Genomic DNA, 144,179 nt, shown 5'->3' with positions numbered 1-144,179 from the left:
CAATGAGTTGAAGTATCTTTTAAGGTTTCATTACATAGAAAACAGGTTATTCGCCATAGCCCCGCCCTCCTTTTTCTGGTGCTCGTCAGTGCCATAGAAGGTTTTTCCTTCTCGGTGAAAAGCCTTTAACATGTTTAAGGGTTTTTATCGGAAAACCGAAAAGGCTTCCTTTATAAACCTGTGGAGCACCCCTGAATTTTTTTATTCAAAGAGTGTAAAGTAGCACTGCACGTGATTCAGCAGCAGCATTTTGAACTGAAGGGCAGTCTGTTTATGTAATTAATATTTCGGAATCTCCGCATCGTGTATTTAAATAAATTTGATATCAATATATGCAATAGAAACAAAATGTATATAGTTTCCCTGAAATTCCTTTGTATGCTGCCACCAGACACGTGTTATGCTTAGAAATCCTAGCCTAGATTTATTTATTTTCATTAACACTTCAAACAATGGAAAAACAGCTACATAGTTCGACTTCCCTATGCAGACAGGACCATCTCAGCAAATATATATTGATGTAATAAACTTAGTTAACAGCGGCTTCTTGGCCGCCTAACCTCCTGGCATGGCTGGTATCCTTGAGAACGTGTTCAATCAACAAGGTTACGTTTTGGGAAGCAAACCCTGAGGGGTAACGCAGTATGTATAACGTCAGAGCTCATCGTTCATGATGACCTAACATCCATGTCTATTGCATGCTGTTCCTTTTGCGGAAGGACCACAAGTGCACCAAACACAAAGCTCCAGTCTCGTAGCTCTGTCCGCTACTCCGGTCCAAGCGGAGTATAGTAGGGTTCGATTTCTGCAATAAATGGTGACTGAGGTATGAGGTGCGATTTCTGAACTATCAATATCTATGAACGAATCCAGATCATCACTTTCTGCTCAGTAACTTTCATAGCAGCGTCCGCTGAAATAGAGGCACAATGATATTATGTAGTCCTGCGTACACATAGATAGGTTTTTCAGCTTCTGAAAGCCAACACAAATATGCACCTCCAAGAGTTTTTTTAAGGAAATCAAAAACCCTTTGAAGTTTTTCACAGAGTCAAGACCTTTAGGAGTTTTAATTTGCCTTTAGTTTTGCATATTTGCAACATACCCGTCAGGGTTTGAAAAGGACGGCTCACAAAAACGTTTGCAGTAAAATGAAATGATCTTGATACCATCCCCAATGCTGTCAAGGCTCTTAGATTTCGCCGGCTACTAGCAACATGCTCCGTCGGGGCTTGGAAAAGACGGCTCACAAAAGGTTTACAGTAAAATGAAATGATCTTGATACCATCCCCAATGCTGTCAAGGCTCTTAGGTTTCGCCGGCTACTAGCAACATGCTCCGACGGGCCTTGGAAAGGACGGCTCACAAAATGTTTACAGTAAAATGAAATGATCTTGATACCGTCCCCAATGCTGTCAAGGCTCTTAGGTTTCGCCGGCTGCCTTCCCTACAGGGCAACATGCACTTAAACGGAAATCAATAGACTTATGTTTCTTGTATATTCATTATAGATTTTCTGAAGCCAGGCAAGTAGCTGTGTCTGAGGGCACATTTTAGTCATTAACCCGTATCGAATATTGATGATGAATGCTATTTTGATGGAATGCAAAAAAACGTGACATTATGTTTTTAAAAGCATTTTGGTGCCAGTCATTCTAGCGGTTACTGAATACTACGGGTTGTCCCAAAAAGAATTCTTAACAACATTTATACCAACGTGGTTTGAAATGTTAAGTATTATCAAAAACAGAAATGTGTGTTTGTCGATTATTGTTACTACAGTGAGATAAGGGGTATTCTCCCTGCCTATTAATCGTCTCCAGCATGTACTTTGATCGCATTACATGTATTTGTTGATATCTCCATTTGGCGGTCAGACGATTCCCCTCTCAAGACACGAAGGTCAGATGGCCGCAGGCTTAGCGCCATCGATATGGAAGTTCAGACCACTTTTATCAGCTTGGGGAACCATTAGATCGGATCGCCATTTGTTGTCCGAAGATTTTTGCCCGGGGGTTCGGTACCTGGATGTCCAAGGGCTACAAGCGGAGGAAATCTACCACAGGGGGTTTAACTACAAGGTATGGTTGACCTCTTGCCTTCGCGACCGCGAGGAAGGAGATGGAGAAATAGAGGACTTCCTCCTAGGCCACAATGCCCGGAAAGTTATATTTGAAATCGTTGTTAATTGTGGGAATGGGATTTGGTTTATGTAGCTAAGGATTGCTCAAGGGCGTTCTGGAACTCGGCAGAGTTTTGGGATAATGTCTTCACGGCGTACCCTCGGGAGGTACTTTTTGCAGGATGTCACTCTGGGTGCTGTAAAATGGCGACCTGTATGTTATGCCTTCCCAGGGGGATGGTTTACATATAGGCGCATTAAGGTGATGGGTATAACACCTGGAGCACCCTTAATAAACTGGCCATTTCATGTCTCCTTTGAGATGGCCCATCGGCGCATCAAATGGTTTGCTTATAATTCAATTAATAAACAGGATCCGATTTATGACCCTCTTAGTCCTTGGATGGTCTCTTCCTGCCCTTGGAAGGCGAGTGGAATCGCTGCATTGTGAGGCTCTCTTCTTGTCTGAATGAGAACACGATAATGGACTCACACCAGATTTTCACAAGGTTTTAAAATGCAACGAGAAAACTTGTGTTTTGATCTTACTATTGTAGTGTGTACATCTACTTATTTTTTTCGTCTTTCGACATTGATCTTATATTTGACATTATGAAATAACGATTTCTCATGCTATCGGGCATTTCTGCAAAACTTGATCATGTGTTCGTAATTTGTTGCTCGAAAGAGTTTGCTAAACCTCTTTATTTCAGACGAACTTCAGGCTATAGGCCTGCCACAAATGATACACAGAGAGAACGGTATTACGTGCATCTGATTGGTCGAAGTTAAGGCATGTGTCTTTCTCATAGATGTTACTCAATACTATAGATGTTCATCTAATGCATTCCCGAAGGCAATTGCAATTAACGCACACCAACACAATGCAATATTGGCAGATAACGCTATTGGAGTATTGAAAACCAAAATGTCAAGTTTCGTCAACCAATGATATAGGCTGCTGTGTCGCTACACGAGGCACTGTCGCAGGTTTTAAAAACTGCAACTTAAAAGATGATTTCCAATATCGTATATAAGATTTTTTGTGAGAGTAGAAACCAATGAATTTGTTATTGTATCTATGATGTCACTTTAGGTGCTTGCTGTGAGGTATATACAGGTCGTCCTCGTGAATACCGGGATCGGGTGCCATTTTGAAGAGGCCTCTTGGGGTGTCATATATTGCATGTAGTATAATTGGCTATTTATACCCCATAAACGGTGTTATTCAAATGTTATTGTATGCACAGGTCGTCACAGTCATTGGCTAATGATCTGAATTTATCTGAGTTTAAAGTTCATTTCTTTCTTCAGGAGTGTAACTGGGTGTTTTTGGCCTGGGGGCGGGGCAAAATGACACTTATTGACATTTTTCATGGTCAAAAAGACAGTTTTTGCCACCTTTCGGGGCATCCTTCCCCAGCCCTTCCCTTCTAGCTACGTCCCTTATTTTAAACATAATGCTAATTTTGTTTGGTTTTTTTTTATTCCACTATTGCACTTATTCCAGCTTCATATGATGCTCTAAAGCTCACAAGGAAATTTGAATCAAATTATCATGTAATATACAATGTGTGATAAAGGTGAAACTAAAGCGACTCTTTTTGCCAATCTTAGGAACACCAGAACCCTATCAAACACCAAAAATCGGACAAGACTCTGTTTTCGGAGGCCATGCACACCAGAAGAGACAATGTCCTCCGGCTAATACTTTTACCATTTTGTGGGTTTCGGATGAGTTCTGGTGTTTCTTAGATTGGCAAAATGGAGTCACTTTAGTTTTACCTTAACAAACGTATCCGAAGAGTACTATGAGGAACTGGTAGTTTGGTTTAAAAGGTATCGTCTTGGGCCACAACTGTCACAGTGTATGTACTTTGTTAGCAATCCTTGCCAGTAAATCCTGTTTAACCTTATACACTTTCTGTTTTGTACAACTAGATAATATCGCATGTTCTACACTACAAGGAGTGTCTGGTAAACATGCCCTTGTCGTGTCCCCTGGTTCGTTCATACGGAAGAAATCGCCTCGGGGTGTGCCGACCCATGACACTGAAGCAAAGGGCCAAACTAGGCGAATCCAAAGGGCTTGTCTAATTTGGCGTAGTGTTTAGACAACAGCCCGAGAGAATCACCTGTAATTGCGCAAGGTTAAAGAATAAATCACTGCCGTAAAGAGACTATCGTCTCGTCAGAAAGCCACATAGCTGGCCGGGTATCAGTGTGTAACTATGAGATAAGACATCTTAATATTGGAAAATTAGTGAGACCAACAAAATATTGGGCAATATCTGGCCATTACTTTATTTCAGCAACTTTGAAAATCATGAAAAATGATGGGCGTTACCAGGTAGTTAGTTTTAGATAATATTAGGTAAAATACTCTTAAATCATGTTCATTTCGGTACTCCAGAGACATTTTGCGAGCTATCACGGAATGTTGTCTCGCAAACGTGGTACGGCACTTCGGGGTCACGGGATGGTCTTAAAAACAAATATCCACAATACTACGTATACATGTATGTATAATCTGGTTTCATCATCTAAGACCTTTTCTGAATATTCAAGAAACGGGAGATATCATGCATCTGCTAGTTCGATCCATGATATTCGAAATGTTCAATTTAGTTAGACAATCGATAGGCAAGGCCAATTAGTCCGATGCTAATGACGTCATGTTTTGACTTGGCCTTTGTGCCGATTCGTAGTAATTCATAAACCAGTCTTAGATAGGTGAAGCTAGAGTTTTTCATGTTGGTTATTTGTCTCCACCTCGGGTCCAGATATAGTTTCCTGATTTTTTGAGGACTGCGCTTCCGTGACCCGACTTTATTGCGCAAGTGTTACCTTCGCCATGTTTTACTGCAGTTCCGTGTCTCGTCGATACGTTAATTTGATTGCTCTCCCAACCTCAATATCTACTAATCTAATAATGATATTTTCCTTAGAAGTCAGACGAAGCTTTTCAAACGTAATGCACAGCTGTTAATTAGGTTTATGATAACCTTGACAATGTGGGATAAACCGTGATTACTGTCAGGTAGTACAGTCAATGGACCGGCATGTACAGTCTACATCAAAAGTGTATCAATATCATTTTGTAAATTATTAGGCTGTCGAAATGTCACTTCTTTGTTCCCAGTGTTAGTGTAGAAAATGTCGCCTGGAAAAGTTACCGGCCCTATTATATTCTGACGGATTGGTATACGGATGTATAGAGGCCATAACCGTCATGGTCAGTAGCTCAGGGATAGCATATAACATGATCCTATCGTCAATGGACATTCTATCCTGAGACATTTCAAACTTCTTCGACGGGTTCGATTCTGGGGCTTATTACTTATAGAATGTCCGGGAAACAAAGGATTCTATCATAATGCGCTTTCTATCTTTGAGGTATTGACCGTCATGGCCTCCAAAGAACCATATGTATTTACCAGTATCCGTCAGAAAACAATGAGGTCGGACAATTATTCCAGAGGGGGACATTTTCAACTGCTTTACATTCACCTTCAAAATTAAGGTTTTTGAGCTTCCCAAAACATTGAGGATTTTTTAGCCATCACGTATATGCCCACTGCACCCCGTAGAGATTTTTCAGAGACATGAAAAACCCTTTCGGGTTATTTACAAAGTCAAAAACCTATAGGGATTGGTCAATTCTCTGAAAAACCTCTCGGTGTTACAAAAGTGTGTAAACTGAAAAGGTTTTTCAGAAGCTTAAAGCACTCCGGCTTTACTTTTAAGAGTAATGGAATCCTCGATGACGTTACATGTTTTTAACTACAATGTACTATAATTTCACTTTTTTATATTCATAGAATTTTATAACGAAGGTTAGAACACGCTTGGGATACCATTAAATGGCCTACAGGCATGAAGAAACTGGTTGGTTTCCGTATTGTCTCCCTTAAAATAGGTAAAAACAATTGAAACTTGCCTTTCTCAAGGCATGCGTTTCAATTGATTATCGCAATATTACAATACGCACTAGGTTTTAGTCGTGGAAAGATTATTTCTAGAATCAAAACTATTCTTCATAAACTTATTAGAAATTTATGATAACAGAACCTGGCATAAGAACAGAAAACATATTGTTTAGAGAGTTTGAGTGGAGTTATATCGGTTCGAACTTTGTGTGTTCACGCACGACAATACATTGTTAGTATAATTATTTATTTCATATCTAAATTGATTTAATTGAAAATCGAAGGTATTGGTTGTTGAAGTTTTCTAAAGGTATGTGCTGCCACATCGCTTTCTTAATCAATCAGCTTAAGATTTGGTAATGAATTGGTGGATTTAACCCTCTGACGGGTACTATAGTTTTAGGGGGTTTTGAAGTGGAAATCACACACAATTGCCTGGTATAATCATTCCCTCTGTCTGCACGATTGTCAACTGTGTACTACCAGCTGTTTTCAACACAGTGGTGGCTATAATTGTACATCTTTGCCCTGTTTACGGGTAAAATAAGGGAAATTCGTTAAAAACGAAGTGTGTATCAAACACGCAGGGGGACCTTTAGGTTAAAATTCGGAAGGTTTCATACATGCGTGACTGTAATGTCAACCATCCCTAATGTTTTCAAGTATCCCTGGTAATACTTTGCCACCGGGCGATTACGCACGGCAGCCAAGACAAGATGTTCCTGGCCCGGCCCAGCTAATCCTTGCTTGGAATTCTCGTGATTCTTTCGCGAAACCCGCCTGCTTCGATTCACATCACTTTATTGATCTTATTATTTAGAACTATGCCAATTGTTCAGCGGATCAGAGACAGGTCGTTGTGATGCCCGTCCCCATTCAGACATCAAAAACTTCGACCCTTTCCACCGCAATGGGCGAACGGAATTTTAAGCGGATTTTCCAACTGAAGTGGCGGGCGCTCATCGGGCGGGCAGCTTTCGTTCAGGCTCGTTTACTTAGCCATTCCTTCCTTTGAGATGATCAGCGTTAGGGTAGAGAATCAAGCTGACCGGTATTGTCCCATAAGTTTGTTGATCCAGCTGAGGCTTTCTGAAACAAAGAGCCCTGGGGTGAGAGGGATTTGCTCTTTTTGTCACCGCGTATAAATAAAACTTCCTCAGCGGTGCGACGTCCGCGGCTTTGGCTGTGTCTTGGAAATTTTATAAAGGCGGTGACGGAGACACGACACTTCATCATCACCACCATACTGAACTTCCAGCGTTATTGCCCACGTTACCTCCGCCGCGCGTTGTCTGTAAAGCTTAGCAATGTCAATACATTGAGGGTCAAGGTGCATCACCACTGACATTTAACCACTGACTTGACTGTCTCGGACATGCCGAAGATCAACTTCACCAAGGCATCCATCTCATTTCCAATACCCAGCACAAATGCACGGTGTATTACTCACTTTCTGCAAAAAGGACGCTTAAATCCTGTCAAGAAATCTCATATTCTGACACCATGCATACCTGATGATGAATTTTACATAGGTACTGAACAAGAGAAAGGGAAAAATCAGAGTGCTAACACCTTAATACAATAGATTTTTAGCAGAAATTGCGCTGGAAAACAAGCACGAGTGGCAGATTGTGACGTGAAGTGCAACGGGCTGGTTCGAAAATGCGAACCCGATACGTCAACTGCACTCGAGAACTGCGACGGAACGAAAGCTACCGAACACTCGTCTTATAGCGCTGGCAAGGATCGTTCGAATTACATCATCGATTATTTTTTGTGAAACGTGCCGTTCTCGGGATTGTTTTCAAATGTATTCAACGCGCGCCTTGTCCTTGTAACTTTATCATCGTCGGAAGCGCAAGCACTTTATTTCACACAAGTAGTGACGTTGAGGAAATGAGCATGTGCCTTTACGTTTGCATTTAGGACACTGTTTTCGAACTCTCCCATTTCATCAAACCCCGACCTTGCTCAAACTTGGCGGAGAGTCGTACGCAACTGCTCTGTTGCAATTACAGTTGGCTCATCATTCTGACATGTCTGAGGCTACTTCTGCGCAAAACTGGCCAAAAGGGAATTCTTACGATCTTAACACTGTTATTTGAACATCAGCACAAAGTGTCGTGAGAAATTCACAAGGTTTCGTGTTTCCGGTAACGCCAACCACCCTAGTCGAATGCCCGGTGACTATTTGCTCTACCACCCGAACTCTGGCCATCCTTGGGTGTATCAGACAGTTAACCACGCACTTAGCCAAATACTGAGATGTCTTTCTCCGGGCCATGACCACATAAGACGTTTGTTTGCCGTCTTTCTGGCCTTACTCAGGACAGGCTGGAAACGTGGCGAGAGGAGAAACCTTCAGAACGATACCCCCGCGCTAGCTGCGCCACTTAGCTGCTAATGCTGATAATGTGATCAACAAGTCGAACTGATCGCGGCTACATGATAGATTATGGAGTATTCCAAAATCAAATAAAGGTAATAGTTTTTGTGTAACGTAGTGGTTTCATCCAGATGAGCTCGATGGGTGCGCACGGACTTTTTTAACAATTTACACTGTCATGTAGACCATTCCGTCACAGTATACTGTCATGACTGTATATACCTTACTGCTCTGGCTAATAACACTCCGATTGCTGGCATTGCTGGTATCCGATGTCAAATCTGCATGAGCAATCCCCTAACCCTAGGATCATGGCCGAACCTAGACAAACAGCGCGCAACCAAAACACCTGAGCCACAATAGAAAACAAACCAACTTTAAAAATGAAATATGCGAAGCCCAGGAGCAAATTTATAATTTTAGAACGATTCAACTCGGTGTGGACATAGCGTGAATCTTGTGAATGAGTCCCCATTCCGGGTGTTCAAACTCATCCGCGCATAAAACACCGTGACGTTGTCAATCAGAAAAATAATCCCAAGAAAAACACGAAATGAAAACACACCACATGAGATGAAACAACCTAAAACGATTGGCACTGGATAATAGCCGCACAAAGCCCATTGCAAGTGCTGTATAACTCTCTCTTCGACCGGAAAATATTCCTTCAAAAAATATCATGCTGTCGCATTCTTTCTTAAGAATAGACTGGTGGGGTCATGAAAACATAGAACAACAACCCATGGGCTAATAAAGCGCCATTGACCCACGGCCAAGCCCGAGCGATTAAGGCAACTATGAACAGAACGCCGTCACAAAAGGCGCGAAACACAGGAAAACATGGCAGTGCGCTGCCGCATTGACGCCATGACAGGGACAGGATTTGCGGATGCTTATTCGCGGAGGCAAATGTTAAATTGACCGTGCTGGCTTTTGTGAGAGGATTAAAGTGACAACCAATGTGTAACCCTTTGAAGATTCTGTCAAGCCATGTAGAAGAAGATTGGCTTATAGTTGCTGTGACTTTCTGATCGTTCGGATGACCCTCAAGGTGACTCAAGTTGTCACGAGCACTCACGAGAAAGAACGTATAATGATAATGCACAGTATGAAGTTGATAATAACGGTTGCCTTTACAATGAGCCATTGTCAAAGTTATTTTGGGAGATTCGAGCAATTTAACTTCAAAATCACTTCAAGCAACCGTCGTTAAGATATATGGCTGTCAATGCATGGCCTAGCCCTTGTGAAACTAAGACATGTTAGACATATAGCCTGAGCATGCGGCATGATTTGCTGAGAAAATTTGCATTGAGAATTTTCTGGAGTCAAATACAAATCAAGAATAGCCTTCCGAAAGTGCCGACTTCCATGTGTCGCCTGTTAGCAATCGAAAAAGTATAAATGAAGTAGTGCAATTACGTGTGTCACACATGTCATATGGGTGTAATCGCTACATGTACGTTGACGAAATTTGTATATAATTCTGTCATGCCATCATCCAATTACTTATTTCAAAGAAAATCATTACATTGCAACTTTTGCAGGGACTCAGATCGACGGCGCTCCAAAGAGGTCTGCCTCCTTCAAATCCGCGCCGCCGTTGTTTCGGTTTTTTATCGAAGAGCATTTGCTACGTGACTGCCTATGAAATATCAATAATAGATAAGCCTCTTCTGTTTCTCCCCCACTTGAAAGGTAGGCAGGGGTAATCATATTCTAGAAGGAGAGCTTGTGTTTTTTATGTTTTCTGGCAACAAAGCTTGTTTTTACTGCCATGACTGTGTAGGCGCTGACCTCCACGCCTGCCGGCCGGAAGTTTCCCCGGAAGAGGCAACCGTGAGGGTTTTTTTTCTGGAGCGGATCCCTTTCTTCTCTACACTGACATGACCAATACAGTGTTTTAAATCGTTCTCTCCAGTTTGACGCTAATGAATAGATATTGCATTATGCTTACATAATAGATAAATTTATCAGCAGGTATAGTCTTGTTCGACTCATTTTGAAATACATGTACATGTATGTCCTTTTATGCGATGCAAGCTTGCTTTACTGAAAACATGTGTATAGCTACGTCCATCCAGGAATTATCCCTTCCCATTCACAAAAACAATTCCTTAGAGTGGACACATTGAAACATCAATTCTTGAACCATATGTGTGACAGTATCTACAGCATCTATTCATTCGTTTGATAGAACCCTTGTCTTATACCCTCCGTTTCCTCCAAGCAACGTGAGGAACGGCGAGTACTCTTCTTTCAGACCCAATGCATGGCTGGTGACAATTACAAATTGTGTATCTCTGATACAGACGCCAGTTCCTTGTTTGTGATGTGCTGTATGGCTTTGTTTCTCTTGCACACGGCACACGTGTATGGACAGTGTACCGGCTACGGGGGCAGAATGCAAGCGGACAGAATGACAGTATCCTGTTACCCCAACACCGATAGACCCGCGTCAGATCCGAACGTCTTCAGGAAATTATTCACGGTTAATCTCCTAAATCTTGCTCAGCGAAACCTGATACTATCTAGATAGCGTATAAATGTTATGAGTCTTGATGACACTTTTAATCACCGGGGTTAGACGACTAATCATCAACTTCACATCTCGAGTCCCCTGATAGAGCCTTTGGCGTCATGGCCGACAGTGGCGCAATGGTGGCCATGGCAATAATATGTCCGTGAGTCGCCAGCAGCAGTGCCGCTTAAAATATTGGTTGGTCGTTGTGATATGTCAAAAATCATGTCTACTTTCGTCAGGAGTGTTCTCAGTATTCAGTTTGTCATCGCCATTGAAGTACTCATTGGCTGTCTTAACCGTGTAATGTACATCGTATACATCCGGCGTACATTCTAATATGTACTCCAGATGTGTGTGGACGAAACTTTGGAGAAGGTGAAACAGAAATTGGTGTCCATCTCGAAAAGAGTCCCAGGCTACAATTTGATGCGTGATTTTAATCAGCCTTGGAGCCGCTGACACTGTAGCCGCTGACACTTCTTATGAGGGAGGGGCAGTAGGATATTTTGCAAACAATGGGTGATATGAATAAAGACTGGCAAATGCTTTTATCTAAAACTCCATGTACATTTACACTAGGCCTTTCTGTACAAAATTGAAGTAAAAGCATTTGCTAGTCTTTATTCATATCACCCATTGATGAACTAAAATCCTTGAGATGTTGCCAGCTTCCCTGTTGATCTCATGACATCGCCTCATTATCGATTCAACAATGATAATTACAAATTCTGACGAGAAATCCTACAACACCTTCAAGATTGTGAGCCTTGGTTCTGACATCACGATTTCTAATTATCTAGGTGCAATTGTCCGGGAGATTGCGTGTTTAGCCTCACGGTGGACGATGCTATCACAGGATCATTGTATTTGGTATCTCCCATCGTCCTGGCTAGCTTAAAGGTCTTCATTTCTTCCGGCATGTCCGGGCGCTATTGGTGCAGGGTTTGGTTTTACCCAGGCTGCAGAGAACAACAACGAGGATTATTTCACCAAACATGTCATATCGTCTATGCTTTATTTCACGAATAACTGGTCATACTTTTGTACAATATAGAATACATCAAAAACGCATTGTTTTGAAAACATGTCCAGACCTTTTAGTAATGATCCTTCCGAAGCGCAATTTAGCCGGTTGTTTTTATGAAAAACATAAACATGGGCTGCCCATACAGACTAAATTTGTTTGTTTGGCAATTATAATAATGATATTGATATTTTGATGGGCAATAAAAACAAACAGAAGAATCGATGAAACAGGATGATTGAATACCGTAACGGGAATGTGCGAACCAGAATTGCGTACTGTGATACTTGTATATTTCTGAACCGCAACTACATTGTAGGATATCGCTAATGTCAACAAGGCCAACGAACGGTGCAAGGAGAGTACAGATCAGTCAGTGCATCCAATAGCAATAATGTACCCAAACAGATAAACTACAGAATGAAACAGGTCAGGATCATGTATGTCAGATAATCACCTCAAACCTGAGAAAAAAACGCAAAATTTACGATACGAGAAGGAGTGACCCAAAACACAACAACATTACGCGGCGCATCTGAGTCCACAGCGTTCCGCGACTTGGTTCTGCAGAACCTCTGGCGCGGTGGCTGAAAAACCGGTGGGCATTCCTGCCTGCGGGCAACAGACGTCGCCCAAGAAAGACAAACTTTCGTTGTTTTCTCATGAAATACCCCGCCTCTGGTAACACGCCTACCATACAATTCTCTCAAGCCGTTAGGAGGTGTAGCCTCTTCTCTTCCAGCTGCTTGGCATTTTTCGTCCAAGATGAAATATCTTGAATCTATTGTGTGACATCGGGCAATCTATTTTCATAGACCAGACAGGTCCTTATGGCCTGGACAGGGTTTCAAATCAAAAATTTGCTTTCGATAGTGCTTTAGGTGATGGGGTGCGCCAACTGCCTCTGCAGAGCTCCGCCCTTGGCCGTACGGCTTGTTTCAATGATGCTCGAATACGAACAAAAAACCTCGCTATAGTTTCTTTCAAGGAAACTGTTTCACGAAGGCTTGTCCTATGTGACAACTAGTTTAACTCCAAGGAATCTGGTAAATGGCGTTGCTGCTTTGCTTTCAGATTGATCTGTTACCAGAGTTACCCTCCAGTTTGATTGCACTGGTGCCAGTGGCAATGATAGCGGGATATCAAGACATGCTTACACGGATGTATCCGTTGCGAATACATGTATTAGGAAGACCTTTTCTGATAACCGTGTTATTACCAAATTTCTGAATAAACAAGTCGCTGAATCATGTGAAGATTCCGTTGCGGCAAGACGGACAAATATACCCTGAAAATGCCATGGCTATATCTGCCGAAAGGACGAAAGGACCCGCACCATGAGATCTGGACGCGGCGATCAAGCGTTAAAACACCTGTCACAAAACTGTCCATTCCCTGCCCGCCAGCAGTCGAACAAAGATGTCATCAAGTGACTTACTGACAAAATTATTCCAATTACCTTGATTTCATGTAGTGGTGATAATAATTCTCGGCCATTCATGGATCTTTGTGGAGTCGGTCTTTGCCTCGGGCGCTTCCATCCTGAATTTCGATCACTGTCAGCCGTAGGAAATCCGCCGTCATCTTCCAGTCAGTCAGGAGAATTCGGCGGGCTTTGTATTCAACGCTATGATCATTATCTAGGTTGAATTACAAACCTCGTGGATGACAGAGTTATTGTGTGAGACACAACTAAATGGTTGTCATGAGATGACACAAAATGCGACTACAGTTCGGTAAATAAGATATGAACTACCTGAATCGGAGCACAACTCGACTCGACCCTAGGCAACATGGGATAGAATCAGATGCATTTGTCATTGTGAGGCTAAGATTCTGATCCAAGCAACAATTCCCGATTGCGATAAAAGCTGTCTTTCGACGACATAAATTTCACAAAATTATCAAAATGATAGTGTTGAGAGTATCAAATGGCCTATCACAGTGCCACAAGAGAGGGTTAATCCCCTTCCTCCGTAAAAGGCATGGTGTTTGTCGAAAGTAACGTTGGTAAAGCCGGTGTGAGAGGGCTCTAAAGGTTTATAAGACAATCATGTAGTCGTTTGGACCATCTTGTAGTCGTTCGGACCAACGAAAGAATCTAAACTTTCGCGAGGACGGCACAATAAGGCTTGACGCAACAGTAATGTTTTGGCTCTGCGCTCTAGTACATTGAAACTTCTATGGGCACATTTGAACCAGACTCCGAAAATTTGAGAATTGACTGCGACTAGGGCATCCATTGCGTGCCTCGGGTTACGCAAGTTGCCGATAACATGAAAACCCATTCCCTCTATCACTAGCAGAATACGTCAACGATATCATTTCGGAGAGTGACCGTCCGGATACGACACGACAGCTTGAGATATCGAGAAGTGATCAGAGTCTATTGACAGAACAAACTGCTTGTTTTCTCCGGTTCAGGCGGGAGCACACAGATGGTCAACTGTCGGACATGTCTTGCCAAACCGATCAATTACACTCCATACACTGATATCTATGCTGATTGAACCTCTGTGCAGGCTTTCGGCTTTAGATAACCCAATGTTGGCAGTCGGCTACAGCCCTGATTCCAAACTCCGTCTGCTTCGCGACGTTATAAGAAAGATCTTTAGCAAATTGGAAGGAGCATTGTCCAGTTTACACTGCAGGGTTACAAATTTGGTACTGAATGAATATCAAGAGCGTATGTCCAAAGAAGGCACATTTCAGCTCATTCATTGATTAGCCAAAGAAAAATCTTCCTTGAAGAGATGAATAACAATGCTTTTTTCATCACATTCGCTTTGGCCGTTTAAATGTTACAGCAATGCTTCTGTCATATCAGACCTGATAAAAAAAGTTGATACACTTGCGCTTTCTTCACCTCGCAATCTCGATTAGCTGTCGAAGCATTCCTCGTTCCACATGGTTCCCCCCTGGTTCCTGGTAGACGGCGGTAGATCTTCCAACACGATAGATACCTAATTTACACTAATTCAATAAATGGCGCGATTACGTAAATATCACGGCTGTTTTTATAGGTCAAGGTCTAACCAAGTGTCAAAGTCCCGTAACGCCACGGCAAATAAACCGTATGTTTGCAGCAATTGACATAAAATGATGTAAGTTAACTCAGAAACACATGTAGGAATCTGGCTACATCTTAGGATGTCGATCTGAGTGTTGTGACTTTGCCCGTCTAGACCAAAAGGCGACGCCTTATCGTGCAGGAATCACGGCGAACAATCAGTTGTTTAACCGTCAGGAGACCGACTCTTTCACTTTTCACGACAACCAAGGCATCTTCCTAATTAAGACGTCATAACGCACAACGGTCTTGGCACACACAAAGATTATGGGTTGTGGGATAGCGGGAGGCGGTTTGTTCGTCACACGGCACGCTCTGCTGCGATGGCGCAGCGGGAATGCCCCTTGGCTCACTTGGACACCTGATTTCTCCCCAAGGAAACATGAAGAGCCCTTGACAAGATAATTCAGCCCTTATTCAACTTGGTTGATTCAAGACTTGTTGCAAATAGTGAAATTAGCCTCATAGGCACTCGATAGTGCGTGATATCTTTCTGTTAATCTTTCTGTTTAAGGAAAACTTGCTGTGAACACCAATTTGTTTTGTCAAGAGTGATTCTAAACTGTCTCTGCGCAAACTACAAGTACAATTTAGTAGCCCACTTAATTTGCTGTCATTGTTAGTTTAGGTTTTGGTCGATCAGTTAGTGTCAGACTTTTTACATACTATTTGGCCGGATTCCAAACTGTGAGGGGTTTGTTGCCTGAACGTATGGGATGGTTTGATGGAGGGGATAGGTCGTTTCTTCGCATCAAGACTGCACGCAGTACTCTATTTACCACAGAACGAAAAGGTCGATTATGCTTTTTTTAGGCCTGATGGCATATGTACCACTCACATCATATGGTGTCACCATGTGTTGTACGGGCAGATTTTCTTATATATGGCGTTAATTCGAACACACGTAGATTGCAATGTACATATGTCGGCATGTATTACACTGACACAGCGCCTCATGTTGGCGACAGCGGTCACGGACTTTCCTTAGGTCTTTCAATCGAGATACGGACGGCACGATCGAGTAGCATCATGGTCGTGCTGAGTTGGATTCGACTGAACGGAAGCACGGTCGAAAAGAGCTTTCAGTATGTTGTGTGCGGGTATCTCGTAGAATACATTGACTTTAGGTGTGATAGTTTGGTCTCTGTACTAAAATGGAGACAGGTTGGAGCTAAAATGTAGTCCCGCGGCACGTCTCAGTGAGGGGCTTTAGCCGAACGGAGGTTTGTTTGAGGCGGAATTGAGCTCCATCCGACGATCTACAAATATAGCACATAATACATGTGACAGGCCCACCATGCATTGCAGTCCCTTCTGGAAGGCACAAGATATCCCCCGAAGGTCGAAGACTTCTGTGTAGAACTGGCCCAGATGCATTGAAATTGGCAATATCCAAGCTAACCATGGCTAACCTATGCGGTTTATTTACTTTTAGCCAGTTGGCTTCGAGCTGCACCTGGCAGTCATGTCACTACTCGTGTTTACTAACAAGCATGCTCAACTCTGAATCCAACTGTTCTTTTTGCGAGGTTTTTTTATTGACGGAGCGCAGATCCGTTACAGGTCACCGCCTGTGTTAAATCACATTTCATACACAATTTGTTACACTCGCTATGGGGGCGGATGGTACAGCTCTTGATTTTGTTCACTTCTAGTTCAGCGATCAAAAAAGTTTGCTCATAAATGCTCTGCAAAATGTATTTAGACGTTTGACTAGAAGGTCACTGCCAACCCCAGTGCAACGTTCTTGTGTATTCTATTTATGAGTGTGTTCCCCACATTGTTCGGTAACGCTGAGATAGATAGAAAAACACGTTTTTCTGTGTTTCCACCATTGAAGAGTCATGGTATCTCAAGCGGCCTATTGTATGGAAACACTGAAATATGGGGAACACACACAGATGTAACACCGGCTTCAAACCACGCAAAAAAGTAAGCGAATGCATACGATTCACCTCGTTAATTGTTAAGCAACGATATTATAATTTACTATCTGTGAGGCCTACATCAGTTTGTTCTCTCTGACGTCGTCAACATACCATTTCCTCATTTTAATTTTACATTATGTTGAGAAAAGTTCAGCTAATATATGAAGGTATCTATTTTCCACCACTCTATCATCTTAAAGTTGATTCTACTCCTAAGTCAGAGAAAATCTACAGACAATTCAAGCTTAATTTTCACATAGACACAAACCTGTGCTGCCCCCTACGTTTCTTAAAGAGAAAGCTCAACAATGCTATGAGTACCATCCCGGATACACCACCTCCATTCATTTCGAAAAGTTCCCGTTACGTTTGAATGAAGCAAACTTTTAGATGAAAACCTCTCGAGATGACGCCATTTTTTCTTTCTATTTGCCGAGATGATGGCATTCAGTATTCAGTCTCGGCATTCAGCGCCTCTCCAAAGCCTGTTATAATGAAGTGCGTGCGTCTTGGCGGCGATGGCGGCGACTCCTCCCAATCAGTCAGCCCGGGCCGCCGTGGGTGGTACGGGCTTGTTAGTATCGAAAGGTAACCGAAGATCTTCACCTATTGGTTAGCGTCACTTTCAATAACCCGACTGACGGGGGAGAGACCTGACAGAGAGCAACTGCTTTGAGCCAACTGGCTGAGGATACCTACACCATGGATGCTAGTTTATCATCGCCGTCGAGAAAAAAATTAACTTGAAACAAGTAAGAAAATGTCAAGAAGTGCGCCCTTCTCAGGAACGGAAATTATATTCAGAATAATGATAATGATAATAATATTGAGGTTCTTATATAGCGCTTTTCCAGGTTTCCCTGCTTAAAGCGCTTTTGGGATACCGTATTATTAGGTCCCCACAGAAATCAATCAGGGGTTTCAAGGAGCAACCAGAAGGCGCTCACTTGAACTCGCCCCGTCGAGGAACCAAGCAGTAACGTCCTTTATTACTTGTATCTTGCGGTGCGAGTTTCTCCGTAGTGTTTTTCTGAACAAGATGACTCTAAAAAAATTACCCTTGGGCAAAAGGCACTCTTTTTTATTACGTGTGGTGCACGTGACTTTTAAAAGGAAACACTGAGAAAGGAAAACACCTGGTGGCACGTAAATCTCGTTTCAACAAGTCTTTGACATCAAGAAGTCCTGTGCTGCTCCTTGGGATATCATATTTCAGCTCATCAGCTTGACAGATGTCAGAACTTGAGGGCAACTCTTTGCCTGAAGCAAACGAACATTGGCAGAGATTCGTCTGTGACGTTTAGGGCTTTCCACACCATGCCGTCGGCGGTTCCTCGCAAACCAAGGTAGTAGGGGCCCAGCCCACAAAAACATTGTTTGCAGGAAACTTTACATGGGGGGACTTCACCTAAGTCTGATTTCACTATCAAAATCGACTGGTGCTATATCTAAAGTACATCATTTCAGGGCCAGAAAATTTGTGTAGCATGCAAGTCTATGCACTTGATAGATAATAGGAAACCCTATCAAGAGGTTCATGCTTCTAAGTCTTATTAGCATATCTATAGTTTGAACTAATTTGCAACGAAATTCAAGTTTGCCATGCTTGACACTAATCATACATGTAGATGTTAAACTAAACAATAACATTTGGTCACCCGAGGCATTTACCAACATCTCCACTAAAGTAAAGAAAGTCTTAATTTCAACAAAAAGTGTTGATTGGTACAGAATAATGTCAAATGTTTTTTAATTTGAATGCAAATTCGGCGTCAGACTGTGTTTTGTGATTTTGTCTTTCAAACCACACAAAACTGACACGGGCCCAGCCCAATTATATCTTATAAAGCAAGCAAGTCAGTACACAAGGCGCCAGATTCAAGCCATATGCTCCGATATCGAACAAGGGTAATTAAATGATTTCCTACTGATAAACGGGTGGGACTGGAAAACCCTCGACAGACGGCACGGAATTGAGTTGCAGATAGTCGAAATCGCTCTCTCTTTGCGGAAGGGACAGGTTGATAACATGTCCCGAATCGTGTAGGCTAGATTTGGCGCATTTTCCACATGAAGTTTCAAAAACGAAAGCGTAATATATCATATTCAATCGTTTCGGAAGTTGCAATACTATCATGTTACAATGTACCTAACAGGACAAATCCCAATGTACCGAATTAGATTACTACAGCTTAAAGGATTAAACTACAATTTTTAAAACGATCAGATACCTTCAACCTTAAAGGAGCTTGATCAGATTCGTGTAAGATGTTTGTCAAAGGAGGAGTGACTCGAATTAACGCTTTCCCGAGTGTGCTTTCAAAATGTTTGACTTTTTAACATGCTGACCAGCACTTAATTGGAAATTTTAAAGTGTTCATTGGTCCCCCCCCCCCCTCCCACCCCGCCCCCACCGCATGCGTTTTACCAGGGAGTTGCAATACACCTCCCTTTTGCAGACTTTTGAAAATGCTAATTGATTGACGACACCCGGTCCTGAATTAGAAATCTATAATCACAAGAAGAAATTAACTAACACAGTCAACGCCAGACATAAATCTTTAGGGTTATTTCGTATATTTTATCAGAATATTTGAATTTTAAAAGAGTGGGGCTGATGCTGCCAATTTTCGCCACACTTCGTTTTTGGGATTCGCGAATATTTCTACAAAATCCAAATTTTAGCGCTCTTTATTTTGGCTGTTTGGTTGTATCTCTCAGTTGAAAGTGAATAAGGCAACTGAAATTGAAATGAAATGGGAGAATAAATTGCATTAGTAGGTATTTCAACAATTTACACTGATATTTGTTTTGCAATTTGTATTTATTTCGCTATATTTCCACACTGTTGACTCATTAAATGCCCCCATATGCTATGCAAACTCCTGTTAACTTTTGACAATCCCCCTTATGATGATGTCTATGCCCTTGTATGGAAGGAACAAAAAATGCAATTTCTCCATAATCGCTCCAGAATTCCAAAATCAGAGCCCGCCAAGACATACTCTGTATGAATCTCGACTCTCTGGAGAACTTTTGTTGTCATCCGATCTAAACTGATGGAGGAGTTAGATCACCAACTATATTACACTTCCATTATAGTAGTGATTTCATGACTGAGTGTAGGCCTATTGACGGTTTTTATTTTCGTAATATCATACGCGAAATCCGAGAAAAAATGAACGCTCGCGAAAATATGGTACATGTAGTTACATTAATTTTCATACGGGAGTATACGGAAACTGGTTTTTTCTTCGAATCAAGATTTGTACCGGAATCTCTTGTTTGGCAACTGTGATACTGCCATATATACAGCAACATGTAATTCACGGGCGATACGAATATTTAATAAAATGTATTATGAGTAGATGAATTTACCAACCACTTCAGGGGCCACGTGCACCCATTGACACAACTGTGAGTTTACATGTCCAACAACCAGTCGCTTCCTTCATACTATCTTCTTATCTGAATTGGTCGATATCAATGAAGTTAATTAGATTTTGTTGCCGGGGAGCTCAATGGCAAAACGCTTGTCGAATTCTCACTATAAATGCCAGTATTAATGGTTTATCACGGGCAGTTTGTTCGTTGCTGTGGTCAACAGTAGCCAACGATTGCATAATTCTCACTAAGGTGCGTAATTTATTGAATCCGAGGTCAGCTGATGACCGGCGTAGAAACGAGGGGGCGGGGACTTCCTCCTCATGTTTTGCTCCTTACAGAAAGTCTAGTGCAGTACTGGTGGAAAATGACCCCTGGAATCTATTTTTGGCTCAGTTTCTTATGACAGGAAATCACACCGGGATTTACATGCAAGGTCTCCAAAATGATTTTTCTGGAGAGTGAGCCAAAGATCTCCCACTAAGAGCTTGACGTCTTCGACAAAAACGAAAAGAAAGGGCATTTTCCGCTACTATCTAACTGTTCTTTGAAGACAGATCTTGACGACCATTGACATCGATGACACGCGCCATCACTCGAGAGATAACGTCAAGAGCATCTTCAACATGCATAAAAGATGCTTAAATACGAAATGCCAAAACACACTGACAAACTTGTCATTATTGTTCCCAAGCACTCAAGACAGCTGCAGTATTTAAACTATAATGTGAAACGACTGAAGTGGCGCAATGATGAGCGGCCACGGTCGCTTCTCACGTCAGTACGGAAGTCCCACGGGATGTCCCGATAAAACTGACTCTTCTCAAATCGGTTAAAACAAAGTCAAGCCCACTCAAACGCGCGCAGGCAAGTCCCGAGCCTCGAGAAACTCCGTAAATGCTCTCGTGCGAGCGGAAAGTGCATCTCCTCGTGGAGTGCAATGCACCTTATGGACGCTTTCGAGCGCAACTCGACGCATCTTGTGCAAAATTGCTGTACGGAAATTGCATTAGCTAAAGCATATTACTATCGTGTGTTTGACCGGACTACGGGTTGCTTGGGAGTGTGGCGACCCTCTAGGGAGGAAGTCCCTGTCGTTACTCGCGATTCAGAGTCGTCAGTAAATATTTCGACAGGTAGTAGGCAGTTTTCGCAAACCTTACGAAGAGCTACGAACGACCAGGTACAAAGTATGTAGCTGTACTTTATCGACGACATTTTACGTAAAGGTATACATGGAGCAGACGATTCACGAGTGCTACGTGAATGAATCATCACAGGACATCTTGACACAACTGACCTTTGTGTTGTCCGTAGGGGTTGCGAAACCTCTCCATTGACTATGTTGAGAATTAGGTTTTGGTTTATGTCATCTCCGAGGTCTCGGGTTCGAATCTCGGTCGGTCCGGTTCTGCATTGTGATAAACAGGGCGACTCTCTTCGACAGCGTACGTTTCCCCTGGGGTCTCCGGTCCCCTCCTATTTTGGTCAGCTCTCAATTCAATATTTAAAAAAATATTTTAGTGATGTTATTCATACAAAAGTCATATCAAAGTTAACTTCAAAATGTTAACCTCAAATGGCCGGTCACATAGAAAGCTTATCAGATACCCACGCGCATATCAAGAAATATGAAGGGAGCTTGATATATCGTGCAGGAGCAAATTACTCTTCCTCCCCAGGGTAGAAAGGGTAATTCGAAGTAACTCAAGAACACAAGAGTAACGACCTGCATACTCTCCAGCCTCCCAATGCGGCTAGAGTTTCACAAACACTGCGTGACCGATGACAATTTAGCCAATGCGCCGTGATTAGCAATTTGTGACAATGCCGTGATTCGGTAAGTACGGTTCTTGATTTATGATCTCCTGCTTTATTGGTATTGTTGGAGGCGACACGAGTTGTTATTGTTGTAGGGGCGACGTTTATGCAGATAATCGTAACACATGAAAACACGGACTCTATCTGAAAACTAGCCACGTGGATCCGAAACGTGCGAATGAAAACATCATAAAAATTGACAAAAAGTGTTGTAGGATATTTATTGTGGGAATGTAACAAAAGTTCGTAAAATTTGATTAACTGTAAATGTTTCTGTCACCGCCTACAACACGCGATGCGCTTGTCGAACATGATTCTGCAGACGACATATTGCGCGCGGCGGACAACCGGAAGTACGTTCTGAGACCTCTCCAGAGTGACGCATCTAAGTGCATTGGGTTTGGATTGACTCACGGCCATAATACTGAGCGGATTCTATGCGTTTTGATATTTATGTTTGACGTTGAATGCTGTTGGCTTGATGTAATGCTCAGATTGTGGATAAGATCAACTACACGTCATCAAGACCACACAACATTGTAAACAAGTCGCCGTTGCATTGCAAATACCTTAATTTGACCTGCACTCTGACATCTGAAAACTTGAGTGGGGTTGCTCGTTAAACAAACATGCTCTGAAGACGTTGCTTTTTTAATTACCGATTATCGTCATTTAGGAAATCATACATTGTTGTGAAGAAAATAAAGCATAATCAAGATTTTTTTCGATGTTTTCTCTGCAGATGCGTTTCTCATTGAATTAATTCTGTTAATAATTGCAAATGTGGCCTCGGCCAATAAAAGGTTAAAACGGCTAGGAACATGGGGGTCGCTTGGCCTAAACTGCTCGCAGCTGAAGTTGCAGCAAAAGCACTTACTCCGAGAGCGATAGCACGAAGCCAAGGCCCCCATGCAGAGAAATATGTCATCCTTCGCCAGCAAGAAGTGTTTCATGAATTTCATCTTAGCAATTTTATGACCATGTCGCAATTTGTGGATCACATCCATCGCAATTTCCGCTGGATACTTTTTCTTTGAAATAAACTTTCTTTTCACACCAGTATAGCAGACATAAATGTCCTTCTCATGAATGGTAGCGGGGTGGTCCTAGTTCTCAAGAGGCCCAATGCCTTAGTTAATACCTCAACGAAAAAAATTAAGTACAATTCTTTGTCCCGGGAATTTTCCATCCTTGGACATATTTTCCTACCACACCGGTATTGGGTAGAATAGACCCTCAGTGTATTGGCATTGCTCAGCTTCTGGAAAACGCGCGCCAATATGGGCGGAGGCTATGGAGGCAATACCACTGGAAGTTCGGATTGGTATTGGGTAGAACAAATACGCGATACCGTTCTGCCACCTTATTACTCTCATTCGGTTTCTGGCCACGAATCTTGAGAGAAACAGGTGAATTTCTTCATTTGACTGGTGATATTAATCACCAATGTCGGTGCTCATCACGAGATCATCAAACAAAGTAATCAGTTACAAGTAGAACCAGGGGAGCGTCTCATCTCGCCATCATAGACCAAAGACGAGCTAACGATTAATATAATCACCATTTTGATCTAGATTACTTCTGTCGTGGATTTTTAATTAAGAATGAATTTTCCTATTTGTCGTAACTGGATCTCCTTCGATGCGCGTAACATGATCCTGTGGGTGCTCCCTGGCCTGTGATTAGCCCTTCGGCGCATTAATCGAGAATGCGGGAACAACATGGCGTAATTGTTTTCGTTTTTGACGGCCATCTTTAACGAGATGAATTTTGTTTTGACAGGTGTAAGGATGATCCAGACTTCTGAAGACAAGAGATTTTTCTTGGGTTTTTGATCGTCGCGTTTTGTTCGTACCGCCGTAGCTGCGAGGCAGTCATTTTGAATCGGAATAGCTGTGTTCTTTCCATCTAGAGGTCGGCCGCACGAAGTATATTTTGATATTTGATTTATCCTTTGCGTTTAGTAGTGTTTCTACTGAGTTCCACATCGGATTCCTACCCACACTATAGCCAGGCGCCAGACTCTCTCGGGAGGTGTTCCGCGACCAAGCATCCTGCTGCTTGTTGTCTCTTGCCTTCAACGCCAAAGTAAACGAAGAATGCAATACAGGGAATCTCAAAATAGTTGCCGAGGTCAAACGAGGCATATTTTGCCTTATCTTTCTATTAAAAAAAACCCTATTTTTATAGTGTTATTTGTCATTTAGAAGTTCGAAAATAGAAATAAAGACCAAGCCGAAGTACAACGTCATAAAAACCATAGGGCACCCTGGTATAAGCAGCCCGTTGTCTTAAGTTTGTACATGTAAAATGGCATATATGACGATATACAAATGAGTTTTTGCTATCTAGCATAATATCTAGTTTTGGTTTGAATATCCCGAACCAGTCCTAGCTCGGTAAATCTAGTATTTTCATTCTTGTAATAGTGAATTTATTTTCATCATTTGTTACCATACAATATCATTCAATTGGAATAGACTGACGTACATGCGTGCTGTAATTATAGGCAACTGCGGCACTCCTGCTCATTTTTTCGACGAAAAACAGAAACTTCTGCTGAATATCTCTCACAGCGGAAACTGGCCTATAATAGCGCAGCGCAGCAACCCTCTACCTTCGTGTAAACACTAACCAGCAGGGGAAAAAGCCAAGAACACTGGGTCTCTTCTCGTGTTGAAACCTAGCTGTATTAAATCACGACAGTGTTTACGTGACCGATAAGAGATCGGTATACAACTTGTGGTATTTTCACCAATATCTTTAAGATATCGATGATAAATGATCGACAGTGATTGACTCATGTCAAACGGAATTTCTTATGAAACATCTCACGGGAAACATGCACTTGAAGACCGTGGGTGAGAAAAATCATTAAAAATGTATACTATAGACATGTCTCAGCATCTTTTGAAGTAAGCTGATTGGCAAGTTCAAGTACTGAAACATTAAAGATATAGCTGGTCAATAATTGGTGTTCGTGTGTGTAGGGTGGGGGGGGGGGGGGGCATGAGGGTCTTATTATTCCAAGGATGGACCAGTGTACCTTGGTTTTCCGCTCAGAGATATTCATAAAACTGGAAATATCAGACAACTGTACACAATTTTCATAGTCAAAACCGAACTGGATAAAATTTTCATTTCTAAAGTGCAGGGTATGTGACACAAATTATCTAGTACTCGAAGCTACTCAAAATATGATATAGAAATCATGTGCTGTTGCATGTAGAAGTCACCAACTGCAAACAGGAACCATTTATGTCAAATATAAGAATTGTTGAACCATATTTGGTTTCAAAAGTTCAACTTGGCCTGCTGCGCTGCCTCCCTTAACAAAAACTGCATAAATTTTGAGAGAGCAGTGGTCAGAATTAGGTGAGGACCACCTCAGAAAGGATGTTGAGGTATTTCAGCTCCTGAACGGTCATTCATATCTTTCTGACAATGGCGAAAAGTTTAAATCAGGTGCTAAGTATCTCCTGGCTTCACTTCAATCGATTTCCAAGCTGCCTGACAGTTGTTTATTTCCCTGAGACAAGGCTTATCGAAATGATTAGCAGCATTCGACGGAAAGTTTCCAATTCTCAATCACGTTAAAGAAATTCCCACACAAAATACCCAGAATAATGGCAGTCTTACAACGGCCAAGAAAGAACTGTTCACACCTAAAAAATTAAGGTCAACCAACGCAGATATGCTCCGAAAGGTTTTTCTTGGGAATTAAAAACCACCGAGAGGTTGCTCAGCTTCAGAAGAAATTGTAAGGGCTTTTCATTTCAGTGGAAGTGTATATATTTGTGCCGGCCAAAAAAAGTTTTAAAACCAATTTTAAGGTTGTATGTACACTAGAATTTTTTAAAGATAGAATACATGTAACATTGTTATCTTTTCTAAGCACAATCATTACTCTTTTGAATCAACACCACGGTTGAGAGAAGTCGTAACAGAATTTCCAGATGTTGCATTCGGTTACGCATGCGCATTGACAGGTAATCAAGGTAACCAAACCGTAACCAAGGTATACTCATTTATGTGCATACGGAACCCGATGCAAAATCTGGAAATTTTGTTTGAACTTTCGTAGGCCGCGGTGTTGATTCAAAGCACCCAAAGGAGTTTATATCAGCTTTCGTGTCGGCTTTAGGTTAAAGGGTTAATGAAATATCCAAGCATAAACCATTGCTGCGTCGGTCGTCAGTATGAACAACCCAAGTGTTTTAGTCCATGTTCAGGGCAGTGGTACTCCAGCCAATGTAAACAGAGAGTCGGCCATCTAGGAATACTGAGCGTCAGGACACAGGGTAAACATTGCTGACAAACGAGCGCTTGGACCCAAGCCAACGTGCGGCAGTGTCCAGTTGAAGCTTGCACTTGCAGTGGACTCTGAGCAGAGATATCGTCGGTTTTGGTAACTCATTATATAGCTTCGAGAGATATGTATCTGTCAAAACTAAATGCAATTACGTAATTTCCCATTGCCAGAATCTTTTTTTTTTAATAGCGTGACTTTGTTGTGACATCTACATAATTGATGAGACAACAGACGATGCATGGTGTTTTGTATGTATTGACATTTGGTGGTTTCAATGGCTGTGCCCGGTTTGTAATACGGTATTAAAGGGACAACATGGGCATAGAACTTAGGTGGTCAGGATTATATTGTACGTACTCGCCACCAGGCTCCGCCACATCGTAGCGGCACACTATTGCTGGTCTCTAATATCAATTTTCGCTGGTGTTGCGAGGCGGTTTTAGACACGGCTTGCGACTTTCATGTACATGTGCATGTATAGGACGACAAGTACATTTCCGTTCTACATGTTGTACAGCTTCATGATTTTTCAGTGATCTTTTTTGGAGATATCACGGTCCAGGACCCCTGAGCAGTTTTTGCATGAAAAACCGAACATACTCTATGACCTACTTGTCCCTTTCAAGAAATTCACTCACATAAATACTTACTTCTCGTGAACGTTATGAAAACAGCGATACTTGTTTTACATCTTCGGAAATGTCAGTGTTGACCGCAGATTTCAACGCCAAGTTAATTTTCTAACGGCGGTAAATGGGTTGAGGAAGATTCAAACTGATAACAGGTTGTCATGACTGTAGCACAACAATAATCCCAGAAAGTAATGGAGCATGGAGTCCTGCCTACGTTTTATAGACTTCGTTCACTTGGCTACTTCCATATATGAGGCCCGGGGAGGTTTGTATCATGTATCACGTTTCAACGGTCAGTTATTGTAAACGATTTCACCAAGCCTCAGGTCTGCCAAAATGCTAAGGCGCTACTAAGAAATATGTCAGCTAATGCAATCTTATGTGGCGTATGGCCAACGGACATCTTACGTTGTGTATTCATGATCGTCTGCTCTGCTACTGGGCGTCTGTGTCTGGACAATGTCAAGGTCAAGTCACAATATAACGATGCTAGTAGCCGGAAGAAAGTAAAGTCAAGCACTGTAGAAGAGAACAGAAGAAAATAGAACTTTCTAAAATCAAAATCCACGGAAATAGTCCAGGTAGACAAGTTTATTTTCAGTGCGGTGAACGTCAGCCGGAGACCCATAATCTAACGATCGTAACTTCATTTTTCCTTAACATATTTTTGGGGTCAAAGAAGCAACGGTTAATCCTATTGCCGACTTTTTCGCTACTCAAGATCGATATCAATAGCCGGAATAGGCGGTGTAGCGCTTTTGAGTGTCTCCGTTTCTGACTGCTTTCCCTCCTTGTTTGGGAACACTGAAAGATTATATACACTTTTCTTCTTACTGAATGGTCATGGTCTATCTAGCTGTCTATTTACGGAAACATCGTAAGATTGGGAACAACCACGTTACACCGGCAACGACAGTGTAAAAGTCGCTTTAATATCGCTGAAGAGGCTCTAAAACCGGTGTGAACGTCCAGCGGGTAAGCAAATCCGGTTGACGTTGATTCATCGAAAAGCCAACATCTTTCAAGACCTCGTGATCAGCGGCCGGAGCAAATCCCATGGGCCCCTGAGGAAGACCACTACGTTCTCGTAGACCAGGGATAAACTCATGAAGCCGTCTCTGATTCATCTTAATATTGACACGATCCTCAGTGTTCTGACACGGTACCTGTGAGGAAAATTGATGACACCAACTCTGGGGAGGGTAAATGTTTGGCGTTTAATAACGCGGGTACACATGGGAGGCAGTAGAGGAGCCGCCAAGGATATTGGCTTATTACCAACCCATTCAAATCATAGATAGCGAAATTGAGATAGTATTGGACAAATATCTGATCTTTGTTAGCCCATCTTCAATAAATAACGGTGTTTTGTTTGCACTCCGAATGAGTTCGGGAAATTGCATATGTCAGGGCGATAGAAAGTAAACTGGTTGGGCCAAGAAGTGACAGGATTTATTGGCAGTGCCGTGTTAGGACCTCAGCTCGATTGATCAGGTCAGGATCAGCGGGAAATTGACTCTGACCGAATCAGACGTAACGTCGGTGGGCGCAAACACTTTTCGTTGACATACCGGCCTGCGAGGTGTCTCGCGCACTGATACATAGACATGCGCCAAATTAACTTCTGACATACTTTTTAATTCCATGCACGGATTCTGGGACATGTTCCCCGAGGAGCGGGCTCATCTCGGGGGCGTTCTGAAGGCAGGGCACGCGCCACGAGGAAACGCTAGCTGCGCGTCTCATGTCAGCTGACGCGCCAGTTCGGAACGCTGGATAAAGGAAGCGATGGCTCCTTGAGACTGATTCATCCGGTGCATATTATAGCGACATGATGACAGGAAACTCTTCCACTCTTTAATTTTTTAACGAAACTTGAACTTCTTTGCTGGATATCGACGTCTTGTAATTCTTTTTACAAAAACTTATAAAACACTAGGGTTTATTATTGACGGGAGATGACTTGATGAAGTTCAGTGTGCCGTTTCAAATCGAATTAGGTAATACTCGGGAATACGGAATGTTTACTGTGCTTTCATATAGCCTGGTTGGTGTCAGTTCTAAGGCACTAACCAGCAACTCGGTGAGACGGCAATTCACTGTTAGTCTCTTTTTAAGAAGCATTTTCAAAATGTCTGCCACTTTTGTGTATTTCCGAGAGTATATCAGTTTCGGTGGCCACATACACGTAGTTTTGTACACACCGTGTGTCAAGCAAGTAGCATTTGCACGAGAATTATTGTCAGGCGAAGATCAACCTGTCTAGCAATCCGGGAAACGGAAGTTCCAGAGGCCTTGGACACAATGAAGTAGCGTTTACAAGGACAATGGCTGACCGTGAACATTTGAAGGCAATTGTCTTCACATCTAAACACAATGGTCATAGAAAGCAGGTGCATACCGAGGACTGGTCCACGAGAATTCAAAATATCGGAGTTAACCCGGCTTGGTGAAGGACAGTGATCATCGAGCATTATATAGTTTCTAACATGCGACTAGGTGCTTTGCTAGTGTAACAGTAGCCAGTGTCCCGAAGGAAAAGTTGTCATTCGTTTACACTAGAATCTTCCTATCAAGGGCGCCCTAAGAAATGACAAATGCTGTCCTTAATTATTGAGAGATGTCCTGATTACGGAAGTCAACTTCAACGGAAATGCCCTATTGGGGACCAAAAGTATTGTTGTAACTGAGAAATTTAAGACCTGTTCCAGAAGGATTACCACAGTGCTCCGAGACCTCCGAAATCAATAAATTACGTTTTTTAGCAAAATATTTTTTATCTCTCAGTATACATGTAGGGTGAAGGTCCTGCTAAAAAAGGCGTCAACTTAGAGAGGTTCCACAGTTGTATTCCATTCTTCGATGACGAATTATGATTTAGGTGCACGGTACAAATGACCGTAGATTTGATATGAAGCTAACATCAGAATATTTTGTTCCACCAACAAAAAGAGACACACGTACCGACCGGGAATGTCATCATGATCGCTTCATTACAAAAAAGAGCCAATTTTCTGTCAAGTAGAACATTCCAATGGAAATGAAACCACGAGATAGACAATGACTCTACAATTTAAATGACAGTATGACTCTATGATTAAAGGGGTTAAAAGGAACATTCAGGAAGCTTTCAGTGGCTTTCAATGGATGAAACCCGTACAATGAGAGATATCAAACATCAAGTTATGAAATCACTTTGCTGGAAGACAATGCATTAGCAGGACAATTATCGCTAATGTACAATATCTAGAATGACAATAAAAAGCTATATTTACTCCGGCTATACATGTGGTTCATTTAATTTAGCCTGGCTGGTAACTGTTTCAAACGGGCGGGATAGGTTCTTCAATTGGTCAGAGAATACCCCATTAATAGATTTGGCTATGCTGTGAACAAATTTTCTGGCAAATGCCGCTCGCTCTATTTGGTGTACCAACAATAAGGGTGCCACGGTTGCGATTTTTGTCCTCTTATTTAAGCCCCGTGCAACGAGGCTGGATCTTTATATCTTGACACCGGGGTTTCTTCGCATTTTTCCGTCCATTAGCAAAGTAGACAATATACATTGGGGTTGTCTGTTGCACCGTATAAGCCATCCCCCCTGGGATGAACAGAGTCAATTGATGACATTTGGCGCGAATAATACTGCAATTAGTGACAGGCCAAACGCCATTTTCCACAGAGCTCGTAATGGAGGGATGAAACAACTAACTTTTATTTTGATATCTGAAAATTCACCAGGCGAATGATAAGGCAATATGGTTGACTTGTAACATTGTTGTTTACTTGTGAGATATTTTAATGGAACTTTTGAAACTTGGAGTTACATTTCTCTTTGATGCAGTGGCTTTTGTCGCTGATGGTGCAGGTCGCATGATCGCCTAGCAATTAAACATTATACAGTTAGCCAAGAATCGATTTTCCTTTAACTTTCTTCATGCACGGGAATGCAATTAATCGAAATAAGGTTACCTTCTATATACAGTAGAACCTCTCTAATAAGGACACCCTCGGGACTGAGAAGTGCTGTCCTTAATAGAGGTGTCCTGATTAGATTGAATGGCAACAACGAATTTGGGACCAAAACTGGTGTCCTTAGTAGAGAGGTTGTCCTTAATAGAGACTGTGTGCGCTGAGGGAGGTTCTACTGTACAAAGAAAATGCATATCTTCCTTTTATAAACAATGGATAAACATGTTACTTGAAAATTCCGGCATTACGTCCTCGCAGTTGAAACATTCATTCATTGGTTGTCCACTTGCACCTATGTCTAAATAACTCCCCATTGTTCCACTGTCTTATCGAAAGGTTATCAAGGCAAATCTAGATAGAATCGACCTCCACGAAACAGCTTGCATTTAGGTCGATAGACCGAAACTAGCAAGGGCATGTAAACGTAGTGGGAAATGCAATGTTGCAGCTTCGATATTTCCAAAGGCACCTTTATGATACATTTTCTTATGTACGTGATGTCGTCTGATATCTCGCTGCACGAAAGAGTCACAAGGATAAATTCAAAAGATGGATTATTGTTTATATTTTGATCAGCTTTTCATATTTACCATACTTGGTTGGTGGCGTTCTTTATCAGAAATATACACATTCAAATATGAATAGCATTCCGCGAAGTTACTATTTATAGCTCACAAGGTCATTTGCATAAGATATTGATGACGTTTTAGTCACGTGACAGTCGGACATCGACACTTATTTCTACGCATTTGAGCTTATTTCAAAGTCAATTATCTTTGACCCTGCATTGTTTTTAGCATGAATGATACCATAGAGTCAGAGAGAAAAATATTCAGAACAATTATGTAGTATTTCCAACACTCGGACATGTGCCAGATTGAATCTAACTGCCCTAGTCAGGAAGCCTGAATCCATTACGAAACCGCATGTTTGTCCGACATTGCCTGTAATTCAGCGATGGGGAAATAGAGGGCAGCAGCTGCAGTGACGTCATCTTCGCGGAATGCTATTACAATACAAATACAAGTATCAGCTGAAAAATATATACTTAGTTGGATTCGGATAGTGAATTCCCGACGCCATGATGTCAGAAAGTATCGAAAATGTTGAAAACAGGGCCTGGTTGTACAAAACAAACGTTATCACTAACGCTGGCGTTAACTGAACTTGGCATTATCTCACTCAGTTACGTCCATTAGACTTAACGCCAACGTTGTGACAAAACTTATTTTGAACAACCCATGTCCTGGCCGTATTTACTTCTGGTGAAGACTGTAGTTTTCTATGCAGCTATCGCTATATTGTAATGAAAACCCCGAGCTAAGTGTTTGCTCTGATTTAATCATGTAATGCACTGGAGTCATCTCCTGTCACTTTAATCACCATTAACCGATATCATCAAGTTAATGGTAGCTTGCTATGCTGTTAGCTTATGCTAGGCCATGCTAGCCTAACAGTCCCTTAATTGCTTTCAATTGTTCTCATGGTTGAGAAGCGCATTATTTCACTGATCGATGCAAGTCCATTACTGATCTGAGTGACCAGTCCATTTGCCATGTTAGCTGTCGATGCTACAGTTAATTAGACAATTGCCTGCATCGAAAGCTAGCACGTCAACAGTTGCTAATCATGCATACATACGTGCATGATATTGCCAGATCAGTACATCTCATCAAACTCTGCTGAGATTCATACGCATTTATTATAGAAATGTACACCGTCATGATTTTTGCATAATTAGTGTAAATTAACGTAATTAATGTAAACATCTATACATGTACGCGCTACGGTTGAAATGATATCCATGCTACATTGCACATTAGCTGATCGGTCAGAACAAAATGGCGCCTTTCATTCCCAGTTTCAACGCCACGCTATGGTACAGTTACAGTAGGAGAGAGTACGGTTTATAAACAATGCAGTGATAAACGGGTAGGATTGAGGCCAGCAATCAATCAAGGCAGCCCTGTAGAACGCCCTTGACATGATGACATAGATTTCCCTGAATTTCCCGCTACGAATTATCCAATGATTATATCTGCGAGTTTCCAGCATGTTTGGTCGTGATCTCTCGCCATCAGCCGCCAAAGCCCACCTCTATCTAACAACCCTCATAACCTCGCGCTTTTTCATCTTTTCAGTTAGTTGGTTGACTGACATAACGACCCTGGTTAATTGACACAATGACGTTGGTTCATTGACATAAATAAGGTTGGTTGACTGACATAAAAGCCGACGTTGGTTGATTGACATAAATAAGGTTGGTTGACTGACATAAAAGCCGACGTTGGTTGATTGACATTAAAACCGACGTTGGTCGAGAGACATAAAGACGCTGGTTAATTGACACAATGGCGTAGGTTTATTGTCGTTATGACGATGGTAGATTGAAACGTTGGTTTATTGACACTACGACGTTGGTTGATTGACATAAAAACGCTGGTTGATTGACATAAAGTTGACATAAAGACGTGGGTTGATTGGCGTAAAGACGTTGGTCGAGAGGCTAAGTATCTCATGTCGAGTCCAGGGCCTGGTAGTTCAAACCAAAAGGTGTCACTACGTTGGCCTTCATTATACTTAACTGGGCGTTATCTCCTTCAGTTAAGTCATTTAGCGAAGTTAATACCAGCGCTAGTGACAACTTTTTTTAACAGCCCGGAATGCAAGGGATAGTAGTCCTAGGGCTGATAGTCCGTGTAACAATAGCCCGCATTGCTAAATGTTTTGGTTAGGGTTAGCGGTACAATAGATCATGCTGCTTAATTGGTCAAATACAATGCTACCGGACTATGACTCCAGGGGGACTATATCCGCTGTCACACCAGGTCTAGGTTGACAAAAATGAACTTATTGATAAGTACCTTTTGGCCTGCATCGGAATGTACAAAAGAGTTGGTATATACATGACATTGTATGAATGCCGAGATCTTTGAAATCGCATGGCGCGGGAATTTTGAAAAGCAGTAGCATATAATCAGTCTTTAATTGGCCTCAGTGTTACTTAATAAATCATTCAAACTAGAATGCGACATCATCAAAGGCTTTCCTCCTCAATAACGCGGCGAGAACAAGAACGCGAATGGATTATAACTTGTAAATAATTCAGAAATATTCTCACTCAGGAAGTCAAGAATTTGATTTGCATGCGACAAGCTCCAACGCATACATTATGGCTTGTATCCACGCTACCTGACTCACTCAATCGAATCTCTCCGCCGAATTTCGGAAGTTGATGCGTGACGCCCAGCGCCGTCGCCTTGACAACCGCCAAATATGCCAACGGTACATGAAATATACCCACAATAACGGCATAGAATTTTTATTGTTATTGTTTCATCCGTGATCGTTTCGAATTTGATATTATTCTCACGTTTTAGTGAGGTTTACGCAGACCTTCCATCAAAGGTGTGTTTATATTAGGTTGAAAGCGGCGGAGTGGGCTTGAGAAAGAGGAAATCAGCACCGGATTCTCCCTCAATAGCTAGCTGCATTGATCCATGAGGCATCGACTCACCGTGGTGAAGTAGGCGAAGTGGACGTTTAGACTCCCGGGGCAGTCCATCTCGTCATCCTATTCACTCTGATGTTATAGGGTGAGGGACGCGGCCGGTCCACTGCGCTCGGAGTGTAGAGACGAAGTGCACCTTGTTCGCTGGTGACCTCCGGAGCAGTAAAACTGGTGGCTAGGGCGAACAACCATGAACAAGTTTCAAATTTGAAACGTCACTCTGCAAAGTGCGCAACCTGAACGGACCATCCTGCGGATTGTTTCCCATCACACCTAGTGGCCTCATCCATGTTGATGGTGGAAATTTCGTTACTTCTGCACCGTGCGGTAGTTCTTATGTTGTATATATACACAAGGATTTAAAACTTCCAATCCCGAAGCACAAACTGTCTGGGTACATTATTTTCATGTTCATGTATATATATTTCTAGGGGCTACCGGAAAGTTAATGTTGCTGGGACATGTAATATTGTTTGTTGAAAGCCCTCTGGTGGAAGTGTTAGAAACTCACATGTGATTCCTTTATAATAATTTTGTGTTTATGATATGATCTGTATCAACTCATACTCTGTATAAATCATTGTACGTGGTAGATTGTAGGGAACCACTGATGAACATAACCTCCTTGAAATTCTACACGTGGAAACAAAAAAGCCATCCAACCCGGCCTGACCGTGCTGTGCCGCAACACCGAGCGCACCCTGGGATAAGATGTCACGCCTGGCCTTTCCCACGACCGGGAGAGAACTGAGTACTCGAGTCAGCCAATCGATGGCTGCGCTTTCCTTGCGAAAATTGATTCAATGTGACGAGGAAATCCGCCCCATCTAAGGGACCACTTGAAACAGCGCCGAATGGCCATGTGTTCCTATCGTTTTATTGTCAAACTGAATTGATTTGGTTGTGCTCTTGTAATTTTTCATTTCTTACATTTCGTAAAGGATAATTAGATTCTTATTTGAGGTCGCTGATCATTATTTCAAGAGGTTTTTGAACTTTTGTGGACAGGTGCAGAATTCCAAAAACATCACGATTAATTGGACTAAATTGTGATCTATCTATGCTCCTTCCAAGCAGTGGCCGCAATTTAACTTGCGTAGCTACATTATAAACAAACCTGGTTATACCGTGGTAATAGTACATGTATGTTAATCCAGCGATCTGCGATAACCTTTGTACGCGACAACGAAAAATCTCTCGTCCGGGTCCCCGCATCAAGTATCGTTTATCGCTGCTACTTGCGATAGATATCAAACCCGATGATGATCCGTTTTTAGCCTCTGTTTCCAAGGCACTTTCAAGGATAACTCTTAAATGAAGTTTATTTCAAAAATATTTACTAGGAACCCGAAGGATTTGGTTGGAACGTTAACCTGAGCGATAAACGTAATACAGACAGAAAGAAATTGCACATTCTGATCACAATAGCAATATCTCGATGTCCGTTTTGCTCCCCTGCAGGTACAGTTTTGTCGTCTGCTAACGTGTAATCAAGCATTTCAAAACACTAATTACCCACCGTGTCAATTGCATAGAAAACCAAAGAAAATCTGCTGGAAAAACCGTGCCTTTTGTGGCTTAATACCGCGACAGATGGCCAGGGGAGCAATCCATATATGGTGTCATGAAATGCCTTAGAGATACATGTAACAAATTACAAGGTGGTCGGATTTAGTGCGCTGATTGCTAGACGGAAGATGCTGTGTGCCGTGTATAGATACGGTTAAAGGTCGGCAGTAGAGTATAAAAGCCAACCAAAGTCCAGATGGATGCCGTGTTGACCAGAATAAAATAAACTGTTCAATAAAGAACTTTTTTAACACCTTTTTATTGCAATTATTTCCTGCCTTGAATATGCTTTGTGAAATTGTTTCACCTCATTCCTGATGAAGATCCAGTAAGGATCGAAAGCTTTAGGGGAAAAAAAACCAGTTGATCTTGAAAAAGGTGTTGAAGTTCTTTACTACAGAATCCAGGATGGCATTTAACTCTAAGAATTTAATATGTACTTTAGAGCAGAAACCGCTTTTTTTCTTTCAATTTGAATATCTCTGTAAAATTATCACAGGTGAAGACAAAATTTGCATTGTATGGTTTATGGAATATTCTGCAAATTTGGAACTCAATTCATCCGTTAGTATTGAGGTATTATGGCACAAGCATTTGAAAATATTATACTCCATGTCAGTGGGACATTTAAAAACCCGTGGGTTGCTCATTGTATGAGAGGTTAGGTCAAGAATCAATAAAAACATGTCTTTATTAATTCTTGATTTAGTCTACCCGGGTAGAAATTGCCATTCTCATAAAATACTGATAAAATGACAAATTTCCTTGGCCGGCTAAAATCCTTTATACCTTATTTTGATTTGCTAGCAGCATCATGCTTCGTTATGACACAGATCACAAACAATAGTATTTGCGGTTTACCAGGTCATAACCAAATTGATGCAATATACCATCAAGACTCCCCAATCGCTCAACCTACAGACTACACTTTAACTGCAGCTCATGCACTGTCATGGCCATTACACCATATCTGATCTCAAAATCGCCCATTGTCCCCATATACAAAGGAAGATGGGTGCAGGTCACGTGAGATGCAGCAAGAAAAACAGGATTAGCCAGCATCAAGCCACAGTGGTGATTACCTGTTAATCACCGGCACGATGATAACGTTAGTTGAATCATCTCCGATTGAATCAGAGCCGAATGATAACAATGGGTATCTTGTTTAGGGACATTAAGAAATTTACGAGCCTCCTCGAAGGATGCGCGCACTAGGGAGTCTCATTAGGGTGTCGTTACTGCACGATCGCGAGCGTGACCGATGCAACATAACTTTGTGTATGCATGGTGAAATTCTGTGGTTTTATAGGGAAAGACGAAATATCATGCAGTTCTTTCTCAAAGCGCACGGTCGCTTGTAACACCCGGTATGATGATGCCCAATGCACCAGAGAAAACAATCTTTGAACTCTAGATTGGGATTTTCCTACTATTACATATGTAGATACAAGTATACATAAAGTTGGTGACCAGATGACCTTTAAACTTGATTAACAAAACACGTTAGGCCTACTCCTTTCGAGGCCACGTTCCACCACAGTGAAACTACATGTACAATAGTATCTACGTGTAAACATTACATTTTTTATTAACCTCTGAAAACGCTAAAAGGGTTTATCAGCCAACTTGATATGCATCCCGTAGAGGTATTTCAGGGGAATGACAAACTCTCTGAGCTTTTTCACCGACTCTAAAACCTTTATAGGGGGTTGGCCATTCCTCCGAAATACCTGTACCATACAATGTATGTTTGTTAGCTAAAAAGTCCTAGAAACCTTGAGAAACCTTTATTTTTAAGATTGTACATCTGTACTACCATTGATTGATAACGAACAGCGGAAAATGCCGACTTGAACGAGATAGAATCTTGGCTCAACTGACGTTTAAGTTGTCTGACACAATCGTGCATCTTTGTAAGAGGCTTAGGCGAAGGTGTGATCGTCTTATGCCCCCTGAACCATGCCGGTCCCAAAGGGAGATGAAGAGACCATCATATTTGACTCACCCTCAAAGGAAAAGGCGATCCAGTTTCAAATCGGATAAATATTTTTGACGTTGACTTCCACAGGTGAAGACAGATGAAAGAAACGGGATTTAGTATGTCGCTTGTCATGAACATTACTGATCATGACAGCGAGAGGAGTTTCAAGCAAGGCCAGTTAAGCTGAAGCCCGACATGGCCGCGTCGTCCTTCTCGGCCCATGGCGATAGGCTTCGATCCGTTACACTAACGTAGATTTCAACTACATGGAATAAATTTCAGCAATGTCTTTGTGAAGACTGATATACAAACACATCTACTATAAAATTTCACGAACGGCGTAGGCCTTTAAAATTATAAATAAGTTATGCATTACATGTTGGTTGGAATTATTTGAACTTTCAAAACTATGTCAAAACGGCCATGTGAACCCTTTTGGACGTAACAGGTTAAAAACAGATACCAGCTGTTTGATTAACCAAATAAATAAGAGTGTAACCAAATGATAAATACTATTACATGTATTGTTATTTGCGCAAACGTCCCCGTAATATTTTAGGAAATAAAACATTAGGTGGACTTCCTCCGTCCCCTGTGGGACCCACGGGTATTTATTAACACTCTTATGACCGCAAGCATTAATCTCAAAAGCGGAAACGATATTGCGTGATCCAGGGGCAAGTGGAAACCCAACCTGGCTCAGAACTCGAGTGTTTTGACGGCAATGTCCTGCCTTGTTGCAAACAAATGATCATATAGCGTGGTAGCATTGTTTTCTCATTAAGCTGTTGGGGTATAATGAATAGGACAGTATTTTAAATAGTTAGACGGAATAATCACGTAAATAAAAGAGTGTGCCGATTCCCACCGTGATTTTACTTTCAATATTGGGGTCTAAGCTCCAAAGCCCCGACAGGTGTACCATGCATCAGATATTTTTTTCCTTTTTCTTCAGGTTGTCTTACTTTGTATGTACATGTATTTTAGTCCTAATATCGTCAAAACCTGACACGTCAACCGACATATTAAACCGTAAGAGGACGCGTAGAGCTCTTTTTACCTGAGCGTTTTAGCTGCGCTTGTCAAAAAGTACGTGGAGGAGAAGCGAAGCAACCGATCATCCGCGCCGGGCATTAAGAGTAAGAATGAAATAAGTATGGAAAAATCAAGTCGCCATGAGGGATATTTTCTGTCCTTATTATATTCTTTCTTTGAGCCAGCGTTAGCAACTCAAATCTATTTCAAACCATATATATTCACAATCCTTGACATCAGAGCGACAATTCCGAATCTACTACAGTACTGACGAATTTTGCCTTATTGTTGATATCTCTATCAGTAGCACACTAATGATGCTGTTTACTGACTGACATGATGCTCGACTCTCCCCTGTTAGTCCTATCAAATCTCATTCGCATGCTGGAACAGTTCAAGTGTATTTGGCCCCAGAAAAATGTAATTTTTCACACTTTTTAGGAGTATTAAAACACTTCGCCATTCATAGCAATTAAGTAAGCCCGGCCGGGCGACCAAACAAAGGGGCCGGTTTATAAAGTTTAAGGCAATAAACCCAAGGGGGGAATTAATACAAACTATAACTGGTAATATGAAGTCAAAACATCCACTTGCTTTAGGGGATATTCATTAAGCTTTAGAGAAAATATATAGGAGGGATTGTTGAGTTTTTTAAAACCGAATAATAAAACACGTCCAGGTTTAAATCTAGGTGCCAAGTCAAACAGATTGAATTAGTCGATTTGTAACGGCTAATTCTACTACCTGTGAATAGAGAGAACGCTTGGTGTGAAAGAAGACGTTTAGTTAGACGTGTTCCAGTCTTCTGAAAGTTAAGAATTTCGGAATGAGTTTACAAATCCTGACCAGAACTTTTGACGAATTACTAAAATGAAATACAGGAGAATTAATAAATATTCAGTCATCGAACGTAGCCTGTCTTTTCCCCACCATCTGCAATTTTACGGAGAGATCTTATAGAACTGAGAAAATGATACAGATACATAAAGCACCCGGACTGTTTATAAATTTCATAACAAACAAACGAGTGTTGCAGCTTTGTTGAGCCAGGCTAGGAATTGGCACGCGCGCAACGCCATCACATTCGCCGATACGTGAAAGGCAAAGTCATTGTGTTACATCTGATCACAACCACGTTTGATTATGCCTTTTTGCTTTTTTCAATTTATTCATGAACTAGCATATCACGAAAGTCATTTCTAAAAGGTCACGGCCCAGCCTGTAGATTATCCCAAAATTAATCTATACTGTTGCTGTTTGGCGTTGCACTGGTTGTTCCGACCTAACATTACGGCACTCATTGTGTCAACTATCACCTACGTGTCGCTTTCGCGTGATCTACTTGTTTTTACTACAATAAATATCAACATTATCCAACCTCAAACATTCTGTGTAACAAGTAATCAATACGTGATTTAGGTGGCCACTGATTTCTCTTCTGTGCGCAGTTAGATTTCTAAGGCAGATTAGTACCGATATAGTTCACAACTTGATACAGTTATAATGCACTTGGTGTCACTATTAAGGATTATCGCTGTTGACTTATGTCGCGTTTAATGCTAAAATCATTAACCAATAAATGTCGAAACTCTAATCCTGTGCCTTACTCAACTCTTGCAGGTGGGACATTTGTTGGTGGCGCCTCCTGGCCTAAATGAATGAAATCATTTTTGGCAGGTGAGGGTTCGCCGAACAATTTCGGTAAAGGCATAGTACTTTTATCATCAGCATTTTTGAGGGCTAACATAAAGTTACACCAAGTCGCCAAAAGGGATCTCTTCTAGCTAAGGGTTCATCAAAACTATTCGATCAGGCCTCCATGGGGTTTACATAAATGAAGAAGCCACTGGAACGAACAATCGGATACTGAAACATAATACGTGTACTTAGATTGTTCCTGACTGATTTGGGATTTAACAACATCGTATCGTTGGCTTGCTTTCAGAAGGTAACTCAGCTTAATAGCAATCGACATTTGCGTGTTTTGATGTTTCACCATTTTGGGAAGTCTAGGGAATTGTTTAAATACAATCTCAAATGAGGGAAGCGACCTGACAATTCTCGGCCATTTCGTCCAAAAATAGTAATCAGTCACGTTTTTATTGACGAAATGAGAGGCATTCATCATAAAGACAAATAGTGGCAGTGAATTCTCAAGTCAGGCCAACAGTTGAACTGCCATCCATATTGTGCTTGGGATCGCACTTCCCTTCCACTGTTCCATGTTGCGAACAATCCGGCGTTCGAAGACAATTTTCTATCGATTCGCGTTATTCTAGCATAAACGTATTAGGGTTACTCATTTACCAACCCGGGCCACTTGTAAGAGAAAAGGCAAATTAGATACCAAAGAGCCCAGAATGAAGATTAAATCAAATATGCCCCTACAGCTCCATGACTCGGAAGTGAGCCAAATCAAATCAGGCCGTAAAATTAACTGTAATAAAACTTCACCGTTCGAGTTTATTGTTGGCTGATAATGCTGTGTGTTCAGGTAATTAGGATTCCATTTTGACTCGGGAATTCTGGGAAATTAATGAAGAAATTGGAGACTCTCGAAGCAGACGATATGTAAGCCTCGGCATCATGTTTGATCAAATCAGTTTTTGTTCGCGATCGCGAAGGGTCTTGATGTAAGATTCAATCTAGATTTATTGGAGACGGAGGAAAGGGTATTGTTTTGTTATCCAATTTGATATAAAGGACGGGAGATGACCTTGCATGGAATAAGTCGAGTAGAATATTTGCCGAAGAAAGAAATTTGGTGAAGAAAAAAATCCTATGATCTGAGACGTACAGTAGAACTCATCTAATGCAAAGTGTACATCATGTGCGACGCATATCCGCGTTTTATAAGCTGGTGCGCACCTTTACTATTTGTCCAAGTCGAGAGCGGGGCTAAAAGACTTCGTCATGCCACTGGAACCTTGTTTTGCCTCTGTAATCTGGACACCTCGTGAACAATGCTGAAAAATGTGCAGTTGGGAGATCATGATCATGGCCTGCGGGCGGAGACGTCAGACCCTGCACCCAACAAAGGCGGGCCCACCAGTTATTACTACTATCATCTAAATACACCAATGCGCATCTTTATTCAATTTGTCCTATTCATAGCGTATGCTAACCATCAGGATAATTGATGGCGGGTATGAATAGCGCATGCTTAACCCCAGACCGCTGATGGAGATTAAACCAAGATACCAGTATTTTCCTCCCGCCTAAGTTTGCATTAACTTGATTAAGTATGAGCTGTTCTTGATATGGCCATTCCGTGTCATATGACACCATGCTCTGTTTCAAAACAATGCTATATATTATTTAGATAGAAAAGATGATAGGAAGTGATAGGAAATGATAGAAACGTAAGAAGTATATTCGGAGTCCCCTAAAAATCGTGAATCGTAAAAATAATTGGCGAGAAATTGTTGAGGTTTACAGAAAGATTGAGTGTCAGCATCTTTGAATCCCCGCCAAATCACTCGCCAAACATGTCTAAATTTCCTAGGGAAAAACGTGCGTAAACCAAGGCTACTGGTCGCCTCCGTCCCAGGTACGGAGGAACTTTGTGCTGTACCACAAAGAAGGGAGCATCAAAATCTTGCTATAGCTTGAAAATTGAGGCCATTTGGACGCGAAAGAAGAAGATCGGAATCTATTAAGGGGATCTGGCCAGAGGCGCTCCAGGACCCGAGACACTATTGACAGTATAGTATGTGTTTCAGGTCTCAAGTACGCTGGCCAATAGGAGATTTTTATTTTATTTTGGAGAACACAAGGAAAGGGGTCAAAATAGAGTAAAAGGCGTTCAGAGACGCCTCTTTTTGGTCTTAATCTAATTTTCACTAAAGTTGGTATGATCAAAGAGGGACCTAAGCGTTGTCACGATCGGCACTCGCAGCCTAATCAGGTTTACGTAAGACCTTAGCGTGTTGTGGTCAGTCCGCGCTATACACTCATTGACATCACTTTCTCCGGCCGCACAATCCATTTAGCCTAATTGAGAACTTTCTAGGAAGCGACCACTTTGGCTATGGAGATGAGAGAAGGAAATGCATCCACGGATGAGCCAGTCGCGGCTAATTTAACTAGATAGACCACAGGGCTACAGGAAGAAGCCCGAGAGATGAGGTTCCGTCATCAGTCCATTAGTCCTAAATCTCGTTCTCTTTCTCGCCGGCGCAGGATGTGTGAAGAACTAACGAAGGGAATACGACGCACGTACCGCGGCAGACGTCAGACGACATCTGCTCCATATCATTTAGAAACGTATATGTGTGCTTGTTAGTACACATAAAAAGGCTGGTCAGACGAATAAGAAAGGGTGGAATCACCCCACCAAGCCTGCTACTTCCTCTCTTTCTGATATCAGACGAGTATTTTCCCAATACAGAGGAATAATTTAGCAAATGGGTGGTGTCAAGTTGACGATGTTGGGAACCGGAAGCTGTTCTTCCACCATCTTGCCAACATTTGCCGTCTAGATTGGTGGTGTAAGCAGACACGCTTTTAACTAATCAAGTTACCTCGCGGATCTAATATTTCTTACGGATTTTTTCTCGAGAGCTATTCAACTTAGGCTGAGCCAAGGAATAAGTAGAAATTCACCAAGAGAAGTACTGTATGCGCAGACAGTATAAAGTGAGGCGACGTGTGCATTATCTTAGATGCTGAACAAAAGATAAACGGCGTGGTTGCTTTTGAGAATGATCTTTTATTTACCGTAGGTATATGATGTATAATGAAGGCTGGTTCTCCGAAGATGACTCTGAACCCCCAATATTTACCCTCGGGCGCCTGCTCACATTGCTACACCTCCGTTTCCTTTTTATAGAAATATTTCCATCAAAAAATACCCGCATATCCTCCAAATATGAGAAAATTCATTATGACCTGTTTACACCACTAACACTCAACTTTTTCACTTGGCTTTTATTTCCATCAACGACGAGAACGAAAATCAAGGTTGTACCTGTCAGGTTTCTGAGAAGGTAGAGGAAAAAGGGTCTTTTTCAGCGACATTTTATTGTAGGGCTTTTTGGTGTCAGAGATTCTTAATGGGTTTTCAGAACTTGCCCTAGGGCATAGCGTTTTCTCAAAGAAATCTTTACTTTGCGAGGTCATCAGGGTGTCTATCTGAGTCAAAATCCGAAGGCGGTTTTATTCCCTCCACCCGAAGGAGATGTTTGTGTGCCGACACTTTTATTGATGGCAGTTCAGATGGGACGCTGATTAACTTACTAGTTGTTCAAAACAGTGACGATTCCATGACGAAATGACGTGCACCAGTACCTGTACCGGGACTTTCGGCAAGTTCAAAATTCATGCCCATATTGCGTATCCGTATCGTTTTTACGTATGCTGTTTTCATATCTTGCACATTCCTGATGCATGATAAGCGATTTGGAAGCTGATTTACATGTAAATGATACTTGATTGAGAGGTTACTTGGAAGAATCATATTCATTTTACCTTTCAACACTGTCCACACTCAATAACTTTACCCCTTTATCAATCAACACAGTGTCGATTCCATGGCAAAATTACGTACCTGAAATTTGCAAATCATTTTAAAAAATCAATTGGTATTACTGTACCTTTGAAATATATGAGAAATGCATTATTGCCCTTTCTTCTGTTTCTCTAACAATCGTTTCGTCGAACGTCAAGTTCAGAACTCATGATGAGATATTCAACCCCTTTAGAAGTTACATATAAGACAGTTCAACACCTTTCCAACGAGAAGGCCAGTTTTCACCTTCCAAACATGAGGGCATTCAACACCTTTTCGAAAAGAAAAGAAATCACCTTTCCGAATAGAAGAGAATTCAACAACTTTCCGAATAGAAGACAATTCAACACATTTATGAATAGTAGACAATTCAAAATGTTCAACACCTTTCCAAATAGAAACAATTCATTACCTTTCAGAATAGAAGACAATTCATCACCATTTCATTTAGAAGACAATACAACACCTTTCCGAATAGAATCGGATTATCTTCCCTTGGTATTTTTATAGGAGATACCATTGCACTTTCACCAGAATAACGGAAGATATGAATCAAGTATAAATCTCTCAACCGCCCGCCATTTCTAGCTGACGGAATTCTAAAATCTTTGCATTCGTGTCGACTAAAGAACTCTAAATCAGAACAAATTCGCAAGTAATTTCAGAGTTTAAATCTTCCTTATAGAGAACAAGAAACTTCAAAGTAAAACTTTTAGATTACAACTGTGTGGCATCTATGAGTCAGTTGTAATGGGAGGCGCGGGAAGTTCCATCAACTCAGAACCAAGATTGGAACAAATTGTGAAGTTCTAAAAGCAGTGTCTGTAAATGCGTTTTGTTCGAATGGAATTATGAAAGGTCGGATTCCACTTCGCGAGTTCCTTCATTCCAGCTCATGTTGGACCCACACAACTGTATAATAAAGTGCACTTACATACACAAGCATGCAGTTCATTTGGTCGATTTCACGTGGAACCAACGCGGGATGGCGCGTATTTATCGACGAAACCACCTTAATGGATATGGTTATCTCTACTAATGGAACGGCACATCACGTGATCATTTTAAAAGCAATCGAACGGTTCTCCACGCAGAAAACTACAGGAGTGCTTTCCAAGTTCATTAAAATAATACATTTCAACGCACGCGACAATTTACTAGAAGAACTGATTACTTTTCGAATGACAATGTATTGGTAATTTTCAGAAAGCTTGCGCGTTGTTGTCATATTTGTCGAGTCTCATGTTGTGCTATACGGAGAGGATGAGTTTCACGCTGTCGTTTAATGTCATTAAAATCATATTATAAAGCTTGCGTTCTGGCCGAGGACACATCATTTACAGTTATAATTGTGTTAAATTTGTCTAGGCAGATGGTAAACGGATGATCGTGTGCGCTGGTCCCAAATGAGTTGAGGTGTAATAACATTTACAACACGTTTTAATGCTGGTCATAAGAGCGGCAAACGGCACCAACAAAAAGACTGAAAAATGAAAGATGAGTGATGAGTGATGAGTTGTCGATAAAACTGTGCACAGAATTACAAAATGTAGTTTCATTTCGATATAGTTGGAGGCAAGGAATCAAAACACGCTAGCCACCTTTACCTCTACAGCTTATTTTCTTTGCGTCGAATGTTCATAAGAGGTATCAAACTTTAATCTTGCTGGTACATGGATCAATGGAATACCGCCGTAAATTCATACTTCAAGGGTCACGTGATGTCAACAACAGCTGCCAAACAAAGTCAACAGACGAGATCGAAATAGTTTGATAGTTTGAAAGTATGCTTTATCAAAATTTTAAAAAATCTTGCGAAGTCAAATGAGAGCGAATAATGTGCATCCTCAGAGGATGAAACGCTTGAGGCTAATACTGAAGCCACCATCGAAAGTCCGAAACAGATGTTGACATCCGCACAAACAACATTGGTCGATCATGGTAGGCCAATATACAATGTATCAAGTTTTCATGACCTGTATGCTGACGGTCTCAACATACGGTTTCTCGGGTTGTTTAAAAGACGGCTGAGAGAACTTGAACAGTAATTTGTTAATGCACTGTCGTTAGGTGAAGTCATCACACAGTAACAGCAATGAGGTTCTGTGATCATGCACTAAGATAAGTGATTGAATTTGTCCAATTGTTACAGGGTCCTATGAAGAAATTGACGAATGGCTGAGAAGATGGTAAGGTTCCTTTCAAGGTTCAGTTCGTGGACAAGAAAGCGGTGTTATGTTCTTTGATGGTTGAAGGGACAATATGGATGAAGTGATCATCCGATTGGCGCGTTAAGAGGGACGTGTCCAGCATCACTGATGCCAGAATGATCGCGTCTATTACTTTTCGCGGGCGGAGACCGTGCAATGTCGAACCAGGGCTATCAAAAGGCCATCAGTCAAGCTCGGCTCTGATACTGGCGCTCTTTTCATCATTGTCACAATTGTCATCAAAATCAACCTTTAGTTCTGTTGTTAAGAAATCCGAAGGAGTAGAAATGAACGTTATGCTAACAGTAGAAGAAATTAATTAAGGTCCCCAAATGACAAGACTGCGCGACCAGCTGTTATCAGATCAAGAGGGAGAGAATCAAGCATCTGTTTATTGCAATTAGGAAGCTACGGTCATTATCGTAGAGTTAGGAGTCTTGGTTGGAGGAGGGGGACAATACAAGCGCTTGATCACTTCCCCGCCTCCCACTAGTTTAAACAAGTGAACACATCGATAGCTCTACCTCAGAAACGTGTTCCTTTTCTCGCACCCCTGGGCTACGCCGGGAAGACAATGGTTGCGCCGGCGGGGCGCTGATCTCTAGCTGTTTAATTAATCGGTGTCGGGGGAAGATCGCCCCAGGCGCTGGGACAGACGGTATGAAAATTGAGATATCGCTCGCAGCCTTGCGAGGATTTCGTAATCCTTTCAACTCTGAGGGGCGTAAAAATTACAGTCCCCCGGCAGTGTTTACCCAGAGGTATCGACAAAGAAAACAGTTGGTTCTTTTTTGGAAAATTTGCCCTGAGGTGAAATTATTTGTTTTGGTGCTGTTATAGGAATTACATTGCAGGACCGACGGGACGCTTCTCTCGAGTTACGTCAGATCCGAAGACGAAGCTTAGCGAAGTGCTGAGAACGTAGTGCTGAGCGAAGATCAGACGCCGTGACTGTGAAATGGCTTCCTTAAAGAGACATCTAGGTCGCTGGAAGTGACCAGGAGGATAATACCTCTACTTGCCACCATGCAACGCCACTTGTAGTTTCAATAGTGACCTCAAAAAATGATTTTCCCTTGTGTTTCATTTCAAGTGGACCACGGTCCTGCTGGAAGACCTTTTCGTACAAAGAAAACCAACATATCTAATGCCCTGCATATCCTTTTAACTCATTAAACACAAAACAGATTGTCGCCCAGCACCTTTTACCCCAGCTCGATGGCGCTGAAACCAACTTTTTTTTCCAACCGTACGCTTGGCGGTAATCTCATAATGACACCTTTCTTCCCGAGAATAGTCTTCCTCGTCACCTGCCGTGCACTATTAGCGGCGCATCCTAGGCCAAGCGGGGTCACCCACAGGCTTTCATGTTTTCTAGTAATTACCCGTCGACTCCTTTGTCAACTCGCGCAGAATCACCTGTATCAAAACCGATGAATATCAGAAAATCTGGTCTGCGGCTAAGAGCAAACTGCTCAACAAAGAAACTTAAACATTTACGAACAAAAGAATAATTTCCCTAATATTAGCACATGGGGATTAGGAAATACAATAATTATGACATGAAAGTTTTATTAGATCCGGATCTGTTGAGGTAGTTAGTTGAGAAACATGCTCCTAGCATGTATACATTACTATTGATGAATTTGTCATGCTTTTTACACATTGGTGCAAAGCGGGCGGCGCCACGGGTTGACATTTGGTTCATGCGAGAAACAGACTTACATGAAATGCAATAATCAAGAATGCATGAGAAACCAACAAACCGAGATATGTCAATGAAATGAAAGTATCGTGGTTCTTTTTTCGAACAGACCACCTCAACAAACCGAGATATGTCAATGAAATGAAAGGTTCGTGGTTCTTTTTTCGAACAGACCACCTCAACAAACCGAGATATGTAAATGAAGTGAAATGTTTTTGGCTCCTTTTTCGACCTAACCACCTCAACAAACCGAGATATGTAAATGAAGTGAAATGTTTTTTGCTCCTTTTTCGACCTAACCACCTCAACAAACCGGAATATGTTTAATGAAAAGTATTGTCCTTGGCTCCTTCTTCGAACTGACCACCGCAACAAACCGAGATATGTTAATAAAATTTGATGTTCTTGGCTCCTTTTCGAACTGGCTACATGTACCTCAACACACCGAAATACATTGTATGTCAATGAGATGAAATGTTATCGACACTTTTTTCGACCTTACCACCTCAATAAACCGAGATATGTAAATCTCGGCTTCTTTTCCGAACTGACTACATGTATCTCAACACACCGAGACTTGTCAATGAGATGAAATATTTTCGGCCCCTTTTCCGAACCGACTACCTCAACAAACCGAGAAATGTTAATGAAATTAATTGTTCTTGGCTCTTTTTCCGAACTGACTACATGTACCTCAACCAACCGAGATTTATCAATGGGAACCTCAACCAACCGAGATTTATCAATGGGATAATATGTTTTCGGCTCCTTTTTCGCGGTCAACTTAACAACATTATTATATCGACATGATAAAGAGTTTTGGCGTATGCGTTTCCCATTCTTTCAAGCTGCCTTTCCATTCTTAAAAGCTTTTTTCGTTAGACACCGCAGTGAACCTATTCATTTGGCTGTAGGCATAGCATTTGCTTTAACTTTATCTAGAACTTTTCCCTCATGGATATACTCAGTTTAATTTAGACTAAATCACAACTATCGTTTGTTTAATTAGTTTTTCCCTTCTTTTGCCCAGGTTCATGTTCCATTTCTATGCTGTTTTACTCCTCTGAATTGATGTTTTGTGGTCGATCCATTGTTCATCATCCCCACAAAACAAAAATAGTATATTTTCAATGCAGAATACAATCCTTTGCTGTTCCCATATCATTTAAACCTAGTGGCCCTTGAGTCATTCAGATCCCTAGCTCAACAAATAATTAAGATAATGGAACTTGAGGTTGGTAACTGAGGTATCACTGCCCGAGAGAACCGCCAACCAACTCCACCGACAACCAAAGCTAACACAGCCTCATTTCTGACATCATGACTATACCCTCGGCGGCAATATGATGAAATTATCCTTGTGAGAGCTTTGATCTTGGAGCCAAAGATTCATTCTCTGGGGATTACTCGGGCAGCTGGCCGCACTTGCCTGGCTATGAAGCTTTTTAGGGGAAGATCTCAAAGTCTCACCTTTTTAACGATACATTTCTTGCGCTAAACATTCTATGGTGATTACTTGGCCGGCAGCTGGCCGCAATTGGCTGATATGAAGCTTGGTGAGGGTCCATCGATCGCAAAGGCGTCAGTCTTCCCCTTTTTAATGACGACCTGTGAAAAATCTTCAAAAACAACCCTTTTAATAACCATTTTAGTTCGCTCTTTGAAATGTCTCGATAAATCGCCATGTTGCTGTGTACCCGCAGGTTACAGGAGTGGTTTGGGGAAATATCGCAGTCCTGTGGACAAAGCATCCTCTACAACAAACCTCGTCCCCAGACTGCGATATTGCAATGGTCATCTGTTGAAAAGGCTATGGGTTACTGGAGGAACCATAGGGAATAATATATCAAGCTGTGTGCTTAACTCGTTAGTCCCTGAAAGAGTAGCGATTGATTGGTGAATGAACAAATGATAAGTGAAAAACGAAAAACCGAGTCAGCTGGTTAAAACGCTTCGTCTACGACCATCACCACTGCAATGTAAGCCAGTCTCTATACACGTTCGATCATGTTGAAATGACATTTGAGATCGTCCCTTACTTCCCCAACAAGAAAACGGCGGTCGGCTTGGAAACTCTCAAATATTAATCAGATATAAGAAAGAAAGGCGCATTGAACAGGATCATTTTTATTTCCATGCCCTAATGAGCGATTTCTTGGTTCATCATAATCAAACATACCATATCAAATCAAAGATAATCCCATGATTCAGATTTCTTATGGTACAATGTATTGTGTGACTTGATGTTTGCACGGATCCAGCTCTGTTTTGACACCTTGCCTTTATAATTGCATTATGCGTGTTGAATGCGCAGGATTCAAAAACTCTGGTAGTTGCGCAGTGGGTGTTTACGCACGCACGTGACCTCCTCCCGAGAATACACGTGCGTTCACGAGATTCAGATCTGTTTGACAGACATGACGGAAGTGCATGACCCACGATATTTTTATTGAATAAGATTTGACAAAAACTTGTGTAAGAGAAAGAATAATAATGATTACCTGATACAATAGACAAAGAAACAATAGTAGGCTACAATAACTTGTTTGCACAGTAATCAACTCAGATGATGCTTTGCAATGCAGTTTTAACCATCTTTAAAGGCCATCGTTGGGTTCAAATATTCCAGATTTAGAAATTGTGTTGGAAAATATCGAATATTGAAACACTGGTATATACCTGCTGTATACAAATTTCAACAATGCCGCTGTGTACACTGATAAATTAAGTCTATGCATGCCACGTCTCTTCGCATTTGTGTGGCTTCACGAACTGCAGTTTCTAATCACCAAATATAACAACTGGGATAATGAAGCAAACCTAAGTATATCTGTCCATTGTATGATGATGCGGGTCTATATGTCTACTTCTACAGGGATAAACTTCTTCGTTTTTCATCGCGTTCATTCCTTATGCAGTCTGTCGAATGAACTCAGTTGCCCTCTGCAATGCTAGGGAGTTGGCATCAAAATAGAAAGTATTGACCGAGAAGGCAAGTGTGACACAAATGCGCTGAATATCCTAAGTTGTGTCTAGACTAGCTTTGGGGTCAAAATGACTCGGAACTAGATATTGTGAGAGGTTTATCTCGAAGTTTGATAGGCAAACATCGACACGTTGTCACCCAAGGATTACTCTGATCCTAAATCCACGAGGTCCCTGGGGCCTTCCTGACATGTCAGGGGAAGCATCTTCGTGAAAGAGGATTAAGCATGTAGCACGTGCTCAGTTGTTTTGGTACGCATACGGAGGATCCCTGTCTCCCAACGAAGCGGAAGCGTTTATATTGATACCGAACTGAAAGTGTTGCTTATCCCGCCCAACCCCGCGAGGGTGGAGCTAGCAGGCGAAATGGCAGCTCCACCCAATATAGGTGAGAAATGGCAGCTCCACCCAATATAGGTGAGAAAACCAACGCTGAGAACGAGGTATCAATTTCTTTCAACAACACCTCAAACGAAACTAAACGTGGTTTGACTGTTTCCATATGTTGGGCCAAACCTAGCGATACGAATATGTTCACATGCGACACCACGACCGCTGCGGCCAAAGCGACCCGCAAACGAGCGATTTTTGTCGGTAAAAGTGGTCATCGTTTGATATTGTTCGCAGATCGCAGCGATTTAAATCACTAGTTTGCGGGCGCTTAACACGCTTAAGGTAAGTTAAATCGTCTCGAAAGTACCGTTTTCTTCACCCAAATAGAAAGCGACATAAAATCAATAGGTTTTAGTGCCATGATTAATAATGGCTTTAGGACAGATCCAACGTTCTATTATGAAATATTGATATGGCATTTTAAGCTATATGCCAAATAAAATTAGATTGATGTAACGTTCCTCATCAGTGAAGAAATTGCAATATGCGTGTGTATATATACACATACAGAGAGTGGTCCAAAACAAAATACCAACCCTTCGATTCTGCATGCAAAATAATATACCAACAAAAAAAAACTCGGTGTGACACTTAACACCAACTAATTTTCTTTCTAAACGTCTCGTCAGTAACTTTATATCGTACAGTCTTTCATTACACCTTCACAGTATAAACCTTTCTACTTGATAAGAGTATGTGATACATCCTATTACGTAACATAAGCAATTGCCCGGATGTTTAATGGCTTCATCATGGCTTCTCGCAATAACGAAAGAACATTTCTGCACGCAACTTTTTTCAGACGGCATTCCAATGCCCTTTCGCCACAACTTAATTGTTGAAATAAAAGTAATTCAACATTCAAGTTACCCACGTCGCCGGTGTTAGCATGTGTGGTGCGTACAGCTAAACTATTCCTATGTAATAGCACCACACAACGTCCCAGGCACAGCGGTAACGTTCTGCTTATCATACACAAAACTTACAGTTAGTCCTTCTTTTGAATGATATTTACAAATGTAGAAGGAAACGTTGATTTTGATCGTTTTTGCCTTTGGTGCATTTAGTTCATGTACATGATACATGGAACTGTTAGGGAACAAATAGCATGGCATGCAAGGCGCTGCTAGTGCACTAGCACTACTTATGCTAGACTCCATTAACAAATTGTTTCTCCATTAAATTATCTCTATCGATTTCTATAGCACATGTAGCGGAATGCAAACATGATTTATTAAATGGCTTCTGGCGTATTTGTTGATGTTATTAAACATGCCGAGTCAATAATAAGATAGAGATATACAAAGCAAAGGCGTACTATCAAAATCTCGAAAGGAAAAAAGAGAAGCTACAGGAAAGAGAAAGCAGCTATCTCCTTTAAGCTCTGTACACACTGACAACATATTCGGTAACATTTTCGGAAACATCTCGGCAACACACCTGGGCAACAAAAATTTGGCCCTGTATACACATGAAAACATTCGACAACATGTTGGGCAACTTGTTATCGGATGTTTCTGAGAAAATGAGGATTTTGGACGGAAATTCATAAACAATGGAAGATTCCAAGAGAAGAAGATGTATTGTCGGGGGCTCTGCCATAATTTTACCAAGTTTGGATTAATCTATATTTGCCCTTACGTTTTGCCCACTGAAATATTTCTTGCCAAGCCCACTACCTGGTCTATTGTCTTTAAACAAAGCCCGCTCGCACCTAGGCCTAAATTCCCATCGTTCTGTTGTCTTATCAGAGGGCTTGATAACATCGACATCCACGAAATAGCTTCCGTGCCATTGGCCTAAACCAGTATGGGCAAAAAACGTTAGCCTATGTCATAAACGTATAGTGTTATTCTTCCACGGCCAAGACAGCCACAAAATGATTGGGAACTCGAGCAAATAATCTGAATAGTGTACCCTATCAGGACTTCTAGCCCTCGAAAAATCGCTTAACAGAGTGCACGGCTTTTAAATTCTCAAACTTGCTATTGAACGAATAAAGAGCCTTTTCATCTTAGAAACAAGTGTCCCTTTCCTCTCCGCGTTTTCAGCGTCTGTACGAAGAGTGTAATTATTTCTCTTTGTGGGTTTGTCTCGTCGATATGATTATCATAAATGTATGCTAATACATGTAGATATTTGTAAGATCCCTCTAATAGGATTATCCAATGGATGCGACGTCCCCTCATCAATACCGAGCTGAACGTACATTTCATTGCCTGGAGTTGTTCGTTCCATGTCATTCCGTCGTATACATGTACCCCGCGCGTAAATAATGGCGCCAGGTAAGGCGTGAAACAACATTAGTAAAGACCCAACGCTTTTAATCAAACTAATGGATATCACATTTGTCTGAGCTGTGTCATCATTTATGTGAAGGAGATATATGCGTACTGTAACCCCGTTATCGCTCTTTCAGTTGGGAATCAACCGGGCAATAGCGAGCTAGCAGTCAGCTGCTTTTCAAATGAGGGAGGCTTATTTCAGGGGTGTGGCATTGGTGATTGTTGATTGTTGATTCCATGTATCTGCATTCATTACCAGTTAAACTGTAGGTCGAGTAGCTTCACAATCTATGGCATATGTATAGTCATCTCCTCAATGATGTTAAAATCGAAAAGAGAGATGAGAGATGACTAGAACACTGTTAGCTCTAAACACAATGTCAGGTAATGTAGGAGGAAACCTACGCTGTCAGAGAGTTGCCCCCTCTATCAGAATGACGTGACGTCAAGATGACCTCGAAAGGCGGCCCAGATGATGATCTCGGATCGCTGCGACCGCCAACTTTCACCGCAAACGACCGATTTCGGCCACTCGCGTGTCACAGATAATATTAAACCGGTTTCGCAGGTCGCTGCGATCACCGATTGTTATCGCTAGCACGCGCGATGACCTGCGATGACCACAGCAAACGAGTGATTGTTGTCGCATTCGATTATGATCGCAGGTCGCGCCGATTTAAAGGAATGTGCGTTTTTTTATTATAGTATGTTTGTTCTTCTTCTGGTTCACCAGTAAACTATTTTCTGAACGTATTTGATGCTTCTTCAATTTTGTTTCAGCTCTTAGATAGTAGGAAAACCTAATAGTATTTGATATTTTTAGTACGCGCAAGTTCTGACGCGAAAGGCCTTTCCCGCCACGTGAGTGCACGCCGAGATCCAAGTTCACGTCACCCGCTATTACGACGCAACGTCATTTCCGTTATCGTCGCAGTAGCGGGGTAATCAAGTGCCATCACAGTGACGTCGGAAAAATCGATATTAGCTCCAAGACGTCATAAGGTAGATCAATTGCTCCAGGAAGCGCCTTACTAGTGCATCGTTCCACGTGGAAGAATCGACGCATGGAGAGCTAACTCGGGTCGAATCGGACTCAACATCGGAAAAGCATGATAATTCAGTCTGATTTTGTGTTTTTCCTTTTTTTGTGCAATTTGTTGATGGAAACTACTTATGTAGAACAGGAGGTGACTTGGCAGCCGACAGCTGGGTAATATTACCCTTAGTAATACCAATGGTTCTTTAAATCAGGCTTTAGGAAGTTACTTTTTTTGCCGGTCTTTCAGTTGACACGTCGTGGCCCGTTCTTTTCGAGGTGAGATGTCAACGTGCATGACAACGTGACAAAACGAGCTGTGTTTTCCTTGAAAAACACCGAAACGTTTATAAAATATGTTCACAGCACGGTACCTAATAAACACTTTCAAAACACCACCCACTTAGAAGCTTCTCCTCGTGGTCATGAGTTTTGCTGGCTAGGGGGTTGGCTTGCGGCCTGGGAGTTGTGCAAACATCCCTTGCAACTTGTATTTGTACTAAGTCGAAGAAGGTAGGTTACTAAGTTCAGTTGCGCCTTCAAGAAACTTCTGAAAAGGTTTTCAAAACAACCTCATAAGTAACTCACAATCGACCATACATGTAATTTGAAATTTCTCAGTTGCACAGGGTAAAGGAAAGGGTTGATTAGCCATTCATCTCGATACGACGCTTCAGAATCACAGACTCATAATATTTTGCGAGATCATGCATCCTCATGATTTGATTAAATTTGATTTTCTTCTGCGGTAGTTTATAAACATCCTTGCTAGCTTATTGTGATAGAGATTGCGGTCTCTTTGAGAGACATGGCATGAGGCTTATGCTATATCAAAGAAATGAGTCACTGGACGGGTTGGAACTGTCATGGAAGGCTGACGGATGGGTCAGGAGAGCACGCCATATAGTAAGAGGGAAGCTAGGCGAGTTTATGCCAACGGTCGCAGTTGTGTCAGTAGATATAATGCAGGTTTGGCAAGCCTTACGAAAAGCCAAGAATGACAAAGCACCAAGTACTTGTAAATGTACGTATTTTTTCGACGATTTATTGTTTGAAATGTTTCCTCAATTCCTCCTACAACTAAGTATACAAGTGTCGCGTAAATAAGCTAGCACAGTACTTGATGACCCCACAGATCTTCGTATCGGCGTTCGTACGGATTGCGAAACCTGCCTATTAGCCGGCTTGCATTTAGAAGATGGGATTTCGTCGCAGCTCTCTAGGGTGGTAGCTGGTAGATGGGGAAAGGGAAATGACCTTAGAAGGCGACCAAATCTTTTGTCCTTTGCGTCCATAGCCCCAGCGTCAGCCGCACGGACGGTATTAATCTCATTGAAATCTCAAATTAGGATGTTTAAGTTACATCATCGATATAGGCAAAAGAAAAATATTGGAACGTTTTTCGATACCAACTTGAAAAGAAATCGAAGAAATAAGAGTCATGATATATTGGCGTTGACTATTTTCAAGCTAAAAATAGTCTGGTCAACTTGTCTTTTATTGCACGCCCATGCTTGAGATGTGACACTTGGTAATGCGGAATGGAGTGATATACACTAGAAGATAGGCTTAGACCTTCACTCGGGAAAGTATATGTGACCCGTCAGCTTTAATGCAATTTCTACTGTATTTATTTGCCCGAGGGAATGAAAGTCAAATTAAGAAGTGCAAATGTCGCGCGTGTTCTTTGGAGTGAAACATCTGATGTCTGTGTACTGAATGAGACCCATTTAAATTTCATCATACTGCATGTACTAATTTGGTAGTTCATGTAATGTCATATTGGCTTTAATATAGGCTATCACTGTTACTTCGTTTTTCTGTTTCTTTAGACACAAGTGGGATCTGAGCTGTCAATCGTATCCGCAGACTACATCGATGGTATAAGAAATTATAGAACACGGAGAAGCGGCCCAGCACATGTATAATACGAAAACATGCGAAGGACCCTCAAGTGGGAAGACCTGTTTTCAAAAAACTACCTCGTTCCGGGCTATATTTCACCACCATGAACATATAAAGTGAGTCAAAAACGCCATTTTTTCAATTTTTGAAAAATAGTCAAGTTAATCTATCCATTTGCGGCGCAACGACGACAACTTACAGGCAGTTACATGAAGAGTCATCTTGAACTTAAACCTTTGGCGATGACACCCGCGGCATGCTATAAAACTGATGAGAAGAAAGGCTTCGACGGACGTGGTAGGACTTCTATAGATCCATCACCGTTATGGAGCCAACACTTTAATGGAATTAGTGTGAAATGTGCCGCTTCGGAAGAGACATTCCGGGTTCACTAGCTCGAATGAAATTGAAGCCATCTTTAAGTGAATTGAAGTGATGGGATTCTCAATATAGGGGGAGAGGAGAAAATCAAATTTTCTCAATTCGTGAGATGACCTTTGGAATGTTGAAAGGGACTTCTTTGTCTTTATTCCACCCTAGGTAGACTTGAACAATCGCTTACCGAATCTCACGCAATGCGGGCGCGGATTCCACTGACCTATGGAGTGAAGGTCTGATGATTGGAATGATCACAAAGTTCCTCAAAGGAAATGCATGTATGGATAATGCAGTGTTGCTGACAAGCACAAAGTACATCAACATTTTATTTACAGGCAGCGACATTTCTCCTTTCGGTAAGACATGATGGACGGATCAAGCTACAGCTGGTTTAAGCTAATGTATCGTGTATATAGCTGGCTGAAACGGCATTGAAATCCGGTGTAGAATTAGATAATGCCGCCACCCCCACCCCCACCCCCACCCCCGGCCCTATTGTATTCTGACAAGTTATATGGTTCTAATGGATTCACCATCTGGGTATGCGGACGGTTATGGCAAGCGGAGTGTCCAGTAATTAAAAAAACCTAGATTTATTCAAAAAACCTTTTTTTTACCTAATAAACTAAGTTTATTTGGAAAAAATATAGGTTTCTTTAAAACAACCTTGTTTATTAGCTATTAAACCGAGTTTCTTTAATAAAACCAAGTTTTTTACCTAATAAACCTTGTTTCTATCCACAAATGTCAAGTTTAACAAATAAACTTGGTTTTATTCCCTAAAATATAAGTTTTTCATCCAGTGGTAATAAACTTAGTTTTATAGCAAAGAATCTTGGTTTATTAACAATAACTGGACAAATGGCTAATAAACCTACCTTTTTACGTAAAAAAACTTGGTTTTATACAAAACAACTTAGTTTTTTGCAATAAAACCTGGTTTTATTGTAAAAATGTAGGTTGTTTTGAATAACTGGACAACGGCGTGCAAAAACCTACTTTCTATCGAGAAACTTGTATTTTCTACCTCGCCCCATGTACAGAAATTCGCGATGTTATCGGGACGAGGATGGGCAACCTCGGCACCACGTGGTACTAATGCTGCACTGCGCTGCACTCTGTAAACTAGTTAGTGAGACCCTAACCCCATCCCAGATAACTCAATGTAGGTAGGATCGAGGTTTAAAAATGTAAGTTTTCTAATAAACCAGTTTTTTTTAAAAAACTAGGTTTATTAGTAATAAACTTAGTTTTTTTAAATAAACTAGGTTGTTTTGGTAATAAACCTTGTTTTATTGAATAAATGGACATTTCTGTACAGAAACTTATATTTTATACGATTATGTTGTAAAAAACCAAGTTTTTTAGGTAAAAAACCAGGTTTTTTAGCATAAAATGTTAGTTTCTGTTAAAAAACCTACTTTATTAGGAAAGAAAGTAAAAAACTTGGTTTTATTAAAGAAACTCGGTTTATTAGCTAATAAACAAGGTTGTTTTAAAAAAACCTATATTTTTACCAAATAAACTTAGTTTATTAGGTAAAAAACCAAGTTTTTTTTAATAAATCTAGGTTTTTTTAATTACTGGACACTCCGCTTGCCAACATGCTCCCGGCGACAACTGTACAGGTACCTGATGTGTCGGAGTTATCAGGATACCACTCGGAACAGTCGGAGTTATCAGGATACCACTCGGAACAGGGTGTCACGAGTCGAATACCATCCGAGGCGACACCACGATTCGCGTTTTTCGTGAAGTAAAATGGCTAATTTTTGACACAATGCCCAGGTATGGTGGTACATATTGACGGGGACGGTCAGGGTTCAAAGGGTTAAGTTCTCATAAAGGAATATATCTTAAGGTTTCACTAACGGTTACGTACGTAATTTCTACTACATACAATAGAAGCTTGCAAAGCAGTTCACAAAAATCGCCGTAAATGGTCATTGTTTTTGCTCTCAAATTAAAGAATTTGATGTTCTTTAACACTTTGTTTGTCTTGTTTTATTTCGTTTACTCATCGAGAACCTTGAAAGGCTCAGAGTTCATGGCAAATAGCTGCGAACGATCCAGGCCCTCTGCACGCGCACAGCTCTCAGTCAGACGGATATTTCCCGGGCAGTGCTTAAATTCTGTGTGAACGCTTTCTCCGAGATGATAATTATTTGACCGGGTACCAGGAAAGTGCATCTTAGGACGCCCGGTTTTAAAAAATTTTCACCGACATGTTACACTAGCAAACAGTGTTCACTGTTATATCTTTCCTATCTTGGAAACACCCCTGACTTCTTAGCCAGGCAAATGACCAGTCCGTTTTCGGGACGATAAGTACCACGATTGAGGTTCTATGGTCTCTCTACGAAATACTCCCCATTCGTTTTTATATTTACGTCAATTCACAAGCCGGGGGTGTCGTTTCATGGCGCCAAAATGTGCCATTTTGTCACAATTATTTTAGCAAACGGACGTAACGTAGCCTAATATTAACTGAGAGTAACCAGCATAACCAGGACATATCTCAACAGTTTTTTTCCGTGCTGCCAAACGGCTCTTAAGTAAACAAACTTGCACAATCTGCCACCGCAGATGAAACAAAACGCGACAGGTAAATAAGTAAATTCGCGGAGTTACGTTGATTTTCAAGGGGTATGCCCGTCTCGGATTTCATATTGAGTAAATCGTGATGTTGACAAATGGCTGGAATACCGTTGTAATGTTTGGATACAGATTGTTTGAGAGTCTTTGAATGTCGTCTGTATGCTACTGACTATACACTTACATCGATCAGAAGAGCATCAAAATGGAGGTTTTTTTATACAGCGCAATTGACGCAAGCCTCTGTGCAATCACCAGTATGGAGCTGCTGGGGTTCTGCTGGACTAAGGGGATCCGAAGTGCAATCAAAAGTGTCCTTAGTTTTGCCCTCCAGGAGGGCGTAAAATCATTTGGGCCGACATTCCAGATTTGGTACAAGGGATGAAATTCAAGATGGCGTCCAAGATAACCGCCGCCTCCTTTAAATCCAATCTATTTATTTCTTAATAAATCCCGGAATTTGAAAATTTCCAATTGCATAGATACGTACGGTACTAAATATGAAGTTCAGCATTGCCGTTGTGTAGAAAGATATACTAAAACACTATAGATATGCCTACCAAGTTTTCAGCCAATTCGTATGCATAATAATTGCACGATGGCATTGTGTTTAACAGGATCTTTCTATTTTCCTGGACCACCAGTAATTACGAACGGCGTAACCCTTTAAAAAGAAGAACAACGAAAGACTAAATTTAATCGAATAGAAATGTTATTTTGCAAAATGTACATTTTGTGAACTCTTTTCAATGTTGGTTAGATTGTCCGCTACCGCAACTTTCCTCTCTATATCGAGCACGGTTTACCGATTGGGCGGGCACGTCGGGAGGAGAATGGGTCGCGGACGGTCCAACCAATATCTCCAGGCCTTTTGAAAGCAGATCCACGTACATACTGAACGTGGCCCAAAGCTATTTGAGGTTACGGTTCACTATTCAAATACATCACATCATCCACAGACATTTCAATGACAGCGAATTTTAGATACTAGCATTCTTCCATACATATGCCTCGACCATTTCCATTCACAGAATGTATAGGCAAATGTACAAGAAAATTCTATACATATTCCAGGTTCGATATCAAAAGTCCAACAAATTTCAACTCAATCAAAGTCTGATTAATAGGATCTGGAGCTTGTTAGTTCCAAAGTAATTTTTAAGTCCATCTAACTTCATATAGTGTGTTACTCCACTCTATCCAAGTCGATTCGAACTCTGACCACAGGGAAAGTTGTAATTTTCATTCTATGTCATGACAGTGTCCACCGTCGGGTTGAATTGTTGCGGGTGGACTGTACTGCTAACGAACAGTTTCTTCATGGCTTTTCGAAAGCCCGTGCTTGTGGCATTAAAGATGATGATATTGAAGGCGGTGTGTTTGTACTGCAACGCGTGAAGAAATATCGTGAAGCTCTTGTCAAGGTATTCCACGTCTTTTTTGTCCATGGTCGCCCAGACTGGTGGGCCCAGCTCGTTAATCAAGAACAACGCCAAGCAGCTTCCAACGACACAAAAGGAAAAAAAGGCCAAGTTTATCCATCCGGCTCTGATCGACATGATATAGTAATCCCGGCTTTGGTACGCTTGAATCGCTATCGCGGTGTCGATCGCCCTGGTGATGTGCCTGTGGAACACTGCATGGAACATTGCGAGTATCAGGAACCCTAGCACTGAGAGAACGAAAAGGACCAAAGCACTTTTCCTCATGAACATGCCTGAATCGCTGTTGACGTCCGTGTAGGCACAAGTCGGCATCAGAGCACTCTTCAGTAAAGCGGAGGAGATGGCCAGAGTGCCGTACACGATGTGAATTATGATGATGGTCCGTTTCGAGAACGCAAAGACCGTCCGCTGTTTCGCTACATACAGGCGCAGAAAGCCTGCCGTCGGTATAATAAACAAGGCGAAGACGGACGATGTGATCGCGCAGGCTGAGGTCAAGTGGCAGAGAACTCCATCGAGACTGTCCCGGGAGAATACAGACATGAAGTTGATCGGAAGAGAGATGACGAGTGGTGGCAAGTCAAAGCATGCTTGTGTAAGGATCATCGAGTTGAAACTAGTTTGGAACTTGCTGTTTTTGGCGAAGACAGCCATGATTAGGATATTCCCAGGCAATCCAATGACAAGTGTCAATGCCATTAACCAAAGGCTGAATATATCTAGAGGATGCGTGAAGTTTTCATAGTGAAATACGCTGGCTTGACGAGAAGTGCACCAAGTTGTGTCTGAACAGTTCTGTGGAAACGTCATGTTTACCTCGGGCAATAATCGTCTCCGCAGCTTTAATACGCCCCTGAGAGAGAACAGGTAACAATGATGAAATATTTCTTTCTATTCTTAGCATGGGGCAGTTTCGGGGGGATGCAGCTGGCGCTAAACGTGTTGCGATAGTGACGTATGTTATGTTCCCCTCATGCATTAACATCTTCCAACAGGAAAATGGTGCTAATAGGTCGTGCGATGTCTTCCTTCGAATTTATTTTTTAATGATATCATTCGGAGAAGTCACGGTCCTGCTGAAAGCGATTTTGTATGACATGCTAAACTTGCCCCCTTGAATGACGATAGGAATAACTAGAACAAAATCTCTGACAAATTCATCAAATACGTTGTATGACCAGTGATTTGTAGAAGGTCGCAATGAACCCCCAAGTGTGTCATTGTCATCGGTCTGTATCATCAACTCAAAGACTAAGGCTCGCGTCCATCTGTCATTTTATTACCTTTAATGAGAAAGACGTACCCACCCGGATCAGTCAAGAACTCGACACACTTGTGTTCCGTTTTCAATTAAACATCCCATATTCGCCCATTGAGCGTGCCCCTCCCCTGGGAGCGACTAAATCAGGCTATCATAACCGCGGCGTTATCCCTCCATCGCGCAATGAATCGGCCATAATAGAAATATGAAGATGTCAATGATTGGCAATTGGCGGATAAGATTCTTGGAGCATCATTTGACACAAAAATGATGAATTAGGGTTCTGGGGGGCAGAATGTTATAGTCGGTTACAAAATTTAGTTGTGCAGCACGACCACTCTAATGCACCATATCTATTAAGGACAATGGTTTTGGTCCTAATCTTGTCATTTCCATTCAGATGGACGTCTGTTATCAGGACGCCTCTCTGTTAAGGATAGCAAACAACATTTTGTCAGTCCCGACTGCCATGTCCTTAATAGAGAGCATATGCTGTATTATGCTTGTATATCAGGAAGACGAGTGATCAGTTGACATAATGTTAAAACGTACTATTTAACTTTAAAACGAACGAAATACATGTACGACCTTAGATGTACATGAAAATGACTCTGCCATTGTTGAAAATGAAAGTGACGCAGTGATTTCTTGCACAATAAAAACATCGATTTATCAGCTTTTATATAGTGTACAATACTAATCATAAAGACATGGCAAGGGTCATTGTGCTCACCTCATGTGGAGGAAAGATGGATGAAGAGCATGGTATTGTGACATGTAGTGTTAGGTTTGATATAGGTCCAAGCAATTACAATTTCCCCAAAATGGCCAATTTACAGCACATTTGACCTCTGTGACCTTGAAAAGTAGGTCAAATCAAAAACCCGTAAGATATGTGATGTATCCTTGCTAGGAGTACCTGCCATAAATTTTTTATTGAAAACGGATCATTAATAAGAGACATATCACACTTTTTATGTTTTCAGTTTTGGTGGCCAAGTCAAGTCATGAACCAGACCGGACCGAAATTAGGTGTCAGAGTATGTCTGACCTAGGGGGTCATGTGTACAAAGTTTAAAGTTCATAGCACTTGCGGTTAGAAACGTGCCACACGATACGACGACGACGGAAGACGACAGACGACGACGGACACAGGGCTATTGTATAGACTCCCCTAACGGTGAGCCAAAAAAAAGAAGTGGGTATTGTCGCCTTTGATTTTGTAAACGTGCGGTAGCCTCTGTCAGTACTTTTGAACTTCTATCCACATGCTCGAGGATTGTGTAAAGATAACAACGGTGGTGATGTTGGCTCCTCCCCACCCCAAAAAACCAAGGCAGAACGCACACGAACGGAGCGGGTCTGGTATCAAGCAGATTCACGTATTTTGGTGCCCGAAGTCAACCCCCCCCCCCGCCGAACGAAACGTTTTCGTGTTGTTCAGGTGGGAACAAACAAGCCTGGCAAATTTCAGCACATGATGTTGGAGGTTAATTATTCATGGCACAAACACTATGTCAGGTTTGATGGAGCCGCGCTACCCAAGAACGCGCGGTCTGCGTCATCTTACATCATATGTCGATACCTGGAGAAAGCATATTTGAATAAATTTGATGGATTTCACTTCTCCACTTAAATAATCGATATTTGTCTAATATTTTATTCTCGAATTCAAGAATTAAATGGTCTTGGCAGTTTTAAAAGTTGTTTTTTTCGAAAAGTTTTTAAAGTTTTTTTTTTCGAAAAGGATTTCTTCGGAAGCGATGGATCGTTTTGTTTGGGTTAAACACCCAACATGCAGATGCCAGCAGGCGATGTCTCTTGTTTCTGAAGGTTTGCATATACATGTAGTTCTTTTTAGCAAATCATCATCATATACATGTTCATGTCCTTAGTAATCATTTGACCAAAATACATAGGAAGGGTGAAATTCTGAAAGATGATGAAATCATGGAAATTGATGCCCAGGGCTTCTCGCGCTCGTCGCCAAACCGCCGCTTTCAGGTGATCCAACCAAGCAGAACACTCCGTGGGCCATCAAGTGCGTGCGTACGTTTCCTCGGGGACCGCTATTCGGGAGGCTGGTCAAAGCGTTGACGGGAGACTGTGCGAACAGCGGAGCGTGGCGTGGAACTCACTTAGCTATTCTGCCGTATCGGCCAATCAGTTTTGCTCGAGTTCGCCTGGATGTCAGAACAAAACAAGGATAATTTCATGCTTAAAGTTGTCAAATTGATCTTCCCCGTTGTTGATTAATGAAAATGAAAATGAAAAGGTAAAACAACTAACAGATATAATACTATTCGTCGACCTGCGTCAGGAAATTACTGCCAAAATAATCATGTAATCTGTTCATACATGTATATGTCTTCGTTGTTGCTGGTGTAAACCAAGTTTTAGCAGTTGCATGCATAAAAACTGCACTACGGCATTGTGTGCATTCATAACTGCCTTTCTATTTTCCTGATCCACGAATAAGCCTACAGCCTACAGCCTACAGCTACAGCTACGGTTGGTGTTGCAGGCGCTCAAACCTCAATCCCGTCAGGCAAAATGTGAAGAACGATTTTTGCTGACATTATTATTACTCTATAATTCTAACCATCATCTAAAGTGGATTCAATTAATCCAGCAAGATAGATGGGGTCACTGGGATTCGAATAGGTTTTCAGTTGACAGCGACACAATTCCATCCAGGTATCCGTGAAAAATGCCTCTCCAATAAAGTTCGATTATGGTCACCAGTTCTAAAAGAAGGACGTCCCTTTTGTCGATGGGACATACCGTGTGATCAATTGGGGTACTGGGACAGCTGGCTGGTTTTGCATTCGGTGCAATTCCTCAGGTTCAAGGATTTTCTTATTAAACTAGAAAAAGCATCTACGTTATGCAATCTAATCATTCATAAATTTCAAATTTCTGTTGACGTGTTTGACTGACTGTATCAGGTGACGCCAAGATGATTGAATACTTTTGAATTTGAATAACTCACAAAATATCAATCATAAAATTACCAAAGTCCGGTCGTCGCTGAAGTCAATGTTTCTTGTGTTTTAGCTTGTTTGATATCATTTTAACGTGTTTGTGTGTGTGTGTGCATGTGTGTATGTGGCAGTGATCAAGCGGGTTGCATCATGTGACATCTTTGCTGCACTGACAACTGAGGTTAAGAAAGTTTTTAAATCGATAAACCACCTCCTTCGGCACTCAGGCAAGTCAAGTCTACAATTTCATTATTTCGGGGCCAGGAAAACTTTCGGCGGGTACGATTTCAGAATGATCTTTTCTGTACAGAGGAATAGTTTATCAGTTTATAAGTGTTTGTCGACTCAGTTAACTGGAACGAGACGACTCGAATATGAAGTCGGGGTCGTAAAAATGTGTCTCCTCCTACACGGTTCCAACCAAGCTCATTTTGTTCTGCTTCACGACGACAGTCTCCCCCGTTTTGAAATGCACAATGATAGCGCAACCAGGTCTGAAAATGGTTGATTAATGAGGGAAGGTCCGCGGATTAGGCCGGCCAGCTACCAGGGGAAATCAAATCGCCAGCACGCGCGCATAACAAAATACTAATATTTCAATAATAATCGGGGCTATGATTTGGAGATTTATGTCCTTGTGGTGCGAGAAAGTGACTATGAAGTGGGTGATCCGTATGCGCTGCAGAATAAATTAAAGTAATATTTTGTTTACTTTCGGCTTGGCGAATGAAAACTTCCATTTCGAAGTTCATTCCCGTCCCTGTTGATGTGGGACGGGCGGGTCGGTTACCGTTCCTGAGTGTTCTCCTTACGTTCAGCAAATACAAGACGACCATGACTGACATGTTTTCCGAAAGTCCCCAAATGAAAAACCCTGGCCTCTCTGTTTGCTATCAAGCTGCCAAATGTCTGAAAACACTGAAAATGGGGAATGTTACCGTTCACTCGCAATCTCCGAAAATTTGGCTTCTTCGAAGCTCGAATGCTTTGACAGAATTTGCGCCATTCGTTCATACACCTGCCTCGACTAACAAATAAATTCCCAAGTTCAAGCAAGATGATCTCTCCTCGCCGTCATATTTATTCAATAAAATGACCCAGGGCCATTGGGGAATTCTCCACGGAGATAGCTAATTTTCTGCTTAAAGAGAATCGCCGCCTCGCCAGGATTAGAGTGTCTCTCGTCTAATGCCAAGCGATTTAACGACACCGCAGAAGGATTTGATGGGCAAACACAGCTGGCAAGCCTGAAATGTCTATTCAGGCGACTCCGGAATGTTTGTTTAACCTTTGTCTTTCGATTGCAAGGTGTCGTCTCGGGAGAAAATGGATTTCAAGTTGCCGCCAATCGCTTTGTTTCTTTGGATGGAGATTCAGTTTGATCCTTATCATTATTATTGCAATGCTACGAGGCAGGGATCTCACCCCTTGTCAAGCTACTAATATGAAGCTATACTTCAAGGTATACACCCCGGACGCAGTAGATCGGTCCAGTCGCGAGGAAAGACGGATCAGGATGACAAAATGGACTGCATAGGAGTCTACTTCAAGGCAGATTCGAAAATATTGGGAGTCACCTTTCGGGACAGCGCAGTAAAGCATCCAGTTTCGTCTTCAGTCTGATGAACTGGCAACAAAAGTATGCGTCTACCTCTCATACACTCTCATATTCCCGCATCAAGATATACCACGGCTATACATGCAAGTTTGAAGGGAGTAAGACCATGCGGTTCAGGGTGCCCTTCCTGCGGCCTCGAAAGTATCAAGCAAGTTTGAGACAATGACGCCTTGTCTTTCAATTGATTCTGGCTCCTGTCGAAGGCAGTCTCTCGAAGACCGTCCCTCAAGTAGAGACTGTCAGTTCCGGGCTTTCAGTCGGATACCCGGATCGATCGACACGGAAATTATCAAATCATTGACCGACAGCAAGATCAACAAGGGTCCAGCAGACGGCCATACCCCACTTGGATACAGCGCACGGGAAATTACAGTCCCGGATGTTGCCAATAAAAGATCACGGCGGATTTGAAAATATTTTCATTTGACATGGCGTGGGCATTATTCTCTCCTCAGATCGTTATTAACCCTCGACCGGGCTCAGTCCGTTGGCCCCAAATGCAAACGATGGACAGTCACTGTTACTAGTCCTACAGCAAATTCAGCTCCGGCTCACACGTTGCCCTTTAATAACAAATACACAACAAATAGCGTCTCGCAAACGAGCGGTTTCTGTCGCTGCGACCAGCGATCATGATCAGAAGAGACAACAAAAATCTCTTGTTTGCGCTGGTCAACGTATAGGCACCGCCCTGACATCAATGTCAAACCTAGCGAAACAGGCCACACCGAGGTGTCAAAATCAAACTGTGCCTGCCGTCAATGTGACGTCACCCTGTATGGCAACAGTCAAATATCATTGAAGATTGGTTGCTACATCCGGATTTCTCGAATGAAAATACAGATGCAATGGCTCTTTCTATAAATTCATATCAACGTCACTCGAATACTCTATCACAACTTCAGCATGTTAGTTAAAAATCAATATGCAATGTACCTTTCGTCAGGACTTATCTTTAAAAAACCTATGATCTTAGTCCTAAACCTGATATAAGTTGGCTTATAATGGCATGGGTTGTACGCGGTGTTTCTCTGTAGTCGGGTTGCGGTTCAGTCAGGGACGGCCGCCGAGACTCTCGGCTCTATCTAATCACTATTAACAACCATCTGGGGTGTTTTCCTCCGGGTCGCCTACAAATTCCAGGGCTATTAAGCGCTATCTGCATATCTCTGCGGACCACATATCACTGTAATATCCACGATATTTTCAATTTGGTTCCCTTGATCTCATCTGGTGACATGATGGTTCGAGCTCTAATGTCCCCACGGAACGTAGCTGAGGCGGGCGCCACGATGAATGAATTAACCCGAATGGCTTTTACGAACTCGAGCGAACGAAGTCGACTCCAAGCGGTTAAGCTGGGAGCTATAGCGGGTAGGGATGTTTGTCACTTGATTTCAACAAAGTAACGTGCGCTCCGTCGTCAAAATTAAGGCCGTTTTACACAGGTGGTAATCAGACACAGGGGAATAGCCTGCCTGGAAATAAAGCACCTCTCATCGGAGACAATAAAATCTGAATAATGCTCTTCACAATATCCGAGACAGTATAATCTGATCAAGAGTTCCTCACACCAGAGACAGTGACAAATGCATATTCCTCACATCAGAGACGGCACAATCTGAACATCTTAACAAATGTTCCTTACATCAGAGACAGTGCCAAATGACTGTTCCTCACATCGGAGACAGCACAATCTGAACATCTGATCAAATGTTCCTCACATCAGAGACAGTGTCATCTGAATGTTCCTCACATCAGAGACGGCACAATCTGAACATCTGATCAAGTGTTCCTCACATCAGAGACAGTGCCAAATGACTGTTCCTCACATCGGAGACAGCACAATCTGAACATCTGATCAAATGTTCCTCACATCAGCGACAGTGTCGTCTGATTGTTCCTCACATCAGAGACAGTGCCAAATGAATGTTCCTCACATCGGAGAATCTGAACATCTGATCAAATGTTCCTTACATCAGAGACAGTGTCATCTGAATGTTCCTCACATCAGAGACAGTGCCAAATGAATGTTCCTCACATCGGAGACAGCACAATCTGAACATCTGATCAAATGTTCTTCAATGGATCTTCCTCACATCAGAGACAGTTTCATCTGAATATTCCTCACATCAGAGACAGTACAATCTGATCAAATGTTCCACACATCAGAGACAGTGTCATCTGAATGTTCCTCACATCAGAGAAACCACAATCTGAGCATCCGATCAAATGTTCCTCACACCAGAGACAGTACCAAATGAATATTCCTAACATCAGAGACAGTGTCATCTGAATATTCCTCACATCAGAGACAGTACAATCTGATCAAATGTTCCTCACATCAGAGACAGGAAAATCTGATCAAATGTTCCTTATATCAGAGATAGGACAATCTGAATGTTCCTCACATCAGAGACAGTGACATCAGAATGTTCCTCACATCAAAGACAGTACAATCTGAATGTTTCTCACATCAGAGCCAGTACAATGAGAATGTCCCTCACATCAGAGTCAACACAATCAGATTATTTCTCACATCAGATACAGCACAATCTGAAAATCAGAGACGGTACAATCTGATCAAATGTTCCTGGCATCAGAGACAGCGCAATCTGAATGTTCCTCACATCAGAGACAGCACAATCTGAACATCTGATCAAATGTTCCTCACATCAGAGACAGTACAATCTGAATGTTCCTCACATCAGAGACAGCACAGTCTGAATGTTCCTCACATCAGAGACAGCACAGTCTGAATGTTCCTCACATCAGAGACAGTACAATCTGATCAAATGATCCTCACATCGGAGATAATACCATCTGAATGTTCCTCACATTAGAGACAGCATCATTGGAACATCAGAGACAGCACAATCTGAATATCCCTCACGTCAGGGAGAGCACAATCGCAATGTTCCTCACATCAGGGACAGCACAGTCTTAAAGTTCCTCACATCAGAGACAGCACAATCAGAACGTTCCTCACATCAGAGACAGCAGAGTGTTAATGTTCCTCACATCAGAGACAGTACAATCTTGATATTCTTCCCAATATCAGAGACAGTACAATCTGAATGTTCCTCACATCAGAGACAGTACAATCTGAATGTTCCTCACATCAGAGACAGCAGAGTGTTAATGTTCCTCACATCAGAGACAGTACAATCTGAATGTTCCTCACATCAGAGACAGCAGAGTGTTAATGTTCCTCACATCAGAGACAGTACAATCTTGATATTCTTCCCAATATCAGAGACAGAACAATCTGGATGTTCCTCACATCAGAGACAGTACAATCTGAATGTTCCTCACATCAGAGACAGTACAATCAGAACGTTCCTCACATCAGAGACAGCAGAGTGTTAATGTTCCTCACATCAGAGACAGTACAATCTTGATATTCTTCCCAATATCAGAGACAGAACAATCTGGATGTTCCTCACATCAGAGACAGTACAATCTGAATGTTCCTCACATCAGAGACAGTACAATCTGGATGTTCCTCACATCAGAGACAGTACAATCTGAATGTTCCTCACATCAGAGACAGTACAATCTGAATGTTCCTCACATCAGAGACAGTACAATCTGGATGTTCCTCACATCAGAGACAGGACAATCTGAATGTCCTCACATCAGAGACAGTACAATCTGAATGTTCCTCACATCAGAGACAGTACAATCTGAATGTTACACACATCAGAGACTGTACAATCAGAATGTTCCTCAAATCAGAGACAGGACAATCGTCAGAGAAAGTTCCATCTTTCACAGAGTTCACTGTGTTCACAGAAACATCAGTATGTGACCAACTTCGTGTTATCACTAGCCAACTTAATCCTTTTACCTGCAGAAAATGCGTTGGCACACATATCATTAAAAGTGTGCATTTGGGGAAACTGAGGGGCACGAAAGGCTATAATAGAACACACAGAAGAACACAACAACAAATTAAAGAAAACTAAAATATTATTACAATATTTCTCACGTACATTTCAGCAAATTCTAATAACTTAAAAACAAACACAACATACCTACATAAACCAGTTATACAATGTACACAGATATGTATATTAAGCTTAAAACGATGCAGTGAATACATTTTGTTTAACAGTGTTAATTGGTCAAGTGTCAATTTTCTTAAATTATCTGTGGTAATTTTACCATAGAGAATTTTTTACCAAATGAATATGAAAGCCTACTATTCACTGTGGCCAGTGGTATAGTTGTTGTGTTATTGGGAGGATGAGTCCACTGACTATAGTTGGGGTATTAAGTGTACACACTAAAGCAGCTGAGATATGACCAGATTTAGGTGGTACATTTCCTGGCCGAGCTGAACTGACCACCCTGAATCACAAAGAAGCCGGTCAATGGACTCTTCTTTCCTCTTATATAGCAAGTGTATGATTGTCCACAGTGCTATTTTCATCAGTATACAGATAACAGAATTACAAAAAGAAGAGTAATTGCATGAGAACAAATAGCTATATAGTGCAGTGAAATCAATGGGTTCCTTCCCCGGTCCCACTACTCGCAGAATTTAGGGTGGGGCCACTGCCTTTCGCCGGATGAGATTGACCCCCATATCTAGAGAAATAATAACAGATTCGAAACCCTCCTTTCCCCGATCAATTCTTTTAAAGGTAGACTGTAGGCAGGGACCAGGGAGGCCTGATTAAATTACACAATGTCACCAATAAGTGCCTCTTTTTATCTTACAGTACATCAGCACCATTGGCATTGAATAATGTCAGAAAGTGAAACCAGACCTTAGTTCTCTAACTGCACATATCAAGCAACTGGAGACCACCCAAAGCACCAACTAGCTCCTGCCTATAGTCCCCCTTTAAGGCAAGAAATTCAAACTCGTTCTAACAGTAAAGGCTCTACTTGGGGACAAGCTTTGGGAACAAAAGAAGTCCTTTTTGTGTGCCATGATGTCGCCACTTTACTGTATGATTTAAAAATGCTTTTGTGTGGCAAAACATTTTATGATGAGTACGTGGACATCAGTGGAACATTTTATTTCAAAATTAAATTTGGAAGACCAGCTCCCAAAGGGCCATCAACTTTGCACATATGCACCAAGAGGCAATTGTGAGAAAAGGAACAACAGAAAATAATCACCTGCCATTGTTAGTATCCATCAAACATATCAAGAGATCATGAAAGAATATGGTTGGAAAAAACCCAAACTATTTTCACCTACATTGTATTGATCCCCACTCTCCTTGTAGAGTTAAACAGCCGTAGAACAGAAAATGAGAACTTATACTGAGTAACACTGGGTGTCCAGTGTACTGACATAAATGGGGATAAAATATCTTGTTTTTAGCTATATATTTTTTTGCATTTACACTGTTCTTTCACAACATTGCAACTGTCAGCAACTACAAAAATTTCTGGAAGATTGACATGAAATTGGTCTCCAACAAACTCTGCTTCAGGTGCAAAAACGCACACAATCTGGAACCTGTACTCTTTACATTTGATTCGATACTGTTTACATGTATTGAAGAATGAGGAGAGTTACCATTGAAATTAGTGTGGACCAGACCACCAGAGAGACAGTTTCAACCTTTTACTCAAATCTTTATCAAATACATGTACTGTAAAAAAAAGTATTTACACTCAAGTATATACATGGAAAGCACAAGTAACGCATAATTGTACACCCCAAATTTCCACACCATTATAATAATGTTCCTCGACATAAAATTCCACAACAATTTGAGGTTGGCTCTTGCCATCTACAGCATCAATCCTGGCAATGATATAAAGTCATGTATTATGTGATGGGTCTTAAGTACAATGTGTCATAAAGACATTGGACTGGTATTTCAATCTACTGTAGCATGCATCATTGCATGTCGGACCAGAATGCAGGTCCACCGTAGTGAAAAGGTTAAATATGTGTGTCGGTGCTGAGACATCTTAAAAATTCAGTGTCCCAAAGATTTGGTCACTTCATTGACCCTTTAATTCTTTGGAACGGAGGGTGAATATTTGGGTGTTTGTAGTTAAATTGAATACAAAAATTAACTCATTTTATATCACTTGCAAACAAAGCACAGTTCTACCCCACCTCACAAGGTTGACTCATTGCCAGACCACTGTCAAACAATGTTCTGAAAACATCAAGTACATTTATTATTTTATACCAGGTAAAAAATGTTGTCCAATTGACTCTTCATAAATTCCTTAAAATTCACACCACATCTATTCCATGTTTTTTTTACTGACAAACGATCATCTCACAAAAAAACATGCACTTTCATATTATAAGTAACGATTCAGTATCCCAAGATATTCACCAAACATTTAAAACATCTAAAACTGGGCATTCATAAAAAAGTCGTCAAAAACTCTCATGTTAAATTTATGATACAAATATGTGACTCGCTCTACCAAAACTAGGCGCTTGTCGCATCTGAACTTGACAGGTTGATACGGACTTGTTGTTCATTTCCCTATTGTAGACCTTTTGTTGAATGTGACCAAATGTGTTTGGAACAGATTTCACAAAAGGTCAACAATAGGGAAATGAACAACAAGTCCGTATCAACCAGTCAAGTTCAGATGCGACAAGCGCCTAGTTTTGGTAGAGCGGGTCACATATGTTCATGTATTCAAGCAAACATAAAAGATGTACTAATTCTGTATGAACTGTACTAATTTTGTATGACCTGTACAAATTATGAATGAAATGTACAATTTTCTTATGATTTGTACTATTTTGTTTGACCTGTACTACATGTAATTCTGAATGAAATGTACAAATTCTGTACGGACTGTACATGTATATGAACTGTCATAGTTTCTTTTCTTCATCTGCAAATGTAAGCATTTACTGGATTCAAGAGCAACTGACGTCTTAATGACAAATCAGACCACACAAATATATCATTCATGTCAAATCCCCATGGGGAATCCTGATCAATTGATGCGTTCACAACTGACAACTCATGTATATCATCTTAGAGCTAATTTTGTTCATCAGCCCATGTCGAACACTCAATACCCGTCTTTGACCTATAAATGGGCAGGCGCAGGTCATATTGTATAATCTATGTTGCTTTGAAGTATTCTTGTGCATCATCCCAAGATTCAACTGGGAATCGACTTGGAAGGGCCATCTTCGGTTCAACTTCTTTGGCCTTGTCCTTATCTGAAATATACAAGAGAAAGACACTGTTTTACAAGGCCCCTCACCCCACCTAGCAAATTTAGGGGGGCCATATTCCTAAATTCCAATCTCTGAGTTGATCAACAAAATTTTGACCCCCTCCCCTCTCTCTCTTTCAAAGTGTTATTCCATGGTACATAATAATGCCTTTATCTCAGATATTTTCAACATGCCATAGCAACCAAATTGTACCCATCGCAAATTCTTCAAAATTTCCTATAAAATTCCTTTACTTCGACAATGCTTTAATCTTTTCTCCGGTTCCCTTGTTTAGATACTCAAAACTGCCAGTTACAAACTCGTGTTTATAAGACAGCATGATGCAAATGATGAACTCTCTGGGTTCTGCTTTAATATTGAAGAAGGTTATCATAGAACAACAACAAGCACGACAGGTTCGATGAATATAAACCAGATAGCAACTGGCTATCTTTTGGAAAACGATACTTGAAGTTTGTCTCCAAGTACAAAGGCAACATTGCATGTACTTGAAAATTTTTTGGAGATCCGATTGTGAGGACAAGCTGCGGTCATATTGTAACTCTTTGGTGCAAATCGAATCAATCCTACTGTAACAAAACACCTGCTCAGAAAGAACAAGTACAATTGCATGTCACACTCACATCACCATATATTAAAAGTGTTACATTTTCTGGCTTAATAGTCAATTAAGCAATTCGAACGGTGTCAAAGTTTAATGCATTTCCATCCAACAACGGTGCAGCCACCCTTGTAAATCTTGGCGGGACAGGTGTAAAATTTGATAGATAAATGCGAGGGGATAGTTATTCACTTTAGCCACGAGATCCTGCCATCTTCGCGGTAATCGGCGGAATTATTTTACGACTATTTTATGACGATCGCCGAGTCTCCTCAATCGATCATTGTGGCATGGCTGATGGATTAAAGCACCGTCGGAAGGTGCAGGTAAATATTTAACCAGCTCGCGAAGTTTCTGTTGACAGACGGCGGATTTTGAGTACGCAGTTCACGTTCTCATGCAGCAGTGTACATTAAAGAGTAGGTAGATTGAAGCTGCACTGCTCTTCATCACAGGATGTATTTTTCAAAATTGACCTATTTATGTTAGGTAACCATTCGTGCAAAAAAAAACAATAGAGTTAGAGTATGTAAAACATTGGTGCACACCCTCTTTACTGAAACTCATGGAGATGGATTTCCAGTCCTACCTAGTAAAATGAGTGCCGCCACCAAACATTTTAGCTTTAAATGTTCAGATAGTGATGAGGGATTGAAGTTTTCTGATTTTTAAAGTATTTTCTATTTATTCTGAACACAATAGAGTCTGTGCTACTACATGTATGTGTTTTTTTTCTGCCAAGTCAATAGCCTCCTGTTCAGCATACCACAGACTGGCCAATGTTTTTTTTTTGGGGGGGGGGGCGATAAAACGAACCGAAACAGACATGCTTGGCGTCATTGGAAAGACAATTTCATCAAGAATGCAATCTAATACTAATAGATGATGAAACAAATCTAATCTGTGCATATGGGTATGTGTACGAGTTGCAAATTCGGTGATTGTATTTGATAATTAAAAAGTTTTGAAAAATTGATGCGGGAAGGAAATGAATTGTATGGACAGGAATGATGAACTAAACGTTTTTTCAAGCTGCCTAGAACTTTGCAATGTTCTTTTCTCGACCTAAATTGGCATCCAACCAATATTTTGTATTGTTGTCAATGGCAGTACAAAATTTCTATGAATACTTTATTATCTTGATCAAGTTCGAGATTTATTAAGTACAAATACTATTAAATATTCTGCTATTTTTACTCCCCTATGATATCTGCAAAATTGCTGTTTTATTTCCCTGCAGGCCACCATGACATATTTGTATTACTAAAATACTATTCAATAAATTTTAAATCTTGTTAATATCACAATTTTCTGAATTAATCTAAAAATAAATGAATAATATATGTTTTGGGATAACTGCATGTTGAATAAACAAAATGATTGGAAAACCATGTTAATTAATTGAGTTAAATTTTGCAATGCTTCAATAGGATAACAAACTTAACTAGTATATGTCTCTCTGAAAAGCAAATAGCACTGTAAGCCCTGTGCGGAGAATGTTACCGAGGGAAACCAAAATTTGATTTCATTTGATTTCATGTTTTCAACTGGATCCCCTTGCGCCCAACAAACTTTAAGTCTCAGTTGGGTTTGAGCTCTTAAGGCGTTTTCTGCTTGACTTGCGCTATTCAAGAACAGAAATTTAAATAGGTCACCACCACCTAGATTCTGAGTGAAATGAACCTAAAGTATGGTCCAGGATGTCACAAATTTCTGCTACATGTATTTTCAATGCATCAACTGATGCACTGCCCCCTGGCAGCACAAAAATGAATTATATTCAAAAGGAAATTCACTTAACTATTCAGACTGATCTCAGGATTACACCCAAGAGTGTTTTTTTCTCAATGCAAGTCCAAATAAAATACCCATGGCTAAAAAAAATGCTCCCCTATCTGATAGCTCAGGTTCCCTCCAACCTCATGAGTACTTAAATGGCGTTGTCGTCTCCACCAGAATATAAACCCGAGGGGTTAATCTAGGTTTGATACCAGTATTAACATGATATTTTCTGGCACGCATAAACAACATAGAATTCTAACCCGAAACTGACCAATAATCATTCTACCAAAGACGACAACAAAGAGGTCCACAGGTCTCAGGCGATTTTTATTTCAAAGGGTGGGCATGCCCACATAATGGGTGGAGTATTTAGAGGTAATCTGATCTGCTTCATCCACATTGACAGATGTCAGTAAGAGTAGGAAGCCTTTCATCAAAGATATGGGGATCTTTTGACAAACTGCAGTAATCAGTGGAGGATGGGGGGCCTGATCATAGAGGAGGTGGTTTCAGTGACAGGTGATATTGAAATATATACTATTATCTTGATTAGAATTAACTCTCTTAGGACGGGTGCAATGTTTACCCAGAGGAATCAGCAATGACATTTCCGAGTGCTAACCTCGTCTTCAAGCAAATCCAGCCTAACAAACTAGCAATTTTCTCACCCTGGCAAAGCAATGTCAGGACACTAAAAGACAGAGACAATCTGAGGCTGGATTTGCTCAGAGAGGTGGCTGATCTTGACTCAAAGAGGTGGAAGACCCTCGAAAACATAGAAACTCTATTGCATTAACCATCAGATTTCAGCAGCAAATGCGGAATTTAGTCGTTTGCAAAAAGAAAATGAGCAAATTCAATTTTTACAGTATTCCTAATGATGTCTGACAAAACACCATTATCGACTTAAGAGCCAATTAACAAGCTGTGATGCTTTTGTTACGCACCCACAATCTCCTTACAACTTAAAATGTCATCAATCACTTACCTTGCAGTTTGGCAGTCTTTTTTGAGTTTTGTAACTTTGCTTGCTGAGCTTCCAATTTCTTCTCCTGGAAAACAGTAAACAAATTCACTCTGTTACTTTCTATCAAATGAAAAACCTCTCCCATGTAAAGAAGAACAGATTACTTCTTTTCCAATGCAGTTAGTATTTTGGGGAATCTGGAATAAACAGGATGCGATATGAGGAGCAGATCAACAATTTCTAACTTCTCAAACATATCACAGCTTCCAGTAGCAAGCTACGTCGATGGCAAAGTTGTGTTCAAATCTAGGATGCTGGTACCCCCCCAACAAATCGTTCCTGATATTCTGACCACATCACTGTAAATGGTTTGACCAAATAAATCAACAAGAGGCTATATTAATGGGCCACATAAAGCTTTCAACATGAGCTGGTAATGTTCAACTAAGTGGTACAATTCAGCCAGGTACTCTTCACACCAGATTATTCAGTGATGAGAAGGACACAGCGATTATGCATTTCAAGTTGAAGAAATCTGGTCAAGAGATGCAATGTTCAGTTAAAGTTTTGATCTTTTTTGTCTTCAGTGTTTGCTCTGCACTGGGAGTATGTGTTATTCTCCATCAGGGAGTGTCCCACCTCTAAGGTGGGATGAGCATTTTATGAGCCACTAGGTGCCAATAGGGTTTACAGGCCCAGTGGCTCTGTCTTTGGCCAGAGGTAGAGTCCAGCTACTCGTGTTTCTCAAATGGTGCATGGCGTCTTCTGCTTGCCCTGGAAGAGACAACCGTCACAAGGAACCTCATTTTAATTCTCTTTGAAAGGACCGTGCAGAGGTAGGAATTTTATTTCCTTGAAAGCCACGACGGTTCATCCAGAAATCCGGGGTTCTCTCTGGAATTGAATCCGAGCTGTATTGCATGGAAGACAGCTTTGAGCCTCCTCAATAAACAAATTCAAATCAAGACGTAAACTATTCTTGGGTCCTTCACAGCCCTCTGAGTAAAGTAGACTATCCCCTTTTCCAGAGTCGGTTAAGTTTGGTATCATGTTTTCATGAGAATGAAGAGACAAAGCAAACGTGAAGTTAGAATCTTTTCACTAAGACACAGTAAAACTAAAATAAACTGGACTCGACTCAAACAACATGTTGTCCACTACATACAAAGTCCATTATGCACATCACCAATATACATGCCCTTGGACATGCTGAAACTTTATAGAAACTCAGAAGACGGTGTGTTTCCTTATATGTAAGTCCCATAAATGCAACAATTTGGGATCATATCAATGTGTGACATTTTCAGCACACAGATGATATCATAACTTGATGCCAATTGTGTTGATAAATTTTCACTTTCTACATCAGTAACGTTAGTTTTTGAGCTTATGTCAGTCACATAAATGCCGTGCTGTTGGTATAACCTCCTGATATTACGTGGCTAGTGGTCCATTACTCAACAAAGGGTTAAGCAGACAAGACCCGCATGCTACAGACACAGCTATCTCCATCACATGAAACCTTGTTAAAAACCCTCGCGATTAATGCACTCACAAAGTGGGCTAATGCATCTATAGGGAAAATATTGATCAATAAATGGACTGTAGTAATTTACGAAATTGCAGCACCGAGGGGAATCCACGTCAAGCACTTAACGGCAAAAAGCTTCAATATATGCAACAAATTTATAAATCTTGTCAGCAAAATTATACCATGTAGACAAATCATTTACCAGTTACTGAAGATAAAAGCTCAAAGAAATTTTCCAGTAACATTATGATACATGTTGAAAAATTATTTACTAGATAGAAGTTCAAAAATAAAACAGTAATTGTTGACAAATTGTTTATTAGATAAAAATATTTTTTTAAATTTCCGGTAGCAGTATAATACATGCTGACAAATTATGTATTAAGACATATTTTTGAAAATTAGTATGAGGTGCGCATATTCAAAAGGTGCAAATTTTTAAATCTAGTATAAGTTGCGCAACAACAACTGCATACACTTCTATGTATCAAGACTATGAACACATTGCTAATATGATAACCAGGCAATATTTTGCTAAAACTGAGTGTCTCCATAGAGATGATAATGTTTGCAATAACGTGAATATCATCCACATAGACTGGATATGGCGTGAGGGTAAGCAACAAAGTTGAGTTGCTATACTCTCCGTGGAAAAGTGCCAGGGATAGAGAGCTCTATCCAGCTGAACCTAAAGTATGTTGTAGTTGAGAATTTTATTGCAGAGACTTGCGATACTCATCACTCGGAATGGTCAGTGGCCGAGAATGGCCTTCTCTGGCTGGCTGGCAACCAGTCTAGGAAAAGGAATAGACCTACTGGGAACAACAAACCCGAGTAGACGTCGCTTGTTAGACGCTAGGAGACCCAGCAAAGTCGGAAGGGACCTATTAGAATGTGGGTCTCCACGCAGAGCCAAAGAGTTTAATGCACCAAACAACTTTCAAGCGTTATGGCATTCTGACTGTGGGACGCGTCAGATTGAATGTAGATTCAATCTGAAACATATTTTGTGTGTCGTTTACACAAATATTTTGATTACGCAGACATTTTGGATCTGATGTCGATCAGATATCGCTTTTTTTACCATCCTGAAAACAGCACCACTAAATAATATTAGTTTATCCTAAATGATGAGATCGCCATAAAACCAACATGTTTTAGAAGCTGCTGTTACTCCTTTGCCACTGCCCAGGTGCGATTCTATCCTGGTCAGAGGTGAGCTCACCCACAAATAAACAGACCAGAGCTCCTGAACATGATTAAAGTTACCAAGTAATGATGAGATCCCCATAAAATTAACACTAAGAAGCAGTTGGTTCTCCTCTGGCACTGCCCAGCAGAGGTAAACCCAATCTAAGCAGAGGTCAGCCTCTTCTACATTCAGTACAGACCATATTCACAAAAGATTGCACCCAGATCAACCCTTCATAAGCCCCAAGGGTACCAGGCCGTAAAACGTTCCACGTCAAGTTGACCAATTTTAAATCTGGCCAATCATGACACTACAGAAAGACTGACAAGGTCAAAGAACCACAAGTCAACTCAGCAGCCACTTGGCAATGCCTAGAGGTCAATTTTATCCTGGTCAAAGAGGTCATGTAGGCTGGTTAGATCAACATAGCACAGCGTAACCAACCGCTACAAAAAGTACATTCACACACGATCTCAATGCTCCATTACCCCCAAGGGCAGCAAAACGATTCACCCCAAGGTGGACAAATTTTTCAATTGGCCAATAATGGCTGTGATTGGGGAGCAGCCACAGTTCCTCAGGGCAGTGTGACACTTTGCCATTAAGCCAAGACCTGCGAGGAAAGATCAATTAATCCCACATTTCGTTGGGAAAGTATCATCTGTTTGCATTAAAAACATGCTTGTCATTATCGGCTGAAGACAACGATACGCGCAGTCATTACCACAAAATGTGCAAAGTAACAAAGCATTTCCATTAAGGCGCGCTATAATTATTTAGCGGAAAAAATCGCCGTAATACTCGCGAAGTGACACACCTGTACGGATTGACAGAAATCCCAGATATATCTTGTCTTTTCACCTGAGATTAAGCATCATATGTCTTCCTTTACTTATAAATTGCGAGATAATCTGTCGCCTTTACTTCCCATTAGTAAAAATAGTGATGTAGGATTTCTATCTCGATGAAAAGGGGACACATTATCACACCCCGAGGGAATCCATCTTTGGGGAAAACTGTGTGTGGGAATGAACGGTGGGTGTTGAGGGATTTCAAACAAGGCACCTCCGAGGAGAATGGAATATTTCATATGGAATAAAGTTGCAGTTAATCCGTAAATTGGTAAGCGGTAAGTTTTCAAGATGTGAATGACTGAATGCAAGTATATAGTCGGTATCACGTCGGCAAAGTCTCTCCTTGTCGTTGTAGCGCGCAAAGGTGCTGATGATTATGAAAATGCAGATGATGACAACAAGGGGAAGAAGCTTTTGAATTGACACAGCCTCTCTTGTTGTACCACATGAACTGCTGATGATTTCGGGAGACTAAGACGACAAAGGGAGTTTTATCAAATCAAGATATAGTCTCATGGCCTCTCTCTTTACACCACACCAAAGAAGATGACATACAAGAAAATAACACATTGACTAAAAAGGCATTTATTTTTGTGGCTGATCTCAATTCGCAAAAATTAAAAAATTGCGAAATAACACAATCTGTCAAAATAAAATCGTACATACTCTCATATCAACTCATTCAGGACTCTGGCTTAATCATCCCAGCCATAAGCCATAACTAGGTATCAGAAGACCTTCCCACCATATTTGTTTTGATACAGGACCTGGCACGACACTGTGTCAAATGCCACACAAGGCAGTTGACCCGGTTACTGGTCGGAGTCAGCCAACGAGAGCAGATTTTTTCTCCAAGCAAGAAATTAATATCATTTGTAATTAAATTCATGTTGCCTTCCAATGACTGAATAACAGGAACAATATGGCCAGAGTAATAACCACAAAACAACCTCAGCGGCACTCCCAAATGAAACTGTCCAAACACATCAACTTATGAGAATATTCAACAACTCATTCATCACCAGTCATAACAAGGTAGCCATCCATGAAGTTTCAAAAGACCCCCTGACCATTTATTAGCTTACGGGACCCACTGGGCTATATGAAAATTACAATATAATAAATGCCTTTGAAATCTGGTTGTAAGCAATCAAAACTCAGGATATTAAACCTAGTTTGTCATAATAGTAACGAGAGATGGAAATGAATCGATGGTTCTCGTGACGAATACAAACTACGCACGGTTTAACATATTCATACGATTCGTGTGTATCAAATGAGCTCGAAAGCAAGGATGTTAATATTGAAAAGAGCCGTCTAACAGAATACTTTGAAATAATCCCGAGTTGATGAAACCGACTCGAGACAGATTCTCAGATGAGAGAGTCTAGTTTGCGGCTGGATTAGAAAACCTGACTTCTGAGAACCACTTGACTCCTTTCACTACCACAGGGTTATGGCAGTTTATAAGACCCCTAGCCCCCACCTTGTACAGACCAAGCTGCCGGGATCCCAACATGGCTTTTGGAGAAGTTTTATTGTAATTAGCTAGCGTTACTGTCCAAATTTTAGGGACGAGGTCCTCACTGAATCAAGTGCAGTGCTTTCATCTCGATTTTCATGGTGTGTTATTAAACCAACCAAAAACTTTTAAGGACTGCGGTGAATGATGACAGAACTTGTGAAAAATTCAGCAGAACAGATTACTGTGGGCCAATAGTACGCAGTATATGGACCCGGTAAATACCGTGTGCGGTAGCAATTAATTGATACAGAAAGGTGGCTTTCCATACTAAACTAAGAGAAAAGTCTGACTGATTTTTCTATGGTCTGCACATATCAGCGCCTAACCATCTCGTCGTGATCAGCAGTTTTTTGGCACCTTTCTCTGGTTGCAGAGACAAGTGACTTCGAGTTGAAGTTTTCTGAAATTCACGTTTGGGCTCATTTTACTTGAAATCTAGGTGGTGATTACCTATTTTACCTTCAGTTTCTGTATGGCCCAGACTAAGCGGAAAACATAGACCCTTGCTATGGTCTATAGTTCTATAGTTGCGTCAAATAGAAAACGTGTTAAAAAGCAAATGGCTGTGTCACCTGAACCAGGAGGTAATGAATGCAACAACAGCCTTCCCCAGACCTCACACAAGGCTTTTAGCACCAATTCGCAAAACGCTTTTAGCGCCAGCTCAGTTCTCCCACCCACTGGTTGCAATGGAAAATATTTAAAATCCAACCCAACAAGCTTCCCAAACAAGACAGAAACCGAACAAGATCAAGTTCATCATGAAATGTTCCCCAGACAAGATAGAGAGTACCCGATCCATGACCTGTAACTAACCCGTCCATTAAGCAAGAACCCAACAATATTTTCCAATTTCATCCCTATTATGCCGCAGCTCCAATTCCTCAAACTAGGATTCCTATGAGAGTCAAGAATTACAACTTCCACCTAAACTTTGACTTGTGACCATGGCTGAAGTTCTTTTGGGATTTCCGCGCTACTTTAGCCAACCGAAAGGCACAATGGCTGGATAAGAGCTTTAAGAGCATTCATTACGACGACATCTCATAGGGGAGATGTGGTTGCTAAAACAGTGAAATCTTCCATTCATCGGACGCCTTCATGACTTACACCAGAATATTAGGTGGGTGGGTAACCGGAAATAGGATGTGTAAACTAATATCTATTCTAAACCAAGCGTCCTGCAAACAAGCGCTTTAAATCACTACAACCTGCAATTAAAATTGCAAGGGGTGGTCATCGCAGCAGATATCTGTGAGAAGAAGTGATGGACGCAGCGAACTGCAATCAATTCCAAACCCAGCGCTTACCAGTTTTACCAGCAGAAGAGAAATCCCTTTGTTGCAGCAATTATAATCGAAACTCTCATCTGCGCAGCACTTTTGCCAAAATATGAAGGGCTGCTAGTTCTTACATTGCATTTACAAAGGGAAATTTAGACGACATTCGTAATTGATTCGATTTACCTGTTGTCGTTTTTTCTGTTTGTCTGAAATGTCCCGTTGTACTTGACCTGAACACAGCCGGATGACAAGATAAATGAAATGGCCAGGGCCATTGTGCTCACCTCATGTGGAGGAAAGATGGATAAAGAGCATGGTATTGTGTCATGTAGTGTTAGGTTTGATGTAGGTCCAAGCAATTACAATTTCCCCAAAATGGCCAATTTACAGTACATTCGACCTCTGTGACCTTGAAAAGTAGGTCAAATCAAAGAAGACCCGGGTGACACATTGAATGGTTGTTAGAATTAGATGTACCTATGATATAAAATTGGTGCCAATCGGGCAAGTCATTACTAGGAATAATGGCATTTTGAAGAATTTAGGATTTGGCCCCCTCCCTGGAGGCTAAACGGCAAATCAGATCGCACCAAACTTCGGTACCTAAGATCACCTGACCAAGGGGTACATGTGTACTTAATTTGTGATCAATAGTCATTGCAGTTAAGAAACGTGCCATAGTTACGGCCTGACGGCGAATTTACGCCATTTGACCTCTGTGACCTTGACATGAAGGTTAAATTAAAAACCTGTGTGACATATACTGTATGGTGGTTAGATGTACCCATGATATCAAATTGGTGGCAATCGGGCAAGAAGTTAAGGAATAATCACATTTTTAAGGTTTTTGGATTTTGCCCCCTGGTGGTCAAGTGGTGAATCATATTGGACCAAACTTCGGTCCCTGAGATCACCTGACTAAGGGGTAAATGTGTACCAAATTTGGTATCAATAGTCATTGCAGTTTAGAAACGTGCCATCGTTACATCCTAACGGCCAATTTACACCATTTGACCTCTGTGACCTTGAAAAGGAGGTCAAATCAAAAACCCGGAGGATATATGATGCACCTTTGCTAGAAGTACCTACTATATTTTTTTCAAAATTTCCCGACTACTATTAAGGGAGATATTGCATATTTTCACTTTTAACGTTTAGCCCCCTGGTGGCCAAACCATGAAACGAATCGGACCGAAACTTGGTCTCCAAGGTGTCATTACATAAGGGTACATGTGTACCAAGTTTCAACTCAATAGCTCTAACAGTTACGAAACGTGCCCTGCTAACGGACGACGGACGACGACGACGACGACGACGACGACGACGACGACGACGACGACGGACGACGGACGCCACGGTATGGGATAAGCTCACCTCTGCTAAGAGGTGAGCTAAAAATGTATAACAAATAGGCAAACCCAAAATTGGTATGACATGTGATGTATCCTTGCTTGGAGTACCTACCATAAAAACATTATCGAAAACCAGTCACTAACAAGCAAGATATTGCACTTTCTACCTTTTCAGTTTTGGCCCCCTGGTGGCCAAGTCGAGAATCAGATCAAACTGAATTTCAGCATCAGAGGTTATCTGACACAGGGGATCATGTATACCAAGTTTCAAGTTCATAGCTTAAAGTGGTTAAGAAACGTGCCATAGTTACACTCAAAAATTCGACATCGTTATTTTTAAAACTTCCATTTCAATTAAGAAGAAAAACACAAGTTAGATTTTCCCTCTGGCAAAATCCATTAAAGCGAGAAACATTGATGGAACACTCCAGTGTAGGGAGCAAAGTTTTTGCAATTTTCTACCTCGAATGACTCTAAGGTGAACAAATTAGATTTTTTGTCATTAAGGATGATCCCAGCACAAACACCGTGACATTATTTACGAAACCCTGTGATTATTCATCTGCTGGCATATGGTCCCTTCAGAGGACCAGGACTCTCTCTGTAAGGGGGAGCTTTGAAAAAAATGGATGAAGAGTACGGTCTCAGCAAGGGTCATTACCTTCGAAGGTACCAAACTGAGACATCATGGTGCTGGGGTGTTCCATTGACCTATAGATTAACACCAGCCCAACAGGGAGTAAGTAGATCATATCAGAAACATGTGTTGCATTACCTTCCCCCCTTCGGAGTCATACAAGAAAAAATTCAAAATCAAGTTAAAACTAGGTCAATGTAGATTTTTGCTCAGTAACGCAAACTGGTAGTATCAATCAAAACTATTCCAATTTTATATCAAAACCTACTTCTATGCACACTTCCTGAATTTATTTCAAGCTTCTATCTATTGGAATAAAGCGGCAAGAAATTTATTTGTAATTTATGCCTTCAGCCCCATGTTTAAGTCGAACGGTGCTAAATTTTCTGTCAGGGGGCAATTCCTTGGCTGCCAAGGGCTTTATACGGTTACAAAACGTGCCCCATGTTGACGGATGGAGGGACAGACGCCATTCTGAATAGTTATTTCACCATCTCTGCTGATTTTCGTCAGCTGAGCTAAAAATGCATTCCAAACCCATCAAAAGTTTCACTTGGCATCATTACTGATATGGAATGACCACATGTCAAACCGCAATATGACTTACATTTAGTTGACGGTTTCACCATAGCATCTCTATTAGCCAAGATAGACCAGTGACTTCACAACAATTGCCCACAGCTATAGCATGACAAAGAACCACAACAATACACTCTCCTATTCCTAATGCACGCCGCCTTACCAGAGTCTAAGTTTACACAGTGTTTGAGGAACAAAGTGATACTAGCCATATCCCCGACTAAAATTACCTCCCAAGGCACTCACAGAAATGCTTTCGACGCAACCCTTAATCAAAGCGTGGCCTTTTAAGCGCCGTTTGTGCCATGTCATATTTCCCCCTTGCCTCATCTGTATTTGATGTGCTAAAACCATCGAGAGTACCCACAGAGTCACCGGGGTTCTGTTTCACACAAGGAGGAGTTAGACCGCTACACCGAATAGAAGGCCATTGGGCAAAATTACTCCAAAACCACTTTCTGATTTGTTACGATGTAAATACAGAGGAGAATTTTTTGGTCTTTCAAGTAAAATTATCTCAGTCACTAGTACTGGAAGGCTTAAGTTTGATTGTCCTATTTTTGTAAACATAGAGATTTACAGTCCAAATTACAATTGTCATCAATAAATACGCATCATTGGCGCTATCCTGCGCGTAGGTCACGCGTAACTCGGGCAAAGGTTGCGTGTAACTTGGGCAAAGGTCACGCACAACATACACAAAACATAGCGTCACTGGTGCACCAATGAGGCGAATTTAGAGATAACAACTGTATGATAAATGGGACATTGTTAAGCCCTCCAATAACAACAGGTTGACTGCAAAAAGCTGATGTCGACTGAGTCAGCCAATAAAAGCCAACCCTAAGGCTCGTTTCCTGTCAGCCAAATTGACACCAGGTTTGCAAATAAAAATATCACTAATACTAATGCAAAATTGACAGTGTGAAAAAAAAATCTTAGAAAAACGCACAGCAAGGAAGTCACAGCGCGGAAAAATGGGTATTCTGGGGATTATAATGCGTTCCTTTTCCTTACGGAGGAGATAAGATATTAGTCTCATAATCACAGAACCTAAGGTATTCATATGTAGCCATTAGTCGATAAAAAAAATGTCTCGCCTGACACATTAATATAAAGCTTATGATCCCAGGCTCTGTGACTTCTGGCGATGCATATTCATATCAATTTAACCAAGTTGTCGAAATCTCATATTTTATCGAATGGTGTACCGGTGGACTCTTTGTAAAAACATTTTCAGAAATTGTCCATTTTAAAAGTGGGCCATGCTAGCAAAAATCATTTATCAGAGGTCAGCTTAAAGGGACAATATAGGCAGCAGCTAGGCAGGCAAGATAAAGTTACATAAAGTTGCCAATAGGGGTCTCTCACATCTCACAGTCACAGTAGGTCGAAATGATTCTCACATGTGCGAGGGATATATTAAGTGCCGAGTCTGACATGACCAAGGGCCCTTACTGTGTACTAGTCATTTGAAGATGGCCAGATTAGCCCATCTCCTCCTGCATAAAGTCCCCCTGGTTGATATCCTCTCGCCCAGCTTAATCCCACACTCACATTGTCCCTTTAATGACACCAGCCTAATGTCTGCCTTTCAGACAGTGGCGACTGATGAGGTCAAGACAACTTATGGATTACACCTACAGTCCAAGTCACAAATGACATCCGTCCTGCCTCCTGTCAGCGACACGCAACGTATGCGCGGGTTGCGCGCCGAGTTGCGCATCAATGACACAGCAGTGACGCGCTTATCTCTCTTCACTTTGCGTAAGTTTCAAACCACCTTTGCTGGGTAGCGTGTCAATGACGTGCCAATGATGTGATTTACTGGCTGTCAATTGTGACTTGGACTGAATCAAGCAAACTTTTTACATGTTTTTCTAAAGTTTTCTTTTTCCTTTTCGACCCCCCCCCCCACCCCACGCTCTTCCTGGTGTGTCCTAAAAATCCGTTAACCTAAGGATCAAATTGGTGTGGCCTGGCAAAACCAGAAACTACCATTATACAGTGCTAGAATGACCACCTGACCGATCTATTTTGTTTATAAAGCTGTCAAAATTTCCAACAATTCAGGGACACAGGCAATTTAGAGTAGACCTATTTTGTTTATAAAGTTATCAAAATTTCCGACAATTCAGGGACACAGGCAATTTAGATCTATTTTGTTTATAAAGCTATCAAAATTTCCAACTATTCAGGGACACAGGCAATTTAGATCTATTTTGATTAAAAAGCTATCAAAATTTCCAACTATTCAGGGACACAGGCAATTTAGAGTAGACCTATTTTGTTTATAAAGTTATCAAAACTTCCGACAATTCAGGGACACAGGCAATTTAGATCTATTTTGTTTATAAAGCTATCAAAACTTCCGACAATTCAGGGACACAGGCAATTTAGACCTATTTTGTTTATAAAGCTATCAAAATTTCCGACAATTCAGGGACACAGGCAATTTAGAACTTTTTTGTTTATAAAGCTATCAAAATTTCCAACAATTCAGGGACACAGGCAATTTAGATCTATTTTGATTAAAAAGCTATCAAAATTTCCGACAATTCAGGGACACAGGCAATTTAGAACTATTTTGTTTATAAAGCTATCAAAATTCCCAACAATTCAGGGACACAGGCAATTTAGACCTATTTTGTTTATAAAGCCATCAAAATTTCCGACAATTCAGGGACACAGGCATTTCAGACCTATTTTGTTCATAGAGCTATCAAAATTTCCAACAATACAGGGACACAGGCAATTTAGAACTATTTTGTATATAAAGCTCTCAAAATTCCCAACAATTCAGGGACACAGGCAATTTAGAACTATTTTGTTTATAAAGCTATCAAAATTTCCAACAATTCAGGGACACAGGCAATTTAACAGTGCATCCTCACGACACACGCATAAACACACTTATGCTGAATCTACAAATTTCCACCCTAGTTGACCAATACGCAACACATGGAACATAGTTTCTAGATGCATGATCCCGTCAAACTTTATACGCCGAACTATTCTTCCAAAGGACATGTTTGATCTCATTAAAATTCTCTCTATATTTCACGCTGATTTCCTGACGTGCGTACTCGACTTGGACTCCCGCTGTACAATCGCATGACGGATGCGAGTTGATGCAGTACCTGTCATATCACTTCCTGTCAAACTCTGATCGAGATCGATATAGATTCAAGCACGAATTAATAAAGACTATAGTCTTTATCGACTCTTGATTCAAGTCATCGACCAGGCAACTTTATAAATGGACCACAGAGAGAGAGTAATATTTTGAACTTATTAAAACATCGAACTCTTGACATGACTTTGAAATAAAACAGGTTTTTGATGTTGTTAAAACATTTATACATCCATCTTCTGATGATTAGACATTTTTCAAATGTTTTTGGCACTGGGACAAGGGAATCATATGAAGTTTTAATAGGTATGGGTTTATGTAAAACTTCATAACATTATAATTTGGCATAGGTTGCATGCCATACCTACAATAGCATGCACACAAAACGTGAAGTACATGACTAAGATAATTCACATACAGTAGTACCTCTCTACAAAGGACACTCTTGAAACTGACAAATACTGTCTCTAGTTTAGAGTTGTCCTGATTACAGAGGTCAAATTCAATGGAATTGACCAATTTGGGACTAAATCCAGTGTTCTCAATGGAGAGATTGTCCTTATTAGACACATGTCTCCACTAAGAGAGGTGTATGCTTTTAGAGGTTTCACCGTAGTTTCAAATTCCATCAGACCATGGTTCATGGCATTAGCATTTGAAGGGCAAGTTCTGAAAATTCTAACCACACGGCTGCCATTACCTGACTTAAACATCTCACCAAACAGAATCAGAAGGAGTTTTCCCCAAAAACGTCATATAATACCGTAAGCGTTTTGACAACCAAGTCGGACCAATTAACAGTAATTTAAATTAGATTTTCATCTTCGTGGCCAGATGCTTTTTACGTGATTTATCAATCAATGTGAAACATGCGATATGAAATGCATGTGGGTATTTCTGGGTTTTACATTATTGTTGTAAGCTCCCCCCCTCCCCGTGCACACTCATTGTTGTTCAACATTATTTTTTCTCTCAAATATCTGCGAAATTTGGTGTTAGCATAAGCTATACCATACTCATACTGTTTGATTCAAAACCGCCCAGATGACAATGGTGCTCAATTTGCCTAGACATTCTAAATTAGATACACGTAAGGCGGTCTTTATAATGATAAACATGTTACAGTATCAAAAAGAGTAGATGGTACCAGTAGTGACACCTGCTCACAAAGGCATGAAATGAACCTAGCTGGAGACTTGGTGGATTGCTCAAAACACTCATGCTCTCTCTATGTATTATGATAATGTTTTGGTGGGCCAGTATACATCATGGGGCTTTTTTTCCTACATTCAGAAATAATTTTTCTCTTCAACCAGCTGTTCAAAATGAAAAAACAAAGCACAGTTTGTTATTTTTTATCAAATATCTAATGAACAGTGAACATGTAGGTCTTAACAGCTCTGAAAAGGAAATGAAGGAAAATGGTTGTCTTACCTCCATGAAATTGGAGAGGAGCGCACAGCTCAGTTCCTTCTCGAGAATCTCGCGATTGGCTTGATTGTTGTAACAGCAACTCACTAGGGTCGGAAACAAAACGTTGGTCAGCCTTGGATCGCTGAAGTATTGGAATGGCAGTGAACACAGTTGTTGCAGGACTGTTGGCGGCTGGCCCGACTGGATAAATTGCTAGAATGAGAAGTGGTGATTTCGTTTTTTAGACTTATCAAATACCAAGTCAGAGAGACAACAGGAAACACGATTGGAAAAGAAGAAGCGAGGCTTAAAGGGGGACTATAGGCAGGAGGAGAGGGGCTAATTTTGCCATCTTCAAGTGACTAGTATACACAGTACCGGTAAGGGCCCTTAGTCATGTCAGACTTAGCACTAAATATATCCCTGGTACAAGCGTAAATCATTTCGACCTACTGTGAGGTGTGAGAGACCACTATTGGCGGCTTTGTGTAACTTTATTTTGCCTGCCTAGCTGCTGCCTATATTGTCCCTTCAAAAGTGCATATTAAACATTAACCACTTCACTGCAACTTACAAGACTGGTATTTCGGTCCAGAGCGACAGGATGCCAGCACTGCAGGGGTTAAAGGGTAGGAATGCATACATCAAATTACAGGGGTATTTCAAGTGTGTCAAAAGGGGTGTTAATATGCAGGGTTGTAGGGGGGTTTGCAGTCCCTTGCTCTATGGTGAGGGTTGTGATTGAACCCCTTTGATGACGACAACTTTCCAATACTGCACCAATTTGTCAGCTTCCTGGCCAATAAGGAACTTCATCGTACATGTGTTAATTTCAATGAATCTGTGTTTCATACGCCAGCAAAATTGTGGTTTTACTGACAAAAAAAGATGAAAGTTGAAAGGAAACCCTCACCATTTTAAGGAGCTTCATAGCCCAGTGGTTAACACTGCTGGCTACCACGCAACAGGGCTCGGGTTCGATCCCGGGAAGAACCCATGGATTGTATTTCTGGATGAACCGGCGTGGCTTTCAAAGAACTATAAAAATTCCTGGCTCAAGTCACAACATGTACTCGAGGGTCTGTCGGATGAGACTAAAAGCTGTGGTCCCTGAGTGTCTAAGCTAGGGCAAGTAAAAGATCCCACATAGGTGGACAGTAGCCTATAGTGGACTGTACCTCTGGCAAAAATCCAATAGGGTTACGACACCGGTAATGATTTGATAGGATATGATTTTCTGAAATTGGCTGAGGAGAACCATGAAATCAAATTCTATTGGCCACAATGCACACATAATAATATTTACTCTTTGCCCCCTCCCCCCTGCCGAAAACATTTATATACATGTAGTGCAGAAATGGAGTTTACAGTATATACAATGAGATGTGTGCCAGCCTTGAAAATAGTAGCAGCTGTCAGTCAAAGTAGAACAGAAACAAGACAGGAGGATGGAAATAATTAAAGGTCTGACAAACAGTAGAGGCTGCAAGTGGAAACACGTGTTCACAGCATGTTTCGAATTAGCGAGAACTTGTTGGTACAAATGCGACTAGACCACCAATGCCGGTACTCTTTGAATCAGAGGCCGCATCTGTCCAAGTCCTGTTCCCCGGCTACAGCTGGGTCTGTCTGTTACCTTTCTCAGTTTGCAAATGGCTGATTTTCACTTGGCAATAGACTAAGTAATTACATTAGAGTTCGAAATTTTTGGGTTTTTTAAGTTCGTGTTTGACAGCCCATCAGAAAAAATTGGGAAAATAAAACACCCGCAAAGATATCACAGTTTACAGTGATGGTTTTATTCCATTTTTGGGGAACTATTAAACAAGCAATGTCCTTACTCTTTGAATGACAGTGAGACCACATAATGTCCCAGTGTCCAAGCCCTGTTTCTAATGAACTGTTCGTTGCTGGCACAGTAGTTGCCCGTTTTATAGGTGATCCCACTGCCTTTTTTTAGAACTGACCTCCAAAATTTCTGAACCAGAGGGCTGCTTCTGTTAATATTCAAGTTATAAAGTTTTCATGTATCTCTTCAAATACCTGCCAAGTTTCATTCAACACGTTTAAAGATATCCATCAGAAAAAATTAGACCATGCAGACCCTCCACACTCACCGAATTGCTTCAATAAAGAAAAGATTCCTTTACTTGATTAGTAAATCTTTAACATAGAAATTATGTTGGGGCCCAAAATCAAATTTAAGAATATAAAACAAACATCGAAGGAATCAGTACAGTCCAATTCACAATTGTCATCCCTAAATTAGCGCCATTGACGCGCTAACCAGCCCGTAGGTCGCATGTAATTTACATGAGAGAGATTAGGGCGTCACTGGTGCGTCATTGACGCACAACTTGACGCGTATTAAACTCGCGCGTACGTTGCGCGTCAATGACGCGAAGCAGCACGGATGTCATTTGTGATTTGGACTGCAGTTTTCGATCCCACAGCTCCTCTGAAGAATGTGGCCATATTATCCGTCTGAAAAAGCCGGATATTATTTTTACATTTTTTTATGGTCTTCAACAAAACATCTGCCATGTCTGCCGTCAACATGGATACAAAATGAAAACAAATCTTTAACTAATATTCACAACTGTTGGGCAGAAGGCTAAAATCTGTCCAACATATGTTTAACTTGAGCTGCAGTAACTTGTGGTCTTGAATTTGTTCCCAATAAATCACAACTACCTGTAACCTAGAGAATGTACCCTAGTGGAGATGACGTATTGCCAGCTTCATGATGGATCATATAAACAACAATAAACACATTCGGAGAACAAATCACAACTGGCTGAAAATCATGTATACCCAGCCGGAAGTGCCTACCCCGAGTCCAGCAATGTGTAAGACCCTTGGGGAAAAAGCGTAATCAGCAACAGAAAGTGTAATTTCTGGGTTTTCTAATGAATTTTAAACTATTTTCCTTGAGTAAAAGTGTAAAACGGCCATAAGAAAGTGAAACAGGCCTGATAATGTGTAAAATTTCCCCAAAATATGTAAGGGTAGGCAGCCCTGACCCGACACGCCTCAATAAAAATACTGCGAGTTGAGAGCTGGGACATTATCAATCACAAGAATGTACAGGGACAGACTGGGAATCGAACCCAGGACCTCAGAGGTGTCAGGCTCTGTTGTTCTCACTGTGCCACTTCAACAGGCCTTGCTTGATCAGGCCTAACGACTTTATAGGGGTTGTCCAAAAAAAAACAGAACAAAAATAGTCTGCTATTTAAAGAATAAACTGGTGATGCAAGTTTCTCTTTATGAAAATCATGCTGAAGTGGAAGATCCTAATTCCCAGATGTATATGACGTAATTTCAACAACAAGAGGCCCAAGGGCCTGGCACTCAGCTGATATTTTGTCCATATCAGATATGGTATGTACCAGACCTTTGGTCAGCTGAGCTAAAAATGTAGCATATTTAGATTCGTTTAAAAATGGTTCTGCATGGCTTACATGTACAAAACCGACACAAATTCCAGTGATAATAATTTTTTGTTATTCTGTATATTAGTTTTCGTTATATTCATGCATTTTTCACAAGCCGCTCAAGTAACTTGCTGAACATATAAAAACCTAATGAAAAGCAAGAAACAATCATGAAAACCTAGACATTTTCATTTTTTTTAGCTAATTAGCAACATGGTTTATAATATACAATCATGCAAGATCAACTGCCCTCCTGCAAAGTGCAATTGAATTAGGTTTTATACCATTTCTGCCACCTACACTAAAAATTATGAACTAAAATAATTTTTTACTAGTATTTAAATGGGGTCAAGACTTTGTAAAATGTCCATGAAGGGTTTAGAAGGAAAAGGAATTTACAGAGGTCTCATCAGGTCACGGTTATACACATGAGTTCACGTGTCTCTGTTCATGTGTGACATGAAGAAAAAATGCGTCATATCAAAAGAGAGGGCTTGATACGATTTATGACGTTATTTTTTTCCCCTGCGTCATGTTTTTAAGACTAAGTCGGTTGAGGCTTGACCATAGGCACCAACATTTCGGTTAGAACTTTGATATATGGGCATTTTATATTGGCATTCCAGACCTTCTGTTGAAAAATACCTAGGTGAGCAAATTTTTACGCACCTAACTTTTATTTTCATAGCCTAGGCGAGCAATTATCGCAACACTGCAGACCTCTGTTGAAAGTCGCTGTTTGCGACTTGTGCCCGGCGGCCATGATTGATAATAATGAGAATCACTGATTCCCATGCTAGGAGCGATTCCATTGGTTGGCCTTCCGAGTGACCCCCGACACTGACCAATGGCGTACACTACAGTCTGTGTTGAGTTACAATAATATGTCTATCGTCGGCGCTGCAGTCGGGATATCCAGGTGCACGAATTTTTTAACTTTTTGAAGAGCTAGGCGCGCAGATCCATGCGCGGCCAAAATGACAATTTGGCCGCGCAAAGGCGCGCCTTTCAACAGAACGTCTGGCATTCACTTCATTTTGAAGTTCTCATTGCTTCAGGATTAGAAGTTCTTGCGAAAAAGGTGGTGCCAATGGTCAACCCCATTTAATCATGACAAGGTTTAACATGACAAGTGACAATGTTTTTGCGGGCTGGGCGGACCTCAGTGGATTCAGTGCCCTGTACAGTGGGAAGAAGAAGGCTTTACAAGGTACTGGCAGGTAAAATCATCACCAAGAAGATTCTAAAAAAACGGCCAGCTGGTTTAATAAAGAATATCATGGTAATACAATAAATCTGACACAATGAAGCACCTCTACAATAACCTTCCAAAATGTTGAGACGCACGCTTCACGTGCCCCTCTTACTTCACAAAGCAAACATTCCACAACCCTCAACTGCCACTGACAGACTGCGGATGACACTTCAAGACAAAGGAATACCGTGCTTCGTCCATTATCTAAGAATTGAGCACCCTTCAATATAAAAGCGACACATTAAGGCGCGATCGTAACGATCAAGCAGCCCGTGTTAGTGACGTTCTACACCACTCGAGGGTCTCGAGACACTGCGCATTTCAATCTAACTAGAAACAAAATATTCACTCGATGCAATCAACTGATACATGGAGATTTCGATTATTCTTTTATGGAAATAAGTTTACCCCTTGACCCCTTTTGCCTACTTGTACAACATGTGAAGTACTGCTCACAAATCTACAAGGCAAATACACCTAATTTTTTCGGTGTGTTATTTGTTATGAAAGTAACGTGATATTGTTTGAGACAAGGGAAACGCAATAAAAACAACCCACTTAATGAGGATCGGAGGTCTGTCACAACCTTTTGGCATCTGCCACCATATTAGTTCATTTCAGCCACAAAAACATTTGTCACTTCCATACCGTATTGCTACTGCACATCAACGAACGAAAGCTAAGGCGAGACTTTTTTTATTTGTTGGTGCTCGGATCCGCCGACCTCCCGATGTCCGAAATAAGAAAAAAAATAAAAATTTTATATCTAGCCAGTCTCGGATCCGCCAATTCGAACATTACCGATTTTACAAAAAAAAAAAAAAAAAATTTTATTTTGAGCTCCGACGCCCGACAGTAACTTAAAAGATCAAAAATATTTTTTTCAAAATCAAAATTTGACATGATTGAATTAAAATTAGCTTCGTCGGATTGATCATTCGAATCGAAAGTGCGAATGCAAGACCAGCTCTGCCAGACCTAGACTGGTTTTTGTCCTTTCCTAATGCATCCACAGTGGATATTATGACGAGAACCAGTCTATTATTATGAATCTGGCTGCCATGGCTGCTGACTGTTCAATATGTGAAAATGCACTACTTTTTTTAGGAAAATTTTTTATTTTTATCCTTCCCTTCGACTTTGAGAAATCCTATCATTTTTTCGAGACCATGAAATCTTTGGAAAAAAACATTTTTTTTTGTTTTTGTTTTTCGTCCTCCTCAAAAATATATTCCTCCAAAAATCCGAGCACCAACTAATAAAAAAAGTCTCGCCGAATTCCAAGGGCTTATTCCCTATTGTGAAAATAAGTGTGAAATAATACACCTACCTGATTATCTGTGCTTAGTACGGCAAAATATCCAACGGACAGGATGACTTCGTGGAGTAAATCCTCGTTGCTCCAGTGAGAGCAGTACCAGAGAAGGTAACTGCAAATATGGCGAAACTCTAACCACGTCCCTTCTTCACCCAACGCACTCTGCAGAAAGATTAATTACGACGTACATGTAAAAGCTATACTTTGAAATCATCTAAAATTGCTCAAGACAAAAATTTTCCATTGTGATCACAAATGAGTTCTGATAATTTGTAATAGGGAAGGAGTCACAAAAAGTACTCACTGAATCAAAACTCTGATAAGACTATAAATTGGATTATTACAATATGTATTCCATTCTTTTCGAGACATCAAATATGGCAGATTTTAGTCAGTTCTTTGTTTTCCAAAGGACAGACTCCCACACTTAATATAGGCATTCACTTTCACAAGTCTTCATATTGGAGTTTTAAGTGCTTTCGGATTCTAAGTTCAAGCCAAAATGGTGGTGCCTCTGGTCAACCCCTTTGAATGATAGTACACGAAGCTGAAATGATGATGATGTAGAAATACCAATTTCTCACCTGAAACGTCTTTAAGTCAAGTATCGCCATCTGATTGAGCATCCGTATGGCGGTACACGTCAACGAGACCGTGTGACCGGGGAGTTCAGGCGGTGACGCGTCCCGCCTGACGGGGGCGCCACTGTGGAGGAGCATGCCGTACAGAAGCGAAACGATGCCAAAGAGTTCTGTGACGCTAAAGGTCTGTATCAGATGGGAAGGATCTTCTGAGTTCTTCTTGTCGAATATATTTTGATTTCTAAAAAGACAGAAGTTTGACGAAAATATTAGAGTAAAGTACAGCAACAGTTTTTTCATTACCATCATGGTGGGGTCCAGAAAACTTTCTACATCAGAACTTCCCTTTAACGGACACTTTTGCAAAAAGGACACCCTCTTTTACTAAGGACCACGATTTCAGTTCTGAAATTGGTCCCTTCAATTAGATTTCACCTCTGTATCCAGGGTACCTCTTTAAAGAATAGCACATTTCAGCCCGGAGTGTGACCTTGAAAAGGTTCCACTGTATTTTCGAATTTCATGCCCGGAGTGACCCTTAGATTTCGAAGAGACGAGACCAAACCAACTCTCAACTGAAAGTTTCAAAGCAAATTGCACCAAACTTTGCCATTTCATTCCAAACCAAGCAGATAATTCTGTATCTACACTCCTTAGAGATAATGGCGAACCACTTAAAGAATTTTCACGCTTGTTCGAGCTTCCTCACCAGGTACCCATTTACACCAAGAACTAAGACAATTAGGGCGCTTTGTTAAGTAGTCTTGTCTAGCCCGAGGACACAATTTAATGACCAATCACATTTCAAGTATGAAATTGCAATGTGTTCGAAATTTCAGCAAAAGTTGGATAGATGTAACCATACTTTTTTTTATTATATTAGGAATGTTGATACATTAAAGATGGAGGATCAGCAGGTGAATTTTGGATTTAATTTGATTCTAAAATCAAAGAACAAATTGTATCTAAATACAATCAGTACTTCAGTACTTCAAAGACTGACTTATTGAATTCGGTTTTGTTATTTTTATGAAAAATAAGCACATGCTTTGGAACAGGAGTCATAAGTGATATGATTATGAATTGAGCATATTTCATTACCCAAGCTGGTACCAGTTTTCATGTTAACCCGATGGAGCCCTAGTGTTTTTATCTTATTTTGGCTCACAAGAGGAAGATTTTTCTCAGGTTTTCCTTTTGAAAAAAGGCCGAGTTAATCTAACAAGTGAAATGATTATTCGATTATTTCAAAAGCAACAAACATGGTTTTACAGATCAAGCACCAATATCTAACGATCGTCCTGCATATTTCATCCATGATAATAGCGAAACCGACATAACATATTGTGAATACGCACCTTTTTGATGAAAGCGACATGAATCTGATCATGGCAATGAGGAGGCCAATACTGTGCTGTAGAAACTCTGACGCCTCGGGATCATCGTCAATAGGTTCGTGTACGTTGATGAAGTACTGGTGGAGACGGTCGACGATACCCACACTTATTACATAACTGAAGAGAGAAGATGTGCATGGACTAATTTTTAATTCAAACAAGATTTCGTAGCAATAGAAATAACATAAATTTTTGTGTTTTCATGCATTGAGACAATTAACAACGAAGCACAAGGTAGGCACTCCTCAAACCTTGCTAAGAATCCTTAGCCATCTTCAGTCTCTGCGAATCAATGGAAAGGTTGCACATCACCAAGTTGGCTCCATTATGCTTAATAGTTGCTGCTATGCCACTGCTAAGTTAATACGGAGCCTCAAGTTTAGTAGCAGTCATTAAAACCGAGCGATCGTGAAAACTGACCAGGCTTTGAACAACCGCGCCCAGGCCTAGTTTTGACTGACTTCAACCCAGCTATTTTGTTTTTTAAAACATAAATCTCACCAACCAAGCAGCCCAGGGTCAGGTGTGGATCCAAGGAGGGGGCACACCATACACGCCCTTTCTTATTCTTCAGAAATATCTTTGATATCAACAAGAATTTCGATTCTGATGTTCCAGGGAACCTCTCTTTCTCAGAATCCTAGATCCCGCCAACCACCCCCATAAGCTATGCCAGGGAACACTCAGCCAGCAATTTTTTCATATCCAGGTCAGTTCCATTTTCCACTTGTAAGAAAATACAGAGATTACACTACAAATCAAACTCTTGTGTGACAGGTCATGCAATGTGATATGTCTTTACAGTATAGTATTTCAATAACATTTCTTATTCAGCCCATACTTTACTCAATAAATCTCCTCACCTTATTATATCATTTGCCCGATTATTCAGGGCGTCGCCAGACCCGCTCATCCTCTCAGCAGACGCCTCACTCGAGTTGATCGATGGGTTGTTCTTGGCGAGGCATGCTAGCACAGCGGCCAGGAGCTGCATGAGGCCGGTCGCCACCGGGTCGTTTGGCAGTTTGTTCATCTGGCTGCTGCTGATGCTGTTCATGCTGTTGGATAACGATGAGCCATCTGGAAGGAGGATCTGAAAAGGAAACATCAATGAAAAGAATTGGGAATATTGCAACTTCTTCTTTTTCTGCATTTTTGATGTTGGCCATCTTACTCTCAACTCTGTAGCATTCTCGACCACCAAGGTTTTTGCACTTTATCAAGGTTTAAAAAGCTAGGCACATACAGTAAAGCCATCTGGAAGTAGGATCTGAAAAGGAAACATCAATGAAAAGAATTGCGAATATTGCAACTTCTTTTTCTGCATTTTTTCATGCTGGCCATCATACTCTCAATTCTGTAGCAGTCACAGAGACACAGACAAGTTAATTCAGCAATCCCCGCAGCTTGGTCTTCAGTACTTCTCCCTCCGACCTCCACATAGTCATTGGGTTGAGAAGTCAAGGCAATCCTGCAGGGAGTGGAATGGAGTTTGGTTGGGACTCCTGCCCAGGCGCAGTGATGCAAATTTCCCCAACCAACGATCCTAGTGAGAACGACTTAATACAGAAATGAATATGTCATAGAGGACAAACTTGCTATAAACAAGGACATTTTTGGGGCAGACACATGCTGTCTTTATGCTAACGGAGAGGTGTCCTGATCACAGAGATCAATTAAAGTGATTACAAATCATTTGGACAAAATATGTTTCCTGAAAAGAGAGAGAGTGTGCTATAAAATGAGATATCCACTATAACGAGGGATATGAAAATGTCAATCAACTTACCACAAGTCTATGTATAAGTAGGTCGACCAATGATCCGATCTTATTGCTAAAGAGCATATAATGGCAGTTCTCGTAGCATCCTTTCGTTGCTGCTTTCAGGACATTGAGACAGAGGGCTAGAGATCTGTAACGAGACATTGGGAAGGCAATGAGAAATTAAGGTTGACCAACAACTGCTGCAAACCATAAACAACTGTGACCCTACAGATGAACGACAAGAGGCAGACCTTACTGGTTTAGGTGACACACTTCGACCTCAAATGAAACCAAGGCCACTTCTGTCCTGCCAACTCTTCTTAGGCATTTCTGAATACTCACAGCCAAAAGGGCTGAAGTGCCCTAATAATTTTTAATTCGAGGCCTGCACACTGTCAGTGATCTAAGGGTCTGTGTTCAAACCCCAGTCGGGTCACCACGTCATCTTTTGGATGTTTTACCAAAGTGTACACTGATGACATGACGAGGAAAGGATCTGACCGGCTACTGCAGACTTTAAAATCATCTGCACCACAAGTTTGGAATAGGAGGAAACAACCCATGCTCCTGCAACACTGGGCCAATGACTGTCAACCACATCCTGACAAAATACCAGAACTAGCAGCCCTGAGGGAGGAGTTCTGGCCATTTGGAACCTGCATCAAAGAGCAACTTTACAGTGACGAGGTCAACTTTGGACAGATGGCAGCTTTCGTCACGAGAACAGGACTGTCCACCTAAGACTGACAAAGCAGAAGAAGAAGAAGAAGAACACTTACTTTGAGGGTATCACGGGTGGTACATTTGCTGTTGACTGATCAATCAAGAGTAATATCCTACACAGACTAGTCACTCCTCCGCTATAGCGAAAAGCAATTTGATCGGAAATGGCCTGAAAAAGAGACAGTCAAACATGATATCAGAAAGATTATATTCAGACACATCCCTTCAACACTATAAATCTTGGTGGGCTTGCTGCTACATGTGCTTTTCCTTCTAAATTGTTACCCCAGCGGTCATTTTAGCTTCATATACTAGAGGCAGGAGATTCTTTTATACTCTGCCTCTCGCTATTTCAAATCCTTGGCAAACACATGTATGGACACCCTTAGACGTGGAAATGAATGCAAACACTTTCAAACCCTTGTACAGTACAAAGATATATGTAGTGATCCAGTCCTTCTAGCCAAATGGCTCAATTTCCTGAGGATCAAACCAGGGTCTCATTCAGCATAAGTTCCATGGCATCATCTACCAAATGCTGCCGAGAAGATTTCACAAGCATATGAGTGATGCTGCACTGACTTACGCCATTATTTTACCACCCATCGTCAAATGTTTATCGTCCACGGTCACGTGTTTACCGTTCTGATCACTTGTTTACCGCCAACAGTCGTGTTTATACCGCCGATGGTCACGTGTTTACTGTCCACGGTCACGTGTTTACCGCCGATGGTCATGTGTTTACTGTCCACAGTCACGTGTTTACTGTCCACAGTCACGTGTTTACTGCCCATGGTCACGTGTTTACCATCCAATAAGTACCCACCTTCTTTTCTAATATTCTCAGCAACTCTCCAGTAGCACGGTCCAGGGCTGACAGGCGGTTCTGGGGCCATGGACCACTACCCTGCGTTTGGAGATATTTGTTGACATCTTTTATAATCTTCTGCATCCTAAAAAGAGAGACAACATCCATGTTGAAAATAATTTTCAATATAAATACATGTATCACGTACAACACAGAACTGAATATATATGCAGAAAAGCCTTCTGATTGATAGCTTCAACTGCCAAATTTTTGCAAGCGATTTTGTTTTCTTGGAAAAGCTTGTGAAGTGGAGAATGTGATGAACGATTGCATGAAGATTTCTGCAATGCATATTGGAGAAAATCGTATCTACTGTTCGCACCATCAGTTAATGGTGAGGGAGACGGGCACTTAGAGTACCATGTCCAAATCATTCCCACTATCGTCACCAACCCAAGGCAGAAGTAAATCATCTAAAGATAGAGATCCATAACACTGCTTCTGAAAACCAATTCATTTACCGCCCATAATTATGATGAAAGCAAAATAAAATTTATCAAGAAACAGTTTCCACCACGCTTATTCTGTAGCCAAAATCTAATAACCGCCCAACCCTAACTCGATTGATTATTTAATTTCTACTAATTTTGCTTATCAAATTGTCTTTTGTCTTGCCCTAATGACAATGAGGCATCGACAATGCGTTTATGGCTTGTGTCGCATGATTTGATTACGATTGGCCATTATGGCGGGGCACTGGTTAAACGAACCAGAATGCACCATACGTAGCGTCCTTCTGTCAGCGCCTCCACATGGCCATGATTTCATTAGGAAGGTTTTTATGAAAAGGAATACTGGCCCCGCAGCGTTGGTCAAGAGGTAATGGAGACATCAGGTCCGTGGAATGCAAAGGGTCCCTGAGGAGGCTTTGAAGAAAAATCAGATGGTGGAATACTGTAAAGCACCTTATTTTTGCTGGTGTATTATCTTCATAGATTTCAGGTTACCAATACTGGATGAAAACAAATTATGCTCGAGACCTGCTATCGATATTGCATGCAACAAAAATTGCTAGTTCTTCTTGGTCACTGCGGTCTGCAACAAGAATCAGTCCTCGCACTGACTTGAGTTTAATATCAAACCCAGATACTACTGGTTTTACCCCCACACAAGAGATATTTTGTTGCACTAGCAGCAATGTAGGTTGCAGCAACAAAAATTGCTTGTTTGTGCAGTGATACTAGACGATAGTAAAGAGATAATCTGAATCTGTCGAACATCAAAATCATTCTGCCATGAGATTTGGATATGTCTAAATAATGCTGCTTACTTAAATTGAATGATTTTGAATATTGAAAAGTCTTGTGGCCATTATCACAGTGCAATCTGGCCATTGCATTTTTACCCCTTACCAAAACATCTCACTGCTGTCTCAACAGAAGTTAAGCGAAAATAGACGCATGGTATTTAGTGCACATACATTAATGTACAGGTGACACCGGTCAATTTGACGCAAAAATGACTCCAGCATTGCATGACAAATCTCGTTACCTCACTCGAGCCGTCACGGCTGTGATAATGAGTGTATGCGCAAGTTAGGCTAGGAATGGCCGGTGCGATTCCCTCGGGGCTCCTTCAGCACATGCGATGACCCAACTAAAACATGTCAAAAGGCGCTTCCTCGTCGACAGTTACGCATAACGCTGCCATATTCGATCGAGCGACAGCGAAATCTGGTAATTGGACCTGACACGTATGTTCACTTTGTCATGGTTAATTTGTACGAGCAGAAATTAAATTTTCGTCGCACAAATGAGAGTGGTCCCTGAACGACAGGTTCAAACTGGGCTGATATGGGAGGCTCGTCGGATGATTTTACAGGCTGGATTAATAACGCGCACATGAAAAGTCGCCTAATGGTGATCTAATTATCTATGGTTGCAAACTTGTTCAAATCACATTTTCGGTATTTTCCTGATCGGACCAGCTGGGTAATATGATTATTAATTCTGTGCATCTGTTCGGAGTTGATATATGGATTGAGTGGCACTTTTCTCCTTCTAGGAGGCTGTATAAAGATGAATGTCCCAACTGCTCTATAAGTAGTGATTAAAATTTATCATCGTTGAATGTTGGTGATAATTATCGAAATCATGTTTATGCTTTTCATTCAATGTGCCCAAGTGATGCGCCAACATAATTTTTGTGTCTAAATCATTTATTGTGCAAAAAAGATAACAGGATCGAATGCATTTTAATCAGGGCTATTTTTCTTCTTTAACAGTGTCTTAAAAGGCTATTTTTCTTCTCTAACTGTGTCGTAAAAGTCTAAGTTAATCTCCAGAGCCAATATTCAGGGTCATTTTTATCTCATACAGGACACACTTTGAATTACAATTAGTGTATCAAGAGACTTAAGATTGTTGTACGACCTGAAATCCATCATCCTGAGATCAGGTTTTTGCTATCGAGAGGGGGAGTATATTGAAAATCACTGGTTATGTCAGGATGGAAATCCATGTACATTGTACCCGTAGAAAATCATCACAAATACATCTCTGTGAAAATTTTATTCCTGAAAGCATGTCATCCATAGCCGTCCCATGCCTGAAAATCATAGGAAACATCAGACGCTCGTGAATTTCAAAGCAAAGAGGTTTGATGATGACAGGAAAACGTACAAGGACATTTTAAAAAGCCATATGTAGCCATGGCTATCTCAATAGAAAAGACGAACCCATTAGTTTTGTTACAGTCTGTTCAAAATGACTGCAAATGGTCAGTATGGTGGATTCTTGAAGTGGTTCAAAATTCAATGCAGGCGTTTGACTTGGCTGATAGCTCTAAATATTTCGTTCGTCCGGGACTAGACATATTATTACCCAGGATATCACTGCTTTTGCTCTCTAATCCCATAGAGGACGGGTCACAACAGTTACCATCAGTGCAATACCCACATGGTTCTGCATTGGGCCAATGCGGCAGATAAGAAACACATTCAAGGTTGACTGGCTCGATCTCTGGCGGTCAAGAGGTCCCATCAGTTGGAACCCACAGTTGTTGCAAGACTATGTATCTTTGTCTTAACTTGCCTTATAATTGGTACCGGTCAGAAATGCTCAAGTTGTACCGCTGATTATTATACATCCAAGAAACAGGAGGTAAAATGGGACATTAGCATAATCAGAGCACCACCAGAGTAGTCCAGTTGTTCAACATTTCAAGAGTAGAACTTTTGGCACTAATCGATTTAAAACTCTCAGCTGCAACTGGGTAAGCCATTACAGGTGCCTTTACTCTCACACACTTGCTCATTACGCCCAGTTGTTTATGAGCATGCAGGCCCACCTTGTAACGTTACACCCCGCCCAGTTAAGGATTCCTTTACAAGGCTTTTAACATATTTTTTTTCCATCCAAACAAACCTTTTTTTCATAATGGACATCAGTTCCGGCGATCTTGGAAAAACACTTGTTCATTGGCCAGTTGTTCGAAACAGACATTCTTTTCGGCTGTTACAGCAAATCAAAGGTAGGGGAGGGTTCCATAAAGTGGTTTCAATTTACATACGGACGTTAGAAAATAATTTTTACGACTTTTTCATAATTTCCATTTTCAACGTATGATCAATTACGTGAGAATGCAAGGCACTTGGTCATTTGACAGTTGTTTCGAGAATTTCAAAAATCTTATTTTCTTATGCCGTAGTTCCAGAACTCGTTATGTATAATCATTTTGAACTTTTGAAGGCATATTTTGAGTTCGATAAGCCAAGTACACTCGAAATAAAATGCCAGAAGTCAGTCTTTACCATTCTGGGGAGGGAAGGGGTCCAGTGATAGACGAACAGTCTTTGTATTTTTTGCATCAAAATATTTTTGACATGCTCCCAACGAAAATTTGCACACACTTGTTCACTTGCAGTTGTTTGCAACAGATTCTGAATTTCTTGATGCAATCCATCACAGCAGCTGGTAGAGAGCTGTGGGAACCAATCACCACAGGCGGGCTATACCACCATGTAAGCAGTTTCGAATTGCCTGTGAAGAACATTAGCATGTTTGTTTCATAAATTAACCGTCCAGTTTCTCCTGAAGTGAGTGGTAGACCTAGAGCTTTCCCTCAAAATGGGAAGAGATACTCCCTGAGATATCCCCTTGCCACAAACCAGATCTGATAAACATTAAAGAAGAACATTAGCATGGGATAAGCCTGAGATATCCCCTTGCCCCGAATCCATAAACAGTCCCTGATTTGTTATAGTAATATTTCATAGTGTTTTTTGGCAGATTTCCCCGGGACCGACTGAGAATCGAACCTTAGTGCTCAGAGTTGACAGGCGCCCATCTTTCCATTGCGACAGTCCGACTAATGGTTTGCATTAGCGCCCATCTAAGGGTTAAAAGATATGAAAACGTCGCATCATTTTCTATCAGCGAGGAGTATAGTATTTTCCGCCATCCTATCTTGTACCGCAGTCTCCCAAGCCAACGCCAATCAGACTAATGGATTTCATTGATCGACGCTGGGTTCTCATGCTTAGATGGGAAAATACAGTCAGGTTCAGGACAACCGGGTCCAATCCTTGCATGCATTCCAATGGAATCATATATAAAAAATATTGTCAACTCCAGATGAAACCAACGTGAGCTATGGATGACTTTTTGAGCTGGAGACCTTCCATTTGTTTCTGCACTTTAGCTTTCTGCATCAGGCAATGTTGCCAGCTTTTTGCAGCTTCTGCCGATGGTAAAATTTGAAGTGCAGGAAGTTGCTCTACTTGGAGTATCTTTTTTGGTTCAAAAACGCTTCTTTTATTTGCAATGAGTAGGTACAATGTACATCAAATTGGAAATTTAATGCACTTTTTCACAAAGCCAATTTGTGTAAAGTTGTGACTCGGTCTGAATAAAATGATTTACTTCAAAATTTTATTGGAAAGGGTATATGCAACCACAAAAATCTAAACATGCTGAAAACAATTTCTGCATGGACACACCATTGACTCTGACATGTCTGACACAATCAGGCCATTGACTTTGACACAATCAGGTAAAATTGTTTTTCATAATTCACCAAAATAAATGCGACCTAAGCTTTGAATAATGTAAACTGTTAAATTTCATTCCATGCATGATTTTGTTTTTGGCAGATTTTGAGAATAACGTAGATTCGCAAAAAATCTTTTCTATTGGAATCATCCTCAAGACATTTCGTAATCCGCCAAAAAAAATTTGTGAATTTTTTTCAATTTTTTATTTGTGGCTTTATACAGTATAGACATATTGGATGTACTTACTTTGCTTTGTGCTCCGATTCATTTGCCGGCTGCTTCCCAGCGAGTGCATTCTCATACTCAATGCCCCTGCAAGAAAAACATGATGATAAAATTAGTCTGATGTAGAAGTTTGCCTGTTCTGCTCTTTGCCTAGACAAGGAGTGGACAACCTGATTCACTTGCGGGCTGCTTCCCAGCAAGTGCATTCTCATACTCAATGCCCCTGCAAGAAAAACATGATGATAAAATTAGTCTGATGTAGAAGTTTGCCTGTGCTGCTCTTTGCCCAGACAAGGAGTGGACAATCTGATTCACTTGCGGGCTGCTTCCCAGCAAGTGCATTCTCATACTCAATGCCCCTGCAAGAAAAGTATGATTACAAATTAAGTCTGATGTAGAAGTTTGCCTGTGCTGCTCTTTGCCCAGTCAAGGAGTGGGCACTCTGATTCGCTTGCGGGCAGCTTCCCAGCGAGTGCATTCTAATGCTCAATACCCCTGCAAGAAAAACATGATTACAAATTGAGACTGATCTAGAAGCCGGCTTGTGCTGTTCTTTGAATAGGGATGGAGTGGGCACTTATTTCATTTGCGGGCTGCTTCCCAGCAAACATTTTTAAGGCCCCTGGATAAAGACAGTGACCCCCTTTTAACTTTCAATTTTTTGCACTACACACCTTTGATCCAGGGTACCCACCTTTCCAAAAACTAATTTTTTAAATAGATCTCCCTCTCTCAAACTGACTTTATTCTCAGCCTGCCTTCTTAAACCAAAACAAATCATAACAAACTGAGTGTCACCATTGAATCAGGCAAAGAAGAAACAGACTGTCTTCCTGGGTGAGGATAATTAAATGCTCACGAGGAGAAGATCTCCCTACAATCAAGGCACTCTGTAATTTGTCTCTGAAGCCCGAGGATATCGCGCTAACTATTGGCAATAAGCCCAATAAAATCCAGGCAATCTGGGATGCTTCTTCGAATGTATCATTAATTACCATTTGAATGAGTCGGAGCGCAATTGCCATTCAGTATAGATACCAACGATTGACATGGTGAATGTAATGAATGGCCACCGATGAGGCATCTACGGATTTTCTTGTATCCCAAATGACGCCAGTTGAATGCCGGGAACAAAAGCGCCCAAGAAACCTAATTAGAACGAAGAATTCATCAAAATCTCTGCCGGTGAAAATTTGCAAGACAATTCCTAACGACTCTGAATGATTACGAGCAGTTCAGTCATGACGGTGAAGGAAATGACGAAACAGGAATCGCGCTAGCGTAATTAAGGACACGACGCTATTGCGTGACAATTGTAGATGTTTAACTGTTTGGATTTGATGAACCGATGAATAAGGTAATTATCTATGGCCAAAGAAAAGGTACACTGCTGTTTAAAAAATCGTTTCTTCTGCACTGTTGTTTCATTTTCCAGGTTTGGTAACTATCGGTTGACAGTATTTAGTCTGTTTTAATGCAAGGGTATAAAGTTTTGAACACATTTTGGAGGATTTGTTAACACTTTTACTCAACATTCTCAACTGTCTGGGTTGAATTTCACTTCAAACATTACAATGAATAATGCCGCCGTATTAACCAAAGAAGAAAGGACAGCATATGATTTATTCAGCAAGCAGCTTCAGCCCAAAAAACTTACTAATTAATAACAGCCTTGAAAAGGGAAAGTAGTTCTATGATGCATTATTATCACACCAACAGAACGCTCGTTGGCAACCCCTCCCTAATGATAGCTTGCATTGTAAACCATACTGTTCAACAAACTAAGCTCTGAGCGAGACTGTAATCATCGCCAGCAACCTGAAATTATGTCAGCGTAATAGATTCATCGCTGACCATGAGACTTTGACTTTAATCAGACATGACTACTTTTTGCACTGGGCTCAAAACACGGAAGTAAAGGCAAGAAGTGTCTTTTTCGTAAGTTCTGCATAATATTCTATATCCGTGTTATTATGAGGGCAAATTGTCAAACAGAAAACACAAGGGATATGCCTTAATTCATAGCTCGGCGATGAACAGAACCCTACAATTACATGTAGTCAGAGAGGCATAATTATTTTAGTCAAATGGAATTGGAAAAACTGTCATCAAAATCTAAGGGAAAAAATTGAGAATTATGAGAATTTCAATTCGCAGTGCCCTTTATAACACTTTTGATAAAATAAGAAGATTTTCAAATACCATGGATTACCTCCATTACTGCACAAGTCCATCCTGAGCAGAATTCCCGGGGCAACTTCCATATGGCCCCCCACACACACGCGACTCTGGGACCGGGGGGGGGGGGGGTAATTTTCAGCTCTCTACATCAAACCTTTCCAAATTCAATGAAATTCATGACAGAAATAACATGAGAAATCCCCTTTCTAAGTAGTAGATGCATGGGAGACATCTAGCATTTTCTTCAGGCAACATACACACTGGAAATCAACATTGAATATGGATTGTCGCCGCAGTGACAATCGCTGGCAAAAGGGTTGAGTTTGCCTCTGACAATGCATTCATTTGCAAAAATAAAACACTCGCCAATATTTTGTCGTTTAGAGAAGATGCTCCTGGGAACACACAATGGCAACAGCAGACTGTCTGCTAGAACTGACTGACGTCTGCCCTTGAGCAATCAAAATACAAAGATGAGTCAAATGTCACAATGACATGAGCGATACAGGTCGAAAGAATCGATTCAAAATGTTCAAAAGCTTTCAGTTACACCTTGGGGCTTCGAAGCCAGGTTGCCGTTAGTTTGATTTAAACTTACTATTTTAGATGGTTACAAGTAGCAAATCCATCAATATTATCCTGTTAGGACAGCTTATGATTTTTCAGTACAAAATAAAGAAGCAGTAAAAAGCAGTTAAAATCAAATTTTAACATTAAATTTGAGGTATTTAAGAACAGAAATTGATACCACACTGGTGATATTGGTTGTCTAACAGAACACTGCTGAGGTGGAGCAGCCAATTATCCCAAAGCATTAAGCAAGACGCATCAGTTTTGGCCTACTTTTTACCTCTACCCTTGCGGTGTTTGGTGAGGCAACCAACACCTCCAGTTTGGTATCAACACCTGAAACCAAGACTCTTTATAATGATATGGACCCTATGACTGACTTCCCATTTGTGCCAACAAAAGCAACTAACATCCAGTATCCCAAAACCTTTAGCAAGACGCATCAGTTTTGGCCTACTTTTTACCTCTACCCTAGCGGTGTTTGGTGAGGTAACCAAGACCTCCAGTTTGGTATCAACACCTGAAACCAAGACTCTTTATAATGATATAGACCCTATGACTGACTTCCCATTTGTGCCAACAAAAGCAACTAACATCCAGCCACCAAAGGACAAGGATTCTGCAAAGTTGGTCTGTAACCACCGTACCATTAGCACGACCTTTGAAGTTTATTGCGCACCCCTAGGCTACGTTCCGCTACAAAGACAACTCAAATGTTACTGGAGAGAATAGCAGACATTTAAGGCTATTCAATGCAGTTGGTTTAATGCATCAGACATGGCACAGGAAGAGCGGACCCATCAGAGAGGAACTACACTCCATTATGATTATACAGAGAAGGCAACAGTTAAACAGGATGCTGTGCAAAGCGAGATTTTCCATTTGGATAAGTCAATTTTCATTCAATTTGACAAAGAACTTGAATATCCAAAACTAAATCCTTGGCCATCACACAGAAATTTTGATGCAACTTTTCGCATCTGGAATGTAAAATAGTGCTGAATTAATGTAGTCCGCCAAAAAATCATGTATATTTTAATTTTGCTTAGTAATTTTTGCAAATTGCAAAAATTAACAGGACTTTTTGCAGTTTATAGCAGGCCAGTGCAAGGGGAGTCCAATAATAACCTAGTTGTGATGAAAACAAATAGCAGAGCACCCTATCATTACTGAGTTGCACAGAGATATTCCATTCCATTCCATAGGGTTTGTCTCTATTTTGTCTCCCAAGTTGGTCCATTATGACAAAGTCACAACCGGTGAGGACAAAGTCACAACCAGCAAGGACAAAGTCACAACCAGTGAAGACAAAGTCACAACCACTGAGTACAAATTCACAACCACTGAGGATAAAGCCACAACCAGTGAAGACAAAGTCACAACCAGTGAAGACAAAGTCACAACCAGTGAAGACAAAGTCACAACCAGGGATAATTTTAGTGAAGTTATTTCAATGCACCGTTCAATTCGGACTTTACTTTTACTTCCCGAGATGCTCGTTGCTCAAATTAATGAGTGATTTGATCGTATAAGGCCGTTGCATGTACACCGTGAGAAGGCTGGAGGACCCAATTGATAAGATGAAGAATCATGATGCAGGGAAGAGATAGAGGGATTCAGGGATTTCTGCGACATAACAGACTGATGACCTCCAAAAATACATCTGCCAAACAAACAGCCGGGCTCGTAGCTGATCTCAGGTCATATTTCAAGGACTGAAACTGCACCTTCACAATGACCAGAGAAACAATTGCAAAAAAAACGAGCCCAAAATATAGAATACGGGGGAGAGTCTAAAGCAATTCATGAAATCATTTTTCTTCATCCCTTGGAGTATCAATTCAGCACATGAGTTGGCGATATCAAACGAATGCTTTATCTGGTACAGAAGAATGGAAAGGGCACCGAGACGTAGAAAAACATTTACCCAAAATAACCAATACGACACTGCTGCAAATACTAATCCTACAGAATAGAATCTCAGGGACTTATGAAAAATATTCATTTCGCCCCTTGGAGTATCATGCCATCGTTGGTGCTGATCAAACGTACCTGACTGTCATACGTTGCCTAAGCTTCTTACAGCGTTTCTTCAGAGCTTTTTGTCGTTCTTTATCCAAGGCAGCGCGGGGATCAGGCCGATCGCTTGGGGCATCCGTGATATGACGCAGGTTAAACGTTTCCTAAAATGAAAACAATAGGAAGAACAATCATAACTTTGCGCGGGTAAGAGATCAAGTGATTTTGGGGACTGGATGGATGGTTGGTTGGATTAGGCCAAACATGTTTGCCAATCCCTGGCCCTGCTGCTTTGACATTTGCATTTGTGGCAAACTACTCTCATCATGGATTGGAAATTCATCTGGTGATACAAAATTTTCTGTAATTTTGATTGTACATTATCTGACAACGTTTGTTCAAAACTATCTTTGAAAAGGTCTCCTTCAAGAGACACTTAGTTGTTTCAAGAACAAATTCTCATGAGAAGAATTGCTGTCAAACGTCCCACAAATAAGTGATTTTTTCTTGCTGCGACCTGAAATTCTGATCGCATGACTGACCCGTACTGATGATCACATGCGATAAAAATTCTCATTTGCGGTGGCCGTCGCATATGCCTGTGACGAGAACAGGCGATCACACGCACAGTTCAAACCAAGCGATTACTGGTTTTACCAGCAGACAAGGGACCACACAGTACAGCAATAACTCTGTTTTCTCAGGTTGCAGTAATAAAAATCTTGTTGGCAAGTCGCTTTAGCCATCCCATTTTATTAAACAAGGCTGAGTTTGCTAAACTAGAGCAGAGAGAAATTTCTACGAATGGAATCCTACATGTCAATGTATGTATTTCTGTATTGATTTGGTTTGAGCCAACTTCATAATACGTCAAATCATTTCTCACTTGGGGACAGTAAACACAGAATTAAACAAGGTTGGTTGGATTAGGTTGGCTCCACTTGATCTGAGGGATAGAAAAGATCCAATGAAGAGATCAGGAAAGAATGCCGACAGCATCAAACAAGCCAACAACACAAAAGACAAAAGCGATATCAAAAATTCACTTTTGTTTTCCTTTGAACACTCCAGGGATGCCCGCACATTATTGTGAAACTTGAACTGCTCTTTTCTTTAACCCTCTCCCTTGCATGCAGCAGATAACAGTGTGGATATCCAAGGCTTTTCAACTACTATAAGCTGGCAGTTGGGGTCCCACACCGATCTGGGGGCACCAGGAAACTGCCAGACTGCCCCAGGGGGCGGGGCGTCAGCAGGTCGGCGCAAAACAAGTTTCTTTGGGTTTCTGACCTCCAAATTACATTTAACCACTTAACACACTGCAAATGAGTATTGGGGGGTCTATTCCAGCCTCAAAATCTCCCTCATCAGTTCTAAATCATGCTTACAATTTATCCCTACTAGTGAGTTAGGGTCATTGCACATTTTTCATAGCAATTCTACATCAGAGGCCTTCAGCAACGGGATGAGTTAAGGGGGAGTTGGGAGCCCTGCATGTCAGCAATAACATGGCACAACTGAAACAAACTATTGTCATGTATGGTCGAAACAGCAAAGCTATAGAAAGCGTAGTGCTAGCTAGCTAGCAAAAAACTTGTGGTAGTCTTGCTGCCAACTGGGATTAACTCAGATTACTACAACATCGTATCAATTTTGATAATGGATTTAACCCCATAAACCCTATTTCTCATTTTCAAACAACCCTCACACCACTCATCTCAGTCAATACTCTCCAAGAAGAAGCTCCGACTCGAGATGTTTTTGGTTTGAAAATTTGATTAGCTCTCCTACTCTAGTAGTGTTGGTGGATATAAGGACCGAGTGGATATTTTAGAGGACTGTCGTTAAGAAATTAACATGGTCCTCCTATATGAGTTCCCACGGTGCCTTTCCTATTGGTTATAAATCTTTTCTGAGTTTGAGAGGGGGCCTCCCCTGCAGAAGTGCAGCCTCATGTATAAGACAACCCCTTATTCTTTCTGGGTGTTCCAGTTTCCTCCTACGTTCTATTCTGCCTGCAGATGTAGATGCCGCAACACAAGATACAAGTCAGAACACACATTTTCTACCTATAGCACATTTAGATTTACCCAAAGGCCGTGGCTATTCGTACCGTGACAGGGCCGGCTGGCCTGGCTGGAAGTCAAGGATCCTACCCACACCCGGAGACATGAGTAAAGGCACTTCCAACACTCGTCACAAACAAACACCACCTCAATCATGAATTAGGCCTACTTTCCTTACCCACCATCACCCATGTCACCACGGTGCGATCTATTTATTCACTCCGTATTATTCGCACCATCACGATACGGTACCTTTCACCGTAACGGTGTTTCTGACGGTGCGAATAAGACCGGAAACAATGGCCCCATGCACCGTTGCGGTTCGAATAGCCAGTTCCTTACCCAAAAGCAGCAGTGAAACACCAGCATTTTTAAGCCTCACTTTATAATAGATCTGGTCATAAAACCACCCATTTCATGGGAAAACCAATTGAATGCACCGTGCCCGTCAGACCATAATAGAAACAAGGTGTTTGCCTAATTGGTCCAGATTAACCAATTTGCCACATCCGAGATGATCGCGATCGTAATCAGGGTACCAACTTCATGACAATACGTCAAACAATACCTCGCACAGAAAATGTGCGATATTGAATTTTATGTACCCAACTTGCGCTATGCTAGAATTAATGATTGCTTACACGCTAGTGTTCTCGATTGCTATCACAAATCTGCATAGCGCTAAAGGAGTTACTGTAAGAAGCTTTCGCTCATGACTGGCATTAATTAGCTTAGCTTTTATCTCGCAATATGAATTTATTGTTTCGATGATTATAGCCAACAGTTACTAATCATGTAAGCCAGAATAAATAGCTTGCCGTACAATAAGAATTCTCGCGTTGGCATTCTATATCACGGGAAGTGTTCTTCGTTTTACAATTTTAGTGCAGCACCAAGCTGAACATCCTCAATTTCATTTTGGTCCTGCGGGAAAGTGCAACCAGGCTGGACCTAAACTATGACCAGTAAATTGCTAATTTTCACTCTTCTTTATTATTTACAATTCGCAAATATTTTTAGGAAAAAAAAAATCCTGATGTTTGGGCGGATTACAAAATTTCACAAAAAATAAACAGTAAATGCGCCGACTTTCTCAAACGTTAAACAAAAATGACAAGAAAACAGCTGTTTTCTTTCGAACTCCAATATTCAATAGACAGACAGAGCTTCCCGAGGAAAACGCTCGCCACTTAATCTTTTATGAAACAACTTATTTTCAAGGTCATCAGAAACCGATACTTTAAGTAGCGGAGACAGCATTTTTCTATCTCGGGTCTGATTCATATTTCATCAAAGCTTTCTTGTACTTAAAAGTAATTTAAAGGCCATTCTTTAAAGGCAAGGAAAAAATTTATAAAATGCACTCTCAAATGTTTTTCTAGCGTTCTTCGGTTTGAAACAAATATCTGATATTTAGATTTAATAGACCCAGGGGAACATCATACTTTTAAACTGACATGACAACAGTAGGGTGGTTTTCTTTTTCTTTTAATTTCTTTTGATCTCTGCTTTTGAGTTGTCATTATGTGTCTTTAAGTAGCCATCCAAGGCCAAACAGGCAGCTTAGAGATCTTGCTACAGTCCCAATCACAAGTGACATCCCCAAATTATGTTATATGTGCAATGTACATAGAATCTTTGCAGGACCTTCTTCTACATTCGTACCGGGACATCAATGCAACAGGCAGCTGTACAGTCTCAATCACAAGTGACATCCCTAAATTCGTGTATGTTATGTGCAGTGTACTGTACATAGAGTTTTTGCACAAGCTTCTCTTAAATTAGTTTTAGGACATTACTGTGTATCAATGCTGTTTCTAACTGCTATCAATTATGAACACAGTGAGTTCTTCATTGGACTGGGTGAATTCTAGAACTTTATAGGGAAACAAATGCAGAGGCTACGAGGAGAACTTTTCTTTAACTTCAACTGCTGTTTTTTGTCTTCTTTAGCTGCCAAGAAGATACATCATCACAGCATAGAAGTTTTTCAAATGAAAATGCCCACTTACAATGACTTCTCTTGATAGTTCCTTGCCATGGTTCTTGGCCAATAGAGACTGTTGATGTTTCTTGCCTCTCAAGTGACTCAACAGATGAACTTCAGAGGGTAGCTGAAAAGACAAATGAATCCACATTATAGACAGCAAAGGACAAAAAGTAAAAACGTTTAAATCTACTTTGGTTTTGTTTTGGCTGGACTGTAGATCTAGATGCTACATGTACCATTCAGAACAGAATGAAAAAAAATCGAAAAAAAATGTGCTCAAAGTTTGTTGTCATTTGTCAGACTACTGTTTTCGCTGTCATTGGGATATATGCCAGTATTGATAAGCTGGTGAATCAAAAATGTCCAAGTACAAGACTTATAAATTAAAAGCGCCCCAATAGATTGCCTTTGTCCCTGCGCAGAAACCTGTGACAATTATCACTGCAATAAGCAATAAAAAGATTGCTTGTCCACAGGTAAAGCTGCTGGGTTCGATACTGATCGCATCTCATGCGATAATGATCACAGTTCGCAGCAACGAAAATTGCCTGTTTGCTTTAGCGTTTCTGTCTGCATTTCTCTAGCCAACAAAAATAATGGGGCTTACAGTACACCAGAAACAAAATCAACCTCTTCCATTCCGAAATGAGAAACTGCTACAACTACAGGAAGAAGAATAACAAATTCAATCTCAGAACTTTAATCCGCTACTCACGAACATCATGAGAATTTAAAATCCCAATGCCTGTGCGGACTTAATCAGTATACCTTACTCATGAATTCACTAAGGAACGTGCTCTCACTTCCTCTAATGAAATTGTGTTAAATGCAATTAGACAATAGCAAAGGGAATGCTTTCAAATTTTAATTTACTTATCTATTTGGCACGACGAGCATTGGAGAGTCATCCATTAGAAACCGAGGTGAACAAATTACAAAGGAAATTAAAGTTGGTTTTAAATTCACATTGAAAGAAAATGAACCTTCTCTCATAAAAATATCTGTGTCGGAGTGACGACAATGTTATAATACCGGTAGTTACATGTAAGTCTGACATTTGTATGAGTAGATAAACCAAATGAAGTTAGTACAGTAGAACCTCTCTATTAAGGACACCCTTCAGACTGACACATGCTGTGCTTAATAGAGAGGTGTCCTGATTAGAGAGGTCAAATTGAATGGAAAGCACCAATTTGGGACCAAAACTAGTGTCCTTAATAGAGAGGTGTCCGCTAATGGAGGTTACACTGTAATAGTAAACTGTAGAAACATTTACTTTATATAGTAGCCAGAAAGGGTAACTGCTACCTGGTCCTGTTTATATAAGCCAACCCAAAATTGAACTCTAGCTGGATTGGCCAACACCTAATAAGCCAGAGATCATTGTTTTGGAAAAACTGTAAAATCGCAACAAAATTTTAAATCTGTTGGCATGAAATACATGTACATGCAGTGTTGATCCTTTTTAATTTCTACAATTCTAGTCATTTTTAGTTTGAGGTTTGCCGAAAGTTTACTCCTTAGTCCTTGGCTAAAATTTGTTCACCCAATATCAGCGAAGTTTTGAGCTGGATTGGCCAACACCTGAGCCAGAGATCATTGTTTTGGAAAAACTGTAAAATTGCAACAAAATTTATGATCTGTTGGCATGAAGTACATGTACATGCAGTGTTGATCCTTTTTAATTTCTACAATTCTATTTTTAGTCATTTTCAGTTTTAGGTTTATCAAAAATTTACTCCTCAGCTAAAATTTGTTCAATCAATATCAGCGAAGTTGGCTCAATACTGATATAGATCAGATTAAGACACAATGTCTATGGCTGCTGAGTCCTCCTGCTTCAGTAAAGCAAAATATTTCTAAGTGTTCAGTCTAGGCTAATTTTAAAGGGTGCTGCACCCTGCCAACCTCAAGGGCCCCTAATGAGCTGTTTTTACCCAAAAAATGCGGCCTATTGTTTTTTTAGCAGACAAAAAAAACAACCAGGATAGAATATTTTCAGAAATCTACAAAGGAATAATCATGAGTTTCTACAGCATCATTGCAACGGCCACTCGTCAAGAAGCCTTACGATTGATTGAAATCAAATGAATTCCAAAGATGCCAAGATTTTACAGCTTTGTGTCATCGTAAGACTCAAATTGATTAAATTTAACTCGAGAAATCCTTTTGTAAGCAAGACTCTCTTTGATTGTGATTAAAGTTGAATGATCACAGACATATTTCTTTTTCAAGTTACATTGTACATCCAGTGAATTGTAAAATGCTAACCTTTGTTTTGAGGGGCGAGTTCAAATATTTCATTGAACTAGGAGATAAAATCTTTGGTAGAGAAACATTTAGTGTGGTTCACTTGGCCTGGCCCCTGAGCAAGTTCTCAGTATAATTAACATGCTTTCGCCACAGCCTGTCCTTGTTTGTGAACCTGATAGAAGTATATGTTGTATAAGAGACAAGACCACAATTGATTTTTTAAGCCTTTTAGCAGTTAAATTGTCAATGTTTGACCGCGACGCATCAAATACTGCGTGGGGTTGTGAATCTGAAATTTTGATATGATATTCCGGACAGTCGGGCAAGTAAATGGTGAAAAATAAACTGGTAGTTGACCACGGAAATTTTTTGATAATCGACAAATTAGACAGACATTGATATTTCCAATCTTTTCAGCCAACTGGCAGAAAAATCTCAAAACACGCCCCCTATTACCCAATTAGCAAATTTCGAAATTTTTTCATCAAATAATTTCTTTATATCTGTAGACTTGCCACAACAAATATTTTTTCAATACCTCTCCAAATATGTACTTGAGAGTTAAAAACATGCACTCGTCTAATTGATAGGCCTCGACCCTCCAACCTATGAATATTCATTAGTGGTCTTGTCTCATAACTTTTATACTAAATAGCCAGAACCATTGAGTAAAAAATAACTTATTTTGCTCAAATGATGAACCACTATAATAGAAGAAAGTGTTGCCATCTACCCTTACATCAATGAACTAATCGTGGACCGTTATATCTTACTCTGGGGTCCACGTGCATATGATCAGAATGGATATCTGATATGATGTATATATACAAGCTACTGTAAACCAGGAAATTTCTGTGTACATTTTAATTTTCACATTCTTCGTGAGTAGAAAAATTTGCAAAAATAAAATCCAGCAATTTTGTTCTTCAGTTCTAATTTTACAAAAAAATTGCATTGTGATGTGATGAAACAAATTCGTGTACACCCAAAAGCCGACACTTGCAGGATTATCCGCCATCTTTTCTCAAAAATCCTATCCGTCGGCCATTCATCCCAACGCAACCCGCTCCGAGATCAGGCGCCAGTGTTAACAAGAACGCTGTGGCAATTTATACTTGCGCAAGTGCCGTGCAAGGCCAAACTTGCTGAACCAGTTGCAATGACCCATTTCCCTCGTGAATTTGCGTGCCATAGAAAACTAACAGCCCCCCCCACGATCAAGCCAAACACAAACAACCACTTAAAGATCGAATCACAAGAACAAAATTCAACTTACCAGCACGTTGCAAAGACTGCACAACTTCTTCTTGTCATATGGAGTGAGTTTCGGGGCGTCGTTGTGGTCTTCAGTGGAGTGCCTCAATACGCTCATCTCAAACGCCTTCTCTCGAATTTGTCCAAGTTTCTCGTTGTGGCGACGCGTCGATTCGTCTTGCTGCAAGTAAACCAGAAACAAATCTCATTGAGTTTTTTTCAGATAATTGAGGAAGTGTTGTTCATTCAATGAAGCCACCAATGATAAAGACCCTTTAGCCCTTTTATAGCCAACTGCAACCAAGGGCGAATAAGGCCTTGCGTCACCCCAGAGGCAACCTGGGCATTTTGGACGAATGACTGGAGTCAATTCGGACAAATGACTGGAGTCAATTCGGACAAATGACTGGAGTCAATTCGGACAAATGCCCATTTCCTTACAAGAAATGGCCATTTTGTTAGTTCATACTTACCTATGGAACACTTTTGCATGTTACTCCATTTGGGCTCAAACACAAGAGTATCCCTTTAATTTTCTAAAGGGAGAACTGAGTTAACAGCTCGGCCGCCAGGCGGCGCCCTGACCGATCCCGCGAGATCGCGCCGATCTCATGCCGCCATATTTAGTCTTTACTCTTGAGCGTTAATAAAGAGTATGTCCCGTTTGTGGGGACGGCGGGAGGGCCGTGTTCCATAGGTAAGTATGAACTAACAAAATGGCCATTTCTTGTAAGGAAATGGGCATTTTGTGTCATTCAAACTTACCTATGGAACACTTTTGCATCGAATCCCAGCAACCTATTGGAGGTGGGAAACGAGGACTTACCTAAGGCTGAGCTGTTGTTCCATCCAGGAGGCACCACCGGCATATTAGCTAAGGAGGACCGCCAGGGGAAAGAAATGGGGAGAACCGGAGGACCGGTATTTTGATCTCGGTATTACAATCATATTATAGAGAGTAATAGACCCATTCTCCGGAAAGCGCTAGAATTGCGTAATAAAACCATCTTCTTTCCGGCAACAGAGCTTAGAGCAAGTAAGGCATGTTGAAGGGTGTAGAATGAATTATTGCTAAACAACAATAAGAAATTGCGTCCTTTCTAGTCTACTAGGGGTTGCCTGGATGTTGAAGATAGGGCATATCAAAAATGGCGCAAGATGCGCGTTTGACTCTTCAATCGGGCTTCCCCCCCTTTTTTGATCTAGCCAGGATCAAACAACATGCCCCGCAGACACAATCGGGCCGATTGTGTGCATGCCATCTACGAGGGAAGAAACGTCTCGTAGGTAGAAACGAGAGAATGTGGAGTGATTACTCCAACATGCAGCGGAAACGACTTCTTGAAGAGCAACTCCTCGGTAGTTAGCCCAGGAGGTGGCTAGTGCTCTAACTTCGTGCGCTGAGATGTTAGCTAGCGCACGAAGATCAGAGGAAGTCTTCAAGGTGTTGTAGGAAAGACGAATAGTCTCCACAATCCACCTTGAAATAGTGGCGGCCGCTATCTCTCGTTTATTTCCCTCCTTATAGGACAAAAACAAACGCTCTCTCCCCTGGCGGATACCGGGAGGTTTTGTCCTATTTATGTAGAACTTTAGGGCCCTGACGGGACATAAAGTTCTGTCAGGAAGATCATAAGAGATCGTTCCTGACAGAGAGGGAATAGTAACCGGGGGCCGAGAGGCGGCCGGTCCCTGGTTCTTCGCCAGAAATCCTGGTATAAAAGCCAGGATAACCTCCCCTCCCTCTCTAAAAGCCAGCTTCTTAAAAGAAAGTGCATGGAGCTCTGATCTCCGTTGGGCGGTAGCCAAGGCTACTAGAAAGACCGTTTTGAGTGTCAGATATTTCATGGATGAAATAGACATGGGTTCAAAAGGATGCCTCATGAGCACCTTAAGGACAACAGAAAGGTCCCATTTAGGGGTGTTGTGAACCGGTCTAGGACGCTCTAATAACATTCCTCTGAAAAGAGGGGTTATTTGGTCCTCCCAACGAAGATCCCAGGTGCTTAAAACACGGAGGGTAGAAGCGATGGCGGACTTGTACCCTTTTATAGCCGTGACAGATAGCTGTCTTTCCGTGAATAATTCAATAAGGAAATCAACTAATCTGTATATAGAGGGAGAGATCGGATTAACTCCGTTCTCCCTGCACCAGGAAGTGAAGGTAGACCACTTTCCTTGATACACATCAAGGGTAGACCCCCTTTGAGGTGCGGACATGCGCTTGACAGCGATGTCCGAAAAGCCTCTCTGGTGGAGATGCAACTGGATAAGTTCCAGGCGTGAAACTTGAAAAATCCAGGGTTCTGGTGGTAGCATCTCCCCAGGGGGTGCCACAGGAGGTGCTTCCAAGTAGGAAGACTCCTGGGGTGATCTATCAGGAGCTCCAGCAAGGCTGGGAACCAGGCCTGATTTGGCCAGCAAGGTGCGATGAGAGTTATTCTCACCGGATGGCTGGTCAAGATCTTGGTCAGGACTGGTTGGATGAGAGGGAGGGGTGGAAACGCATATGCGTTCAGCCCGACCCAAGAGCCTGTAAGGCTGTCGACTTCCAGGGCCTCTTCGTCCGGAAGTGGAGAGTAATAGATGGGAAGGCGATTGTTCAGCCTGGTGGCGAACAGATCTACCTTCGGATATTGCCAAAGGCGACAAAGGTCGTCTACAATCTCCTGATGGAGTGTCCACTCTGTCTGAACTAGCTTGTTCTGACGGGACAGGGCGTCGGCAAGGATGTTGCGATTGCCCGGTATGTGTCTGGCACATATCGATACTCCAAGGTCGGCACAAAGATGGTAAAGCTCCCAAGTTAGCTGGCAAAGAATGCCGGACTTTGTGCCTCCCTGTCTCCTGACATATGCTACTACTGTAGAATTGTCGGAGAACAGGGTTACTCTCCGATTCTTCAGGCGAAGGGAAAGAGCCCTCACGGCAAGAAGGACAGCCTTCATTTCCAATATATTTATTGGAAGAATGGTCTCCTCCCTTGTCCATAGACCTCTTATGGACATGTCCCCGTTGTTCAGATGTGCTCCCCACCCTAGTAGGGAAGCATCTGTGAACAGGGACACTTCTGGGGGCGGTGGAGCAAGATCTACACCGCTTTGGAGACGAGTCTCCGACTCCCAGAAGTTCCAGACGTTCTTGAGTAGGTATTGAGGTATCAATACCAACTTGTCTAATGGGTCCCTGTGGGGTTTCCATAGAGACATTAGAAACATCTGGATGGGACGCATATATAGACGGCCAAGGGGGATTTGATCTGCTGCCGAATTCAGAAGACCCAAAAGGCTCAAGCATCGCCTTGCGGGAGCTTGAGTCCTTCCTCTGAATTCTGCGACGAGATGAAGAATTTTCTTTATCCTGTCTAGGGGGGGCAGCATTTTCCCTATGGCCGTAAGGAACCGAACTCCAACGTAAACGAAGTCTTGGGATGGTATGAATTCTGACTTTGTTTCGTTGATAATCCAACCTGCGGAAACTACTTTTTGCTTTAGAACCTGAAGTTGTTGCAGTAGTAGTTCCCGCGATTTGCAACGGAGTAGCCAATCGTCTAGGTAGTGATGGAGCTTGAACCCCATCACGTGAAAGGGAGCGACGAAGGCTGTGACTATCATCGTAAAAATTAGGGGTGCCGATGCCAGACCGAACGGCAGGGCCCTGAATTGATACGTCTTTCCTTCGTAATGGAATCGAAGGAAGTGTTGATAGTCTGGATGGATCGGTACATGTAAGTACGCATCCATTAAATCCATCGATACCGCCCAATCGTTGGGCTGTATCGCCGTTGCTATAGACCTGGTGGTTTCCATCTTGAAATGAGGAACATTCAAGAAGGTGTTTAACCTGGAAAGGTCTATGATCAGCCTCCATGTCCCTGCTTTCTTGGGAACCAAGAAAACGTGGCTGTAAAAGCCGGGGGAGCATGGATCTTGAAGGACCTGGATAGCTTGCTTCTCCAGTAATGTCGCGACCTCTGCTTGGAGGGCAGAGGCCTTGACTGGGTCCTTCGGTGGCTGAACTGGGGTTGGATATATGGTAGTCGGGGGGGGGGTACGGTTGAAATCTAGTTTCACTCCGTACCTCAACATGTTTGGGACTGGGGACCCCTTTGGGCACCAATCGTCCCAAATGTCTGCAAATTTTTGCAGACGGCCCCCGACTACCGGAGTCGGCTCCTTTTTGCGTCCGGAAGGAGAAAGGAGGGGGGAGTCACCTCTTCCGGCCAGCACCCCTTGGGCGAAAGGAGTGCTTAGTCGGACCGGATCCACCCTGGTTAGAGGAAGTATTTTTCCTCTTTCCAGTCCGGCGACCCTCCGCTTCCCGTCGGAAGGATCCAGCAGGAGCAGGCTGACTAGGCGGGGTAGGCCTAGGCAGGACCTGCCTGGCGTACGGGATTGAACCCGATGCCTGCTGGGGCCTCTCTATCTTTCTAGCGTTAGGTAGAGAGGTCTTGGCCCTCTGTGTCGCAGTGGGGGCATATAATTTGTCCCAATCTTTCTGTGCTTGAGCCGCCTCTTGTACAGAATCTGCGAACAGGAAAGAACCGTCCATAGGAGCGGTTCTTAAGGCCCCTTCCAGCTGGAGGGATCTGATGACATTGAGAGAGCCCAGTGCGGCGTCTCTACGGAGTAGGACGCTATTTGCTGCGGTCTTGGCGGACAGCGCAATAGCGTGCCTAATCGAATGTGACAAGGATGTCACAAGCGATTTTGTGTCATCAGATAGTGACTCATTATCTTTTAGGGATCTGGCTAGGGCCAGGTTAGTGTGCTCTGCGTAGGAGAGCACCGCTAACGTGTTTTTGGCCAGACCCTCTTGTGCTCTAAGGTCTCGGTAAGCCGAGGAGGAGGTCACCCTAGGCACGAGTTGGTCCAGCTGTACATCGTCCTTTAATATGGAAGTCGATGCTGCAGCTGGACAGCCGGCCGAGCTGACTCGATAATAGTCAGCGCGGTACTGCCTAACGGGAGGAAGTTGTGCCGTGAACAACTTCCCCGGTTTACACCAAGCTTCCGGTCCGACTGCCGGAAGGACAGGGATGGAAGTACGTTGGTGGGCGCCTTGTGAGTCTCTGATTGTACGCTCCAAAAGTTCAGAGACTGCTAACACCGACGGGGAGGGAGGAAGGAATTCAAGTGCCCGAGTGGAGCCTTGAGAAACCTGTGGATTGGGATCCACTTCCTGTCCCCAGAGTGAAAAGGTCGGTGTTGACAAGGCTGGCAGTTCCGGCGGGGTAGGGCACAGATCCTGCGGGAGGTACGCTCTGATCAAGGATCTGAGTGTCCTCATATCCGACAGGATACTGGCCTCCTCTGGTGACAGCTCCTCCTGATTGGGGGAGCGGTAGCCTGGCTGAGAACTCTCGTTCTCAGAAAATTCCTCTAAAATAGAGGAGTCGGATGGTGGGTATCCGATGGGACCAGGCGCACCAGAGGAACCGGAACCCTGCTCCAGATGGCTGAGTCTATCAGAAAGACCTGCTACCATCTGGATGAGCTGGGACAGTTGCTGTCCCGACTCGGGTTCCGGACCCGACGTGCGGCTTCTCTCAACGACGGGCGGTTGAGGCGAGGGTGAGCGCATAAGCGAACCCTGGAAGCCGTATGTGCGGGCGAATGGGTCTTCCGGAAGCGGAAGTTGCCCATATTCTGAACTAGAGTTCAGATGTCCTCCCTGCGTAGCTCGTTCCATGGGAACGACGCCTCTGCTACGAGGAGGGGGTGGCACTTCCGGTTGGTTCCACCCAAGAGGTTGGCCAACGTAGGAAGGTGCCTGCATTTCCGGTAGGACGAAGTCCGAAACCGGAAATGCCCGTAACTCCTGCGCCGGTATGGAGCTACCGGAAGCCCTTTTAGAAGGAGGTACGGAGGGCGGAAACGCTGTTACCAAAGACGCATGGCGTTTCGGAGGTGGCGTTATAAGGTCCGGCCCTACTCTACTGTGTCCGTGAGGACTGGGGTTATTTCGCAGTAAAGACTGAGAAAAACCCCCAGTAGAGTCTTCGGTTACTGAAAAACGGGAACCCGCGTCAGTAACCGGAACTGCAATCGGCGGACCGGAAGCAGGGTGCTCCCGCGGGTACAAAGGGCTTGTACTCGGGGGAGCGGACGACAGGGGAACCGGAAGGTTCCCTGAGGTCCGGGGTATATTAAACCCTTGGAGACTTATTGGATGTAAGTCTCCCTTGGGACCACAGACATTAATAATGTCAGATCCCGCATCCTTCGCAGCCGCGGCCGGAACCGGAACTCGGCTGACGGAAGGGGTGGTGGCGGGAGGTTTGCTAGACCTCCGGGTTATATGCCCGGAAACGGAACCGGAAGAGGGTTTAGGCGTCTTCGCGGCCCGTTTCCCGCCACCAGACGCATTCCTTTGTGGTGAGACAAAGGATGCCGTCGGAGGGGTACGCCATATAAAAAATGGTACCAATGACAATAAAAACACTGGGAACCCCAAGTAGGCCAGAAAGGACGCAATAATTAATGGAAAGGAAAACATGCCTACTTGAATTAAACACTATTGCAATGGATCTGAGTCTTGTTCATTACAATAGAGGGAAAAAAGCCTACTTAACTCTACCCTACCAAGATCAAAATAATGGAGCCGGGTCGACTGAGCTAGCTAAGAAAATGTCTATAATTAAATAGACTGGACAATACTAATGCCAAGATTAGTTTGGCGGTCTACTCTGTAGGTGAATGAACCCAAAAATCGTCTAGACTTGGCTGGTTGAATTTGGTTTTAAATCGAATTCACGGCAGCTTTGAAAAAACGATGTGCTTCGTAGAAGCACAAGAGTAAAGACTGAATATGGCGGCATGAGATCGGCGCGATCTCGCGGGATCGGTCAGGGCGCCGCCTGGCGGCCGAGCTGTTAACTCAGTTCTCCCTTTAGAAAATTAAAGGGATACTCTTGTGTTTGAGCCCAAATGGAGTAACATGCAAAAGTGTTCCATAGGTAAGTTTGAATGACACAAAATGACTGGAGTCAATTCGGACAAATGACTGGAATCAATTCGGACAAATGACTGGAGTCAATTCGGACAAATGACTGGAGTCAATTCGGACAAATGACTGGAGTCAATTCGCACAAATGACTGGAATCAATTCGGACAAATTACTGGAGTCAATTCGGACAAATTACTGGAGTCAATTCGGACAAATTACTGGACTACAATGTTGGCTTTGTGTTTTAGAGCTAATTTCAATAGATGGCATGGTAAAGAATGAAGGACGCTATCAACAGAAGTGCTGTTCTAACACACTGTTTTCTGTTACTTTCAGGATCATCGATGATCAAGGAGGTGGTACTGTAAATCATTAAATTTTTTCGGATGTTCTTTTCTTAGGGAGTTTGAAAATAAGCTTGCTTCACGGAAATAAACTGCCAAAGAAGAAATTTGATCGAAAAGACCCACAAAAGAAATGTTGTAATCTGCCTTGTCAACTGATGTCGAAATGTTGACTTTTTATTTAGACCTACCTTCTGCTGAATCTTGACTTTCAACTCTTCAATATGGGCCTGCTGCTGGGCATTCAATGCGGCCATCCTCTCCTCCCGATCCTTTTCCTTCATCCTGGCCGTCTCCAATCGCTCTTTCTCCTTCTCAGCCTGCTTCTGCTCAATTTCGACTTCGCGCTGCTTGCGGCGCTCTTGCATTTCAATCAGACGTGCTATCCTCTCGGCTTCTATGGCCTTCCTTCTTTCCTGAAAATCAAGTCAGGTTTTTGATCAGTGACGTGGCGGTCAGGTCATTCAATTACACGAACACGCTTTACACTTTGTATAACCTTACGCAAGCCACACTCGTGATGGGAGGGCAACTGTTTTGAAGAAATCTTCCAAGCTGTTTGATTGTCTATAAGAAACTGATTCCAACTGACGGGCAAATCACTGCCAAGCTGTCAAAGTGTGCCTGCGTATTCACCCTCCATGAGAGCATGTTCTAGAATTTTTATCAGAAACAGTTTGACGTGCTTTATTTATAAAATCTCACTTTTAGTTGAAAAAGGCAGTTAATGCATATCTTTAACATGTCTAACTGATGAATTTTCGATGTGAAATCATCAAAATATGAGTACCACTTTCTCATGAAACGCAGAGAGGCTTTTTGACTTACCTCCACTGCTGCCTCTTTGGCTGCTTTCTCCTCATGCTTCCTCTGGCGTTCCTCTTGAATCTCCTGCAGCCTCGCCTCCACATCCTCATGCTTGGACATGATGTCATGGCGTTTGTTCTGGGCTTCTAGCGTGTTGATGAACGCTATCTCATTCGCCTGGAAAGAATATCATTCATTTAATATATTGTGAAAACCACTGGTTATGCCAGGATGTTGTTCTGGGCTTCTAGCGTGTTGAAGAACGCCATCTCATTCGCCTTGAAAAAAAATGTAATTCAATGTATTGACAGACACTGTGCATATTGAGGAAGACCTGGGCTGGCATGGAGTTATACAAAGACTATAGACTAAACTTTTCATGGTCAAACCAAAGCCTCAACATGATCAGCCTTGATCCTAAGCCTTGGCGCTATACTGTTTCAGATTGATGATGCAACTTGAGTCTCAAACTCCATAAGTATATTAAGCAAGAATTCATAAGTCTTGATTTATTCTTGGTGTAAGAGATGTCCAAGTATCCACTCTTAGAAGGAATTTCCTTTATGAAGTTGTGATACATTGTAGTTGCGTCGACCCATCACCAAAGTATTAAAAGCAAAGCTGAGAGCGGTTAATTGGTGTGGTTGGTGCTTTGGCCTTGTCATAGCCAACGCTTAGAACAGTTCATTGGTGGATGAGTGACAGAGAAATGTACCACTTGACGTCAAACGGTTCAAAGTAAAAGTTGGGAATTATAGTATGTTATCAACTAGGGTAGAGGTTATCATCCGACATGACACCTTAACCTTTAATATTTTTCAGCAAAACTCGGATGAACAGCTTAATCAGTGCTACAACCTGAGCAGAATATAATAATGATAATACGAGTCTTATATAGCGCAGTATCCAACCATCAACTGGCCGCTCAAAGCGCTTGGGGATATCATATTATTACCCCGGTCTCCACAGAAATCAATCAGGGGTTTCAAGGAGCAACCCCAGAAGGTGCTCACTTGAACTCGACCAGTAGGGGAACTAAGCAGTGACTCGGCAGGGAGTCGAACCCATGACCTCCTGATCATGAGGCCGACTCTCTTCCACTGCGCTACCGCTGCCCCTATAAAGGCGAGTTAGACAAAGAGACCTGTTTCGAGTCTCCTACCGACTGAGGGTTTGAACCAGGGACCTCTTGACCGCAAGCCTAAGTTTAGGCACAATTTCCTAATGGAAAATATCTCCCCTGACCCACCTTGGTCTCCTCCTCGTGAGCTTTCTTCACCTTCTGCCTGATCTGCAGCGTCCTCTTCTCCTCCGCATGCTGCATCTTCTGCTGGATCATCACGCGCCTCTGACGATACAGCTCTTCTTTCCAAGACTGCACTTGCTCAACCTGTTCAAACAATCGAGAAAAGATAAAAATATGTTTCATTCCGGGGATATCTATCAAGAAAATCAAGGCTAATGTAGAAACGTAGGACTTTTTTCTGTGTGGCTGCATGATTGATTTCGAATAGACAATCATAAATTATGCCTAATCAAGAAAGTCTAGCTCGACCCCTAAGAATACATGTACAACCTATTCAAAAAACCACAAGTTTACCTTCTTGGATAGCTCCCTCAGCCTCTCAGCCTTCTCTTGTAACAATCTCTCCCTGAGCTCTTGAGCTTTCTGCTGCTTTTCTTCATGTCGTTTTCTGGATTCTCCAGGCGATCTAAAACGAGCAAGAAAGAACATAACAACTCAAGCTAACAACTCAAATAGATAAGTTTCCTGTTGAGATAACAACTCAAAATTGATAAGTTTCCTACTGTCAAGCTACAAGCGATTGAGAATGAATCAATTCCCTTTGTGTGTGTGACAGCGGTGACGCCATCAGTTTCAGTGGTATTTCCCCGTTTCAAGTCATCAAGACGGGCATGAAAACAACTCAAGGGTCTTTCCGTCTTACTGCTTTCCAACTTTTTTTATTGATTTATGGATGTTTTTGACTGGTCGAACCTTGCCAATTTGTTAACCATTCATACGAGTCGCGCCTTCCATTCTGACTCCACACTCACCATGTTCTCCTTCCCGGGAGTCAGGGCCAATCTTAACATCCCTATCAACTGACTCTCCCCAGGACAAAAACCTCAAGTTTTACTCAAAAACCTCTGGTGTTGGCCCAATACCTTGTCGTGGTGCTCCAGCTTGTGCGCATTGGTGACACTAGAAGCCACACTGGAAGTTCCGAACAAGCCAGCGAGGTTCCAGGTGAGGAGCCGGACCAAATAAGCTGAGGACAGAGGATGTCAGCCTTGCCATGATACGAGGGGCCCAATCGGACGTCCACGCAATCTTACGATTTGTGTGGCAATAAAACTAACGCAAAAACAAATACGAAAGTTGACATTTTTATTTACCTTTTCCTTGACGGCGATGATAATTTTTCATGCATGTGGACGCTGTGACCAGGAGTCCTCTCTGAGCCTTCCTCGATCTCGACCATTTCACCCCAGTTTAAACTCTCACGTTGTTCAGCTTCGGCTGAAATAGTTTTTAAAATGTAATTTCATAAATGAAAAGTTTGAATGAGTCGACGTATGCTATAGTCATTCTCTTTCACAAAATGAAATGGCCAGGGCCATTGTGCTCACCTCATGTGGAGGAAAGATGGATAAAGAGCATGGTATTGTGTCATGTAGTGTTAGGTTTGATGTATGTCCCAGCAATTACAATTTCCCCAAAATGGCCAATTTACATAACATTCGACCTCTGTGACCTTGAAAAGTAGGTCAAATCAAAGAAGACCCGGGTGACACATTGAATGGTTGTTAGAATTAGATGTACCTATGATATAAAATTGGTGCCAATTGGGCAAGTCATTACTAGGAATAATGGCATTTTGAAGAATTTAGGATTTGGCCCCCTCCCTGGAGGCCAAACGGCAAATCAGATCGCACCAAACTTCAGTACCTGAGATCACCTGACCAAGGGGTATATGTGTACTTAATTTGTGATCAATAGTCATTGCAGTTAAGAAACGTGCCATAGTTACGGCCTGACGGCGAATTTACGCCATTTGACCTCTGTGACCTTGACAAGAGGTCAAATTAAAAACCTGTGTGACATATACTGTCTGGTGGTTAGATGTACCCATGATATCAAATTGGTGGCAATCGGGCAAGAAGTTAAGGAATAATCACATTTTTAAGGTTTTTGGATTTTTGCCCCCTGGTGGTCAAGTGGTGAATCATATTGGACCAAACTTCGGTCCCTGAGATCACCTGACTAAGGGGTAAATGTGTACCAAATTTGGTATCAATAGTCATTGCAGTTTAGAAACGTGCCATCGTTACATCCTAACGGCCAATTTACACCATTTGACCTCTGTGACCTTGAAAAGGAGGTCAAATCAAAAACCCGGAGGATATATGATGCACCTTTGCTAGAAGTACCTACCATATTTTTTTCAAAATTTCCCGACTACTATTAAGGGAGATATTGCATATTTTCACTTTTAACGTTTGGCCCCCTGGTGGCCAAACCATGAAACGAATCGGACCGAAACTTGGTCTCCAAGGTGTCATTACATAAGGGTACATGTGTACCAAGTTTCAACTCAATAGCTCTAACAGTTACGAAACGTGCCCTGCTAACGGACGACGGACGACGACGACGACGACGGACGACGGACGCCACGGTATGGGATAAGCTCACCTCTGCTAAGAGGTGAGCTAAAATTGATACACTGATTTTTTTTGGGGGGGGGGGATTGCTAACAGAAAATGCAGTAGTTGGACAAATAGTTATACAGTAGAATCTCTCTATTAAGGACACCTCAGGACTGGCGAGTACTGTCCTTAATAGAGAGGTGTCCTGATTAGAGAGGTCAAATTGAATGTATTTCAGAAATTAGCCCCATAGCCTAGTTATCAACACTACTAGCTGCCACGCAACAGGCCCAAGTTCTATTCCGTGGAGAACCTAGAATTGTACTTCTAGATAAACTGGCACTGCTTTCAGGGAACTAAACTTCCTAAATTCAAGGGTCAACAATTCATTTACAGCAAAACTCTAAAAAAAAATTCCCATCTTTTTAGGCACCACACCACACTGAGGACCTGGCACAGGACAGGGTCAGCAGGATGAAGCTTGTGGCAGCCTGCTGCACTGTCAACTAATAATGATGATGATGATGATGATGATGTTTGCCATCCAAAATTCCAATGTGGTGATGATGATGTCATTTGAACGTCATCTAATAGTATACACACAGGTTGCAACTTATTTCTTACCATCATATTGAGCAAGCATAGAATCCCAATCCAGCTGGACATTCTTCTTTTTGAAATCCACAGAACTCATCGTATTCTGAAAGAAAGGCAGAATAAAAAGTTAGAATCTGCATGCAAGAATGTGCACAGAAACTGAAAACCATTTCATTTGTCAAGCTATGGCAGGATGGAAAGTATGAGTTTGGGCAAGTTCATACACGTATTGCTGATCAGCAAATCAAAGTTACAATACATGTACCACGTCTTCTTCTGTACTTAGAAGGCATGCGTATCACTTGTACTTTGAATAATACTGGGGTTAATATCCACCCACTGACTCATTTTAGCCTCCTTCATTGAATGAGTATCAAGCAGAAGCTATGCAACTGCTTTAGGACATCAATGACCAAATTCTCAGATAACTATTGAAAACTTCATCAAGGGGCCTAACAGCCTCATGATTAGCACTGCTGGCTACCACGCAATCGGGCTCTTCACGAATTTGAGACATCATGAGATGAACTAACGTGAGTCTGTCGGATGGGACTAAAAGCCGTGGTCCCTTAAATTTGAGTGACTATGCCAGGGTAAGTTAAAGATCTAACATAGGTGGACAGCAGCCTAAAGAGGGCTCAACACCCCTCGCAAAAATGCAAGAGGTTATTAGATATCCTAATACCGAATAGAGTAATATAATCAAATACAGTAGAACCTCTTTATTAAGGACACCCTTGGGACTGATAAGTGCTGTCCTTAATGGAGAGGTGTCCTGATTAGAGAGGTCAAATTGAATGGAAACAACCAAATTGGGACCAAAATTAGTGTCCTTAATCGAGAGGTTGTCCTTAATAGAGAGGAGTCCGCTAATAAAGGGAGGTTCCACTGTACTTACCCCTAGTTCACTCTCAGTCTCAGTCTCTGTCTCTGTTTCCACAATGATCTCTTCTTTCTCCTCTCGTTCGATTGCCTTAAGATAGGTTTCCTCCTCATGCATGGCCGACTGCAATGCTCTCTCCTGCTCTTCCTCTACATGTAGCTCATCATTCAATAGGTGTTCTGCATTCATTACCGACTTGAATAACTGAAAAGGTAGCGAGAGGAAAATGTTTTAGACAAGAAACTAGGATATGTTTCCTCTTCGAGCATGGCCGATTGCAACGCTCTCTCCCACTCTTCCTCCAGCTCATCATTCAATAGGTCTTCCGCATTCATCCCCGACTGGAATAACTCAAAAGGTGGCGGGAACCAGGTTATGCATACAGAACTTAAAGGGACAATATAGGCAGCAGCTAGACAGGCAAGATGAAGTTACACAAAGTTGCCAATAGGGGTCTCTCCCATCTCACAGTACGTCGAAATGATTGACACTTGTATGAGGAATATATTAAGTGCTGAATCTGACATGACCCAGGGCCCTTACTGTGTATACAAGTCACCTGAAGATGGCGAAATTAGCCCCTCTGCTCCTGCCTATAGTCCCCCTTTAAGATATGAAAGTAGGACCCCAGCGTGAACCAGAACATTCACAGCTAAATGTTATTGGGTGATTCGTAACTATGCAGAAAGGTGGTGCCTTTCTCTCTATGTGTGATTCAAATCATTTTTGAAGAACCTTATCACCAGATGAACACTATATTATTTTGTTGGAAGACTCCAACAATATAGTTTTGCCAACGAAACTGAAACATTTTCTGCTTTCCCAAAGTTGGAAGAATTGATTCTCCAGGGTGATCATTACCTCATCAAGTTCAGTAGGAATAGCGTTATCTTCGTCATCATCGTCGTCATTATCTTCCCCATCCGTATCCAATTCGAGACTGCGCGTTCCTCTTGACTTCAAAGCCTCGTTCATCTGAATTCCAAACTCGTCAGAAAGTATCACAGTCTGCTTCGTAGCTGCAGGATAATCCATTTTAACAACCGCATCCTTTGGAAGAATTTTTAGCGCATCACTTTTCGTATTTTTCTCAACTTTTTCATCATGTGTATCAGATCTTTTCTCTTCCATACTATTAATGCCATTACTCACAATGTCTTTTTTAATATTATTCACAATCGGTGCCGATTGTGCGACTACTTCAACAGACACAGTTCGAGTGGCATCCTCACGTGGTTTATTTTCCTTTTCGCTATCTCTACTAATAGTCCTTGGCCTGCCACCCTGAACCGGAGACCGATTAGAAAACCTTTTCGTTTGATTAGATTCAACAGGGGGTGAATTCCTTGCCAATTTTATAGCCAAGTTTGATTCTGAAGTACTTTTATGTTGCAGACCCGGTCGGCCATTTGGTTTAGGACATGGTACGGACTGTTGCCGCGCCGTGCCAGTTTTACTAAGATTTTCGCATGATTTGAACTTTATTGAACTAGTTTTCTGCGCGGGAGAGTTTCTGTTCTTATTCTTGTTACTTCTGTGGACCGTTTCCCACCCATCCGTATCTTCTGAAAATACATGAAACAAAATCATTAGAATTTCCTATATCAGTTTGAGATGAGTCTTAATTCGGAATTGTTTCCAACATTTGACACTCTGAGAGTCTGAATTCAGACTCAAGAGTCAAAATTAAGTTGGTAAACTAAATTTTGATTATAAATAATTTTTGCAAATACTCCTAACTTCAGTAAATCGAGTGTCTGAGTTCATATCTTTAAAAGTTTGACAGTTTTCAGACTCCCAACTATATAATGTAAGCCTTGATGGCCCCTGACCCTTGTTGAATATGAAATCCCAAAGCAATTAAACAGTGACAGGTTAACAGTAACACTCACCGTCACTACTGGACAACGCCATCTTTGGTTCAGATACGGTTTTCTTTGGTTCCTTGACCTCTTCCTCTAGCATCTTTTCCTCTAATTCTTCCACAGTGACGCATTTCGAATGGACCACCGCCTGTGGTGCGGCGACTGGCGGCGGCGACTTGATGCCTTTGACTTTATCGGCCCAGCTGTTACCAGGCGGAGAGGTGATGAGAGGGGCCAGTGATGGTGCACTGGGTTTGATCTGGGTGCCAGCACTGCAAAGGCAAACAGAACATTTAGAACAATGGAAGGTATTTCTAAAGTGCAGCGCAGACTGGTGATTTTTATTGCAGACTGTATGCGACATATATTTGCAACAAGCCATCGCTGCAATGTGCGATAACATTGATATTTAACCAGATTGACTTTATCACGCGCTCTGCAAAAAGCAATTTCACTTGCAGACCAACGTTTTTTATCACTTATCACAGCGGTAAATATTGGATGTCTCTGCGATAAAATGGCTAGTCTGCCGCACGCTTAAAATAAACAACAAGACACACTAAACTTAGTGGCAGTGATAGTTGTATGCTGCAGGATTGTAGCACAGAAAGGATTGGATGAAATGAGTATTAAAAGACTCAAGGCTTTTACCTTGCTTTGTGCAGAATGGCCAAGTGTAAATGCACACACATTTTTTAAGTAAGAGCATCAGCCTTTATCATGCATTTGATCCAAAAGCTGTGCTGAGATATCATGCAAGCAATTCATGTCGCTGGACATAACCCAGTAGCAACGAAAGGAGTTCAGAGCTACTACCCAAGTCCAGCTATATGTATAATAGGCCACAGAATAAGCGTTGGGTTTTAGTACCTACTGATGATAACTGAACTGCGGCACTCTGTATTACTACTGCATTTCTTCATGACCCACCACTACCGAAGTCCTAACAGCAAACCTCTTTCATTTTTAATGGATCCCATACCTATAAATTCACCATCAAATAAAACATTTACTTACTCTTTTACCAAGTTTGTAGATGCTGGTGTCTGTTGGGGAGTCGTACCAAAGTGAAGAACTCGCTGTGCCGTGCCGACTATCGCCTTCCTATCCATTGACGGGGGTGGCATCATCTTACCAGGGGAAGTCTTCCTCACTTCCCAGGCGAGGGAAGTTGGCCTGAAAACAAGGGAAGGACAGTTGAATAACTTTTCCTGCACAATCAACTTGGGTCAATGGGTAGACCATCAACACCTCATCACTTCACACTGAAATCTCTCCTCGTCTGATTTAGAATGAGGAGGATGCAAGTATAAATGAGTGTTTATTGCGTCTAACCATAAAGATAGGAGCAAAGTTTCAGCTAGGGATACAGACTTAGTTCTCATGCAAAGCCACTCTCTTTCGACATTAGATCACGAGGATCCAACAATAGACATCACCAATGCAACTATTAAGAAAATATAACGACATGGCATATGGTACTATCAACTATAGATTAGAGATACTTGGTATTAAGCAGGATAAGTGATGCTGCCTCTCATTTTATGAGTACCAACATTCACCATTGTGGAAAAGTTATGCTCAATCAATGTGGACAAGACTTCCTAACAGTTTCAAAGCATTGTCTACCTGCACTATATTGTACACCAATTACATGTATTACTTACTTGTTATCATCGTCAGCGGTCTCAAACGCTTTTATGACTTTCAGTCTTTCAATCAACGATTTGAAGTCTTTTGTGCATTGTTCAAGCATCATTATTACCTCCTGGAAGAAAATGAATGCTGAACAATGATAACGCATTTGGCAATCGGGAAAGCAACCACATCAAAATGTCTTCATCTACCAAGCAGTGAAACATACATGAAATATAGAGGACGTGGTCTATCTTGACTCCCACTCCTGTTTTGAGGTGATTCCCTTTCCGTGTTTTACACCACAAGTTAACATAGTGATTTCCCATTCTCTTTAATAGTGAACGTGGTCAGGAAAACAACTGGACAACAAGGAGCGGAGTGTATTAAAAACCACTGGTTATATGATGAGAATCCACCACAGGCAGCATCCAACTTGTCCCTAGTGCAGGACGTGACACATCATTTCCACTCAGCTCTCCTGGGTAGTCCACAACCTACTTTTTAACAATAAGAATTCAAAAGAAGACTCAAAAGAGGAAGTGGGACTGGAAGTGTGCACCAATATGACCTAATATCTATGCGACTGGTCCTGGAGTGTTAGATACATGTCATGTCACTGCAAGTAAATTGTCAATCTAAGAATCAGAGGAGTTCTGCCAGGTCAGGCTATCAGTAAGTGCACCATGTAGGCCATGGCAGAGCTTGCACTGGATCTCAAATTTTCTACAAGCAATGGAGCGACGGACCCACCTTACATTCCACCTCACTCTCATCAGCCTCACAAGTCTTATAAATCTCGTCTACCGCCCTCTGAAGATTATCGAACAAAAACGCCCAATATCTGGCGCGGAGATCGGGCTTCTTAGAGCTGGTTCCGGTGCTTGATCGTCTGGGCGTGTTCCTTTCGATCTCGCTGAACTGTCTCTTGACAGGAGAGGATGATTCCCTGAGCTTCATGGAGCCGCGTGCAGATGTTCTCTGGGTGGCTCGGTCTAACGACAGGGCTTTTCCACCAGACTTCCTCAAGTACTGGCTTTTGACTGAAAACGACAAATAGATTTTTCTTTTAAGATCTGGCAGCTAGCATCGTAAGGAATTTAAAAAGTCACATAATATTTTTGGTCTTTGAGCACAGGCTTCTGGTGAAATTGATTGATAGCGAGATTTCGATTTAATAGATTTTCAGTTTCTATATAATTGGTTCCTGCCATTTTGACTTACAACTGAATCAAACAATGCATTGAAAACTGCCAAATACGTATTTAATACAGCTCTGCTTTTTATATAATTACAAGCTTATAAAAAGAAACAATTCGTGAGAAAATCAGGAGTTAGTGTTCGATAACCTCTGTCACCAAATGTTCACTTTTTACATTTTGTGTGCAGGGAACGCGGTATAAAACATCATCCCCGGATTTTCCAGGACACACTGAACAAGCAAGAAACTAATTGAAATTCCTTCTGCAGAAAGTGACAGTGTGATCACGTTGATGATTACTCCTCTCGGTAAGAACTTTCCTTACATCGTTGAGCACCCTGCTCAAAGGCAAACTGCAAGTTTTCTTCATCTTCTACTGGGACGTTATAAGCTATCAGGTTCCTGGCTGCTCGTCCCTCCTCCTGAACTATCTTACGCACTCGATCGTGACTGGTGGTTCTCTGATAATTTGGCTACAAAGAGAAGAAATATTCAAGTCTTAGAATAGACATTAAGCTGGCTTTTTACCTTATTACCATTAAACGTTATCCCAATATAAATTTGATACAGTCTCAATCACAACTGACATCCCTAAATTCGCATATGTTGTAATTTAATACACACTTTCAAGCAACCTACACAGGATGCACAATCCTGCACGTAGGTACAGGCTGCACGAATGTTTTGTCTACAGTCTACGTATACTTGATCTTACAGATTACAGAAGCTTTGTGTGAGCTTTTCGCACAGAAGTGTGCCGTCTGTTTCAAGTATAAACCTTACTGGTGATAAGCACGCACCAGGGTGTAAGCTGTACACAGCTTACGCGGCTACAGAGCATAGGTTGTGCACAGCGTACGCCAAGCAGAGTTTATGTCAATTGTGACTGGGACTGTATCTCAGAGGACCTGCAGAATTTTGAGTCTCAAAATGAATAGTGAGAGCAGAATAAAGAGAAGACAACAAATAACTGAAGACAATTTATCAACAAGAAGTCACAGTGTTACTGTTACTATCAGGTTGTACTTGCAGTCAAGCTAGTCAGCCTAGTTTCCATGTACTGTAACCCATATAGAGTTTCCAAACTTCTTGCGTTTTTAAATTACTTCAGTTATATATTCTTCTTCATGACATAGCATGACTCTCACTGACAACGTTTTTTTTTTTTACGATGTATAAATGAGCATTTATCATCACAAATCAACAAATTATGATGTTTATTCTAGTATAGGTCTTTGTAGAACTCTATATCAAAGTCATAAACTTCTGGCATCTGCAATTGCTAAACGGTCACCCATGCCACAATGCCAAAATTGGTAACACACAAAAGTAGGCCTAGTGTTCGAGTCTTTTTCAGATTTCTAACTGAAACACTAGTTACCAGAGTTAGTTTTAAAATATTCAAAGGCTAATTTGAAACAAAGTAAGCTCCCTAAAGCAAGCATGATTCCCAATATGCACCTATAACAAAACAGTGTCATTAAAAGCATTTCTGGTGTCAATGATGGGTATTTAGTTAGTGGGTATTGGATATGAGCAACTTGGTGAATGACTATGAAGTTAAGGCCATTGGTTATGGTATAATAATGAGTCTTTTATATAGCGCAATTCCGTGACACTATAGTTCTCGCTCAAAGCGCTTTGGGATATCATATTATTACCCCGGTCTCCGCAGAAATCAATCAGGGGTTTCAAGGAGCAACCAGAAGGTGCTCACTTGAACTCGCCCCGTCGAGGAACTAAGCAGTGACTCGGCCGGGAGTCGAACCCACGACCTCCTGATCATGAGGCCGACTATCTTCCACTGCGCTACCGCTGCCCCATGGTATCCAATTCATGTGGCCTCATGCCCTCAGCAGACAAAGACTAAGATGATGACAAAGACTCAAAGTAGCATAGTGATGCACTTTAAAGTCATGTTAGTCTGTAACCTTAAAACAAGCCCAGACTCGTATGATGACCAATCTTTAAAAGTACAAGAATCCAAATCTACATTTTTCCATTGCTAACAACTACCACTGTACCAGCATAAGAACAACATCCGTCATGCCCCTGCATGCCAATGTCAGTTGCATGCTCCTCCCCTCGCCTGCATAAAACCAGTAAGTGAAAGAGCCTGAAGCTCAGGAATAAGATGTAGATCAGGAAAGCTTCAGGATTTGTTCTTTGTGAATAGATAGATACCCTTTCCACAAATGGCCTTTTTCCAAAATGAATTCAATTCAAGCAGCGGTATAAAGTCAGTGCATATGATCAACTTTGTGAAAAGATCACCTTTATACATGCTGCCTTGTTGGCCTTGCCGTCCAAAGTGAATTCTAGCAGTGGTAAGTCAGTGCACATAAATTTTGTGAATAGCTGAATACCCCTTACAGTTGGCCTTCCTTTCAAAAGTGAATTCTAGCAGTGCCAGTGGTAAGTCAGTGCACATAAATTTTGTGAATAGCTGAATACCCCTTACAGTTGGCCTTCCTTTCAAAAGTGAATCCTAGCAGTGCCAGTGGTAAGTCAGTGCACATGAATTTTTTGAATAGCTGAAAACCCTTTACAGTTGGCCTTCCTTTCCAAAGTGAATTCTAGCAGTGGTAAAGTCAGTGCACATAAATTTTGTAAATAGCTGAATACCCTTTACAGTTGGCATTCCTTTCCAAAGTGAATTCTAGCAGTGGTAAGTCAGTGCACATGAATTTTGTGAATAGCTGAATACCCTTTACAGTAAGCCTTCCTTTCCAAACTGAATTCTAGCAGTGCCAGTGGTAGGAAGTCAGTGCACATGAATTTTGTGAATAGCTGAATACCCTCTACACTTACAGTTGGCCTTTCTTTCCGAAGTGAATTCTAGCAGTGGTAAGTTAGTGCATATGATTTTTTACAATGATTCAATGAACAAAACGACATGCAGAGCAAACACCACGCTCACGGTATAAAAACGAAGTGACAAGTCTTACAAACCAGAAATGTGGGTCTTTTTACATGGGAGGTTTACATTGTATGGTTATTATGATATTGTTAATAGATGATTGGTGTTCATGAGGTTACCAGTACCATGGCATGATGATTGACTATTGAGCAACAAACCGTTACCTTCTCTTCAAACGTCTTAGTATCATCAACAGGCTCACTGGATCGTTCAATGGCCATGGCACCAGTGTTCGAGTCGCTGTTCGACCCTTTCTGGAAATGCCACATAAGAATTAGATTTAGACATGTGTTTTTGTTGCAAAACCATTACGAATGAATAAGCAGACCAATCATAACAAAGCAAACTCTTTTATACTTGAAGCTTTTATTTAATAGAATCAAGAATACTGTCCATAGTCGTAGTTCCACCTATCATAAAACCCCGTGTTTTTTCAAGACCCGTGTCTTTGCTGTGTGTCAAAAAACCCGGGGCGCACTTACACCTAACAGTGGTGTTAGATAATGGTTAATAGCCCCGGCGACAGGTGCGCTGTAGGTAGGGAGCACTCCTGTGTTTCTTTCCCGTTGGAGGGGAATTTTGCATGTTCAATACCGAGGCAAGTACACCGCGCCATCTGTCGCCGGATCTTGGAACTTGCAATTGCCGTGTCTATTCAGATTCCACCTATCAAAAAACCTGTGTTGAACACGGGTCTAAATTAGCCCCCGATTAGCCCCATCGAGCTTGATGGGGCTAATAGACACGGGGATTTGACACACGGGTCTATTTAGACACGGCAATTCATAGGTGTGAGCGCAAAAGACACGGGGATTTGATAGGTGGAAGTACGACTTATATAAATCACTTTTTATATCGATCATTCAAAAATGAGGTGGATTTAAAAAGCCACTCATTTCATTTCAGAAATTTATTTTCAAGGTTTGGTGCATGTACATGTACAGTAGAACCTCTCTATTAAGGATACCTCCGGGACTGGCAAGTGCTGTCCTTAATACTAGAGAGGTGTCCTGAGTAGAGAGGTCAAATTGAATAGAAACTACCAATTTGGGACCAAAACTAGTCTCCTTAATAGAGAGGTGTCCGCTAAGGGAGGTTCCACTGTAGATACCATATTTGTATTCTCTGCATTCACTTTAAAATTATCTGAGTCTTACAGAAAAGTACACACTTGAACTTGGAACATATTCTACAGGGTGGCCCAGAATTATTTTCCCACAACTCGTCTCATAGACATAGAAGACAGCTTTTAAATCTAAATCAAACCACACAGAAATGACACTGACAGTATGAGAAAATTGGCAATTTTGCAAACCACAAGAAAATATATTAACCATTTGATTAGAAAGAGTAATGACCCTGGCCTCAAGATGCATTCTTACTAAATCATTTGGGCATGTTTGTTTTAAAAATAGGTTGCAGATGCAAAGTGTGGCAGAAAAGTGTCATTGCACGAGATTTTCAGACAGTCAGAATGGTTGACCCCCCACCCCCGAGATATGGTTTTATCTTGAGAGGCTGTTCGTTATGACCCACAAACTTCATGCTGTCACAGCAAAACTTGTCCTCAATTGGACCCATGTGCATGTGGGCATGTTCCCCGAGTTATTATTATACAGTGGCATGTGACGGGACATGTGACAGATCAGGCCTAGTGATTTTTCTTTTTTTCTTCACTTCAGTCTTGAAGAATATTCGGATTAAAAAAAACCAATCACATGAAAACAACCTACCCTTCGCTGTGAAAAAGGAAACCAAAAGTACCAATTAGCTTCAAAAAACAGCTCAGGCAAGTCAGACAATCTACAGTGTTGTAGATAGAGTAGAGTCAGAGGCGTCAAGCGTCAGAGAAGAGACGACAGCATTGACTCGTTTGGCGGGTTGTTGAGCCCGAGGACGGAGTCACTGACATGAGTGAGGTGACTCATGTTTGCACGGTCGGTTATTTGGCAAAAAGAGTAACACTAACAACACTACAGTGCAGTGTAAGCAATGACCGACTCAACACAATAGTCTAAATTCTGAATATCCCAGAAAAACAAAGAGGACAGACACGCCAGGGCAGATAGAACTTTTGACAGATTACATGCCTTCATTGCCTTGGATTGATTGGAATTTCTTGGCCAACCAGACCGAGAATTTGCTGGATGATTTTGGGAAGACGGGTTATCCCAGCCTCCAGAGCGATTTTTATTCGACGAACTGGTCCTCTTTTTCCTTGGGTCATTCATGATGACCGATATGTTGACCTTCGATTAAATAATGATCATCAATCTTCCCAAATTTTCAAGATAAACAAGTACAAATTCGACCAAAACGAAAGAATTTCTTCGCCAAGGCAGGCCATAAGCCCGATGTAACGCGTCTTTTGATTGGGGTATTTGTTCCTGCGCCATCTACAGGAAAATTGTGAAAACACTGGTTTGAGGGAATTTATGGTATTTCCGTATCCGGCGGCACCTGGAAAAGCCCGCTTTTTCACTAATTAGGATGAATGTAGTACTTACTTTTTCTCTGCTCTTGTTTTAGCATCAACAATGATTCTACTGATAATACTTTATGTGTTTTCAGTCAGCAAAGAAAGAAAATTGCTTCCTGTCGTTCAATGGGGGGCAATAGTGGGGGGGGGGGGGGGGGGGGGGGGGGGGCAAAAGGACATTATGAGAATCCCCGAAACGCCAACTTGAACGCGTATCCCATTGTACGACCTTCAGATAAAGATGTCGAACAACGAGATAGGCGGCGTTCGCGTTGGCGTTTCAGGAGGTCAGTTTCGGCCTCATCAACCCAACCAGGCATGCAACAGTGTTATTAAAGCAAGCAGTACACATCACATGTACAGCAAATATCTTTGTCCTGGTAAAACTTAATCAGGTTGACATG

General features: G+C 41.5%; 1 protein-coding gene across 2 annotated transcripts; it reads right to left on the bottom strand.

The window, feature by feature from the left end:
- Positions 1-74,075: 74,075 nt before the first annotated feature.
- Positions 74,076-143,633, bottom strand: LOC135482626 (S phase cyclin A-associated protein in the endoplasmic reticulum-like). 2 transcript variants are annotated; one of them, XM_064762839.1, is made up of 28 exons: positions 143,387-143,633; positions 138,702-138,849; positions 137,929-138,218; positions 137,208-137,308; positions 136,558-136,716; positions 135,568-135,812; positions 134,537-135,240; positions 133,691-133,879; positions 132,820-132,895; positions 130,945-131,068; positions 130,145-130,256; positions 129,794-129,934; positions 128,566-128,721; positions 127,929-128,153; positions 120,468-120,626; positions 116,961-117,062; positions 112,916-113,046; positions 108,134-108,199; positions 102,853-102,979; positions 102,083-102,195; positions 101,328-101,451; positions 100,402-100,631; positions 99,500-99,655; positions 98,145-98,382; positions 97,573-97,722; positions 91,572-91,763; positions 78,073-78,136; positions 74,076-74,683 (listed from the first exon to the last, which is right to left on the bottom strand). In XM_064762839.1, the coding sequence occupies exons 1-28, from the start codon at positions 143,525-143,527 to the stop codon at positions 74,583-74,585; spliced, it is 4,764 nt and encodes a 1,587-aa protein (XP_064618909.1). In that variant the 5' UTR covers positions 143,528-143,633; the 3' UTR covers positions 74,076-74,582. The 2 variants fall into 2 exon arrangements, with proteins under 2 accessions (XP_064618909.1, XP_064618910.1); XM_064762840.1 differs by lacking the exon at positions 143,387-143,633 and adding an exon at positions 141,461-141,546.
- Between the last annotated feature and the right edge of the window lie 546 nt (positions 143,634-144,179).

Source organism: Lineus longissimus, chromosome 2 (assembly GCF_910592395.1).
Source record: "Lineus longissimus chromosome 2, tnLinLong1.2, whole genome shotgun sequence".
In the NCBI taxonomy this organism is placed as follows: domain Eukaryota; kingdom Metazoa; phylum Nemertea; class Pilidiophora; order Heteronemertea; family Lineidae; genus Lineus; species Lineus longissimus.
This window is presented reverse-complemented; position numbering and strand designations above follow the sequence as displayed.

What these genes read in the sequence shown, in the direction of transcription:
- LOC135482626 (XM_064762839.1), bottom strand. Translation starts at nt 143,527, where the DNA reads ATGAATGACCCAAGGAAAAAGAGGACCAGTTCGTCGAATAAAAATCGC. An exon ending in AGGCAACGTATGACAGTCAG is followed by an intron (nt 108,200 to 112,915) that starts GTACGTTTGATC and finishes TTTTTCTTGCAG; the next exon opens with GGGCATTGAGTATGAGAATG. An exon ending in CGGGCAAATGATATAATAAG is followed by an intron (nt 99,656 to 100,401) that starts GTGAGGAGATTT and finishes TTCTCTCTTCAG; the next exon opens with TTATGTAATAAGTGTGGGTA.